We start from the raw sequence: 144,179 nt of genomic DNA on the forward strand, positions 1-144,179 counted from the left end.
TCACATTCTGAGGGGTGCATTGGACAGTTGTGCTGCATGTTTGGCATTGGTCTTAAGGGAGCTCAAAGACCCCCAAGATCCAGGGCCCTGGAGTCTTCGTCCTGGGCTGGAATGGATCGTGTCTGCTGCTGATGATCTGGAGCGGAAGTGCGTCATCAGCACAGGAAACAGGCTTCCATGTCCTTGAGATCCAATAAAATGTGCTTAGTGCCTGCTCCACTGAAAGAAAAGACAAGAGTGTCAATAAACCAATACCGGAACTGATAGAGGGCCCAGGGCACTTTACTGATGCCTGGGCAAGACGGCTAAATTAGTTTGTGGGTTAGTAGGCAAACTGTCGGCTGCTGCATTCTGCACTATTTTTATGCATAAAATGCTTTCTTGTGACCATATATCGCACAAAGAAAACACTTTACGCTACAAAAATCCTCCACAAAATTGCATGTAACATGAACAGTATCTGCTCATGTTTGGTTCATTTTGTGCAGGTTTGTGAATGCTATTCTGCCTCTGTATTCAAGGGGGACCTCTTAGTGCCGGGACACTCCCCGGAGTAGCCGCGCGCTTTACAAATTCCCCATAACATTAACATTAACATTTGCATTCAAACTGTGCTTCTGTGATAGGATTTTTACCAACACCAAATTTTAACTATGCACAGTGTTGTAATTACATAATCTCAAACATTTTGCATTATAATCGTATAGAAAATGTTGATAATTAAACAAAATAACAGAAAATTACACCAGCATAAAAGAAATTACACCTGGGCCTAGAAATTGCATAGATTGGGCACTAGATTTGGACAAATCTGTTTTGGTGACATTTATTGCATGCTTCTGTAAGTGTAGTGAAGCAAGAACCCTTGGCTTTTAAAGATGATGTCTGTTAGGGCATGCGCCTAAGCCAGGCAGAAACCACCACTCTTGTCAGGGCAAGGGAGTTACACGCTGAAGATAACCCCTGCTCACTCCCTTGGTAGCTTGGCAGATCAGTCAGGCTTATCCCAGAGGCAATGTGTAAGGTGTTTGCGCAACACACACACACAGCAGCAACACACTAGGCACACCACAAAGGAAACTCCACACTAGGTTCTATAAAAAATAGCCCTTGTATTCTCCATAAAACACATTGGAACATACCACATATATACACTGCGCCACCAGGAACTTGTCATGTATTTTCAGGTATTTGCAATAAATCACCAGGCCAATCGGGCCACTGTCATAATCCTCACAATTCACAGTTAGTGAGGACAACCAATAACTAATGGTAAGAGTGTGCGTAGCACACTACAATAGGCATAAACCTCCACTCTAGTGCACCACAGTAAACGCTGGTCATAATACACCATTAGCACAATTTAGTCACTACTAGTAGGAGCTGTTCCTAACAGTACACATTATGCATACATCATAATCAGCAGTGCACCTTAGTACCCAATAGTAATATGCACATATCAGGAACTCCCAATCACTGTGAATGCAATCCACAGCCCCATCACATCAGGGCATAACACACGTGGCATGCACGTAATCCACGGTGCATGCTACTAATCACCAGTCATGTCCAGTAATCTTGAATCACCAGGAATCCTCCTGGCCGTGCAGGTACTTCCCTGTAGGGGTGGAGCTGATCCCCATGACCTTCCTCTGCATGAGGTCTCCAAATTGGCCCCTAGCTGCAGACACAGCAAAAACAATGCTCCCAACAGGTCCGCAGCGGGACCTTGGCCCACAGACACTGGCCTGAAGACTTGGATTGCTTACTGGGCTCTTCCTTACCGCAGCCCATAAAGCGGGAATCTTAGTTGAGGCTTTCCCCCATGGTGGCAACCACGAAAATGTGGCTCATCCACAAGGCAACCAGAGAGCACGTGCCCTCCACAAGAGGAACACAGGTGGGAGAGAGACACCCACAACATGGCCCACAATCCAGCGTGGAGAGGGGGGTGTGCGATTGTTAAATGGTAGCGGCAGTTTCAGTCGATAACCTTTCAAGTATTGCCCGGCGGTAATCGCCTCTCATACCACTCGATAATTTACCAATGAAAGAGGCAGGCGCCGGAGACTGGAAGGCAGGAAACAAAGTTTTATTCCGTCGGAGCAGAACACATCAGATCAGACAGCAAGGTATCGTCACGAGGTGCTCTAACTGCATCTCTGAGACCTGGTCTCTTATACACAGGTTTATTGCTTTATTACACATAGTACATTCTTGAGATTCCCTTGATGCATGAGAGAACATCCCCTGAAGCCCCGGCTCAGATCCGATCCCACACATAGCTACAGTAGAAGTTCCCACCTTACCCGCAGTAGGAGATGGCTATCGCGCAGCAGGGTATTCCGCCAATTCCCGGGGGTGTGTGTGACCGGTCGGGTCTCAGGGGGTAGGGGCTTTGATCTACTGTAATCCCTTTGATGTGGGGTGTTTCCCTTACAGTAGGGGCAATAAACTGCATCCGCAGGGCTAGGTGATGGCCTGGGACCAGTTCGGACAATGGGGCGCAGAGGAAGGGGGTTATCAAAGGAGAGGCATGACCATGTATGGGATGTCGGTCGGATGTGGTTCCGTAGCAGGGTCGCGCAGAAGGAGAGGGTTTACGGCCTGTATGAGAGAGTGGGGGTGGCCGGCGCGCGGGGGGATGCTCGCAGCGCCAGGGGAAACCGCTGGCGATCGAGAATGAGCGAGGAGAGAGTGGGGTGCCTAAAATGGCGGCCGTGCATTCGCTGTGCGTGGCGCTGGGGAGAGGCAAGATGGCGCAGATAATGTTCAGTTTGCAAGCTAAATTTCCACAGTCCTCCCTTTTAACATATCTCGCCAGCTTGCCTGGCCGTCATTTATCTTCGTTAACCTTCAGCTATAATATCGTTAATGTCTTTCGTACATTCCTTAAAGATACAGAGTTTTTAGGGCAGGCAGGAGTAATCTGACACATTTGCTTATAGTTACATACAGGTGATAAAGTAGGCGAGGAGGTAGTACATACAGAGTTACATCAGCTGTGCCGCATGTCAGGCCCAGGGACAGGAGGAGGGGAGTTTGTTTGAGCACAAATAGGATACTGTAAAGCAAACAGGATGTTTCTGGCAAAACAAGGGATATTTCATACATTACTTAAGGCCCAGACCTTGTGTGGATCGAAAATAGTCAGTATAGTCGTATACATGGCTGGTGTTGTATGAATGTCACTATACAAAGTTACATTTTCTTAACTTCTCAGTGTACAGTCGGAAGTGATTGATGCAACATCATGAAAACTTGATAGGAAGATAGTTAATATAAAAAGGTGGTTGGGAGAGGATTTTCAACTTTGACATGGGTTCTTCTTTCCAGTGTCCTTTTTTTTTATAAAGAGCCATCACTGGTAAGCTCTTATTGTTGTTCTTCTTTCGTTGGCACTGTTGAGCACCGGCGGTGGAGCTAAGGTCCAGCTCAAATCCAATTTCTCACGTTGCAGGGTGTGACCATTCACTGTTCTCCGATCACAGCCCCGTTCCTTAACACAGTTCACCATAGGTACTTTGAGACAGGGTACCTGATTTTTGTTCTTCTGTAGGTAAGTCAGATTCATAATCCATATAAAAGAGGGTGAGAGAGAGAAGGGTGTGACGTGCTTCGGGATGCCGAGGGAAGAGGGGGTGGAGTGGGATCGGATCAAAAATGTGGACCAAGGGGAGCAGAATCTCCCAGCACTGGGCCCATCCATCGGGCCCGACAGGTTGTGACTTCAGGCACGCTGGTCAGTGAGCAGGGGGGCCTCGATGTAGCCCTTCGCGCTTATCATCCTGAAAATGGTGTCTCGTCTCACGCCGTTTTTGCTTCGTAGCTTCCCCCTTGATCGATGTCATAGATGTTCCATGGTCTGCAGCCAGGCTGTGCGTCACGTCCGACCCCTCCCTTCCGATGGCAGCACGTTATCTTCAAATGGGTACAAGAAACAAAAATCTTAGAGAGTTGGCAGGGAAGACATTTACATACTTCATCCTCTCTCCCAACCACCGAGTGGTTGCGGACATGCTTTTATCGGTTGCTGTATGATTGGTGTCTAGTAACTCTGATGTTAGGGTGTGCGTTACTAATCTATTAATCATTGCTGTGGTGCAAGTTTCTGTGGGTGGCCCTGCCCATCGTCTGGTCCTCTAGGTGCCGATTCCTGCGCCCGATACTGGTTGCAGGAAGCCTGACATCTGTCAACCTTCTAGTCTATTAAAAATTCGAATCGGCTTCTCCGGCAGAGGCTCGTTCGTCTCAACACAAGTTTTGTAAATACATATTTTCTTCCGAGGACTGCTAAGTTTATGAAAAGAAAGTGCGAGGTGCTACTGTCACGGGTTCACGAGTATCCATTTCGGGGAGGAACATAAGCTAAGCATTATTTTTGCTGGCGACAATAGGTAACCCTTTATCAGTTTAGGCGATGTATTATTAGTGAATAAGGTCATCAGCTGTTTCGTTCGAAATACTCTGAGGCGGCTAGTATAGGGCTGGGGTTATCTTGGGAGAACGGGGTGCTTTAGACATTCTATTTCGGGGTAATTGGGCGGGGGTAATTCTGGGCGGTGGAGATGGTGTTGTTAAAGCTCTGAAAAACGGAAACCACTGACATATAGTCCCCGTGATGAGGGCCAAATTGGGAGACATCAGTCGTCTTACCTGTCCTTTCTTTTCTCAGCCAATTAAGCTCAATATTTGTAGAAAGGAGAGGTAGTAACGTGGCAGAGTACGGTCGTTTTGTTTCAGTCAATTTGTTCGAACACCACCGTGCTCCAGGCCAATTATACACTTACCGAGGAGGTATGTGTCGTTAACTTATTCAAAAAGAAAAGAGGGTAAGAAGGCTTTTTAGTAAGGGAGGGAGTGAGAGAGAGAGAGAGAGAGAGAGAGAGAGAGAGAAAGAGAGAGAGAGAGAGAGAGAGAGAGAGAGAGAGAGAGAGAGAGAGAGAGAGAGAGAGAGAGAGAGAGAGATGTGCATCAAGTAGGCTATTTGGCATACATACGACACAAAACGAGAGAGACATGGGTAAGATAATAGGCCACTTGGTGCACACACAACATGGAGTAGCATGGGTCTGTTCCATGTAAGAAAACACAAGCGGGGAAAAGACATAAATTCGGTGATCACGTACACACAAATACCGGATAGGGTGTGACAGTACATGCATCAAGCGCAGAAACTTAAGACGGAGACTCAGGGCTACGTTGAGTATCGGGACCTCTCCTTTCCTGTCCTCCTTTCCTATGCATGCTGCGTACTTTCAGTATTTTGTAGTTTATCCTAGGGGGTGTCGGACCCTTTATTCTCCTCCCTTTGATCGATGGGCGAGCACTTCAATCATACAGTGACGCTCTCTTCAAGTGACCTAAGCATGAGATGCACACACATTCATACCGTGTAATCATAGCACACACGCACAATCATGCCATACAGTTTCTCATGTTCTCAATGGTGGTCTGCACTTCACGCACTATCTCACAACGTTTGTCTAAATTTTCCCTGATATTGAACTCGGTGCGGTCCATGTCCACTTCATTCTTCAGTCGGAGCTTCGTCGTGACCTATAGAGGGGAAAAAGAGTGGAGGGGATGTGCAGTATTCAAAGTACCCTAGCGCGCGCAGACACAAAAAAGTTCTACTTACCACGTACCAGGCTAGTCGCAGGAATGGGTGATACCACAGACCTATTATTCTTTTTGTCCGAGACAAAGATGCTCTAATTTATTTCATTTCCTAAATTCGGGTTCCCTTGTCATACATGCATTTCTCAATCAGTCGTGTATTAAGGTGCAAGATACCATACCTTGCGTTCGGCATATACCCTGAGCTATGGTTGACCATTGTTTAACAACTCTTGGAAAAAGATAGGTGTGATGGGTACAAATTCGTTTAATCAAAAAAGATTCAGGCGAATGGGGACTGCATTATCTGTTTTCTATAACTTGGGAGTAACAATCATTTATTCAAAAGAAGAAATCTTTATCAACCTATGTGATTAGTCATGACACTGATTCCGTAATTCTTTCAAGAGGCCCTTTATTTAAAACAATGTCAGTATACAAGATACGGGCCTACAACCGTTCAGGCCGGCCACGGGGTGGGAGGCGTTGAGTGTCATGAGCAACGCTACTACGGCATAAAATCGGTTCCCTTCCCGCCCCTCCCCGACCATCATGTGTGGAAGCATCGCATATATATATATATGTATCTCTTTTTAACACAAATGTCACGTGACTGGGACGCCACAAGGGTTTGTAGGCCTCTCCTACATCGGCGCCATCTTGGGGCGAGGTCGGGCCAGAGTACAGTCTAAGTCTTTCCATGAATTAGCTGTTGGACCAGAATTCCTTTCAGTGGTTCGAGAACTTTCGTTAGCGTCAACTTTGCGTCAGCATGGCGTCACTGCGACCCCATAGAAATGCCATGGTTCGTTCTTGGGGCGGGGCAGCAGGCGGGTTCTTCCGCCGACGCTTCGAACCAGTCTTTCTCACTGCACCAAGCGGAGGCAAGGTGGCTGCCGTCCGGGGCAAAGAGCAGTGGCAGCGGTTTGTCCTTACCGGAAGTCCGTGGGAGTCGAGTGTCAAATGACTCCAGCCGATTCTGCAAAGCTGAGGGGAGCATTTTGTCAAGGGTGGGGCCCACGCCCAAGCAGACAAGCTTTCGAGTCCAGAATTGTCTCACGGTGGGCTTTAGGCCTGGATCCGGAGGAGCCGACCGCCGGAGTTCAAGGGCAGCAGTAGCAGCAGCTCTTCGGTACAGCCACCGGAGGGGAGCCAACAGCAGTAACAACGGCAGTTCGGATGGTACTGCCACCGGGGTGATTCCAGTAGCAGCGACGACAGCAGTTTGGATGGTATCGCCACCGGGGTGGGTCCCCGATTACTTGGCTGCGGGGGCCCACTCCTCGCGTCGGGCGCTAGTGGCGATCCTGGTGAACCCGTGCTTGGGCGGTCGTCCGGTGGTCGCGTGCAGCGGCAGGGTGCAGCTCAGCTGGCCGGTGAGTCAAAGACGGTTGGGGTGCAGCTTAGCTGGCCGGCGAGTCAAAGACGGTTGGGGTGCCCTCATCTGCTGGCGAGCCTCCACCTGGGGAGGCGGGGGAGGCCCGTCCGCGTCGCCTCCCCCCTGCCAGGGCACCCTAGCCATTATTGAAGGAAGAAGAGAATGGGAGGATCCACACGACGTGGCAGGGTGTGACTCAGCAGACTGATGAAAAAGATGGCTGGGGCGCCCTCATCTGCTGGTGAGCCTCGACCTGTGGAGGTGGGGGAGGCCCGTCCGCGTCGCCTCCCCCCGTCAGGGCATCAGCCGTTATTGAAGAAAGAAGAAAGAAAACGGGAAGGCCCGCACAGCGTGGCGGACTTCGCCTTGGTGTTGCCAGAACTTCGGCGCTTCGTATAGCCTCCGGCCTATTCGCACAGTCGTCCTCCACTGATGTCAATGGATTTTTGCATGGCTTTTATAGCCCAAAGTCAACTAAAAAGGACCGCCCAAAACAGGCCAATGTTGCAATTTCGAGGAAGGAGAGGCGAGGACGGTGTCACGTGGACGTTAAGGCTTTGGGATGGAGGTTGCAGCAGACTGTCATGTAAATAGTTGTTTTAAAACGTGTTTTAACCTGTTTACCCTGTTGGTGTGTTTGTTATATCTTATAAGTTATTAAAATGTTATAACTATACTACTTCGTTGGAGTGTTTGTACATATTTGCAATCTGATGACGAGCACAAGGAGGTTACTGTGCAATCGGAAAAATAACATAGCCCAATTGTGCGCGATCTAGCCCTAGTTTGGTGACGTCGATGGTGGGTGTCAGCAGGCTTCCGTTTGTGCAGGATTTTGTCATGCTTATTGGGCGGGGTGGGCAGTAGGGCAGACATGTTTAGGTAGGCGAGAGTAATGGAGTCGGGCTACCTCGTGGCTGTCTCGACCGTGAGCTTGGCTCCTTCCCTTGGTTTCATATGTCCCACAAAGGGCTAACTCCTAGCGTTACTTTAGTTTTTGTAAGGTCAAAAAGGATCCCACCAGTGCCTTTACTATTTTGTTGATTCCTGTTCGTTCATCCTTCGTTAGTCGATTCATTCTGGTGGAATCTTTCTTTCTCATCTCAGGGTCATCCAACGTTATTGCCGACGTTGCGTTCAGTACAGGAGGCTCGGCCGGCGCGGAGGCCGTGAGGACCGAGGCCCCTGTACTGCTTTCGTTCGTGTTTGGGGGTTGTGGGTGTTGCACTATTGATTGGGAGGGTGCGTATGGAGGGGGCATGTAATTGATCGGGGGACCTAATAGTAATTCATCATTCGTTCGCTGTTTAGAGGATAACTCAGGGTAGAGCAAAGAAGGGGTCCTAACAGCGTACTGGCCTGATGTTTCGGGCTCCTGCCTTAGTTTAGTTTCCCTTCTCTCCTTTATTTCTTCTTCTAACTTTCTAGCGGCAAGGTGAGCTGCCTTTCGTAATTCCTTTTCTGCTTTTACTTCTTCCCTCTTTTTCCGTTGCGTTGCTTCTTTGCGCCACATGCCGATGCTGTCAAGCATAGTAGGCGTCGTCTTATTGCTACGCAGAGCTATTTCTAGCACTTCTATCTTATGGTCGTCGAAGGATCCCATCAGTGGCCACTGACTCTCGGGGTCCTTCTCTGTATATTTATGCCATAGCTTGGTATAAGCTACGGCGACTAGTCCATATTTAGTGAACATGTCCTTATTAGGGGTGCCCTCCAGTGGAGCCGGATGGTTCACCTCTAATAAGCGGTCCGGGCAGAACCAACTACCAATCAGTGGGGAGAAGATAGGCATGACGGGTTTCAACGGGGACAAAAGTCAGCACTACCTATCTTTTCACTGCTTGCAAAGACTAGACAGAATATCTCTATTCCTCGTTATTTGTAAGCAGAGAATACCTCCAAAAGAACCAATATCGAACAACTAGTGTTCGGACAATCAATCAATCAATCAATGGGGAGATAAAGATAGGCACGACGGGTTACAACGGGGACAAAAGTCTGCGTTACCTACCCTTCACTATTTGCAAAGACTAGACAGAATATTTCTATTCTACGTTATTTGCAAACAGAGAATATCTCAAAGAGCACTATTCTTCAAAACAATCAATGTTCGGACAATCAATCAGTGGGGAGATAAAGATAGGCACGACGGGTTTCAACGGGGACAAAAGTCTGCGTTACCTACCCTTCACTATCTGCAAAGGGAGAGAGAGAGAGTATTTCTACTCCTCCCCGTTTTTAGACAGCGAATATCTCAAAGAGAACAATCAATGAGCACAATCAATGAGCAATACTAGTATTCCAAAGCTTCAAACAATCAATCAATTATTTCGCAATTTGTCGTGTATCACGACCTTACCCGGACCGCGTGGACAGTTTCTCGTCTTCCGCCTCCAGCGCCCGATCGTCCTCTACTCTCCGTATTTGCCGCGGCACTCCTGATGGTTCCCAGTCAGGACCGTAGATCACTCGAGAGAGGTCTGCTCGGAACCAGTGATGTTCGGATGATCGGCTGCCAGACGAGGGTCTATTGGGCAGGAGCTCTCCCGATCGTTGCAGTCGTTCACTCTGTTGTCGGGACCTCTCCCACTGGATCCACGTGTCGCTGATGGGCCCCACGTTTGGGACGCCAATTGTTAAATGGTAGCGGCAGTTTCAGTCGATAACCTTTCAAGTATTGCCCGGTGGTAATCGCCTCTCATACCACTCGATAATTTACCAATGAAAGAGGCAGGCGCCGGAGACTGGAAGGCAGGAAACAAAGTTTTATTCCGTCGGAGCAGAACACATCAGATCAGACAGCAAGGTATCGTCACGAGGTGCTCTAACTGCATCTCTGAGACCTGGTCTCTTATACACAGGTTTATTGCTTTATTACACATAGTACATTCTTGAGATTCCCTTGATGCATGAGAGAACATCCCCTGAAGCCCCGGCTCAGATCCGATCCCACACATAGCTACAGTAGAAATTCCCACCTTACCCGCAGTAGGAGATGGCTATCGTGCAGCAGGGTATTCCGCCAATTCCCGGGGGTGTGTGTGACCGGTCGGGTCTCGGGGTAGGGGCTTTGATCTACTGTAATCCCTTTGATGTGGGGTGTTTCCCTTACAGTAGGGGCAATAAACTGCATCCGCAGGGCTAGGTGATGGCCTGGGACCAGTTCGGACAATGGGGCGCAGAGGAAGGGGGTTATCAAAGGAGAGGCATGACCATGTATGGGATGTCGGTCGGATGTGGTTCCGTAGCAGGGTCGCGCAGAAGGAGAGGGTTTACGGCCTGTATGAGAGAGCGGGGGTGGCCGGCGCGCGGGGGGATGCTCGCAGCGCCAGGGGAAAGCGCTGGCGATCGAGAATGAGCGAGGAGAGAGTGGGGTGCCTAAAATGGCGGCCGTGCATTCGCTGTGCGTGGCGCTGGGGAGAGGCAAGATGGCGCAGATAATGTTCAGTTTGCAAGCTAAATTTCCACACGCTGGTGCCACTACTCCAAGAGGCCATTGCCCGCCGGCCTGACTCACCCTGTACTTTCCAGGTGCTCGGGGACTGGTCTCTGTGTCCGGGGGCAGATACTCTGGTGCAACGGCACGAAGATGGGGGTGCGGCCTCCCTCGCTTAACCCGCCTACTGCCCGACATCAGCGGAACTCTACTGCTCCTGGTCTGGGCTCTCCGTCCTTTCTTTGGCCCATGAATGCATGGTAGGCTCCCACCTGAATTTTGGATCTGAGGCGTCTCTCCTCTGTGTGAGTGCCCCGCCCTTAACCAGGCTCAGCCTTTGCCTGGCTTCCAACTCACAGAGAGTTGACTGTGACGTTGGTGCTTCCTCTCACCATCTTGGGGGCCGAGAGATGCTGCTCCCTCCTGTTGAGCGCCCATCATTATCCTCCTTCTTGGGGGGAGCTCCGCCCACAGTCAGGCTTTCTTTGCCTGACTTCCGGTTTGCAGCGCGACTTCTCTTGCCGCTTCCAAAGTCAGAGCCCACTTCTCAGGCCCTGGTTAATGCCATTAAAGGTGCCCACAAATCCTCCTGGTGGGCAGACACAGTCTGGAAGGGCAGAGTGTAGCGGAAGCACTCCACACGCTGCACACCGAGCAAGACACGCACCATCAGCACGAATCCAGCGCTCGCCCCGCGCTGAATTGCCACAACTTGGCTGGGATTGCCCTCACTCCTCATTCTGATCACGCTACTGCTGGACTCACAGAAGCAAGAGTCCCACGGCAGAGATGCTCAAGTTGTCACTTCTCCAGGTCCCCTTCTTTAAAGCAATGGGGACACATGCACTAGACCAGCAGGCAGGCCAGCACGCAGGGACCCTTAGCAGAGGGTAGTCCCTTCAGCCACCCAGCAGGCAGCAGCTTGGTCCCAAACGGCAGTTCTTCCTGGCACACATCAGTCCACACTGTGTACTCTCTCAAGTTGCAGAGTTTCAGGAAGTTCCCAAGGTAAGAAAACCGACATGGGGTCACAGCCCCAATATTTATAGTACCAATGTCTTTGTTCTTCCCCCTGGCACAGGGCTCTGAGCCTAGTCCAAACCAGTTCTCCAGGCACTTAAGAATACCTTTTCAAGTGTACCACCACCTCTGTGGTTAGTGCAGGTCCTGGCCCCAGACACAACACAGGGGGGCTGAGCCATCATTGTGGAAGGCAGGCACAGCCCTGTTCAGGTTCAGGTGCTACTCCTCCCACCACTCCAAATGCAGAACAGGCCTATTCAGCCTAGCGCTGACTCACCCAGACTCTGTGGAGCCACTGCACCTCCCCAGCCCCTGTCACTCCAAGGGAAGACAGTCAATACACAACAGGCAGGCACAATGACACATAGCACACAGGAATGCCTACTTCTAAAAGTGACATTTCTAAAAAAAGTGATAATAAATCCACGAACACCATTACGCAGCATTTATAACCACTATTCCAAACATACTAAACTTGATCATACTCCTCCTCCTAATCAGGAATTACCACTGAAGCACATATCAGGGAAGTTATGGGATGACCCAGCAAAAAGGGCTAAGTCCAACAGTGTCCTTTAATTCTTATTCACCCGCTGTAGCAGTGCTGGACTATAAACTTCTGTCCACAGATCACTGCAGCTGGCACCCACCAGTCACCCCACGTGAAACTGTGAAAGGTAGAACAGAAGACACTCATTGCACCTTTGGTTCTCTGCATCCTCTGCTGGGTAATGTTATGTAAATCAGGAGTGGTTCCTCCGTTATGGCGGCAGGGAATCACCCACCCTGCTGAAAGCCAGCAGACACAACCCAAAAAAATAAAATTATAATAAAACCTTTTTATTAACTGTGGGCAATGAACTCCGCTCGTAATTCATGTAAGAATTCTGCATTACATTGAAAACAAAGAATTCATGCAATAGAAGTTAGCTATTGCGTCCACAGCCCTCTGATAAATCAACAGCATATAACCAATTCACAAAATAGAGCGATGAAAAATACCAGGCAATGAGAGAGGTGATGATTTTGGGGTCACCCCTAACTTAGGGGGAGGGCAAGCAGATGCCTTGAACACAAAGAGCATATCATGCTCAATGATTGTGATTGTCCCATCCTCCTACGACCACCGCAAGCAAAGTTATGGGCAAAAATACAATGCCAACCAAAGGCTCAGCAAAGTATTATGGGGCGAGATTCTAGAGTGAATATTATAGTATTAGCTCTCAGCTGAGCCCGGAGAGCCTGCCACTTGAGGAACGTTTTGATATCGGAAACTATAAAATTCACTGCACTCTAGAATCTCGTCCCATAATGCTTTGCAGGGCCTTTGGTTGGGATTGTATTTTTGCCCATAATTGTGCTTGAGGTGGTCCTAGGAGGATGGGTCCACCACCGAATCGTTCAGCATGATATGCTCTTTGTGTTCAAGGCATCTGCTTGGTTTTCCCCCTAGGTTAGGGAGGACACCAAAATCATTACCTCTGTCATTGCTTGCTGTAATTTCATTTCACTTTTGTGAGATGACTAAATGCATTTTTGCATGTAAAGATGGAGCTACTTCTTATTTTATCATGGGTATGCAACACAGGCTCCCAGTCTATGTCTGAGCACCGAACCAATCACTCAGACCAATCAAAACATTCTCTGCCTGTGGGTAGTGCTGGTCTTGGGAGCTGGGAGCCTCCGCAGTGGCCAGCTGTTCCTAGACGTCTGGAGGAAGGCGGCAGCTGTCGGAGAAGGTAAGTGTAATTGTAATATTTATAATATGTTTTCTTTGGTTTGCATCCCTCCTCCCCCCGCCTCACCACTTCACAATACCAGCGACTGCTACTTATGTAAATGTAATGAAAGTAAAGTGTGCGACTACCTAAAAATTACCGTGGTGCTAAGAGATTAGTGGAACAGAAGGGAAAGGCCCTAAGGTATCAAACCATCCAAGATTAGCAAGAAAACAGGCATGTTTTTGAAGCTTTGCAGAAGGGCATTAGCTGATTACAGTCTCAAAAAGGGACTGGTAGAGAGTTCCAAATCTTCCCTGCGATGGCAGAGAATGCGCAGCTCCCGCCCTCGAGTGGTGGACCTGGGGAGTAGTGTTGGAAATCATTGGACATCATGCACAGGCGGCTCCTCCCCTCCCTGTCAGCATCCAAAAAAATGACAAATTAAACCATGTGAAACCCTTGTTTATTATCGTTTTATTTTTCCTCTCGCAGCCAAGGCTTGGGGGTGGGGCCAGGGAAAAACAGACACTAGGGGGAGTGTTTTGCACTGTTATCAGTGTGCATGATTCTTTTGCTGGCCCTCTCAGGACAGCTAAACCTTCAAGCGCACTGAAGCTCTCTCCAGCCCGAGCTGCGTTGCCGAGTTGGAGAGAGCAGGCAACTGGGAACACAAATCGAAAGCGCTCAGGCCAATCCTGTCGCTGCTCTCATGCTGCCAGTAGCATAAAAGCAGCATAGGGATTGGCTGCAGTGGACTCTGGGAGCCAGTGTCTGCAGTGGAGAGGAGTGTGATGCGGCAGGTAAGTGTTTTTGTTGTTTTTCTTTATTTGTCTCGTCATGCATCTGTCTCCCCCTTCCCCTCCACCCCGCCACTCTATTGCGACACTGGCCGCTACTGCATCACTGGTTTGGACATTCATCCCCTCATTCGACCCTGCCAACCCACTGCCCTGATATGCATTTGATACTTCTTCATATGTGCAATCCTCCAAGCAGACAGAAGACACTAAGCAGTTAAGCACATCCCAGCACACGCCAGCCACATGTCTTTGTTCATCCTCACCACTGCAAGCATGCACAGCAGTGTCCTCTGTTAAACAACAGAGAAAAGGCCAAGCAGGTTCCCTGGACCCTTCTGTGCTTAAGGATCTGAAACAGTGTCTTTGTGATCTCACAGGTGAGTCAGAGCTTAACACTTCATGATTCGTCAGACACCCAGGCTCTCACACCCAGATGTTTTTTTTACTGAAGAGCAAGTGTCTGACATCAGGAGTCTGTGGTCAGACAACTGGGCCAGCATAGACGGAGCCCCAGCCGTGCTGGATCAAAGACCACAGAGGGGGTGCTGCCGTCAGCTGACATCACTGAAGCCACAGGGATTGTGAAGGATCCAAGCATCACACAAAGAACAAGTGTTGCAAATCAGTCATGGTCATTCAGCAGGAGAGTGGTGAGGATGTGGTATGGCAATTTATCAGAAGGCATGGCCTGGCATTCGATCTCTGCCTTTAAGCATCAATCAATCAAACAACATTTGTAGAGCGCACTACATACCCGCAAGGGTCTCAAGGCGCTGGTGGGGGTGGGGGGGGTGGGCCGCTACTGGTTGAACAGCCAGGTCTTGAATAGCCTCCTGAAGGTCAGCAGGTCTTGGGTCTGTCGTAGGTTCAGTGGGAGGGTGTTCCAGGTCTTGGCGGCGAGGTGGGAGAAGGACCTCCCGCCGGTGGTTGTTCTTCGGATGCGCGGGATGGTGGCGAGTGCGAGGTCGGCGGAGCGGAGCTGGCGGTTGGGGGTGTAGAAAGAAAGTCGTTTGTTGAGGTAGGCTGGGCCGGTCTTGTGGAGTGCCTTGTGTGCGTGGGTGAGGAGCTTGAAGGTGATCCACTTGTTGACGGGCAGCCAGTGCAGGTTTCTCAGGTGGGGGGTGATGTGGCCGTGGCGTGGTACGTCGAGGATCAGTTGTGCCGAGGCGTTTTGGATGCGTGGAAGCCGTTTGATGAGCTTGGTCGGGGCTCCGGCGTAGAGGGCGTTTCCGTAGTCGAGTCTGCTGCTGACGAGGGCCTGGGTGACTTTTCTTCTTGTATCTGTCGCATAGAGATGCAAACAAAAAGCAAAAAAGCAAAAGCATCTTCATAGCTCATTCACCTTTTGAACTTGAGCATGGTTATTTCGAGGGCGTGGCAGCACCCCGCAGAGCCCGCACCTGGACTGTTGCTTCCAGTGCCCAGGCAGAAAGTAACACGCTAAGGAGAAAATATGATGCAATCTCAAAAAAGCAAGCATTGGCATAGGAAGTCGGTCTGGTGTAAGTGGCGTTTGCCTTTTTTCAAAGCTTGTTTTGTTTTGCCATGGTTTTTATAAAATATTGTTGTGAGAGGTGCCAATATTGAAAAATAAAGCAAAAAAGCAAAAATATATTTTTGTCTCAAAAGCACAAATTGTCGGAGTGGTCCCTAGTGCTGAAGGGAGCTGCTTTTTCTGTGAATGTACACCTTGCGGGCTCACAGCAAACCTAGCCAATGGTTGAAGGAGGCTAACACTTTGCCCCATGCTATATATAATAGTTGATGGAATTAAAGCAGCTCAGTGGAGGAAGACGTCTGGCTGGAAGCACTGACAAGTAACTATATTATATTTATAATTTTGCTTGGATTACAAGGTCTTGTCTACTACAGAGACGTTTTAAGACATGGGCCCCTGATGGAGACAGCTCTGTTCTGCAGAGAGTCCTGCCCTTATGACCTTGAATAATTATTTAACACATTAATTTACATACCGTTTTCCTTCAGTTGTTTTTCAGTGTGGGTGATCTGTGGGAGTCCATCGCAGACATTTTGCAGAGAAATGTTGTGTTGATGTTTCCTGAGCAACACAGGAGCTCACATAGGAACAAGCATTTACAATGCAATGGTCTGGGCAATATTATAGGTAGAGCTATTGGTATTGCTCATAATTCTTTTTTATCATTTTTGTATCCCTAAATAAATGGCATTGTCATTTCTATTGGCATTAGCTTTTTTTGCATATGTGATACCTATTGCATTAGCAGAGAGAGAGTGAGGTAGTGAGATAGAGAGAGTGAGGTATTGAAATAGAGAGTGAGGTAGTGATAGAGAGTGAGGTAGTGAGATAGAGAGAGTGAGGTAGTGAAAGAGTGAAAGAGTGAGGTAGTGAGGGAGAGGGATGTTGTGAGGTAGTGATATATAAGCATAGAGTGATGTTGTGATGTAGTGAGATAGAGAGGTAGTGAAAGAGAGTGAAAGTGAGTTAGTGAGATAGAAAGAGTGAGGTAGTGAGATAGAGAGTGATTGAGGTAGTGAGTGAGAGAGAGTGAAGTTGTGAGGTTGTGAGCTAGAGAGTGAGGTAGTGCAACCAAAACTGGAATCATGCCTACTTGACAGGCAAAATACACAGGAGGGAAGGGCAATGTCAAGCACAGTGCAAGTAAAGGGATCATGCACGTCTTCGAGGGATTGGTTATTAAGGGGGAAAAGGGATGCCGCGGATGAGGTCCCTGTACATTCAAGAAGTACTGCAACCATGTTTGGGGTTCAGTGCACGCACTACTGTATGGGTGAGGCAATACTGCAGATTTGTGAGAAGGGACGGTGCATATTAATGGTGCATATTAATGGGGCTGTACATGTGAAGGGGGCGAAGTGGATTGCTGTAACGGGGGTGATAAATATTTGAGGCAATGGGGAATCCATACTGAAAACGACATGCCAAATAGAAGTAGCTTAACGCAGAGACCTGCGCCTCCGCGGCGCAAACTCTGAACTGGGCAGCCTGTCGCACACCCGAACCTCGTCCTGCAACATTGAGCGCGACATGGTATCCCTGTCCTTGCTCTCAGCCCTCTCTACAACGTAAATCGTGCCCCGGCCGTGCAGCCTACCTGCCCTCCAACCGCCCAGTCTTGGGGTCTAGGCTGTGCATCCCCTCTCTGCAAATCCACCGCCTGTGCACCCTCCCTCACCTCATTAATGTAAGGCGCCGAGCGGCGGCGCTGCATGGGTGGCTCCTCTGGGCCCGGCTGCGGCTCCTTCACTCCGCAGCGCCGCGGACATAGAGGTGCTCGGCGGGGCTGCTATTTTCTCCCTACTCAAGCCGTCCAGGAAGAGGATGGCGCGCGCCGCTACCAACTTCCGGTCAGCAGAAACCGTGCACGCGCATGAGTCACCCTGTAGCGTGACTGTAGGGGATTCTGGACGCCAAGTTTACAAATGTAATCTGCCAAGAGACAACGGGGTTATTCTTATGGTATTACTTTTAACCTACATTATTGTTCAAAATATACATAAGGCACGTTATTCCACACTAGTTTCGTATTTCTTCCCAGCCATAGACGATGTAATTTTTTTACCCAGAAGACATAGTACACTGACATTTCTGTTGTTGATAAGCAATATCGATATTGATTATCAGGTAAGACTGATGTTGCGTGCAGCAGAAAAGGATCTGTTTTGAATAACGACTCGCGTTGTCTTAAACTTTGTCGGTACATATGAACCACGGGCGTTAGTAAAATTACAATAAAATGCTGAAAATGTGTATTAACTCTTCTTTGAGGACACGTGACTAATTGTGGCAGACTGTAATACAACGCTAGACGTGCGCCGTCGCCCTCGATGGGAGGAATGGTTCTGGTATTACGGTCAACGCACATGTGCACTATGTTTTGTTTGTATTTCCGCTTGGTTGGTTTTCATGGAAATGCACTCACTGTTGTTTTGTGTTTTTTAACGACCCAAAGGGGAACCACTCCTCGGGCATGCTCAGCCTCATACGTTAAGTGGGCCCAAAGTTAAAATACAGCATTTCCTGGAGATAAGAACACACACGAACGGTCGCCGTTCCCTGAGCCTCTCCGTCCAACATAACTTAAACTGGTAATCTGCTCAACCCAGATCCCTCCCCCGAAGCTCCCTCACACCGCTCTCCTCTGGACCTTAGCTCCCCGCCGAGCTCCATCTTCCTCCCACAGCTACGAACAACATTTGAGTACCGCAACTGACTACCACCTCAATAACAACCTAAAGCTGCTCTACAACACCCTCTCTCTCGGGATACCTGCTCATTGTCTCCTCCTGTATCTCCTTGAATTTACTGACAACGAAGGATCTGAAGATCTCTTCGAAGTTGGCCGCCATAACTCGGCCGCGATCTACTCAGCGGCCGCAGCAGATCCATCCCACAATGCAACGCTCCGGAAACGAGCAGCGGTCCAAAAGCGAGAGACAGCCGGTCCTGTCACGGGCGCCGACAACATAAAAGAGGGAACGTGTTCGTTCGTTGTCGAGTCAGTCTGCGGCTGCGCCCCGTCGCTAGCCAAGCAGCCATCTTACAATTACAACTCAAAGGAAAATATATCGTCGATTTTGCGAAATGTTAATGTATTCCAACCTTTTTCATTTTTTAAGTAAAACACTAATTGAGCTCTCTGTTGACAAGCACACAGAAACCTGTATAGTATTTGGATAAAAAGTTCTGTTACTCTGTATTTTGTTTGGTGGCACTCTAACAGTGAAACTGTAATTTGAGACTTTTGTTACGAAACCGTTGCCTATCATGCGTTGATTCGATTAACTCTAACGGCTAAAAATAATAAAAACAGTTTTCGTGATTAGATAGATCTCCACCCAAATGACCTGGCCAACCCTTCTTGTGTTATTCGAATTTACGGCAGTCCACCTTTTGGCTCTTCAGGGGAATGTGTGCCCTCGAGTTCATTTACTATAAAGACAAGCACACCACCGCCTTTCTCCAAGGAGGAGCAGAAATGTCTCGGAGAAACGCAGCGTCCTTTAAGGATTCGGGGGCGTGTTTTGCTGTTATCTCCTCCAGCCATTGGCTGGAGGAGATAATTAGACTTTCTGCAAAAAACACGCCCCCCGATCCGAAAAGGACGGGGCATGATCGGAGTGACGGGACCTCTTCTCCAATGGCTGGCCAGCATTGAAGAGGCCAGCCAATGGAGAACAGGGGAGAAGAGGGGCGGGTTCAAGCCCCTCTTCTCCAAGTCATTAAATCTCGGATCGAGACTGCGCAAGCGCAGCCTTCGAGCCGAGACCTAAAAAGGGGGGGATCCACAGATATTATTGGCAATAATGTTAGTGAACTGCTGCTGTTACAATATTGAAAACCTACATCACTATCCCTCAACATTAGATGGCAACACGTATAGAATTGGCACTATTCATGACCTGGCCAAAGGGGACACGAAAGAGCTGAAAATGGATCACAAATTCAAAGCTGTTCCACACAGGGGACCCTAACAAATGTTTGGCCCTGGGCCCGCAAAATCCGAAAATGTCCCTGGTCTAATACCAAACCTAAAAAGCACACAATTTAGGATAAGGTGCTTTACAAGACTCCACTCGCCTTATTTAACTTGAGGCCCAGGGCACCTGTTCTAGCTGGGACTGGTACCCCGAGAAAGCAGAGGGAGGTTCCTCATGTCTTTCCCCACAGTGTTGTCATTTCATCCTTCTGAAAAGGATCGGAAAATATTTCTCATTCTTTTTATTTATGTTTTAAAGCTATAATCGGAAGAAGCAAACAGAAATCTGAGTTCAGTAACTCAAAGGATCGCTGGGCTGGGGTTTGTGGTGGAAGTGGGTCAAAGTGCCGCACACAGCACTCACGGTGCTGGAAATGAACATGTGAGCCCCTGAAGGAGCCTTCATGTCCATCCAGTTCTCCTTCGTACTCCTCTTCCTCAATCCAACCTGTGAGCAGTCACCGGAAGGAAGGCGCACACTGAACCCTCACTATTCTGCACCCTTGCTTTTGGTGCAAATTGTTTATGGAAGTGGAAGCAACTGGCATCAAAGTGCCAACGAGGTGGACATGTATGAATGCTTGAATTACTTACCGGTAATCCCATTACTGCGAACCCTTCCTCCCACCAGTCCTCATCTTTGAGGAGGGCTTCATTCAGGCAGACTCATGTCTTAGGCCTGATACTGTCTCTGATGTGGAAGAGAACTCCCTGACCCTGAAGTGCCAGGCTCTGATATTTCAGGGTCAGGGAGCTCTCCCCCTTCGGATCATCCTGCCATAATTAAGTCCAACTTCAAGGTCAGCTGAATTGCAGAATGATTGTTATGTTGATAATATAATCACAGCCACATGAGTGCAGACCCAACACTTCACTCCTCTATAGATATCATATTGCTCTGCATATGAGATGTATACACACAAGGTGCAAACTGTACAATGGAAGCGTGCAGACGACGCAGTGTTGGTGTATGGAAATATACACAAGAGCGATACAAAATATGCTGGACATATCCCTGGTTATCAATGGTTTGGAAGATTATATTTATTCATATATTCCCTCCATGTGATTCTGTAACCAGGGAATGGGGTGTTAATGTTTCAACTCACTTTCAATGGGATGGTCTCATCTGGGTAGTGCCAAGACGCCTCCGGGATAAGAGCGCCCTACAAAACCCCAAGTCAAATCAAAACCCTCTGGACCAAGGTCATCCATCAAAACCACGTAGAATCAAGGAGGGAGGAAGTCTACGTATTTGGTCAACTCACAACAGTCTTATCTGGGAGCCACCAAACCTATACAGAGGACTCACCTCGGGCATCGCCAAGTATCTGCACAAACAGTCGCACACAAACCCCAGAGGAGCACATCTCTCTGAAAAGTGACATGCAAAATCACTAGAGACAGCCACTATGAATAGAGCAGCCCATGTGTACATTATCCCCCTGTGCGAGATCTCCACAGAGTGATGAGGAGCACCCAGGAAGGCCAAAAGCTGTTGCGCATCCAGTGCCCTCACCATCCACTGAACGTGCCGTGCTGCCATAAATACACCAAGACACTAAGGGGCATATTAACAAGCCAGGCGATAAAATTATCGCCGCTTTAGCGGCAGAAAACTGCCGCTAAAGCGGCGATAATGGGCTTGATAATATGCTCTATGGAATTCCAATAGAAGCCCATGTTGAATGTGAAGAGCGTCTAACATGGGCTTCAATTGGAATTCCATAGAGCATATTATCAAGCCCATTATCGCCGTTTTAGCGGCAGTTTTCTGCCGCTAAAGCGGCGATAATTTTATCGCCTGGCTTGATAATATGCCCCAATTATCTTTAAAACCCACTGGACATCAGAGTGGGGCAGTGCCATCCAGTCCATATGCGCATCCTGCTATCCACGCTATAGGAAAAACAGCGTAAAGAGCTCAGTGTGTAAGTGCACGTGTCTATCATGCCAGGAGTCTGAGTCAAACCATGAAGTGTCATCATGGAGAGGACCTCGTGGTACTATCGTGATAGTCCCATATCGCTGGTATAAATGCATTCACTAATCAAACAAGAGCTCAAATGAATGATCACATACACCGCAAGTGATTGACACCCGATCAGTCGGTGCACAATACGTGTGAGATTGTGCAACGGGTTTGTACACGTTTGGAACATGCTGCGCAAATCTGGATCGTGAAAGATAATGGAAATACTGACCCCGTAATTCACGTTAGAGAGTCAGAGAAGCTGACACATGTATGTGTGAGCGTTCATGTGAAATGGAAACAGACAATGAGGTGTGATTTACAGAGAAGCTTGCACTTCTACTGCCTGTGCTGTAACGTGTGTGTGTGTGTGTGTGTGTGTGCAGCAATACGTGTATGGATGTATGTGTGTGCATGCATGTGTGTGTGTGATAGAGACAATGAGGTGTGAGTGCCAGAGAAGCTGGCTCTGCTGCTGCCTGTGCTGTAATATGTGTGTCTATGTGTCCATGTGCCCGCATCCGTGAATACGTTTGTGCATACATGTGTGTGATAGAAATATAGACAATGAGGTTTAAGTGCCAGAGAAGCTGGCTCTGCTGCTGCATGTGCTGTAAAATGTGTGTGGGTGTGTGTACATGCATGCATGCATGTGTGTGTGTGCTTGTGTGTGTGATAGAGATGGAGACAATGAGGTGTGAGTGCCAGAGAAGCTTGCACTGCTGCTGCCTGTGCTGTAATATGTGTGTCTATGTGTCCATGTGCACGCATCCGTGAATGCGTTTGTGCATACATGTGTGTGATAGAAATCTAGACAATGAGGTTTAAGTGCCAGAGAAGCTGGCTCTGCTGCTGCATGTGCTGTAAAATGTGTGTGGGTGTGTGTACATGCATGCATGCATGTGTGTGTATGCTTGTGTGTGTGATAGAGATGGAGACAATGAGGTGTGAGTGCCAGAGAAGCTTGCACTGCTGTTGCCTGTGCTGTAACATGGGTGTGTCTGAGTGTGTGATAGACATAGAATCAATGAGGTGTGAGTGTCAGAGAAGCTTGCACTGCTGCTGCCTGTGCTGTATCGTGTCTGTGTGTGTCTGCATGTGTCTGCTTGTGTGATAGACATAGAATCAAAGACAGGTGAGTGCCAGAGAAGCTTGCACTGCTGCTGCCTGTGCTGTAAAGTGTGTGTGTGTGTGTGTCTGCATGTGTCTGCGTGTGTGATAGACATAGAATCAAAGAAGGGTGAGTGCCAGAGAAGCTTGCGCTGCTGCTGCCTGTGTTGTAACATGTGTGTGTGTCTGCATGTGTGATAGACATAGAATCAATGAGGTGTGTGTGCCAGAGAAGCTTGCACTGATGCTGCCTGTGCTGTAACATGTGTGTGTGTCTGAGTGTGTGATAGACATAGAATCAATGAGGTGTGTGTGCCAGAGAAGCTTGCACTGCTGCTGCCTGTGCTGCAACATGTGTGTGTGTGTGTCTGCATGTGTCTGCATGTGTGATAGACATAGAATCAAAGACGGGTGAGTGCCAGAAAAGCTTGCGCTGCTGCTGCCTGTGCTGTAACGTGTGTGTGTGTGTGTGTCTGCGTGTGTGATAGACATAGAATCAAAGAAGGGTGAGTGCCAGAGAAGCTTGCGCTGCTGCTGCCTGTGCTGTAACATGTGTGTGTGTCTGCATGTGTGATAGACATAGAATCAATGAGGTGTGTGTGCCAGAGAAGCGTGCACTGCTGCTGCCTGTGCTGTAACGTGTGTGTGTGTTTCTGCATGTGTCTGCGTGTGTGATAGACATAGAATCAAAGACGGGTGAGTGCCAGAGAAGCTTGCACTGCTGCTGCCTGTGCTGTCAAGTGTATGTGTGTCTGCATGTGTCTGCGTGTGTGATAGACATAGAATCAAAGAAGGGTGAGTGCCAGAGAAGCTTGCACTGCTGCTGCCTGTGCTGTAACATGTGTGTGTGTCTGCATATGTGATAGACATAGAATCAATGAGGTGTGAGTGCCAGAGAAGCTTGCGCTGCTGCTGGCTGTGCTGTGCCTATGCCCAGCGGTGAAGCTTGGTAAACTCAAGTCTCACCGCTTGTCATTCTCGGAGCTTGTCTCACCAGAGCAGATGTGGCCTGGTCTCAAGTTAGAAACTTTACTCAACTTCTTGTTTTACGGCTCCCCCGGGCGTTAATCGCCTTCTAAAAATAATAAAGCCGATCACATCAATTCCTCTTGGTTTACCACGGAAATGAAGTCTCCTAAAGCAAAACCCGTGCCCTTGAAACTAATTGGAGAAAACCTCGTCAAGAGTGGAATAAAGTCATTTACAAAGATAGCCTGGAACATTATCATAAAGCCGTTGACTGCAGGAAGCAATCCGTCGCCTCCAGCCGGTCCATAACAACAGCAATAAACAGAGATGACGTCCCACGGGAGGCGCGAGCCGTTGAGCCTGGAGTCACCTCCGTTCTTACACGCCTGGGCAACGTCAAAGGGGCGTCGCGGTCCCGGTGCAGCAGGTGCAGCGGCGCCGGAACCTCACTGCTGTCTTTAACTACCCACTCAAAAGGAGGGGGCTGTTGTCATTGCTGTCACAAGGACCCATGGCACCTTGGCCACGTCACGCTGTAAGTCTTCGTTGCCCAAAAACCAGAAAAATACGGGGGGGCCCTGCACAAGAGCGCTAACCCGGAGGACTCTACAAAAATCCTCACCCGAGTATTGGCCAACACCTCTCGACCGATGCTCGTGAGTTGAGTTTCAATCTCGGTTATTAGCCTACGTCGAAGCGGTTTCAAGACTTTAAACTCTTCTCGAGCGAGTCCTACTACAGGCGTCATTGGTATTAATGTCTTCTCTTACTGACCATGACACTAGCAATATAAACAATTTCTTAAAGGCCCTACGGGTAAAATGAACACCGTCTGCAACAACCACAACCGTGCGTGCGTGGATGCGCCGTGACCAATGAGAGTAGAGCTTTGAATCGCGCGTGAGCTTCAAAGCGGTGCTCGGAGGCCGGTTGAGTAAGACAACACAGCTTTAGAAGAAAGAGCCTCACCTGGGGTCTTACACATCCTAATAATCCAAATCATAATAAACTTTTCTTTCTGCGCATAGCGCTTCATACTCACGTCTGCGGTTTCGAAGCACTTTGAACAACAGATGTTACTGTTACTCACTCATGGTACTCAGTTTATGGGATTCAAATCCACACCCTGCTGATCAATGCTTTGTTGAAGCAGCCAACGGTCAGCTTACTGAGTTATCCCCTCGGTGTTCTTAAAAGCCGTGTTTTAAAGTGCAGGTACTCATTAAAATACAGGTGTGGAAAGTGGGCGGGGCTAGGGCTGGGGCTAAGGGCAAGATATGATCATACATAATGACTTCTGTACCAGTTGCAGCCAGTGCTTGACACGGACAAATAGAAGTGCGGGTACCCTGAAGCAAAGTACGTGCTTGTTTCTGAGAAGTGCCGTACTCTCCAATTAAAAGTATTACCTCACTCTTGAAAAGTGCCGGTACTCTCCCTCTCAAACTAAAAAAAAAGTGCCGGTACTCAGTACCGGGCAGTACCGGCCCATTTAAAGCACTGGTTGCAGCACATATCAAAACACAAGAGAAATGCTTTTATGTCAATAAACAGTTTAACTAATTACACATAATGAAAGCCATTATGGCACTTTCACCCAAATGGTCCCTGCGCTCCTGTTAATCAGAGCGTGTCACAAGCCCTCTCAAACCCCTTTCAATTTGGGGACATTCTACCAGGCTCTGCTGGAATCTTCCGCAGCAACTCTGCAAAAGGCTACTTTACCACTCGGTTAATTGCAAGCTCCTCGGAAGCAGAGCGGCCTCTCTGAGCCTGCCGTCGATCAGGGTACCGGTACTCTCCCTGGCAACAGCGAAGTGCCGGTACTGACGACAAAAAAATTGGGATGTGCCGGTACTCAGTACCGGTGAGTACCGGCCCATTTAAAGCACTTTTTAGGTCTCGCCTGATCCAGCACATGCGCTGGTCTGGCAAGACATTTTGTGAGGGCTCCAAAAAGTGCTACCAGGCCAGCCTAGAGCTACAGTGCATGTGCGCAGGGCGCGCACGTCGTGCTTTACCGCGATTACTTTCACTTTCATGGCCGCTTTGATGTCTGATCGCGATCACTTCAATAGATTGCAGCAGTTAAAACAAGCATTGGCATAGCCAATAGGTCTCCCTTTTGGGACCTTATAAGTGTTTAGTTATGCAACTGTTGCATGGCTAAACACTTATAAGGTCCCAAAGACGAGACCTATTGGCTATGCCAATGCTTGTTAAAAGTGAGTTTTGGTCTCTAAAGCAAGCCTTTGTATAAACAACGCCCAAGCTGCTGTTGTCTGAGGAGCACCTGCATTGATTGGTGCGTTTGCTTTCAGTGATGTTTGCTCTCCGGCTCCTGTAGTAAAGAGCAGAGTCACGTGAACTGGCAGGTGCAGACAGTGCTAAGACCTGGGCAGGCACTGGTAATGGTTTCAAGTCTGGGGGATACGTAAATAAAGGTTTCAGCCCGGATTGGTCTGTAACTGGGGTGCAACAGTGGTCCCCACACCCTTTGTGGAGCCCAACTCTTCAGGGGTCCCAATTCAGCCACAGGTCAATGCATATCTGTGAAACAAGGGAGACTCAGGGCCCCTCATCACATTCTGCAGGGAGACCCCATTATTTTGCATTATGCCACTGTCTGTATGTTCATGATCCAGTTGTTCTGAGTTGGGTACAGTCTTGGGCAGAAGACACTTGTCGCAGTGTTGGAGCGACTGTTGTGTTGATTCTACCTGTTGTCAAGAGGACAGAAAAGAAGGCCTTCACCAGTCTTACGGGGGGTATATTTAGGAGCCCCGTGCACCACCAGAGCATCACTATTTATGACTCCAGCTCCGCAAACTACAAAAGCATATTTATGAGGTCACGCAAAGCCACTAAGCGTGGCTTTGAATGGCCTCACAGATATGGAGTAAGACAAGGCAGTGCAAATCATTGCGTTGCCTCACTTCCCACGCAACACCCATGAAATAGACGCTTCCCCGGATTTACAAAACCATGCAAACTTGGGGATGCTCCAGAACCTTACGCCTCCCAAGGGGAGGCGCAACGAGGAGAACTAACTTTATTTATCCTCCTTTTTTCCTCTGTTCATGCGTGATACACTCTACAGCAGACATGGAAAGAGGAAAAAGCCTCCCAGGATTGCTTTTGTGCAGGAAGGTGCCCCTTCCTGCACAAAGACAATCCTGCCGACTACAAAGGACTCATGCACAATGATGCCAGGGTGCCTGCATGGGCTCTAGACTGACAAAAGGGTGCCAGCACTGGGGGAAAGGAGGGGGATGCATCCTATTTGAGAAATATAGTGCATTTCTGCCCTTTCACTTTGCGTGCTTGCTTGGTGACTTGCTGCGCTGCCCAACACCAAAACCCCATAAATAAGGCACACAACGTGTCCAATTAATGTCCATCCTAAACACCATCACAACCAACCCACCTGAGACGTACCAAACATTAATGGAAGATGCTAACCATAGCCAACATCCTGTGTTTTAGGAGGGCCGTCTCGAGCAGCAGATTTGTTTAGATCTTCTCCTTTCTTCTCTGGCTCAGGAGATATTATGGTCAATAACTATACCATGTATTGAGGCCTAGACAAAATCTAAATAAAACAGGTAGAATTTACAAAATTCCCAAACTTTGAATTATGCAAAATACATATATGTCAACTAATTTTGCATTATGCATGATTTTCACCCTCAGGGTAGTCTGCTTTACATAAGGATTGGTTATTTATTGTCATGTAATCACTGTGCTATATTGATGGACCCTGCACAATGTCTAATGCATAGGTCAATATCTTTTGACTTCCTGCCTTAGCGCTAGCATATTTAAAGCAACACACTGTTCTCTTTCATCCTCTGTCTGAGGAAAGTTCTATCGAACCATTTCAAGATGGCATCCCTCAAAGTTTCCATCCAGCCTGCAAAACATTCAACATGGACCCACCGGGCTTATTTTAAACCTCAGTGAAACAGCGTTTTGATCCAGTAGCCACTATTAACTTTTTGACTTCCCAAAGTGCCTTATGTTCCTTATTCTGATGCTGAATCACCACACATCCCCTTTAATAGTATGATGTCCCTGTCCAGAAGTAAAGCTATTCCTTTTATGTCTTGCTTCTCATATTTTCAGCATTGCTTTTTTGCGTCCACGGTTGCTTGCGTGTAAGCCTGACGTGATATGTAGACAGGAGCTTCTCTTGTTTGACTTTATTAGATGGTTTCCAGAGACTTTGAAAACTGATGTTTTACTTTTTCTTGCAATCCCGGGATAATGGCCATAATAAAATATGGATCCTTTCACCTACTCCTCGCCCCTTGTAAAGGTGATATCAGAAAGGATGGACTGTCAGATATGAAAAAGTTCTCCTGTCTGAGTGGTCTATCATGTGCATGTTAATATCTGTGTATCCAATGTCAATGTACTCCATAATATATGTACACATAACAATGTCAATTACAATGTCGATGTACGCCATGACAAATGAACGCATAATAATGAGAATGCCGGTAAATGCAATATCAATGACCACCACGTTATATGTACACGTAATAACGGACTCGCGTCATTGCTGTCGAATCCACCTGAAGTGACCTTCTCATCAACCCTGAGTCAGAAATACGTGGTCAGACAGGCCCTGTGACTCAAATCCAAGCCTACTGATTGATAAGTCACATGTGGGGGTTACACTTAGCCCGAAGACAATGGCGCAAATAGGGAAAAACAAGTTCGATCCCACAGATAGGCAGCTATACCACAACAGGTCCAAGGAAATTAGCCCCAATAAAACATGTTTGGCTACGAGTGCGTTCTCAAAATACCACAGTCAGATGCCACATGCAGTTAGGAACACTCAGCCAATCAGAGCAGCATGCACACTAACTGAGCATATTACCATGCTTGGCTGATGGAGCATGCGTAATTGATGTAGCACAGTGGAAATCTGTGCTCCAATACATACCGTAGCAGTAATAACAACATAACCCACAAATGCTTTGCTACAGCAATTATACATGCTAGAAATCATATAACCAATTCACAGAAGTGAACTGTGAATGATAAATGTTAGGCAATGAGAGAGGTGATGATTTTGGGGTCCCCCCTAACCTATGGAGAGGACCAAACTGAAGCCTTGAACACAAAGAGCATATCATGCTGGTGAACGATTCCGTGGTGGTCCCTTCCTCCTAGGACCACCCCAAGCTCAGTTAACGGCGGGCCCGAACGGCATGGCTGGAAGGCTAAGTCGACCCCCTGTCTGGCAAACCCCTCCTAGGTCCGACCAGCGCAAGGCTGACCGGCTAATGGCTGACTGCGGATTGGTTCCCCGCAGTTCGGCTGGGCTGGTTGGCTGCTGTAGGGAGGGCAGGGCTGGACAGAGCGGGGAGGCTGAAAAGATAAGCCATACCTAGTACCCCCTGGGCTAGTACGCCGAGCGAGTTGGCCGGGACGGGAGGCTAGGCTGGCCAGTGTGGCAGACTGGCTCGACCGGCCGACTGAGGGGTAGACGGGTAGATCCGCGGAAAAAAAAAATATATATAGACAGAAATTCTAATTTTTTCCTAACTTGCAGTGTGCACGATGCTGTGTTATCAGCTACGCAATAGCTGAACGTAGATAAAAGTGTACTCCGCGTAGCTACTTAGTGCTACTATGCAAACTACGCCCAGGGTTAATGCACACTACCCACAATGATCACTCGATCCCCATGCTAGACATTTGGACACAGCAGACTGACCAACATTAGGATTCCACAAAGTTGAAAGCCGCCCGTGTCCCCTTATCAGATGGCTCAATTTATGGTTGATCACTAGGCCCAGATTTACATACTCTACAAGAATGTGTAACCGTTTTATTGTACTTCAAGAACTGTAAATAATGCTGGCCAAAATCTCTGAACATTGAGACAGTCTTCAGACACGCCTCTGTTGCTGCTCTCCCAGCCGCTGCTTTTAATTAAACCAACTTGCTCCTGTTTTGCCAAAAGCCTTTTGTCTTTTCATTTTTTCAAGGTAAATTAATATCCGAGTAACATGTACTGGCAGCAAAATGCTTGATAGGCAATTGGAACCCAACACCAAGACACCCTGCGGTACTTCTGAAGTCATTGTCGGTAAATGGAATTGTGTAAGAAGAAGATTTGGAAAACTGTGCAGTGTTGCAATAATGTTCCAAACTAGAATATCCAGGAAGTGTTACCTCCTAACCAACATCGAACCTTCTGTTCCAGGACTGGTTTTAACAAACGGAAGTAAACCTGTCACCTCAGAGCCTCAGAGCTGGCTTTGTCTGCCATGGCGGTACAAAAGGGGGTGGTGATGGACGGAGCATCAGAACCAACCAAACACTCACACCCAGTCAACAGATCTGGGTTTGATCCATCACCGTTCTTTAGCCCACTCTGCCACCCCAGTTCAGACATGGCCATATGCAAATCAGTCTGACCCTGTACCTCATGGGAACAGTCCAGCCCGAACTGCCAAGCCATGCCTTCCCTGGACCGGAAACAAGCTTCCTAGGACCGGTTTCTGGCATTTCAGCCGTCTTCAGCCAGGCTTGCTTGAATCCAGTGGCAAAGTGAGCAAGGGACTCACGTCTGAGCATACCCTGCCAACTTATGGCGAACAAGGCGGTACAAAAGGGGGTGGTGATGGATGGAGTGTTGAACGTTGCAAGCACTCACCCCCAGTCAACAGATCTGGGTTTGATCCATCACCGTTCTTTTGCCCACTCTGCCACCCCAGTTCAGACATGGCCATATGCAAATCAGTCTGACCCTGTGCCTCATGTCTGCCATGGCACAGATAGTGTTTGATGCCAATCAGGGTCCTCTCGAGGAAGGAGAGCAGCAGTTGTTGTAGAGGAGATCCTACAGGCCTCAGAGAGAAACAAGCCAGAGCATCTTGAAGGTTCAGCTGATGTTGGTCTTGACACATTGGACCCGTCATGGCAGTTTTGTTCTTCAGTTGAATGAATCAGTTCATTCTGATGTCCTCTGTGCCATCTGCGGATAGTGAAAGGGTGTGAGATAGCTCCACAATTGATATGCAAGTTGCATCAGTAAACACAGGATGCACCAACGGTGCACACCTTGTCTGAGCTGCAAAAATAAGATCAGTCCACTCAAACTCCTCACACATGTTGTCAACAGCAAGTGATGGCAGATGTGACAGGAAGTTGTATGTGTCTGTCAAAGAAGATACAAACAAGAGGGAGTAACCCTTCAACTGTTCATCATTCGAACTGCGAGCAAACACATCACTGGAATTTTCCGCCTGATACACAAAACTGCACAAAATCACCAGATGTGTTACAATGATCTCTTGAGACAGACCCTCAGAATGTGTGCCTGGATGTGGTAATTGTGGTACAACAAAATAAAGTGGTTTGCCCAGGGTGGCATATCGCTGTTATGTGGGCAAGGCAGGATTTGACCCTCAAGATTCAAGAGCAACAATGCAACCCACACCACACCTGTTTGTTGTCCTAGTGTAAGTAACACACATGAATGTTTTCACTCATTCAATATGACAAATATTGGCTCTGAGTCACAAAGGTATGTGTGACTGCTTGAAGTAGTACCACTTTGCGTACCCTGAATTGACCCGAAATGTCCATTTCCCTTTTAGTAAAGGTGCATAGAGGGTCCAGCCATTTCCATTTGTGTGAAATGTGTATGAATATTCCCTGAATACTCCATTGTTATTCCCATTGTAGATGTTGGAGCCTTTTCACTAGGGCATTTAGGAGTACTTGAATTAGTACTTGTGAGGTACTCCTGCACATACTCATAAATTCCTATGTGAATTGCCTTTGGCTGTAGCTGCTGTCCTGATGCCATGCAGACTAGCAGTGAGTTTTAATTAAATCAAGAGCATCTGCAGAAAGACCCGAAGGAGAATGATTTCTGGCTCAGTTGGTAATGCCAATCCTAAAGAGACATTGACCAGGCGGTGGGGTGGGATATGCATCTGTGTGTCTTCGAACCTCTTCAAACTCTCATCACAGTCAGGTTCAGCCTGCAAAGGAGCCCACAATGTGCTCACAATGCGTAAAGATGGTGAGTCTGTCGCAGATGGTGGTGGCTCTGTCAAATGATCCTCTACCCTTCTTAATTTCACAGACGCTCCTGCCACGCTGTCTCTGCCCAACACGACCCTCTATAAATAGCTCTTGCTCACGCATTCTCTAACCTATCCACTTGGTCATTCGCCTGCCGGGGTACTCACTCCCTGTGCCATTCCCTTATTCACTCATGCTCTATGCAGGAGAAGGGTGACTTCTTACTTCTTTTTAACAGCTTGAGCTAGGCCTGTGGGCATGCCTACCTCCCAAAGTTCTTCAGTCATTCCAGAAACTCCCCAGGAAGAATCTAATGCAGGGAGGTGAACCAAGGGTGAGAGTTTGTCGTAGACCTAGGCTGCCCTTATTGGGAGTATTGCTAGTCCTATTCTGCAATGTCTCTACCACACTTGAAAATTCGTCAGCGTTCATGCCTTTCGGTGGGAAAAAGTGTACAGGGTGCCTTCTCCAGGACCCTCCTTCATACAGGTAACACCCCAGCCCAGGCACCTTTTTAGCAGTAGAAGTTCATGGGGAGCTTGAGTGAGAAAGTGTGAGCAGTTGGCAGGGCCGGAGTTCCGCAAGAGAGGGCGAATGAGTGAGTGAGCGAGGGAGTGCGTGAATGAGTCAATACGTGAGTGAGTAGGATGATTTATATAAAGCAAACCACTGGTTAAACTGTGAAGTGTTGATGGACTTGAGAAAGAGAAATTGTTAAAAATGGGATTTCTGGTTGGCTAGGGCTTTCGCCTAAGCCAGGCAGAAACCACTACTCTAGTCAGGGCAGGGAGTTACACGCTGAAGATAACCCCTGCTCACCCCCTTGGTAGCTTGGCACGAGCAGTCGAGCTTATACCAGAGGCAATGTGTAAAGCGTTTGCGCAACACACACACACAGCAGCAACACACTAGGCACACCACAAAAGAAACTCCACACAAGGTTATATAAAACATTGCCTTTGTATTATTCAAAACACATTAGATCATAATCACACAATGTACACTGTGCCAACTGGTACTCGGCAATAATTTACAGGGGATTATATACACATGACAGGGTAATCGGGCCACTGTCAGAACCATCACAAGCACAAGTAGTAGAAATAATATCACAACCAGTAACTACTGGTAAGATAATGAACTTAGCATCATATTACATTAGCAATGAACATCATAACATGACATTTGGTATAAGCATAGCACAAACACATTATCTATCACTAAGCAGTGCCCCACAGTACCATTGAGAAAGTACACACAGCACCTTAGGGCCTTGCGCCCTATCACCATCAAGAAAATGACCCCAGGCCAACTGGCCTTTCACTGGGGCTCAGATACCCTATGTCCCGCAAAGTCAGGGCTCGAAATGAGGCCTCTCGAATGGCCCCTCTGGCTGCCTCAGCAGCGAAAACAGATTGTGCAGATGCGCTGGGGCGTGGGGTGCAACTCACCCCCTCCTCAATAAAAGAAATGGACCCCAAATGCTGCAGCTGCCCACGCTCTCGCGGTGCAGCTGGGATCAGCACTGGCACTCATTGTGCCATGAGAGCCCCCAACATCCAATATGGGTGCAGCTGCACCCGACCATGCAGCGCAGCTGCCAAAATGAAGAGCGCTTCACCACCATGGCCCAGGCATAATTAATTAGAACGAGGCTCAGCCCCAACTCTGGGCAACCCCCAGAAAGTGCCTCAGAGTCATCTCTGCTATCGAGGGGGGAGGAAATCTGACACCGGGCTTCCCTCCTTCTACCCTAACTTGAAGGCTTAAGGCTCCCGCCTACACGGCGATCGGAGCGTAATGCCAGGGAGCCCAGCCCATCTCACCATTCATTGGGGCTGGGAGGTTCTGCTCACGGTCTTCCCGGGGCAGAGGGATCTCTAATTTGGTGGCAGCTTCTGCGGACTTCACGGATCCCCTCGTCCGGGGGGGAACACACAGGACTCCTCCCAGCCTCCAGCAATGCTGGCAGACACGCGGGGCTCTCCTACTCCTTACAGGGAGCCTTGCCCACAGTCAGGCAAGCGGTGCCTGGCTTCCTGTTTCATCTGTGGCCTCTTCTTGCCTCAGCCTCGCCTGATTCCTGTGCTCCGTACCAGCGGTAACGTCAGAGCCCTCCTCGGGCTCGGGAACCATGCGGGGCTCTCTCCAGCCACACAAGAGCTCCGCCTTCAACCAGGCACAAGGTTGCCTGACTTCCTGTTTTGCGGGCAGATTCCCGCAGGCTCAGCGCTTTTTATCCTGGATCCCCACAATGCGGGGAGGGCTCCCGCTCTCCTCAGCAGCAGCAGTGCGGGGTGGACTTCCGCTCTGCTGCAGATGCACCCACCATGTGGGGTAGGCTCCCGCTGTTAAATAACGCTCCCTCTCATCTGGCAGGCAGCACAGGGGTAATTCCACATGCCTGGATTCCCTCACAGCCCAGCCCTGCACGACACATGCTCTACTTCTTCACCTGGCCATGAAAAAATATAGCTCTCACGAGGCGCTAGGGCTCTAGAATTTCCAGGAATCACAGCTGGGCCCAGGCAGGCCAGCACATAGGGCCCTCCAGCAGAGAGGCAGTCCTTTGTGGCGGTTCCTCCTGGGGCACAGCAGTTCCAGCACCAGACAGCACAAGAACAGCACCACCTTTCATGGGGTCACAGCCCCAATATTTATACATCGTTCTCCTTTGTTTGCGCTGGCACAGGGCTTGGGAGAACCAGTTCCAACTGGTTCTGTGGGGTGTTAAAGCAGTTTGTGTACAGTGCTCACACCCTCCTTTGTTAGATGGGGGCTCAGTCAACAGACCACCACAGGGGGGCGGAGCCAGCATTCACCTAGGGAGGCACAGACCTATTCAGGGTCAGGAGACTACTCGCACTACTTCAAATGCAGCTCCCCTATTCAGCCTAGCGCTGACTAACCCTGCCCTCCCTGGAGCCACACACACCTCACCAGCCCCTTTCACTCCAAAGCCAGATATGCAATCCACATCAGGCAGACACAGCACACAGAAATGCGAACTTCTAGAAGTGGCATTTCTAAAATAGTGATAATAAATCTGCACACACCATCGAGCAGCATTTATTATTACTATTCCAACCATACCAAACTTGACCACGCTGCTCCTCTCATATCAGGAATTACCACTGAAACACTTATCAGGGAATCCCCAATGCATTCCTATGGGAGGGCAGCCTCACAGCAGTGGAAAACCAAAATGGTGGTTTGTCACTACCAGGACATGTCCCACACGTAAGGTACATGTCCTACCTCTTACCTACAATAAACCCTGCCCACAGGGCTAGCTAGGGCCTACCTTAGGGGTGTTTGACATGTAGTAAAAGGGGGGGTCACACAGAGAGCATACGCACTTTACACAGGACAGCAGTGCTAAAGTGCCTAGAACCACCAACACCATGTCAGAAAAAAGGCTAGGAGGAAAGCAAAACGTTCAGGTATGACCCTGCAAAAAGGGCCAAGTCCAACAGAAATCTTTCACAGGTCTTTCTGCTTCTTCAATGTATGAAAATGCCAGTTTTGTAGACAGAGCATCATGTGGTTAGCTTGGCTTGCTCTCTAGTTAGTTCAGTGCATTTTAGATGCAGTACTTTATGCCAAAATATAGCTTATAATAAAATATTGTCTGACATACTTATTAAACCGTAAATACTGTTAAATGAATGTCATCCCTGCAGCATAGAATTACTACTGACAACTCCTATGTTTAGGACACAATATTTATTTCACATGGTATTCTGACAATGATATTCTGGCACCACACCACTGAATGAAAGCTGCACACATAACATTAAAAACTAGAGTTATAATACTTTTCTGTGACTAACAACACAACAGAGGCAACAGGGTACACAAGCTGTGAGCTGAAGCAAGGAAGCCTTACAAACAGAATGCATGTGTTATTGCTGGACCGGATGCGAGTGCACATGATGACATGTTCAAGTCTTTCAAATAATTCAATCCGACTGTACTCAGTGCCGACATCAAGGAGATGAGGGAAGTGGCATGAAGGGTGCTGGAGGAAATGCAGGCAGTAATGAGGCTGCGAGATGAAACCACTGAGCAATGTTCTCTGCAATCAGAGAGCTTTAAGTAGTGTAAGACATCTCTTGCATGAGTCATGTGTCTCTGGCAGGCATCGGAGGAGAGCACAGAGGCACATTTCATGAGCATATGTCATTTTTACAACAGAAAATATCTGTTTTATTACACTTGCTTAGTAAAAGCTGACCCAGCAGATATGCCCACGCTTCTAGAAGCCATCCCATCTGTAAACACTGAATGCCAGGCGGGCAGCAGGCGGCTACATTTTATGTGCATAGATCTGGAGGAATATTCAGATAAGTTGCTGCTGATTCTGCACTTGAATAAGACAAGGAATCATTGACGTCAGAGGCTGTTGTCCAATCACAGCCATGTAACAAGGCCACAGCGTTAGATCTGGTCTGCAGTGTTTCTAGGGGTGCAACACCACATCTGAACCTTAAACACACAGGGGCAGATTTATGTTGCTTGGCGCATCTCTGCAAATCAGCAGGGATGCGCCAGGAAAGATGCGGCACGCAAGTTTACCGTTGCGCCACCCATGATGCACCGCGTTTACAAAGCGGCGCATCATGGCGCAGGAATAAACAGATGCGTGTCGCATCTGGGGCGTAAAGTTAGCGCAGTGCTGAAGTAGTGGTGCGTGCAACACGCAACTCCAGCACTCTTCCAACATGCCCAATCTGTAACGTGGTGCGTCAAGCCTTACGCCTGCTTCAAGCAGGCGCAGGGTTTTGACGCATCAGCGTTGGAAAAGTGACTCAGTGAAATCTTATAGATTTCACTGAGTCACTTTTCAGGGGTGTTCCTGCGACGGAACGCCCCCCCCCCCGCGTAGAAACACCCACATGAAACCTGACGCAGGTTTCATGTGGCGCAGGGCTTTACACCGTGACGCATCTCCATAGATGCGTCACAATGTAAATAGGGCGCAACGTGGCGCAGGGTTTACGTCACCGCTGCGTCACAAAAGTGACGCAACAGCGGCGTAAAAGTGGTGCAAGTCCAACATAAATCTGCCCCTCAGAATGATAACAAGTAGATTGGATAGTGATGCTTGTGACACACTATCATGGAATCTGTGGAATCCTAGCACAATACGCCTGAATTGATGACCATAGAGCTGAAGGTCAAACTTCATAAGATCGTCACTTTTGTGACGTTGTCACGCCTCACGTTCAATTAAACGTTTATCCTGGATAATCTTGGCATATGACATTGCCTTGGTTTTTGAGACCACTGCGCTGACCTTTCAGGATTTCGCAAATTTGCAATGCGCTAAATAATCGTGAAATCCGCTGACTAGCGTGATGACCACAACGTTTATCTCTTTAGCCGCAAAAAAAGGTCTGCAGCAGACAGCCCCAAAAATTGTGACATTTTATTGGCTGTACGAGCACATGTCACTACGGGGCATTAAACAGCCGCATTAGCTGCCTGCTTCCTCCGATACATTACAAAGTTGTTGAAAGAAAGACGAGAAAATGAAAGTAGCGCTTCACTGGCAACCTCTGTAACGACGATAAATGATGCACTGTGTGCGCGTCATTTATAGGGACAAATAGACAAGCCTGAAGGGCAGCACCACGAATCGGAGTTAGTGTTACCCCCGAATTCATTTTCATCTGTTTACCTTTTTCAAGAGCCAGTCGACGTTCCTGGCAACAACATAAAACAAGCATTGGCATAGCCAATAGGTCTCGCTTTTGGGACCATATAAGTGTTTACCCATGCAACAGTTGCATAACTAAATACTTATAAGGTCCCAAAAGTGAGACCTATTGGCTGTGCAAAGCGAAAGTGAAAGTGATCGCGATCATGATCAAACATCAAAGCGTCAAAAGTGAAAGTAATCGCAGTAAAGCGCGGCGCGCCCGCGCACATGCACTGTAGCTCTAGGCTGGCCTGGTAGCACTTTTTGGAGCCCTCTCAATAAGTCTCGCCAGACCAGCGCATGCGCTGGGTCATGCGAGACCTAAAAATTGAATCACGTAAGCATCAGCAAGGAGTAGTCAAAGGGGGCACCAGGGGCTTGCCAGGAGCATGTGATGCTGTGTGGTGTGTGGTGAAGAGAGTGAAAGTTTCAAACTTCCGGGTATGCCTGTTCGATCCCCCGCTCAGCCTCTCAATATCGAGAGTTGGAGGACACTGAGAGGCCCTGTAAAGCTTTCGAGGCCATGAAGAGGGCTCAGACCAGGCGTGAGAGGGGACAGGGAGTCAGTGCACGCAACACAAGAGAGGGATGTGGGAGTGCACTAGGCCTGGGTGAAAATTTCGTTACGTTCGCGGAAATTGTGATAATTTGACATTTTTGCGTTCCGCGGAGAGTGCGAAAATGTCAAAATTTCCGCACTACGCAGCTTGGCGATAATTTGTTTCTTGCTCGCGCTGTAAAATAATACATTCTCGCGTGCGCGCGATCGCCTTACCTGAATCCCTGCGTTCGCCGACAAGTTTTCTTGATCCGGTCGCGTTCTCCATGAGATGTTGTATTGTTTTTAGCCATTTGCGCTGTCTCGCGACAGTTCGCGCCCGCAGTGACGTCATGCGACGCGCGATCACGTCTTTCTTCTCGCGATCATGCACCGCGATACAACTGAAAACAAGATGGCTGCGCCCGCGAGCGACCACATGGGTAAGTTAGCGAGCCGCAACCATGCAGAAAATCTCGCGAACATGCGGGAAAAAAACTTCCGCATCTTCGCGATATTTCCGCGTGTTTGCGATAATTTTTAACATTTTCGCGATAATTTGCGAAAGTGGATTTAGCAAATTCCGCCCACCCCTAGAGTGCACCCAGGGAGTGACTGAAGCCAGGGAGTAAAGGGGGCTGTGTGAATAAAACCTGAGAGTAAAGGGGTCTGTGCGACTGAAACCAGGGAGCGAAGGGGGCTGTGTGACTGAAACTGGAGAGTTAACGGGTCTGTGTGGCTGAAACCAGGGAGCAAAGGAGGGTGTGGAACCAAAACCAGGGAGTGAAGGGGTCTATGTGACGGAAACAAAGTGTGCTGTGTGACTGAAATTGGAGAGTTAACGGGTCTGTGTTGCTGAAACCAGGGAGCAAATAAGGGTGTGCAACTAAAACCAGGGAGCGAAGGGGGCTGTGAAACTGAAACCAGATAGTTAACGGGTCTGTGTGACTAAAACCAGGGAGCGAAGGGGGCTGTATGACTGAAACCAGAGAGTTAACGAGTCTGTGTGGTTGAAACCAGGAAGCAAAGGAGGGTATGCAACCAAAACCAGGGAGTGAAGGGGTCTGTGTGACTGAAACCAGGGATCGAAGGGGGCTGTGTGACTGAAACCGGAGAGTTAACGGGTCTGTGTGGCTGAAACCAGGGAGCAAAGGATGGCGTGTGACTAAAACCAGGGAGTGAAGGGGCCTGTGTGACTGAAACCAGGGAGCAAAGGGGGCTGTGTGACTGAAACCGGAGAGTTAACGGGTCTGTGTGGCTGAAACCAGGGAGCAAAGGATGGCGTGTGGCTAAAACCAGGGAGTGAAGGGGCCTGTGTGACTGAAACCAGGTAGCAAAGGGGGCTGTGTGACTGAAACCGGAGAGTTAACGGGTCTGTGTGGCTGAAACCAGTGAGCAAAGGATGGCTTGTGACTAAAACCAGGGAGTGAAGGGGCTTGTGTGACTGAAACCAGAGAGTGAAGGGAGCTGTGTGACTGAAACCAGAGAGTGAAGGGGGCTGTGTGACTGAAACCAGGGAGCGAAGGAGGCTGTGTGACTGAAACCAGAGAGTGAAGGGGGCTGTGTGACTGAAACTAGAAATTGAAGGGTGGAGTGTGACTGAAATCCGGGGAGTGAAAGGAGTTGTGTGACTTAAACCAGAGAGTGGAGGAGACTATATGACTGAAACCAGGGAGTGGTGAAAGTAGTGCCCGACAGGGGTGCATACATGGGTGCTAGAACATCACAGATAAAAATATGGCCCTCTCCTACGAGGTTAGGATTGAAGCTTTGCTTCCGTAGAGCTGCAGAAACTTTAAAGATGCCTATTTCAAAGTGGAATACTCTGCTAAAACAAGTTCCGTCAATTTAAGGCTGAAAAGGAATGATTATGAGTAAAATAAAGTGCTGCAATAATGCCACAAAATTTCTATTTTTGAATACAGAATTTTCAAATCTATGCCAAAATATCATGGCGGGCCTGAATTGTCACAAATCAGTAACCAAGTGCACTGTCCATTTCTAAAGTTGACTGAAATTTAAAGGTCTCATGTATAATTTCTGTGCAAATGCACTTTGCAGTCTAACATTTGATTCATGTTTAAACTTCAATGTGGAATGTTTTCATTCTTATTTTGTTTCCACTGCAGGTGTGGACAAAACCTCATTACTTAGGATAGAAAGGTTTTCTTTCCATTGGATAGCAAGGTATGAGAAGAGGAAGCTTGGCAAGGAGAAAAGCGGTAACGAGCAAAGAGATGTGTTCTTATGGAGGAGCAGAAAAATGGCCAAGTACGAATGAAGTTGTAACTTATCGATGTGGTAAAGGTGGTGAAAGTATCTAATTCATGCTGGTGTGATGGAAAAATACTGGAAAGGAGTCATGTGGGATTGTCTTTCTTGGATGCAACTAATATTTTATGCTGTGGCTTAGTGAGGATAAGGGAGACATCTTAGGACTTCATGGGGCGCACACCTGTTATTGTTATTGTTATTTGGATATTTATAAAGCGCAACTTTCGCTCCGGAAGGAGCATCTTGGCGCTGAGCATGCATATAGGGGATAAGTGGTGAAAAGATCTAGATGGCTGCTAGCACATAGGTATCTGATTGCTGATAGACCCAGGTCTTCAGTTGTTTCCTAAAGGGGCATTCAGACTCAATCAGTCTAAGATTTACGGGTAGATTATTCCAAGCTCTTGCTGCTAGGACTGTGAACGTTTTTCCGCCCCTAGTTTTGTATTTATGCCTCGGGATCTTAGCAAGATTGGCCCCTGAGGATCGCAGACATCGTACAGGATCATAGCGAATAAAACGTTTAACAAGGTATTTGGGACCTATATTTTTCAAAGATTTAAAAGCTGTGAGCAAGAGTTTGAAAAGAATTCTCTTATGCAGTGGCAACCAGTGCAGAGAATTTAATGCAGTTGAGGCTGAAGATTTCCTAGGGAGTTTTAACACTAACCGTGCCGCCGCGTGCTGTACACTTTGTAACTTCTTCAAAGTGGACTTTTTTACCCCTGCCATCAACCCATTGCAATAATCGAGTCGGGAGAGTATTAGTGCAACCACGACCGATTTCCTGGAGGCAATGGGGAGGAAGTCAAAAAATTTCTTTAAAGATTTGATAAGACCAAAGCAGCAGCCAGCCGTGATCCTAACATGATCATCAAATGATAAGGTAGCATCAAATTGCACGCCTAGGTTGCGAGCAGAAGACACAGCACTGGGCGGGGCCTCAGAGTCTTTGGGCCACCAATCCCTCGGGCAGAAAGGTAGGTCCTGGCCCAATGGTATAATTTCAGTTTTCCCACTGTTGCACTTCAAGTGGTTTTTATTTAACCACTGAAATACCTCAGTGAGACAATTCTGAAGACGCAATTCTGTATCCGTGCGGTTTTTGTCAATGGAGACGACCAATTGAGTGTCGTCGGCATATGACGTAACGAGGATCTCGTGTGACTCTATCACAGCGAGGAGGGGTGCCATATAGATGTTAAAAAGAAGTGGACTTAATATGGATCCCTGCGGTACTCCGGATGTAATAGTTTTTTCGCTGGATAGGTAGTGACCCAAAGATACAGACTGGGACCTATTGGACAGGAAAGATTTGACCCATGCCAAAGCTGTATCTGTCACACCAATCTCTCGCAGCCTGTCATTTAAGATGACATGAGAGATGGTGTCAAAAGCTGCTGTTAGATCGAGCAGGATGAGGACGGCCTGCTTTCCCTCATCCTGCAGGAACTTGATGGAGTCAGAGAGTTCTACCAGAGCCGTTTCAGTGGAGTGGCCGGAGCGAAACCCAGATTGTTGGGGATGCAAGATGTTGTGGTTCTCCACAAATGCTTTTAGCTCCGAATGCACCATCCGTTCAGTGATCTTTCCTAGAACAGTCAGGAGTGAAATGGGGCGCATATTGGTCAGATCCGTTGGCGATTTATTCTGCTTTTTCATAAGAGGTTTTACGATAGCCTTTTTCCATTCATTAGGCACAATCCCTAATTTTAAGGATGTGTTTATGATGGCATTGATGGTTGGATTCACTACCTCAACTAGATGATGTAGAATGCAGGGGGGACAGGAGTCAGTAGGTGCTCCGGATTTGCAAGCCAAGATCGCCTTGCGGGTCTGTTGGAGGGAGACCGGTTGGAAACTACCAAGGGAATGGCTATTTTCGGCTACATGTTTTTGGAGGCCTAAAGCAAGAGAAATCAAAGGAGGCGGGAAATCCTTTTGGATGTTTACAATTTTTTCCTCAAAGAAATCTGCAATTTGGTTGCACAAACTCTTAGAGGGCGGGATTTCGGGCTGGAGGGCTTTGGGGTGAGTAAAGGATTTAACTATGGAGAAAACAGTTTTTTGTTTCTGATGTGCATCGTTGATAGCTTTAGTGTAATACACCTTTTTGGCAGTCTTTATGCTAGAGAGGTATAATTTCCTCTGTTGAACATAAAGGGCTCTTGAGACCTCATCATATGTTTTCCTCCACTTCCTTTCTCTTATTCTACAAAGTAAATGGCTCTCAGTTAAGGCCTGGGTGTACCATGGGGCACTTAACTTCCTTTTAGGACAGTTCCGGCGGTCGCCTTTAGGGTCAGAATTTTCTAAAATAATCTGATCCATCCAGACGTGAAAGTTACGAGAGTCGGCCGTTACGTCTCCTCTCAATTCAGGGGCCTGAGCCAATAACTGGGTATCCAGTTTGATACGATCAATCACTTTTCTCCAATTTACCGAGAGGGAAGATTGAGGGTGCTTTGTTGTTGATGGAGCTAGAACTTGTTTCTTGATGTCAAAGGGAATGAAACTGTGGTCGGTCCAAATTTGCGGAATGGGGGGAGACATAGTCATGGTGCTTAAGTTGGAACAAATACCATCAAGAGTGTGGCCGGCTAGGTGGGTGGGTGCAGTCACTAATTGGGCCAGTCCAAAAATATTTAGGGTATGATGGAAGCAAATAGCATAAGGGTCTGTGCCTGATTCCAGGTGCAAATTCATATCTCCTAGTAGAGTAAAGTGTGGGTAGCGTAACATAAGTGACCCGAGCACTTCATCTAGGGAGTCTAGGAAGGGAGTAGCATTGCCTGGGGGGCGATAGATTAGGCCTCCCGAAAAGGAGGAAGAGGCATTAAGTCTGATCGAAAAGCCAATACTCTCACCTCCTTTGAGGTGTCCCAGATCAAATGTATGACACGAAAATGACCTTTTGACAATGATTGCAACCCCCCCTCCTCGCCCGATTTGTCTGTCCCGCCTAAAGATGGTAAAATCCGGGGGAAGGGCAATAGCCAAATCAGGATTGGATGATTCGTTGAGCCATGTTTCAGTTATGAAAAGGGCGTCAAGACTATAACACATTATTAAATCGTGTATGTCCTGGCTGTGGCCACACAACGAGCGGGCATTGATAAGACCTCCCTTAAAGTTGTCGCCTCCATGCATAGAGGGCACGGGAATTTTTAGCATTTCTAAAGGCATCACGGGAGGAGTCCATTTACAATGAGAACATGAGAAAGGGCCCCGTAGATAGTCAGTAGGTGGACAACTCTTACACAGGGCACCCGTCTTAGGGCGTAATGCTAATAGGGCCTTATTGTCATACCTGATGGTGTGTGGTTGTTGCCTGGCATATCCTGCAGCTGGCGCAGTCCTGGCGCGGACGGGCGCAGACGGGCTTGGCTTAGGCGCGGCTTCGGCGCGCGTCCGGCGCGCCCGCTGCGCCAGCCCGCTGCGCCGTCTAGCCGGTTTGCACATTATATAGGGAGAAAGGAGGACGTGAGGACGGCGCGACTAGAGCGCTCCCCCAGCCTCACCAAAGATGGCGCCCACCGCCGCCGAGTATCGGCTGAAAAGCGGCTATACAAGGTGGAAGAAGGTGGAAAGATGGTAAGGGTGTCAGTGTGCCTGGCTTAAAAATTCCCCTTAACGCTATTAAAAGCCCCCCAAAGATGCAAACATAACAACTGTAAAAGCGTTCTAAAATGCATTCAAGATCGTAGCAGGTAGGGAAATTGTCACCACTTTTGGTAACACGCAGCTCGCAGCCCCAGTTACCCTCACTAGGGAGAGCTCCGTAAGGCACCGAAATCACTGGCAAACCCCGTTAAATATTCCAGGAGGACGTGAGGACGGCGCGACTAGAGCGCTCCCCCAGCCTCACCAAAGATGGCGCCCACCGCCGCCGAGTATCGGCTGAAAAGCGGCTATACAAGGTGGAAGAAGGTGGAAAGATGGTAAGGGTGTCAGTGTGCCTGGCTTAAAAATTCCCCTTAACGCTATTAAAAGCCCCCCAAAGATGCAAACATAACAACTGTAAAAGCGTTCTAAAATGCATTCAAGATCGTAGCAGGTAGGGAAATTGTCACCACTTTTGGTAACATGCAGCTCGCAGCCCCAGTTACCCTCACTAGGGAGAGCTCCGTAAGGCACCGAAATCACTGGCAAACCCCGTTAAATATTCCAGGAGGACGTGAGGACGGCGCGACTAGAGCGCTCCCCCAGCCTCACCAAAGATGGCGCCCACCGCCGCCGGGTATCGGCTGAAAAGCGGATATACAAGGTGGAAGAAGGTGGAAAGATGGTAAGGGTGTCAGTGTGCCTGGCTTAAAAATTCCCCTTAACGCTATTAAAAGCCCCCCAAAGATGCAAACATAACAACTGTAAAAGCGTTCTAAAATGCATTCAAGATCGTAGCAGGTAGGGAAATTGTCACCACTTTTGGTAACACGCAGCTCGCAGCCCCAGTTACCCTCACTAGGGAGAGCTTCTGTTTTGAGTGGCTTCATGCTACGTGACTCGTGGTTGGAGTGCTTCTACTGAAGACTCTGGCAGCTGACACCTTTTACTAATCTCATGCTCATGAAAAACATTTTGTTTAGGGTTGCCCTTTTTAAGGCAGTGTGGGGAAACATATTGTGCTCATGCTCACCTTTGAGAATCCTTTGATGAAACAAAACTCTCAATTCTTTTTTCTGATTACTCGTATTATCATTGAACTCGCTGTTTGTCTTTTGTTGTATAGGGTGACGTTCTGTATTTCTATAGCCTTATTTTGAGAACGGTTTATGTGAATCTATTTCTGGATTTATAATTGAATCCTACTAACCTCATATTTCAGTTGTGGACTGGGTCAGTGAGTGACCTAATTGGTCACTCTGTACCAAATTTTAAATTTGTGACTGCGTTCTCCCTCTCGCCTCTCATGCAGCTAGAACGGCCCCTGGGTTGAAGATAAATGTCAAGTTTTGGGCCTAGCTCCCTCACAGCAAGTGCAAGTGTGCCATTTTCGATTAATTAAAAGTGGAAATATATTCACTGCAACTTATTTTTTCACACAATACCAAATTAATATTGTTTAATACAGATAAACTAGCAAAAATGAATGCAGATGGAAGCTCTGTAATTAATGTCTCCCCAATAGCCGCAATCCAATTGTGCTCATGTAATGCCTTATGCCTCATTAATGCAAACCTGATTCTCTACTTGTGCCCTCTAATAGCAGAGAGCATACAACCTGCAGAGTTGGACCTAATACCATTATGTACATCTTCCTTTTTCAACATTGTATTTTTTATAGCCTGGGGGCTACATTTGAAAGTGTGTCTAATATACATCAGGTCCATTGCCTATAAAGCAGTCCTTAGACCTTTGATAGGCTGGAGATGGGTATGTATGTATGTGTTTTTGTAAAGCGCACTGCTGCCGAGGTGTCATGGCGCTCTAGACCGCTGGGGAACCCTTCCTGGCTATCCCTGTGAGATGGTCCCTCCTGGGTATCTCCAAGGTGAAACCAGGCATCCCCGGCGAATGTGGGGGGCCGTTGTGGAGATGAGGCAAGCTAATGCCCAGAGTTGCCGAGTGTGAACCCTGGTTAGAGTAGGCACCGAGGCGAGAATTATCAGTCCGCTGGCCCTGGTCCACGACCCTGCCGCGTCGGGAATTGAACCCTGGTCCCGGGCCGTCCTCCGCTTCCGGGTCTGCCACCTCTAACCAGTGAGCCACACTACTCCACTGGGAGTATGGCCCTCAGTAGACCTAGTTATGTATTGGGAGGGCCTGGCCAAGCTCCTCCAGCAGCCTGGGGTCTCTGGGATCCCCTGACAAGGACATATCAAGACCCTCCTGTCTAAGATGGGGTGTGAGTATCTGTGGACTAACCCCGGGAGCTTGGACCAGTATCACAAAGGCTGCACTCAAGGGGATGTACTGGAGGTATGTAGACAGGGAATTGAGCAGGGCTAGGGGTCTGGGTACCTTGACACTATCCTTTTTGGAATTCAAGGATAACTTCTGTATGGAAGAGTACATGGATTCCACTTAACCCCAACTGACAAAAACCTTGTATATTAAATTTCTTCTTGGGACTTTTTCACTGTCAATCCCCATGACAGTGAACCAAATCTTACCTGCCCTTTTTGTCCTCAGGTGAAAGAATGTACTAATCATATATAATTATTTTGCCAGCGCTATTCAAACAATGGGAAGAAGTGGACACTTCCACTTTGCCGGAGTATGAGGATTAGGAATTATAGGGCTTCAGATCTGACACAACACCCTCGATTGTGTTTGCTTTGTCCCATTTTTAGGTCTCGCCTACGCAGCGCGCATGCGTTGCTTAGGCAAAAGACCTCTAGCAATCGCTTTGGCTTTTCAGCCAAAAACGTGCACGTGTTACATTGCCTTCAACGGCAACGCGTGCACGTCTGGCGATTTACTTGCGGGAGTGAGCGGCTGGCGCCATATGTTATCAATTATCACGGCACCAGCTGCTCTTTCCCTTCTCTTTCAGAACTCCCTCTCTCACTGTGCTCCAACCGTGCCACCCGAGGGGCTGCTGCCCACGTCGTGTTTTGGGTTGTGAACCTGAGGGCTGGGATGACGGTGCGTGCTGCCCACTGCCACTCCTCGGACCTATCATGGTGCTGATCATGGTTAGCAGCCTTTCCCTCTGCTGCATGTATAATGCAGGTTTCTGAAGAGGCGCTGCGCTGGTATCACGTCGCAGCGGATGCTACCCATGTTCCACCGTCCCTGCTGCCTTCACTAATCACCGTCCTCAGCCCAGCGTGTTCCTCTGACAGGCGAGCAGTGTGTGTGTACACGAACAGCCTGCCTCCGCCGAGAGTAGCGGTAATTGAGCGCCTACCCGTTAGCTAGAGTAACCGCATGCTCCTACGGAGGCCCGAGTGGTCACAGCGGGGGAAGGTTCGCCATTGTCACTGCTGTATCGCGAGGACCACCCTATGTCATTAGTGAGCCTCAAAAACAACTCTCGAAGGCTGTCCTCACAGGGGTAAGGAAAAGAGTCAGCCATGAACACTGTTGCCTGAAAAGCAGGGCACAATTTCAAAGGAAAATATTGGGGAACTAATTATAAAATGCAAATCACACTGATGTCATGTGAATTAACGTCACAAGAAGTGATGTCATGCTTTTATAATAATTTTCACTTTAAAGGTCAAGAGCCTATTTTACGAGAATAACAAATTAACATCATCAACACATAACATGACAAGAACATTTTGGTTTACTATTTATGCATCATATAAATTAAAAATAAAATAAAATAAATGTCCAGTATTTTCCCACATATCAAATTGTAACTGAGCTCGGAAGTCGCTGAAAGTGGCAATATTTTTAAATAGACATTAGGAACTTGAAATTACATGTTTGAAATGTTTTAGTGATTAAAGAAAATGTGCTTGGGGTGTTTTTAAAGATTCAACTTGCTGTTAATGCATGTTTGTTTCTTCTGATGCTCTTTATCCACCTCCAAAGCACAAAAGTGTTTTACATTTGCAATTAGTTAGACAATAGACCGGTTTATTTTGTCAAGTTCTGTGCTCCTCAGATGAGAGATTCTCACAAATAAAAGGGATTCTGCCAGTGGAATGGAGGTTTAGAAACGTCCTGAGGCCAGGTCACACGCATCCTGTGTGTTAGAAAAGGTAGACGGACCGGGAGGGCCGGCCGGGGTCAGGGGGAGAGGTCTCCGGGGAGAGCCGTCTCCAGCGATCGTACAGACGAGTAACTTCCCCCCCCACAGACAGATACCACACACGGATAAGGTTCAGTGTTCTTTATAAGCACTTATTTAAGATACGGTTGAATGGTACAAGGAGGTCTGGACTCAGGGGTCCCCTCGATTAGAGTCTCGCAAGGTAGGGAAGGGGGTAGCGGGACAGTCTATTTACCAATCAGGTAGTTCGGATGAGATGATGATGAGCTCACAATCCTCGAGCTTGGTGGTTAGGTGGTACGGACCGCGGCAGCGCCAGCAGGTCCCGGTGCGGGTGGTCGATACAACGGGCCGCGGCAGCGCCAGCAGGTCCCCGGAAGATGTACGGTCCGCGGCAGCGCCAGCAGGTCCCGGTGAGGATGGTCGTTACAACGGGCCGCGGCAGCGCCAGCAGGTCCCAGGAAGATGACTGTTGCAGAAGGCCGCGGCAGCGCCAGCAGGTCCCGGTGAGGATGGTCGTTACAACGGGCCGCGGCAGCGCCAGCAGGTCCCAGGAAGATGAATGTTGCAGAAGGCCGCGGCAGCGCCAGCAGGCAGGACGATGGTTCACAAGAGCGGCTACGGCAGCGCCAATAGACCGTCAAGGTTGAGTTCACTCGGTGTCTCTCGACTCCAGGATACAACTGCCTTCCTGCTCCGGAGCGGCCTCAGTTATAGGGCTGGTGCCCTTTGATGTCCGGACCCTCGCACTTGGAGGTCGGAGGGTCCGGGATGAAGGTGTCCAGACACCCAGCAGGGGGTGGAGCCAGTGCCTGGGGGAGCTGGGGGCGATCGGCACCTGGCGGGGGAGAGCCCTTGACACTTCGTTCTCCCATTGACCTGCCAAGTGGTCCGCTCACCTCCTGGGTGGATGGTGGTGCCGGGATGTCGGGGCCGACCAGGCCCGGGGTTAGGGTCGAGGTGAGGCCATGCGGCCACGTGGTGCAGGGCCCAGGAGGGCGGCTTGACCGGGCCGGGAAAGCCGGTGGGGCTGGACCCCGTGATGAGTAGGGGTCCGAGGGCAGAGGGTCCGTCGGGAGACGGAGTACGGGTGCTTGTCGCGGGGATATGCCAGGTGGGCCGGAGTTCGGGCCCTGTCGGGCGGGGAGGGAGCAAGCCGTCTGTGAGGCCTGTCCAACATGCGTCCCCCCCAGCTGAAGGCGGGGAGAGTCACCCATCTCCTTGGGGACTCTCTTCGTCGAGGCGGAAAAAGCGGGACAGGCCATCCGCGTTGGGGTGGTCTTGGCCTGGTCGGTGCTCCACGGTGAAGTCCATTCCCTGCAGGGAAATGGACCAGCGCAAGAGTTTTGGGTTCTCCCCCCGCATCTGCATCAGCCATTGCAGGGGTCGATGGTCGGTTTGTACCCGGAAGTGGGTACCGAAGAGATAGGGTCGGAGCTTTTTGAGGGCCCACACTACTGCAAATGCCTCCCTCTCGATGGTGCTCCAACGCTGTTCTCGGGCCAGGAGACGTCGACTGATGAAGGCCACCGGCTGGTCATGACCTTCGGGGTTCAACTGAGAGAGGACGGCTCCGATGCCGTGGTCGGAGGCGTCGGTCTGCACCACAAATTCCCGACTGTAATCGGGGGCCTGGAGCACAGGGGCGGTGCACAGGGCGGCCTTCAGCTCCTCGAAGGCCGCTTGACAATCAGGAGTCCAGTTGACCCGCTTCGGTTGGTTCTTGGATGTGAGACCCGTGAGGGGCCCCACGATGCTGCCGTAGTCCTTCACGAACCGCCGGTAGTAGCCGGTGAGCCCCAAGAAGGCTCGGACCTCGGTCTGGGTGACGGGGGGCTGCCAGGACTGGATGGCCGCAATCTTAAGTTGTAGTGGGGCCACCAGCCCGCTTCCCACTTGGTGCCCAAGGTAGGTTACAGACCCTTGGCCAATTTGGCACTTGCCGGCCTTAATGGTGAGGCCGGCCCGCTGGAGGGCTTGTAGGACCTCTTGGAGGTGACGGAGGTGGTCGGACCAGTGGCGGCTGTATACAGCGATATCGTCCAGGTAGGCAGCGCTGAATTCTTCGAGCCCCGCCAAGACCTGGTTCACAAGGCGTTGGAACGTGGCGGGGGCATTTTTCATGCCAAAGGGCATGACCTTAAATTGATAGTGGCCATCGGGGGTGGAGAAGGCTGACCGTTCCTGAGCCCTGGGTGTGAGGCCGATCTGCCAGTAGCCCGCCGTTAGGTCGAAGATACTAAGGTAGCGGGCGGCCCCCAGCCGGTCGATCAGCTCGTCTGCTCGGGGGATGGGATGAGCGTCGGTCCGGGTGACAGCGTTCAAGCCCCGGTAGTCGACGCAGAATCTCAGTTCAGGTGCGGTGCCGGGGGCGGCGGCCTTGGGAACTAATACAACCGGACTGGCCCAGGGACTGTCCGAGGGCTCGATGACCCCGATCGTGAGCATCTTGGCCACTTCCTCCTGTATGCAGGCCCGTACCCGATCTGGTACGCGGTAGGCCCGGTGCCGGACAGGGGGACTGTCCCCGGTGTCTACGTCGTGCAAACACCAAGGGGTGACCCCGGGGGTGAGGGAGAACAGGGCAGCGAACTGCAGCAGGAGGTCCCGGCAGTCCTGGCGTTGCTCCGAAGTGAGGGCGTCAGAGAGCCGGACCCCGTCCACGGAGCCGTCCTTCTCCTGAGTCTTCAGGAGATCCGGGAGGGGCTCGGAGTCTTCTTCTGTGCCACTGTCTGTAGCCATCAAGAGGCTTAGTTCGGAGCGCACAAAGTGTGGTTTGAGCCGGTTGGTGTGGAGGACCCGAAGGGGGTTCCGGGAGGACCCCATGTCGATGAGGTAAGTGACGGGGCTTTTACGCTCGACCACTTTGAAGGGCCCCGTCCACTTATCTTGCAGGGCACATGGTTCGGTGGGGGACATCACCCATACTTGCTGCCCAGGCTCGAATTCAACGGAGGAGGCATTGTGATCATACCACCTCTTCATGTCCTCCTGGCTGGCCTCGAGGTTCGCCTTGGCCATTTCCCTGAAGCGCCGGGTCTGGTTTCGTAAGGCCAGGATGTATTTGAAGACGTCTGGAGGGGCCGTTAAGGGGGCCATCTCCCAACCTTCCTTGACTAGGCTGAGGGGCCCTCGCACAGGGTGTCCGTACAGGAGTTCGAAGGGGCTAAAACCGAGGGACTTCTGGGGAACTTCCCGGTAGGCGAAGAGGAGGCACGGGAGCAGTATATCCCACTGGCGACGGAGAGGCTCTTCCAATCCCCCAATCATCCCCTTGAGAGTGCGGTTAAAACGCTCCACTAGTCCGTTCCCTTGGGGGTGATAGGGGGTCGTGAATCTGTAGGTGACCCCGCATTGTTGCCAGAGGGACTTCATGTATTTAGATATGAAATTCGTACCTCGGTCGCTGACGACTTCTCGGGGGAAGCCTACCCGGGAGAAGATCCCCATCAGGGCCCGGCCAACCACCGGAGCTGTCACTGTCCGTAGGGGCACCGCCTCGGGGTAGCGGGTGGCATGGTCCACTAGTACCAAGATGAACCTGTGTCCTTGTGCCGTGCGGGGGTCCAGAGGCCCCACAATGTCTATCCCCACCCTCTCGAACGGGGTGGTGACCACAGGGAAGGGTTGCAGAGGGGCCTTCAGCTTCCGACCACTCTTCCCGCTGGCTTGGCATGTGGGGCAAGATCGGCAGTGGTTCAGGACGTCATTCCTCATTTTCGGCCAGAAAAAGTGGGTCACCAGGCGACTGTACGTTTTGTCCTGGCCCAGGTGTCCAGCCAGGGGGACATCGTGGGCCAGGTTGAGCAGAAAGTCTCGGAAGCGGAGCGGTACCACCAGAACTCGACCGGCCCCCAGCTCGGCGATTCTTTGCTCGCTGTAGAGCAGGTCGTTATCCCAGTAGACCCAGTGGGTTCCGGTGGTGTCCCCGGCGTTTTGGGTACTGGCTTGTTGGCGGAGTCCCTCGAGGGAGGGACAGGTCTTTTGTTCCTGGCGGAACTGTTCTTGGGTGGGCCCCCCTTCTTGACGCCACTGAGCCAGATCCGGAAGGTCCTGGTGTTGCGCGTCTTCTTCGGTAGTCGGGTCCGGGAGGTCGGACTCGCCGTTGTCCTCTACGGGGGCAACCGGGGGTGGAGGTGCTGGCCATTCGGTTTCTTCTGATCGGGGGGCGGCACGGGCGGCCATGGATCGGGTGGTTATGCAGGCCCAGTCCGGGAGGCCCAGCATCCCCAGGTGCTCTCTTTTCTCGACGGTGGCCCACGGGGAACTCTCGAGGTCATTCCCCAGGAGGCAATCCACGGGGGCATCGTCCCGGACCGTCACCTTCAGTAGGCCGGAGACCCCTCCCCATTCAAACGGGACGCAGGCCATCTTACACATACTCTCAGAGTTATCTGCCGAGCGGACGGGGCAGAGAATGTTCGGCAGGATCTGCTCGGGCTTCACCAGATGACAGCGGACGGCCGTCACGCTGGCGCCGGTGTCACGCAAGGCCTCGGCTCTCTGTCCATTAATGGTCACCCACTGACCGTATTTTCTGGTGTTGGCGGGTAGGGGAGCCCGCGGAACCATGTCTCTTCCCCCTAAGCACGCCAGGACCATGGCGGCCGGTTCCCACCCTTGCTGGGCCGGCTCGTACTCTTCGGGTCCCTCCGATGATTGCTCTTCCCCTAGGGCAGCGGCAGCTACCTGGCGGGGCTTGGGTGTTTGGTTTAGCGGGCAGTTCGGGTCATTGGCGTAGTGGCCTAGTCGCTGGCACCGGTGGCACGTGACGTTGGCTCGGTACCCAGGCCGCAACGGGGGGTTGCCCCGGCCGGCCGGAGGCGGGGTGCTGGCCACGGGTGTTGCTGGTAAGGCGTCTCTCCCTCGCCCCTGGCCCCCTCCTCCTCCCCGAGGACGGTGCTGGCCTTGGTTGCTTCTGTTCTGGTCGTGTGGCCCTCTCCGGCCCACTCGGGTGCTTTCCCACCGGTCAGCTTCGGCGGCGAGCTGCCGGGGGTCAGTCAGCTTACTGTCGAGTAGGTGCTGCCTGAGCTCGACGAAACAGTTGTTTGACAGGTGCTCCCATACCATAAGGTTGAAGAGTTGTTCGTAGGTGGTGACCTGACTTCCCTTGATCCAACCCTCGAAGGCCCGGCTGAAATAGGTCACGTATTCTACCCAAGTTGTACCTGGGATCCGGGTGCAATCTCTGAACCTCTGGCGGTACATCTCGGGCATGAGGCCGTAGCGGGTGAGGAGGGCAGCCTTCATGTGGTCGTAGGACGACATTTGGTGATCGGGGAGCTGCAGCAGGGCATCGCGACCCTCGTTGATAAATCTCCCCCAAAGTCCGGCTCCCCAATCACTCCGGTCGATCCGGTGGGAGGTCATTGCGATCTCATAGGCTTTAAACCACTGTTGTATGTCGTCTTCTCGGACATATTCGCGGACAACATCCTTGGGGATGTGAACTTTTTTCTCACTTGGCCCCGGGGTGTGTGGTCGCTCAGGCACCCCCAGTTCCTTATTCTGTTTGCGCAGTTCGATTTCCGCTAGTCGGCGCTCGTGCTCGAGCGTTATTTTTTTCTCTTCCAGCTCTCTCTGTCTCTGCTTTTCTTCTCGTTCCTCTCGAAGCCGCATATGCTCGAGGTTGAGTTTCTGTTCAGCTAACTTGAGTTCCCCATCCATCTTGAGTCGTGCCATCTCTAACTCGTGTAATCTGACTCTGTCTCTTTCTCGTATCTCCTCTTGTGAGAGGCCCGTTCCCCGCTCCTCGGGAGCCGTGGCGTTCCCCTCTGGTGTGGTGCTGTTTTGGTCTGGTGTGACGCTGCTTTGGTCGGGGGGTCCTGTGACCCCAGTTTCTGTCCATGACTCAAGAGCGCACTTTAGATCATCCTTGGTACTCAGGCCTGTGGTAGTAATGCCAAGTTCTATGCAAAATTGTCTCAGTTCGCGGTGGTTGTATTCTTCTAATTTTTCCATTTGGAATTTCTCGGTGGAGCTGCTATCTTTGGTCGACATCGTGCTTATGTCGTGGGGTGAGCTACTCTCTGTACGATTACGCGTTGATTCGGATCGCGCCGCTGGCCACCAATGTTGGAAAAGGTAGACGGACCGGGAGGGCCGGCCGGGGTCAGGGGGAGAGGTCTCCGGGGAGAGCCGTCTCCAGCGATCGTACAGACGAGTAACTCCCCCCCCCACAGACAGATACCACACACGGATAAGGTTCAGTGTTCTTTATAAGCACTTATTTAAGATACGGTTGAATGGTACAAGGAGGTCTGGACTCAGGGGTCCCCTCGATTAGAGTCTCGCAAGGTAGGGAAGGGGGTAGCGGGACAGTCTATTTACCAATCAGGTAGTTCGGATGAGATGATGATGAGCTCACAATCCTCGAGCTTGGTGGTTAGGTGGTACGGACCGCGGCAGCGCCAGCAGGTCCCGGTGCGGGTGGTCGATACAACGGGCCGCGGCAGCGCCAGCAGGTCCCCGGAAGATGTACGGTCCGCGGCAGCGCCAGCAGGTCCCGGTGAGGATGGTCGTTACAACGGGCCGCGGCAGCGCCAGCAGGTCCCAGGAAGATGACTGTTGCAGAAGGCCGCGGCAGCGCCAGCAGGTCCCGGTGAGGATGGTCGTTACAACGGGCCGCGGCAGCGCCAGCAGGTCCCAGGAAGATGAATGTTGCAGAAGGCCGCGGCAGCGCCAGCAGGCAGGACGATGGTTCACAAGAGCGGCTACGGCAGCGCCAATAGACCGTCAAGGTTGAGTTCACTCGGTGTCTCTCGACTCCAGGATACAACTGCCTTCCTGCTCCGGAGCGGCCTCAGTTATAGGGCTGGTGCCCTTTGATGTCCGGACCCTCGCACTTGGAGGTCGGAGGGTCCGGGATGAAGGTGTCCAGACACCCAGCAGGGGGTGGAGCCAGTGCCTGGGGGAGCTGGGGGCGATCGGCACCTGGCGGGGGAGAGCCCTTGACACTTCGTTCTCCCATTGACCTGCCAAGTGGTCCGCTCACCTCCTGGGTGGATGGTGGTGCCGGGATGTCGGGGCCGACCAGGCCCGGGGTTAGGGTCGAGGTGAGGCCATGCGGCCGCGTGGTGCAGGGCCCAAGAGGGCGGCTTGACCGGGCCGGGAAAGCCGGTGGGGCTGGACCCCGTGATGAGTAGGGGTCCGAGGGCAGAGGGTCCGTCGGGAGACGGAGTACGGGTGCTTGTCGCGGGGATATGCCAGGTGGGCCGGAGTTCGGGCCCTGTCGGGCGGGGAGGGAGCAAGCCGTCTGTGAGGCCTGTCCAACACTGTGTATGAAAATACAAGCAGCTGAAGAGCCTGTGTACAAGGCTACATGTCTCAGCATTGGGCTAAGGGGAACGGAGGGCCCTTTCTAAACAAGCATTGGCATAGCCAATAGGTCTCGCTTTTGGGACCTTATAATTGTTTAGCCATGCAACAGTTGATGTTGTTGCACCAAGGATATTGTGTAGCATAACTTAAATACTTATGAGGTCCCAAAAGCAAGACAATGCTTGTTTAATGGGAGCAAGGAGAATCAGACAGAGCTGTGTTGGGTGCTGAGATCTCCACTGTAATGTCTACTGTTGTCAGTAAAGAGATTTGCGTAGCATACGTTTTTAGCTCGACCCCCTAATTTATTGACCCTTCCTAATGAGGCTCTACTGGAACTTATCATCATAAGTCAATGGCTCTGGACACACTGAGGAACATTGGATTGACGATGATTGCTCAAGTTGCTACATGAGTGTTGAGTCCATGTTTTTAATAAGGTTTTAAGGACCTTTATTGTTTTTAGTGTTAAATGTTTTCATCCGAACTGTATTCGTGTGTGTACTTTTACGGCACAATCTGCAGAATAAAGAATATGATGGTGAACATATATCCAGCATCTCTACTTGTCTCATTTGCTGGATAAATTTAAGGTACTTGGAAGAGTTATGTTTTCATTCTTTTAATGCCGTCCAATCCAATCCAAAAAGCTTTATTCGACACAACACGTCATAAAAGCTAAGTCACAGTTAAAACAAAGTCAGTTCCTGTAAAATACATTTGTTACAAATTAGACAATAAAACATTAAAATTGGTACAATAATAAACGTGGTCAGAGTTACTACTTATAATCTTTTTTTTTTTTAAACAATTCATTTGATTAAAAGAAACTTTATCTCCAGACACAAGGCAATTCGGACTGAGATGAGGGAAGGGGGGTAAACACACACCTTTCTTCAGTGGTACAAAACTCAAGCAAAAGCACAAGTCATTTCTTTGTCAAGTTACAGCAAGAGCGCGTGATCTAATTACCCACATCCAGCTCAGAAACTTGGCTACCGCTATTGCAATGCACGGCAGGGTATCGGTACGTAGTATTCTCGGTGCTACGCTGCACGTTCTGGTACCCAAAGTCCTGCAAATTGGTATCAACCACGCTTTACGTGGGGTGGTATAAGCTGGACAAACGAATAGAACGTGGGCGTCGGACTCTTCCAATACCTCACAAAAGGGACATTTGCCATTACCTGGACTAACCCATTTTGACGTGAAAGCTCTCAACGGCAACGCCCCCACTCTAAATTGGAAGTACAGCTTCCGGTCAAAGGGTTTAGTTATGATGTCTCAATACTGCTCCAGACTAGGCCAAGGTTTAACTGCTAAAAAATCCCGCGTTAGAGATAAGCTGTCACTTCTGCTGTAGCTGTTATGGGCACCACATTCCAGTATCTTTCTTTAATGCTCTCTTTCGAAGGAAATTTGGAACTCGTTGGGTTATCATGTTTAACAAAGAAGCTCTTACTTCACGTATCCACCTAATCTTATAAAAGATTCCGCCTTTATTATGTCCCAGAGCCCTTCAGCATATGGTAGCAGTTCTGGGGTACACCAAATTCGCGCCAATAAAAATAGGACACAGCCTGGCAAGGTCACCACTGCTTTCCTGCCTAGATCTTGTAACATAGGTAATACCGTGGTACTTTGAGGGAGATTAGTAATATTTCGCAGAAACTGGTTTTTCATCAATAGTTAACTGTGACAGGTTCTATAAACCCCAGAGTTCTGCCCCATATAACACTGAGCTCACACTTTCATGTTATAGATTTGTAGGGTCGGGCTAACTAGTTTGGTCAGGGAAGCATTAAACTCTGTGTGTAAAGTTCCTGACAACTGTTGGTGCTTCAAGGTGGCAGTGTCAATCTGGTGACCCCATCTCCTGTCTTTTTGCAGGATTACCCCCAGATAGGTAAGCGCGCTGACTTGTTTCATTGGCCGTCTGTCCAAGAGTATACCTCCTTTGAATGCTCTATGTTGGTTAAATGCCATGAATTTGGTTTCTGCTATATTAATTTCCAAGCCCCGTAAGGTGCAGAACTTTTCAAAGAGCTGCAGGGCTCGCTGTAAGCCACTCGGGGTTTTGGAAATAATTAGCGTATTGTCAGCGAATGTCAAAATGTGGATTTTAATACCTGCAAGAATCGGAGCGTCGGTAGGGGTAGATGTTCAATACTTGGCAATGCCATTTATAAAAATGAAAATAATGGGGGGGCCAAGGCGCAGCATTGACGTACTCCCTTCGCTACGGGGAAGGTTTTGGTGACATTTCCCTACATGCCACAATGAATCTGGGAAAAGTTATCCTCGTGAAGCCGAGCTATATGAGAGGGTAGTTCTGGCGGTATCCCCAGCTCCTGCAACACAACCCAAAGTTTACTCCGAGAGACCAGGTAAAAGGCAGACTTGAGGTAGCCAACATGCTGCCCTTGCCTAAGACCACCGTCCGCCATTGCATTAACCTGAACCTAAACACCTGGTCAATCGTGCTAACGTGATCACAAAATCCCGCCTGAAGGGAAGTAAGGATATCCTGATCCTTGATCCATTCTTGGACTTTTCCTAACACCGATCGAGCAATCACATTTTGAATGGAGTTGATTATGCTTAATTTCCCGGAATGGTTTTGTCACCTTTTTTAAACAGTGGGATAATCTCAACCCCCTTCCAGAAGTCAGGTACAAGAGCGTCGAGGGCCAGAGCATTAGCCAGTAACAAAAGACCTTTCTGGAATAATGTATGTAAGTGGGTACTAGAACACTAGCCTCTTCAGGGTCGGCCGCATATTGAGATTCAAACTGGCTAACCCATTGGTCCTGCGCCACATGATTCTGTGGCTGTGGTCGTTCCCGTCCCCTGCCCCATTTGACCAAATACCAGAATCTGTGGGCGTTATTATTAGCACATGCTGTCATGAGGACCTGCCACCTATTTTTGTCCCATTCCTTTTTGGCTATCTCCTGGGCCCTCTTGTACTTTGATCTTGCTGTCCGTACACTACTAGGTTCTTACAATCTAATCGCGTCCCCCAGATGTTTCGGGCCTTTTTACATTCATAATTGAACCAGTGGCACAGATTCATTTGTGGAGTGCTTTTGGCCCTACACTCTTTAGTAAAAAGGGGTCGTAATTTAGAGAAGAGTTTGTTATGGGATGCGGTAACAGCCGCAAGGGAGGGAGGACACGGAAGGAGGGCCTCCAATTCAAATATTGCATGCTCCGTTTCCCTAGCAATGGAATCTAGAAAGTGTGGCTTCTCTAGAACCATTGACCATTTGAGCCGTCTCTTATCGTTAGTAGGTACCAGGTCACCAGTAGTAAGCAGGTTATCTGGTTGAATATATTTATATTGCACCAATAGATTAAAGGTCGAACACAGTGGGTTGTGATCGCTCTCCATGCGTACCACCATATCCTGAAGTGCATGCCAGAACTTTAAACTAATTAACATATAGTCAATGCGACTCATGTAGCGGCCATTATTGAAGGTATTAGCCCCTTGTCTATCAGAGGGAGTTCTTCCGTTGCCTGCCCGTAGACCTTTTTCCTGGCAAATAGCCTTAACTTGGATTGCCACATCAGTCTACCGCTTTACAGATGGTAACTCAAGATTTGGAGTTCCCCATAGTACGTCTTCCTCCCTGGCCAGATTCTGGTCCTCACTGCCAAGAGGCTCAAAGGTCGAATTAAAATCCCCCGCTACTATCACTTGAGAGTCCCTGGAGAAGGAATCTAGGAGATCATCAAGGATCATTAAGACTTCTGCTCTCTTCCCCCCACTGTGTCCTCTCGCCTAGATATTATATATGTCGATGTGCCAGTGTGGTCCCGCCATCAGCCGAATAGCTAGAATATCATTACACTGAGTTGAAAGCTTGTGGATCTTGAAGCTGATAGCCTGCCTGACCCAGATGGTAAGTCACCCTGCGGGCCTTACTTTTCCTCCGCATCTGGCCGGAATATGGTAGTTTAAATACCCTAGCTGAAAAAGAGGATCTACTAGCCAAGCCTTTCAGAAAAGACAGATGTCTTGTTTGTCAATGAATGTATGCCACCCTGGAGATACTCCCCTGGACCTGAGCCCAGCTATATTCCATGATATGATACTTAGACTAGAAGATGTGTGCCATGTCTCAATTTGCTCACTGCACCCTTGTACTTGTTCTACTACAACCCCCCGCCTGCCCTCAGACAAGGCATCTGTTATAGTTGATTTGCTCTGAGCTGGGTTTGATGGAATTAATTTAAGAGGAGTAACGGTCTTGCTGGCAGATGGTAACCTAATGTCAGTGTCAAAGGGGTCAGCGAGTGGGAGATACCTTCAATCTATCTCCCTGTGTGGTGAGGAACTCTTATGTGTGACTTGTTCGGTGGGGGGGGGGGGGGGGGGGGAGTGAGTTTAAAACGAATGTTGGAGCAAGTAAGTTTTTGGGTGCAAATGTAAAAATATATGAGATTATCAACCAGGTGATGGTGTGGAAGCGTCTGGGCAATATAGTCCAGGGGTACTTCAGGGGATGTTTATCGCTTGACCCTGAGAAGGTCCTCTCTGATTACAGATCGACAGCCCCTTACGCGATCCGTTAGGTGCACTTGTTGTGAAGTGAGCCCTCATCTTCTCTGTATAAATTGCCTGGACGTTTTGGGACATTAATCATGGATATAACATTACTCCTACCTACTGTGTTGGGGGTCTCAAAAGGCACCCTGGAGGCTGGTGGATCCTAGCTGGCCAGCAGTAGGCAAGAACTGGAGTGCAAATGAATAATCTGTGAGTTTCCAGTTTTGAGGTCCAACTTTGAGTCCCCTGTCCGATTGGATGCAGCCCATGCTGAGGCTGCTGGCGGCTAAATTTGTGATAGAGTTTCTTACGCTATTTGGGTCCTCGGAGCGGTTGTAAGGGGCTGGATGTCTATCATGGCACGTATTCCACGTTGTACGTGGGCTATTTTCAGTCTGTTCTCTCAGCATGCTTTTGACCTGCTGGACAACTGAATGAACCTTGCTTAGGGAATCAGTTAAGTTATGAACGGAAACCTTAAGGGTGTGGATTTCGTTCATTAGGTCAGTTAGCCGTATGGGCATAGATCTTTGTGGGCATTCTGCAAGGGGCCTGCTGGTTTGCCCAGTATTAATACCGTTCCCTCTTTCAATGTAATTAGCCTCACCTGTTATTGGCTGACTCCACGGCGGTACGGGTCTTATTATTTTCTACACCATCCCTATGATCCAGTGAACTTGCAGTTAGGGGGGTAGTCACTGTCTCTGGGTACTCCCTCAGGATATTGAATCTATTAAAGCAAGGAAAGGCAGCCAGATCGTCTGGTGGAGCGGTAGTGGGGGTGCCTTCAACAGTTGAGCTTGCAAAACGTGGGCTCAAAGAATCAGAGGGCCCTGTCCTACTGGTTGACTTATTGAACATATCAGGGATGCGTGTACAGAGTCGTGTTTCCCCCTGCTTGCTTGGTACTACTGCCTGACTTCATTATGAGTAGGATCAAGGAGATCTTCACATTCGGTCAGAAGATTATCTATTCTGTCCAGAACACCCCTTACTTTCTGGATCACAACCAAGGCTTTCCTTTTTCCCCTCTTCACCTTCTTCTTATGCCCATCACCAATACCGCCCTCGCAAGCTTTCCTTTTGCCCATATTCGCCAAGCAGCAGCCAAAAGGCAAGAGCAAGGGAACACAGTGTTAAATAATAGTCCAGACTGCATCAGTAATAGACAACACCTCAGTTATCAAATTATAAGACCAAGACCTCTTCTTCATAAACAAGGTAAAAATAAAAAGAACAGGACCAGTTCAGACGCAGTAGTCCTTTGGCCGTTGCCCAAGGAAGTGTGGTAGCAGCTAGCAGCGCCAAAATCACTAGGACAAATCTTCGAAGCCAAAATGAATTAGAGCCAAGGGGGCTTCTGGGCAAGGACGGGCCTCGGTGCTTTTTCATGTGCTGGATGACTCCTTCTCCTAGTAGAGTGTGCAGCAGTGACTTGTGGGGGTTGCAGTCCCCCAGCAACAGCAGCAACCACAAACTAAGCGCGTCCCGCGCCGTGGTGAACCTCGGCACTTGTTCACACACTGGAGGACTCCCCCTCCATCCTCCTGTCCTTTCCTGCGGACAGATGAGGGACGCAAAGCTGCACGAGCACCCCAGGCATTTATGTATGGGGCGCAGCGGTAACAAAAACACTCCGTCAGGCACGTTAGTAGTTGTTTGTTTGTCATGACCGGATGTCCGGTCATGACCTGTATTTATTAACCCTTACACTTACGCTGGGCGGTACCATTTGCACTCACGCCACAGGCTACTTCGTGGGACACCCCTTACCAACAAACCAACATGGGGTGGTCCACACAGCAGAACATTCCTCCTTTATTATAAATTGACTGACAACAGGGAGAGAGAAAGAGAGAAAGAGAGAGAGAGAGAGAGAGAGAGAGAGAGAGAGAGAGAGAGAGAGAGAGAAGGGAGAGACAAAGTGAATGTCCATACCAAACGCTTAGGCTAGTACAAAACCTCTCAGTCGGGACGACACTGGAGGATTGGTTCGGAGGTGGTACCTCCGTCCTCCTCGACGCTTGCTCTTCTCCCGACTGTCCTCGTCTCTAATCGCTCTCAAGCAGTTGTCACTGGAAGCATCTGGCAGGCACATGTCTTGTCGGCTGGGCAGCCAGGTGTCATCCACACCTGGCTCGCCAGACTATTCGACCACATCCACCTCGGGTGCTTCCATCCTGGGAGATTAATTAACAAAAAATGGTTCTGTCGGGTTCTCAAAAGTTATTTTGTCAGCGCACCAAGTGTTGCATAACCCAAATATTCATAGGGCAAGAATATCACACACGTCTAGACACATGTAAATAGTTATCAGGAATAATCACAACAACACCGTTTGTGCATATCCGCTTTGCATTTTATCTGAATTACTTCATTCAAATATATTCATTTTTTTCAAGAATACAAAAAGGCTGTTTGCAATAGGTGAAATATATATACAGTGCTCATGTGACATATGTGGTTAGTGAAAAAATTGGTGCAGTATATACAGGTTGGTTCAGGACTTATGTACAAGGAAAAGGACAACGTTTCTGATGGCCAGACTCATAACCATGAGACCTGCTGGCTGCTAATTCTCCTCTTGGTATGCAGGGCCTTGGTTGGTCTGAGCCTTGTTTCTATCGTCGACGTTTCAACCGACGGTGTGCTCCCTTCTGTAGTCACTACGGGTCTTCATCAGGACATGGTGCGGGGGGGAGGGGGTTATTTGGTTACAGCCTATGGACAAAATGACACATGAATGTCAGACATGTGGAACGCTTAAGTAAGCGGTGTGTAAAGAAGAGGGAAGAGATAAAGTGAAGCACTCACCTAGTCCGGACCAGAACGTGTTCTGGCTACGTCTTCATATAAGTGGCGCCTGTCGGAAGAATCTGCAGGGGCCTTGGCGATTGGTTAGCTGTAAGATAGAATGATGTACGGTGCGTCAGTGGGGAGCGCTACCCGGTTGACTAAAACATTGCGTGATCATGGTCAAGGCGAGTCTTAAAATGAAATGGTGCCCGTGATCAAGAGAACCTTCAAGCATAACCCAGCATGGTCTTGGTGTTAAAAGATGTGGCTCAATGTGGGGGTTTAAAAACGATTTGAGCTGCTGGGTGCAACGCGGTGATCGCTGCCCTGTAGGAGGGTTTGAAGGAAGGCATCTACGTTAATACTGTGGCCCGGTCAAGGTAATCGGAAATTGGGCTGCGTCTAATGAATGGATGAACCCGCTTCTAATGGGTGCCTGAGTGTGTAGACCGGCTAAGTTTAAAACCAGAGGGAATTGCCCATGTGCATAATGCTGTCTATAAAGGCTGGGTGCCGTGTTATACAACTGCCAGCAAAGTTTATACTAAGAGGATAGTGCCTATGAGGATAATACGGTGTCTAAAGAGTCGCAGTGCAACGTTATAAGCCCACCCTGTGAATCATGCAATCGTGGTCCCGGTTGATCGATTCCGAAACTCGGATGCGTTCGAGTAAATGCAGCCTGCGCGTTACGGTCGCTGGAGTGTGGATATCTTTCAGAAAGTTAATTCTACCAAGTATACGCACATAACGCGCTACAGTGGCTCACCTGAGGTCTAAGTTGACGGGTGGGTTAAGTCAGCAACGGAGGAGCAGGCATCAGTCCTGCTACAACACTGTGGTTGAATCCTACTGTCTAGGAGCGACCAGTCATCCTTAAAACGGTGTGTCTGGTGGCGTGCACGCTGCCATTACGTCCAGTGAAGCTCGGTTGCTAAGCAACCATGGGAATCGATTAGTAGTGAGTTCGGTGTGCCAAAATTCCCTTGCCTAGGATTTTCTGTTGAACGAGCTGCTGTGTGTATACCAACTTAAGTGTACCTAGAGTGTGCCAGTGACAATGGGGCAACACAGTAACCTTACACAGTGAGGAAGCATTTTGAAGTGCATCTCGTGGTAATTGTACTTAGAGTGCGCCAGTGACATTAGGGCATCACAGTAGCCTTCTGCAGTAAGGAAGCATTTTGAAGTACACATGTGCATCTCGTGGTAAGGAATCATATTGTGGTACATTTCTTGATCTCATTATGTGCCACGTGGCTATGATCAGTGGTTTACTCAAAGGGGGATGTACAAAATAAATTAAATTAAGATTAAAATCACGTCATATATGATATCAGTAGCCACAAAAGCGGGCCAGTTTAACAAGGTACATATACATACAATTTATAGTATACTTTTGATCACATCAAAGTAGGATGTGTTACCATGAAACTGAACAATGCATGAACTTGTATAACATCATTCGTGCTGTGTAACTGTCAAGCATGTCATGTTGAAGGGAAGGTGATGTTAAGTGCAATGGTGTGTGTAATGGCTGCCTAGGGTGTCACCCTTTATAACTGCCCCATTTGTCTTGCAGTTTCCTCATGCTCATTCAGGCCTGCCACCACCGAGTTAAGGGAATGGATCCATCTGCACTCTTTGAGGTTCAAAGCAGCTGCTGTTGACCCACCCCTGGGATGAGGGCAGCTTTTCTCAAGTACCCTCCATCTGATGCTCTCTGGAGGATGGTTGTGTGTGATGAAGTGTTCCACTAGAGGGGCTCCCTGTACTCTGCACCTGATCCTACTCATATGTTGGAGGATGAGTGTTTTCACCTTCTGTGTGGTTTGCCCTACATAGGGTGTATTGCACGGACAGATAATGATGTACACTACATTGATGCTGTTGCAGTTGGTGAACACCGGCAACTTGTGTACTTGATTGTTGTGTGTAAACATGGCCCTTTGGACGGTAAGTGGACAAGCTTTGCAAGAGCCACATTTGTGGTGTCCAATTATTGAAGGAAGACCCAATTGATTCCTCAAGTCAGGTGGCTTATGTGGTTCAAAGTAGGCCTTGACTACATTGTCTCTGATATTTCTGCCCCTTTTGAATGCGAAAAGGGGGTGTTCAGTGGTTTTGAGGAGAGGCAGAATGTCGGTACTCCTTGAAATGTGAAATGTTCCTTGTGACCGTTTCGTCACCTTTCCTAGCCGTAACCATTGTTCCTTTTATGGTCTGAATGACCCAGGGGTCCAGTTCAAATGGGAGTGAGAATTTCCCTCTTGGATTATGATTCTCAACAATACTAGATCACCTGCTGCCAACGACCGGTCCTTAGAATGCCGTCGCTTGGACATGTAGTCATTCTTGGCCCGTCGTTGCTGGAGCCGTTCTGCAACCTGGTCACACAAACTCAATGGAGGATTTATCTGAGGGATGACATCCTCCACCATCCGGTTGATGCACAGCTATCCGGGGTTGACCAGCGTCGTGGAATGGGGCTTCAGTCTGTACTCCCTCAGAAAGTATATAGGGTGCATTCCATGTTCTGCCCCAGAGCAACAGGTATACGCAGAACCTTGTTAAGTGTGCGCATAAAGCGCTCTGCTTCCCCGTTCATTTGAGACCAGCGGGGTGTGATCTTTGGTGCAGAACACCCTGACATTGCAGGTAGTGGGCAAACTAATGGCTAGAAAAAGGTGGGCCATTATCAGTCCGCAGCTCTAGTAGAAGTCCATGGGTGGCCATTATCTTCTCAATCTGGGGTATTGTGTTACTCGCCGTGATAGAGTCTAGAACCTCGACCTTCGGATACCTCAAAAATTCATCTATGACCACAAGCAGGTGTCTTCCATCCGGTAGACTCCCGAAGTCAGCACTTGCTCTGTTCCAGGGGTGAGGTGGAATGTCTTCCGTTACAATCGGTGCCGGTGGTTCAGGTGGGCCAAGCGCCTGACACAGGGAGTAGGACCAAACTGTCTGCTCCACAACGCTATCTAGGTCGGGAAACCACACTTTGCAGTGCAGACTTGACTTGGTCTTGACAATTCCTTGGTAGGCGATATGAGCTAAATCAACCACTTGTTGCCGCAGGGCTTTGGGAATTACTGGGTGGGACCCTCTCATCAGACAGCCTTTCAGTGACACGGACAGCTCTGTGTGGACATTTTGCAGGGCCTTTAGTGCGGTTCGCGCATCTTCAGTCCTGCACGATAACTTGTCCAGTTAGCAGGTGCCATCTTCCTGACACCACTGCCGAGATCGCCATTTGCCAACATTCATCCTCTTTGGTTGCTCCCACAATTTCCTCCAACGAGCTAGGGAGGGGGCGAGACCGTTCTACCACCAGCTTGACATACTTTTTGGCCTCGTCCGCTTCGTCTTCCTCCTCTCTGGTCACCGGTCTAGTGTGCCTGGACAGGAAATCGACTGGATTGTGTGTCCCTGGGTGATAGACCACGTTGAACTGGTACTTCTGCAACTGCAGGATCAATTTTTCGATCCTCGGGGGAGGTTTTGACGAGACTCCCATGAAGAGTGGGATTAACGGTTTGTGGTCTGTTTGGACTGTAAATGGTTGACCGTACAAGTACAGATGGAAATGGCGGCCATGGCCTCCTTCTCAATGTGCAAGTACCACTGTTCTGTGTCTGTTAGGGCACGGCTTGCATAGGCTACCGGGGCCCACTCCCCATCTAGTTGCTTTTGTGACAGCACCGCCCCAAGTCCAATGGGGCTTGCATCCACCGAGAGCTCCGACTCACGGGGCGGGTTGAAGTAGACTAAAGTGGTCTCATCCGAGAGTGCAGGCTTACTGTCCAGAAAAGCTTTCTCCTGCACAGGGCCCCACTCCCAACTGGCGCTGTTTTTCGTGAGTTCTCTCAGCGGTGCAGTGAGGTCGGTCAGGTTGCGGATTAAATGGCCACAGTACGTAACCATACCCAGAAAGCTCCGCACACCTGTCGCTGTAGTGGGGGCTGGCGCGGTCTGGATGTCACGAAGCTTGGCTGGATCAGGTGACACTCCATGTTGGGAGAAATGGTATCCAAAGAATGCTATTTCCTTTTGGAAGAATGCGCATTTCTCACGATGTAGAGTGAGGCTGCTGTCTTGTAACCTCTGAAATACATCCCTGAGGCGGTCCATGTGTTCCTCTAAAGTGGGCGCATGTACCAAAATGTCGTCACTGACATTTATGACTCCTCGTAGGCCGGCGAGTACCCCTCGAATGTTATCTTGGAAAACCTCAACTGCGCTGGAGACTCCGAAGCTGAGACGCTTGTACCACCGTAGCCCAACGTGTGTGGAGAATGTAGTTATGGCTCGTGATTCAGGGTCTAGCAGTAGTTGGTGATAACCAGCTCGTAGGTCCATTTTGGAGAACCACTGCGACCCACTCACCTCCGCGACAACATCATCCACCGTAGGGGTCAGATGGCGTACTCTCTTTATTGCATGATTCGGTAGCCGCATAGCCACACAGATTCTGACTTCGCCTGGTTGCTTAGGCTTTTGGGCTATGATGATGGGAAACACCGAGGGGGTCCAGCCTTCAAACAGCTCAACGATGTCAGCTGCCTCTTGCTTCCTCAACTCCTCCTCAACTTTAGGTCGCAGATGAAAGACTACTCGTCGGTGTTTGAGAGCAACCGGCTGGATGGATCGATCCACGTGGAGTCGAACCATGTGATCTTTGAGGCATCATATGCCTTCGGAGAGTGACTTGAATTCCTCCGCCAATGATTCTACATTTTCCTGGTGCACAGCGAATGTGAAGGCCACGAGTTGCAGGTGCTCTGCCGTGCGGCAGCTCAGTAACATCCCAGACCCTTCCTGGGTGACGTAGACTTTGGCTAGGGTGGACCGTGATTCGTGGGAGATGCTGGTGGTAAACACTCCTGCCAATGGAAGAGGCATCGCGGATCTATATGCAAACACTTGTGTGGATGTAGGTCGCAGGGCCGGCGGTGTTGGGAGAGTCCGTAGCATCAAATGTGCCATGATATTTATGGAGGCCCCCGTGTCTATCAGCACCTGTATCGGGTGTCGGCAACCAGTATGCTGCATTTCGGTATCTGCCGATTGGGGCATGCGTTCCGTTGCATGGCATGAATGACATGGACCGCACCCTCCACGTGATCCATGTCCTCTTCCTCCCCCGTCTGCGGGGTGTCCATAGCATTGACTTGTCGTGTCCGCTGTCGTCTTCGCGCAGCAGATCGGCACACTTTTGCCAAATGGTGTAGTTTGTTGCACACCAAACATCTCTACCCTTGAGCAGGTCATGGGCCCAAGGGCATAACACAGGCCCCCGCAGCCACAGCGGTGCGGGGGGCCCTGAGCTGCATGGGGCCCCCTCATCACAGAACTCAGGCATGAGAGCTCCTGATTAAATCCGGAGCCGGGGCCCCTCTCTACCTGGCAGGGGGGCCCCCTCAACTTTCGTTACGCCAGTGCATGGGCCCTGGTAAGGGTACACCCCTCCACACATATAGCAAGTCCTGGTCGTTGGTGGCCTGCTGCACTCCGATCTCTTTGTGGATGGCTTCGCGGGAGACTCGGTTGTCACTGCACTCACAGGCTCTGTCTTCACCTGCCGTTAGAGTGCTGCTTCCATGTGCGCAGCGTGCACCTTCGACAGTTCTTTCGACCATCCCATTGTCAATATGTCCAACATGGGAATTCCCGGGGTTTGGAGTATGTGCTCTCATAGCTTAGCGGACGTGCACCCCTGAATAAACTGTGCCCTTATTTCATCATTAGCATCTGGCAAGGTGCACGTGCTCACCAGCTCCTTTAAACAGGCATAGAAGGTATCCACCGACTCTTCGGGAAGCTGCCGTGCCTGGCGCACTAGAAAAAGTTCATAGTCTGGGTTGGCTAGAGGCTCGAAGTGTGTGGTCAGGGCAGCTTTGAGCGTGGCATACGTGTGGGGTGGGTCAGCCTCCACCACCGACTTTCCCAGCTTGTGAATCGCAGGACCCCCAGGTGCAGCAACATAGGGCGTTGATGTTCTGGCTTTAGGCCCAACGCCGCAAAGTAGGTCTCAAGGCGCTCTAACCAGTCCTTCCACTTGGCAACCTGCGCAGACAGCGGGCCGTCCACTAAGAAGGGTTCAACTGGGGGGACAGTTGCTATCTTGTGCATCTATGTCCTGGTGGAGAACTTGCAGGCAAAAAGAAGACAAAATGGTGCTGCTGACCTGGTGACAGAGTACGTCCCTCACGGTGCAGGCCTTGAATCAGTTGTCTTTGCTTCGGTCGATGCACTCAGCACTGTGACTCCCCAGTAGGCAGGGAGGCACTTCCCTTGCTTGTAACTTATTTTCCACCTTTATTTTTTTTTTTCTGGTATGTTCCTGGTCCGCCACTATTTCAGCTCCCTGCACAGTGCTCCCTTTTCACTGCAGCTGCTCTCCTGACGAGGCTACAGGCACCTGCCACCCGGGCGCCACGCTGGGGCACCGCACGTAGTCGAGCGGGTGCATGCACGTCACGCGTGCACGGGCTAATCAGGAGCCGATGAGCCGGGGAGGTGCGGGAAACATCGGACGGCCGCTACGCGGCGAAGAATTGCCTGCTCACCACCGGACGGACAAAACGGGCAGCAAAACACAGCAAACAGGTAGGGAGGCTCACTGCTGATGGGGCTGACACAGCCCTCCTGACACCTCGGGCACACCGCGTTCGCTGCTGGCGGTAACAGAGACATCACGGGCAGTGCGAACACGCACTCAGGGGAAAACCGCAGTTGCGGGTCTTAGCAAACGGGACCACCCTTGTCGCCAGTTGTTCTGTCCTGCGGACAGATGAAGGACGCAAAGCTGCACGAGCACCCCATGCATTTATGTATGGGCCGCAGCACTAACAAAAACACTCCGTCAGGCACTTTAGTGGTTGTGTGTCGGTCTGGCCCTGATGTCCATCCGTGTGTCTTGTTTTCATATGTCAGATTCCATCTGACAGTGGTGAGTTTTTGGATACCGAGGCGATAGCCTCATTACTCCACAATCACTTTGAGTTTTTTAGTCGCTGTTTAGGTTGTCTTATTGATGTGTGACGCTTTGTCACAGTTGAGGTTGGATCACAAGGTCAGCGCTGTGATAGGCCGCGGGTTGCGGTCAATTTGGTTTGCGGAAGTGTCAGCAAGTTTTATCGCAGAGTCTTGTATTCGTCTGCCAAATGTCTTCTGGTGGTGATGAGCTTTTGATGGCTGCCGCGGCGTTTGCCTTCTGACAGTGATGAGTTTTGGGTACCTGCCAGGGTGATTTGCCCTCAGGCAGTGATGAGTTTTTGGATGCTGTGTTGCTGTTTCAGTTTCACAAGGTTAGCGTTTCGATGGGCCTCGGGTAGCGGTCAAATGGGTTTGTAGAAATGTCTGCAAATTTCCTGATCAGTGGGTTATCTTTTTGATCCAATCCTTTGTAGAATGTCCGGTTGAGTTTGCGGGGATGGTCGTCCAACATCTCAACGCCTAGGTCTCTGTGGAGGTCTGCTGCTCTTGTGAAGATTGGAGCACCTGCTGCAATCCGTAAGGCCCTGCTCTGTAGTCTCTGCAGGTCTTTTCATTGCTGCGGGCGGTAGCCACTCCAAACTGGTGAAGCGTAGGTCATGGTTGGTCGAATTATTGCGGTGATTACTCGCACCTTGCTCTGCAAGGGCATCGACTTGGTATAATGCAGACAGTTTTGTTGCTGCTTTCTGGCAGGTCTTCTCTATGTGGTTTCTCCATGTGAGTTTAGAGTCCAGAGTCACCCCCAGGTAGGAGCTGCTGTTTTCCCATTTGATCTCATCCCCATTGAGGAGGATCGGTGGGTGTTTTCTGTTCAGCTTCCTGGTGAATAATGTTGCTGTGGTTTTGCTTGTGTTCAGGGTGATCTGCCAGTCGCTGTACCATTCGGAGAGTCTGCTGAGTGATGTCTCAAGGTTCTTAGCCACTTTTCGCTGAAGGATTGGGAGAGGACTGCAACATCATCGGCGTAAAGAGCAAGATCAGTCTTCTTTAGGTCCGTGGGGATGTCGTTTGAGAAAATATTAAAGAGGAATTGTCCGAGGATTGATCCCTGAGGCACTCCAGCAAGGATTGGGCATGACGTTGAGCATTCATCTCGTACCGCCACGTGAAAGGTCCGTTTTGACAAGTAGCTAGACAACAGTTTAATCAGGTAGCTTGGAAACTTGAGCTTGATAAGTTTGTAAAGCAGTCCCTCATGCCATACTCGGTCGAATGCTTTGGCTACATCCAGAAAGACTACTCCAGTAGACTTGTTGATGTTGAATCCATGGCTGATGATGTCCACAACTCTAAGGAGTTGGTGATTGGTTGAGTGGTCTTTCCGGAAACCACACTGTTCTGTTCACTGGTCACAAAGTCCACAAGACGGGCAAGGATAACTTTTTCGAAGAGCTTTGATAGGCCAGATAGCAGACTTATAGGGCGGTAATTTGCAGGATCTCATAGTGGTTTCCCAGCCTTGGGGAATACGACGACTCTTGCTTCTTTCCAGGCGTTAGGGAAATACTGGAGCTGCATACACGCGTTGAATATCTCAGCAAGGTGATCCACTGCGGCATCTGGGAGCATCTTGATGGCTTGGTTGGCTATTCTGTCCTTTCCTGGTGGCTTGCCATTTTTTAGTGTCTTTACCAGGGCCAGTAGCTCGCCCGTTGAGCATTCCTCAATGTTTGCACCTTCTGTTTCTGGTGTGTGCTCCCGGTGGTGCTTAGCGACCTCTTGCTCGACTTCTGCTGCCAGTGTGCTTGCCTGGTTAGGCCTGAAGGATGCCTCCAGTGTGTCAGCGAAGACCTCATCCTTGTCCCTGTTGCTGCAGGTCAAGTGAGTCTTCCCTTGTATCGGTGGGTTTGGTTCCTTCTTCCCTGTCAAGCGTCGGGTCATTCTCCAGAGAGAGTTGTCCGAGTCCTTTACGTTAGCCGTAGCTGCTTCCCACTTTTCACCTCTGTGCTGGCTTATTTGCATCTTCAGCTGTCTTGTCAGCTCATTGTACTTCTTCAGCAGGTCGGGGGTGCGATTCCTTTGCCACTCTCTCCGGGCTCTGTTCTTGTCAGCAGTCGACTGCTTGATGCCCTTCGGGAGGTCGTAGATAGAGCAGCGTTGGAGTTTCTGCTCGGGAACGGTGCGCTCGATGGCAGTGTGGACTGCAGCTGTGAAGTGGTGAACCGCCTGGTCAATGTCTTCAATGCAGCGTAGGGGGCCAGGGACCAGTGTCTCCTCCAGGCTTCTCTTGTATAGGCTTCAGTCTGCCTTCTTGTAGTTGTGTCTGGTGCCCTGTTGCGGATCTTCAAGCACGTCACCAACTGTGATCAACACTGGGTTGTGGTCGGACGTCAGTGCAGTTAAGGTTTCCAGCTCCATAGACTGGGAGAGATTCTTCATGACGACGATATCCAGAACGTCCGGTTTATGCAGTGCAGAGCCTGGATAGTGTGTTGGTTGAGTTGGGCCAGCCACTACAGAGTCCTCCTTCTTTGAGTGGGCAAGTAGAGCGTGTCCTTTGCTGTTTACCGCTCGAGAGTTCAGCACTGGTGCTTGGCATTTAGGTCTCCGCCAATTAATGTTGGGATGCGGGGGTCCAATAAAGCATCCAAGTCCTTTGGGCTTAGCTTGCCTGTGGGTGAGTAGGCGGCAATCAGCCGTAGGGGGCCTGCAGATGTCTGGATCTGTATGCCAGTTGCTTCAATACTCCCCACTGGTGGTAGTGAGATCTCGTGGTGCTTCACTTTTGTGCTGACAATCACCGCTGTTCCTCCGCCCTTGGCGCCGGTGGTGCGATCTGTGCGGTACACCCTGTAGTTTGCTAAGTTGAGCTTCTTGCTTCCTTGGAGATGGGTCTCAGAGATAAGCGCTATACTCACATCCATGGTTTCCATCAGGTGCAGGAGTTTTGTAGTTTTCTTCTGAATGCTGTTAGCATTCCACATCAAGAAGAGCGAGTTTCCTTTAGATTTTGCTGCCATTGCGGGTGTTTTCTTCACCGTGGAAAAGTTCGGCGATGAGATTCGCCACCATTGTCACCACAGGGTGGATGTTCATGTCTGCGACTGTTTTCGCAATCTTCGTGATGAGTTCCTGCCAGTTGATGGCTGAGCCTATTTCACAGGATGGTGCTGGGGCAGTTGGTGGTGGTGTTGGTGTTGGTGTTGGTGGTGGGCTGTCCTGTTTGGGTCCTGTTACTTCTGCGTATGTTCTTCCATCCACACACTCGTCACTATGGCTGTTGGTTGGATTGCCAGTTGGGATCCTATGTGCCAATGCGGGTTTGTAAGTCTTCCTTTGTCCCTGGTCTGTTGCAGTTGAGTGTGGGGAAGTCTTTTTGTGGTTGGGGTGGTTTGCGCGGTCCATCCTTCTTTGCCTTCTGCAGGTAGGGACAGCCGCGATAGCTTGCTGGGTGGGGTCCTGTACAGTTAGCACATTTTGCTGGTTCGGTTTCTCGGTTCCTAGTGCATTGGTTAGAGGTGTGCTTGCCTCCACAGCGTACGCACTTTGGCTTCTGGTGGCAGAAAGCACAGGTGTGTCCCAAGCGCTGGCAGTTGTAGCACATGACTGGTCCTCATTTCCCTCTAGGTGCTTATGTGGTGACAGTGCAACTGCAGAGCCGTGTGACTGCTGGCTTCCCGTCCTTGCTTGCCGACAGGGTTACCACAAAGAGGGGAAACTTCTTGTTCTTGTCTGCTGGAGAGGCGATCTGTGTTATGTTTTTGACTGGAAGTCCAAGTTCTGGTAAGTCCTGAGTGATGTGCCCAAGGGATGCGTTTGCTGGGAGTCCCCGTATTACAAAGCACTGGGCTTTTGCAGCGGTCAGTGAAAAGGTGTGGTACTCCATTTTCTGCTCTGTAAGCATGCTGGTCACGCTCCTGTAGTCCTCCGATGTGGTGAGCATGATCTTGGCGTGGTCCTGCCGGGGCTTGATTGTGAAGGTGGAGGTGCAGTGTTCCTCCAGTAGCTCCACGAGGACCTTGTGGGTGGCTAAGTTCCTCAGGATGATGGGAGGGATCCGTAGTCGCTTTGTGGGACCTGAAGAGGTCCCGGGTTCAGATGCCGTGTGGTCTTGAGAATGGGCGTCATTGTCCTGGGTACTCTGGAGAACCAGACAGTGGTTTGAGGTTGGAATCGCGTTGCTTGTGGGGGGTGCGCGGGCATGCTTTGCAGTTTTTTCTGGTGAGCTCGGGCACGAGTCACATCCTCTCTTTGCCTTAATGTTCCATTCCATGTCGTCTTCGGTGTTGCCGGATCGAGCCGTGACGTCTGACTCCATGGTTGGTGCTGCTTGGTGGGGGTGCAGTGGAGCGCCTTGCGTAGCCGGGCGATCCAGAGGGCGAAGGCCGAGCTTTGAGGTTCAGCCGCACAGGTGTCCGGTCATGACCGGTATTTATTAACCCTTACCCTTACACTTCCGCTGGGCAGTACCATCGGCACTCACACCACAGGCTACTTCGTGGGACACCCCTTACCAACAAACCAACATGGGGTGGTCAACACAACATAACACCTCCTAGGAGAGTGTGCAGCAGTTACTTGTGGGGGTTGCAGTCTCCCAGCAACAGCAGCAACCAGAAAACAAACGCGTCCTAAAAGGGCAACATTTATCCAAAATGTATGTTCGTCCCTAGTCCCGTGCCACTTGTGAAGGCATTGTCGCTAAGGATGAAGTCATAGGGATACAAAAAGTGCTCTGGTTATGATCATCCGTCATGCACACTTATGGCAGCTGGCATGCAAGCCCATGGCACCGCGCGACACTCCTAAAGGCATTGTATGTGAAATCAAGTCTATAAATGAAAAACTGCACAGAATATCCACCTGGTGTTGTCTATACCTTTCAACAGAAAAAAATCTTTGCTCTCCGAAGAATGAATATCTCTCATAGGAGAGCTGATTTTTGACAGAAAGCGTTTGATCCGAATCTGCGTCCACTCTCCCTGCAGGAAAGCAGGCAATTACCTCAGAACAGATCTGCAGATATGGAAGGCGAATGCAGTCAGAACAGCATGCAGATTTCAGATTGTATGCTCTCAATTACTACTGATATATTAAAGAACCTCACGGCAGCGCGGGGCTGCTGTTCAATTAAATGCACGTATTCGGTTCATTTTGTTGTTCTTTGTGTCACCTGCAGACATTCAAAGGAGATAAAATAAATCACCCCAGGCTTGGTATGCACGGCGCGTCAGTGAGGATGGTGGCAACCGCCAGCACAGGCAGCCTGTCTGAAGGCGAGGCGCCATCACAGCCGATGACTTCAACCGAGCAGGAGTCATGCATGTCCACTCTGCTCAAAAATGCTGGCACGTGGAAGCAGTGGCAGATCGGACACGTGATGTCTATGGTGTGTCAAAGAAGACGCAGACATGAGAGTGAACAAGTCCGCGTCGGCTGCTCATCCACGTGGTGGGCTCTAGAAATTAATACCAATAGAAAAGCAACACGTTCCGCAATCAGAAATGTCAGGTGTTTTTATAGAGCTTCATACATAAGAAAAACGGCTCCTCCGCAATGGCGGAGGGGCGTCGCCCCACTGCCGGGCTCAGAGCCCGCAAATGTGAAATAAAACCATGCTCGTGCATCGTTCATTAGCCGGCTCTGAGCCAGCGGTGTTGGGAGGGGCCGAGGCTTGTGGGGGGGTGAGAGGGGGGGAGGAGGACTGCTACGTGGCATGCACTTCACTCCCTAAGTGCTCATGTGTGTTTGGCTGGCCGTCTCAGGCCTACTGAAACACACATGCGCACTTAGGGGCAGATTTATGACGACTGGCGCATCCCTGCATATCAGCAGGGATGCGCCAGTTATTATGCGCCACAGCTGCGCCACCATGGATGCGCCGCATTTATAATGCGGCGCACCATGGGGCAAAAACGGCACAGATGCGTGACGCATCTGTGCCGAAAAGTGGCGCATTGCTGGAGTTGCGTCGCAAGCGCGACGCAGCTCCAGCAATGATCTGGGGGGCCCTATCTGTACAATGCTGCGTCAATCCTTACGCCTGCTTCAAGCAGGCGCAGGGTTTTGACGCAGCATGGGCCTAAAAGTGACTGAGTGAAATCTTGTAGATTTCACTCAGCCACTTTTAGGAGGCGTTCCTGCGCCGGAACGCCCCCACCTGCCCTGGAACGCCTACATGTGGCGCAGGGCTTTACAACGTGACGCATCTGGGAGATGCGTCACGTTTGTAAATGCCCCACACCATGGCGCAGGATTTGCGCCGCTGCTGCGTCACAAAAGTGACGCAACGGCGGCGCAAAAGTGCCGCAAGTGCAACATAAATCTGCCCCTTAGGTTCCTCCAGCCTGGCTGCATTGAGCAGCCGGGATGGACAAACCCCCACAGGCTCCCTTGTCTCGTCTTTGTAGCCCACTCAGACCAATCCCTGTGCTCCTCTCTGTAGCATGGGGATTGGATGTGAGGCTGTGCTAGGGGATGCTGGGACCCAGGAAGAGGAGAGGCGGGGCAACGCTGGAGGCAGCTGGCGGCGGCTAAAGTTAATTAATTTTTTTATTTTATTTCTAACGCCCCCCCACCTCCCACACCCCGCACTCTCCACCCACCCACCACACTTTATCTTTGGAGACCGCCACTGTTTAGCTCTCCTGATGTTTAGCAGCTGTAGAAACTGCGTTGCATGTGATGTGACTTGTTTAGCATTACATAGCAGCAGATTTAGCCCTTGGGGGTCTTGACTGTGTCGGTCGGTGTAGGGGAGAGCATGTCGTGCATTAGGTGACTGCCATGTTTTGATGTGTCCACTGACCCAGCTGGGATCTCTGTGCATTCATAGCAGCCACGGCTGCTTCAGAGAAGCTCCTGAAAGTCTGGCATGCATCTGCTGTCTTTCAGGTAGCCACCCCTCAAACAGTTTTGTTTTTCAGAAACAAGCTACCAAATCAGGAGTGTGATTCTATAAAACAAAAAACTAAGGACCCTACCCGCAGAAAGCAGTCTCCCAGGGCATGTGGGTCGTTAGTTGTTCTTTTTCTGTTTCTGATTGGCAGGACGGCATATCTGTCACCGTTGTGATGAAGTAACCCGTCCGCCGAGATCTAAATTGGGCCCTCTGTGACAGAGTACCCTGTTGACCAAACTCAAAGTGGGCCCAAAGTGTGAGTAAGTGGATAGCGAAGCCAGGACTGGACTGAAGGATTAACCATTTGTCCTTATCTCACTCCATGGTACCTTGATGTAAACAATAGATTTCTGACTCAAAGATTGGTTAAGGCACCCCAGAGGTTCTCTCGCAGAATCTATAACAGTCAGGATCACCCACCTTCAGATGGAGGCGCCCACCATCTTAAGGGATACTCCATGAGCGTGGCCTTACACCCAAACAACTAACCTCGCTACTGTACCTGGGTCTTCTTCGGCATCTGTGGGTTTCCAGTGCATTACTGAGAATGCCTAGTGCAGGGGCGCCTCGGCAGGTGCATTCCTGAGATTGGCTAGTGCAGGGGCGCAGCAGCAGGTGGATTCCTGAGAATGGCTAGTGCAGGGGCGCCTCGGCAGGTGCATTCCTGAGATTGGCTAGTGCAGGGGCGCAGCAGCAGGTGGATTCCTGAGAATGGCTAGTGCAGGGGCGCCTCGGCAGGTGCATTCTTGAGATTGGCTAGTGCAGGGGCGCAGCAGCAGGTGGATTCCTGAAAATGGCTAGTGCAGGGGCGCCTCAGCAGGTGCATTCCTGAGATTGGCTAGTGCAGGGGTGCTGCAGAAGGTGCATGCCTGAGAATGGCTAGTGCTGGGCGTCACAGAAGGTGCATTCCTGAGAATGCCTAGTGCATGGGCGCAGCAGCAGGTGGATTCCTGAGATTGGCTAGTGCATGGGCGCAGCAGCAGGTCGATTCCTGAGAATGGCTAGTGCAGGGGCGCCTCGGCAGGTGCATTCTTGAGATTGGCTAGTGCAGGGGTGCCGCAGAAGGTGCATCCCTGAGAATGGCTAGTGCTGGGCGTCACAGAAGGTGCATTCCTGAGAATGGCTAGTGCAGGGGTGCCTCAGCAGCTGCATTGCTGAGAATGGCTAGAGCAGGGGCGCCCCGGCAGGTGCATTCCTGAGAATGGCTAGTGCAGGAGTGCCTTGGCAGGTGCATTCCTGAGAATGGCTAGAGCAGGGGCGCCTCGGTAGGTGGCTAGTACAGGAGCGCCTCGGCAGGTGCATTGCTGAGAATGGTTAGTGCAGGGGCGCCGCAACAGGTGCATTCCTGAGATTGGCTAGTGCAGGGGAGCCCGGCACATGCATTCCTGAGATTGGGTAGTGCAGGGGCGCCTTGGCAGGTGCATTCCTGAGACTGGCTAGTGCAGGGGCGCCGCAGCAGATGCATTCCTGAGACTGTCTAGTGCAGAGTCGACGCAGAAGGTGCATTCCTGAGAATGGGTTAGTGCAGGGCCGCCTCAGCAGGTGCATTGCTGAGAATGGCTAGTGCAGGGGCGCCCCGGCAGGTGCATTCCTGAGAATGGCTAGTGCAGGAGTGCCTTGGCATGTGCATTCCTGAGAATAGCTAGAATAGGGGCGCCTCGGTAGGTGCATTCCTGAGAATGGCTAGTGCAGGAGGGCCTCAGCAGGTGCATTGCTGAGAATGGTTAGTGCAGGTGTGCCGCAGAAGGTGCATTCCTGAGAATGGCTAGTGCAGGAGCGCCTCGGCAGGTGCATTTTTGAGAATAGCTAGTGCAGGGGTGCCGCAGCAGGTGCATTCCTGAGAATGGCTAGTGCAGGAGCACCCGGCAGGTGCATTCCTGAGATTGGCTAGTGCAGGGGCGCTGCAGCAGGTGCATTCCTGAGAATGGCTAGTCCAGGGGCGCCTCAGCAGGTGCGTTCCTGAGATTGTCCAGTGCAGGGGCGCCGCAGCAGGTGTATTCCTGAGAATGGCTAGTGCAGGGGCGCCGCAGCAGATGCATTCCTGAGACTGTCTAGTGCAGAGTCAACGCAGAAGGTGCATTCCTGAGAATGGATTAGTGCAGGGGAGCCTCAGCAGGTGCATTGCTGAGAATGGCTAGTGCAGGGGCGCCCCGGCAGGTGCATTCCTGAGAATGGCTAGTGCAGGAGTGCCTCGGCATGTGCATTCCTGAGAATAGCTAGAATAGGGGCTCCTCGGTAGGTGCATTCCTGAGAATGGCTAGTGCAGGAGGGCCTGGGCAGGTGCATTGCTGAGAATGGTTAGTGCAGGGGTGCCGCAGAAGGTGCATTCCTGAGAATGGCTAGTGCAGGAGCGCCTCGGCAGATGCATTCTTGAGAATAGCTAGTGCAGGGGCGCCGCAGCAGGTGCATTCCTGAGAATGGCTAGTGCAGGAGCGCCCGGCAGGTGCATTCCTGAGATTGGCTAGTGCAGGGGCGCTGCAGCAGGTGCATTCCTGAGAATGGCTAGTCCAGGGGCGCCTCAACATGTGCATTCCTGAGATTGTCCAGTGCAGGGGCGCCGCAGCAGGTGCATTCCTGAGATTGTCCAGTGCAGGGGCGCCGCAGCAGGTGTATTCCTGAGAATGGCTAGTGCTGGGGCTCAGCAGCAGGTGCATTCCTGAAAATGGCTAGTGCAGGGGTGCCCGAGCTGCCTCTGCGTTTCAGGGAGGACCCCAAGCCTCCAGGAGCCCCTCACTGGGGTCTCATTCAGCCAAGGCCAAAGAACATCTGTGAGATATGGGAGGTATGGGAGACTGAGGGGGTCCCTCGTCACATTCTGCATGGGGCCAAAGCATTTGGCGTTACGCCCCGGGGTCAGTGCACCCGCACCAGGTATTGTGAGAACATAAGCTAGTTGTGACATCATGCTGACACGTGAAAGAGTGGAAATGTCTGGTTTCCATAGAGTGCTTCACGCTGACACTTTGCCTGATTTCTAGTAGGGTGAGAAGAGCTATTTTAGAGACAACCGGCATCTAGTGGTGGGACAAACATCCCCTCTAGCGATGGACCAGATCATGCCCATTGGAGCGCACTTGGCACCCAATCAGAATCACTTCCTGGTCACCGACCTCTCAGCAGTGAACTCTGTCAGGTGACCAGGCAGGTGACATTGCAGTGACCTGCAAAATATCTGAAAAAATGAATGAAAAGACATTTTTTAAATCACATTTCAATGTATCAGATATAATGTTGGTGGCTGAAGATTTGATTCAAGGTCGGTGTAGAAGAGATTCATGTAATGAAAGTGTTTTTGGAATGGCCAGAGTTATTGGAACAAGCAACTTTGATAAAACGAACTATTAATGAAATGGGACTGGTGATATTCACATTAACGTCTCTATGACAACGTGGCAGTGAAGTGGAGCGGACTGTGACCGGCCCTTGGACAGGAGGAGACGAAGTCGTTGCGCACTTGAAATCCCTCTTTAATATACACAACATGTCTGTGATACTGTCAGAGGTGGATGTCAGTCTGTGAGCTGGGCAGGACGTGGGTGTAGGCATGGCTACTTCTTACTGTTAAAACGACAACAGTCGTTACTGAATACAGAATCTTATGTGATGGCAATTTTCAATCCGCCGTTGAAAGCGGGGGCATGCTGGAGCCATGGGAAGGGCCTCTACCCTTGTCTCAGCACTCTCGCAGGAAAAGAAGGGTGCATTAACGGCATTAATGAAAGACCCGCCGAGGGCCTTTAGCCTTATCTCAGCACTCTCACAGGAAAAGAAGGGTGCATTAACGGCATTAATGAAAGACCCGCCGAGGGCCTTTAGCCTTGTCTCAGCACTGTAACAGGAACAGTAGGGTGCATTAATGAAAGACCCGCCGAGGGCCTTTAGCCTTGTCTCAGCACTGTAACAGGAACAGTAGGGTGCATTAATGGCATTAATGAAAGACCCGCCGAGGGCCTTTAGCCTTGTCTCAGCACTGTAACAGGAACAGTAGGGTGCATTAATGAAAGACCCGCCGAGGGCCTTTAGCCTTGTCTCAGCACTGTAACAGGAACAGTAGGGTGCATTAATGGCATTAATGAAAGACCCGCCGAGGGCCTTTAGCCTTGTCTCAGCACTGTAACAGGAACAGTAGGGTGCATTAATGAAAGACCCGCCGAGGGCCTTTAGCCTTGTCTCAGCACTGTAACAGGAACAGTAGGGTGCATTAATGGCATTAATGAAAGACCCGCCGAGGGCCTTTAGCCTTGTCTCAGCACTGTTACAGGAACAGTAGGGTGCATTAATGAAAGACCCGCCGAGGGCCTTTAGCCTTGTCTCAGCACTGTAACAGGAACAGTAGGGTGCATTAATGGCATTAATGAAAGACCCGCCGAGGGCCTTTAGCCTTGTCTCAGCACTGTTACAGGAACAGTAGGGTGCATTAATGAAAGACCCGCCAAGGGCCTTTAGCCTTGTCTCAGCACTGTAACAGGAACAGTAGGGTGCATTAATGGCATTAATGAAAGACCCGCCGAGGGCCTTTAGCCTTGTCTCAGCACTGTTACAGGAACAGTAGGGTGCATTAATGAAAGACCCGCCAAGGGCCTTTAGCCTTGTCTCAGCTCTGTCACGAGGACAGAAGGGTACACTAATGACATTAATGAAAGTCCCACCAAGGGCCTTTAGCCTTGTCTCAGCACTGTTACAGGAACAGTAGGGTGCATTAATGAAAGACCCGCCAAGGGCCTTTAGCCTTGTCTCAGCACTGTAACAGGAACCGTAGGGTGCATTAATGGCAAATAATGAAAGACCCGCCGAGGGCCTTTAGCCTTGTCTCAGCACTGTTACAGGAACAGTAGGGTGCATTAATGGCATTAATGAAAGACCCGCCGAGGGCCTTTAGCCTTGTCTCAACACTGTAACAGGAACAGTAGGGTGCATTAATGGCATTAATGAAAGACCCGCCGAGGGCATTTAGCCATGTCTCAACACTGTAACAGGAACAGTAGGGTGCATTAATGGCATTAATAAATGACCCGCCGAGGGCCTTTAGCCTTGTCTCAGCACTGTAACAGGAACAGTAGGGTGCATTAATGAAAGACCTGTTAAGGGCCTTTAGCCTTCTCTCAGCACTGTCACAGGAACAGAAGGGTGCATCTATTCCATGATTCAAAGACCCAACAAGGGCCTTTACCCTTGTCTCAGCATTGTCACAGAAACAGAAGGGTGCATTAATAAAAGACCCGACAAGGGCCTTTACCCTTGTCTCAGCACTGGCACAGAACAGTAGGGTGCATTAATGACATTAATGAAAGGCCCACCAGGGGCCTTTAGCCTTGTCTCAGCACTGGCACAGGAACAGTAGGGTGCGTTCATGGAAGAACTGACAGGGACCTTTAGCCCTTTCTCAGCACTGTCACGAGGACAGAAGGGTGTTTTAACGGAAGACCCAACAAGGGCCTTTAGCCTTGTCTTAGCACAGTCACAGGAACAGAAGGGTGCATTAATGGCATTAATGAAAGACCCACCAAGGGCCTTTAGCCTTGCCTCAGCACTGTCACAGGATCATATGGTGCATTAATGGCATTAATGAAAGACCCACCAAGGGCCTTTAGCCATGTCTCAGCACTGTCACAGGAACATATGGTGCATTAATGTCATTAATGAAAGACCCACCAAGGGACTTTTGCCTTGTCTTAGCACAGTCACAGGAACAGAAGGGTGCATTAATGGCATTAATGAAAGACCCACCAAGGGCCTTTAGCCTTGCCTCAGCACTGTCACAGGAACATATGGTGCATTAATGTCATTAATGAAAGACCCACCAAGGGACTTTTACCTTGTCTTAGCACAGTCACAGGAACAGAAGGGTGCATTAATGGCATTAATGAAAGACCCACCAAGGGCCTTTAGCCTTGCCTCAGCACTGTCACAGGAACATATGGTCCATTAATGGCATTAATGAAAGACCCACCAAGGGCCTTTAGCCTTGTCTCGGCACTGTAACAGGAACAGTAGGATGCAATAATGGCATTAATGAAAGACCCACCAAGGGCCTTTAGCCTTGTCTCAGCACTGTAACAGGAACAGTAGGGTGCATTAATGGCATTAATGAAAGACCCGCCGAGGGCCTTTAGCCTTGTCTCAGCACTGTTAAAGGAACAGTAGGGTGCATTAATGAAAGACCCGCCAAGGGCCTTTAGCCTTGTCTCAGCACTGTAACAGGAACCGTAGGGTGCATTAATGGCATTAATGAAAGACCCGCCGAGGGCCTTTAGCCTTGTCTCAGCACTGTTACAGGAACAGTAGGGTGCATTAATGGCATTAATGAAAGACCCGCCGAGGGCCTTTAGCCTTGTCTCAGCACTGTAACAGGAACAGTAGGGTGCATTAATGGCATTAATGAAAGACCCGCCGAGGGCCTTTAGCCTTGTCTCAACACTGTAACAGGAACAGTAGGGTGCATTAATGGCATTAATGAAAGACCCGCCGAGGGCATTTAGCCATGTCTCAACACTGTAACAGGAACAGTAGGGTGCATTAATGGCATTAATAAATGACCCGCCGAGGGCCTTTAGCCTTGTCTCAGCACTGTAACAGGAACAGTAGGGTGCATTAATGAAAGACCTGTTAAGGGCCTTTAGCCTTCTCTCAGCACTGTCACAGGAACAGAAGGGTTGTTGGACAGGCCTCACAGACGGCTTGCTCCCTCCCCGCACGACAGGGCCCGAACTCCGGCCCACCTGGCATATCCCCGCGACAAGCACCCGTACTCCGTCTCCCGACGGACCCTCTGCCCTCGGACCCCTACTCATCACGGGGTCCAGCCCCACCGGCTTCCCCGGCCGGGTCAAGCCGCCCTCTTGGGCCCTGCACCACGCGGCCGCATGGCCTCACCTCGACCCTAACCCCGGGCCTGGCCGGCCCCGACATCCCGGCACCACCATCCACCCAGGAGGTGAGAGGACCACTTGGCAGGTCAATGGGAGAACGAAGTGTCAAGGGCTCTCCCCCGCCAGGTGCCGATCGCCCCCAGCTCCCCCAGGCACTGGCTCCACCCCCTGCTGGGTGTCTGGACACCTTCATCCCGGACCCTCCGACCTCCAAGTGCGAGGGTCCGGACATCAAAGGGCACCAGCCCTATAACTGAGGCAGCTCCGGAGCAGGAAGGCAGTTGTATCCTGGAGTCGAGAGACACCGAGTGAACTCAACCTTGACGGTCTACTGGCGCTGCCGTAGCCCGCTCTTGTGAACCATCGTCCTGCCTGCTGGCGCTGCCGCGGCCCTCTGCAACCTTCCTCTTCCGGGGACCTGCTGGCGCTGCCGCGGCCCGTTGTAACGACCATCTTCCGGGGACCTGCTGGCGCTGCCGCGGCCTGTTGTAACGACCATCTTCCGGGGACCTGCTGGCGCTGCCGCGGCCCGTTGTAACGACCATCTTCCGGGGACCTGCTGGCGCTGCCGCGGCCCGTTGTAACGACCATCCGCACCGGGACCTGCTGGCGCTGCCGCGGACCGTACATCTTCCGGGGACCTGCTGGCGCTGCCGCGGCCCGTTGTATCGACCATCCTCACCGGGACCGGCTGGCGCTGCCGCGGACCGTACCACCTAACCCCCCAGCTCGAGGATTGTGAGCTCATCATCATCATCTCATCCGAACTACCTGATTGGTAAATAGACTGTCCCGCTACCCCCTTCCCTACCTTACGAGACTCTAATCGAGGGGACCCCTGAGTCCAGACCTCCTTGTACCATTCAACCGTACCTTAAATAAGTGCTTATAAAGAACACTGAACCTTATCCGTGTGTGATATCTGTCTGTGGGGGGGAAGTTACTGGTCTGTACGATCGCTGGAGACGGCTCTCCCCGGAGGCCTCTCCTCCTGACCCCGGCCGACCCTCCCGGTCCGTCTACCTTTTCTAACATTGGTGGCCAGCGGCGCGATCCGAATCAACGCGTAATCGTACAGAGAGTAGCTCACCCCACGACATAAGCACGATGTCGACCAAAGATAGCAGCTCCACCGAGAAATTCCAAATGGAGAAATTAGAAGAATACAACCACCGCGAACTGAGACAATTTTGCATAGAACTTGGCATTGCTACCACCGGCCTGAGTACCAAGGATGACCTAAAGCGCGCTCTTGAGTCATGGACAGAAACTGGGGTCGCTGGACCCTCCGACCAAAATAGCATCACACCAGAGGGGAACGCCACGGCTCCCGAGGAGCGGGGAACGGGCCTCTCGCAGGAGGAGATCCGAGAAAGAGACAGAGTCAGATTACACGAGTTGGAAATGGCACGACTCAAGATGGATGGGGAACTCAAGTTAGCTGAACAGAAACTCAACCTCGAGCACATGCGGCTTCGAGAGGAACGAGAAGAGAAGCAGAGACAGAGAGAGCTGGAAGAGAAAAAAATAACGCTCGAGCACGAGCGCCAACTAGCGGAAATAGAACTGCGCAAACAGAATAAGGAACTGGGGGTGCCTGAGCGACCACACACCCCGGGGCCAATTGAGAAAAAAGTTCATATCCCCAAGGATGTTGTCCGCGAGTACGTCCGAGAAGACGATATACAACAGTGGTTTAAAGCATATGAGATCGCAATGACCTCCCACCGGATCGACCGGAGTGATTGGGGAGCCGGACTTTGGGGGAGATTTATCAACGAGGGTCGCGATGCCCTGCTGCAGCTCCCCGATCACCAAATGTCGTCCTACGACCACATGAAGTCTGCCCTCCTCACCCGCTACGGCCTCACGCCCGAGATGTACCGCCAGAGGTTCAGAGATTGCACCCGGATCCCAGGTACAACTTGGGTAGAATACGTGAACTATTTCAGCCGGGCCTTCGAGGGTTGGATCAAGGGGAGTCAGGTCACCACCTACGAACAACTCTTCAACCTTATGGTATGGGAGCACCTGTCAAACAACTGTTTCGTCGAGCTCAGGCAGCACCTACTCGACAGTAAGCTGTCTGACCCCCGGCAGCTCGCCGCCGAAGCTGACCGGTGGGAAAGCACCCGAGTGGGCCGGAGAGGGCCACACGACCAAAACAGAAGCAACCAAGGCCAGCACCGTCCTCGAGGAGGAGGAGGGGGCCAGGGGCGAGGGAGAGATGCCTTACCAGCAACACCCGTGGCCAGCACCCCGCCCCCGGCCGGCCGGGGCAACCCCCCGTTGCGGCCTGGGTACCGAGCCAACGTCACGTGCCACCGGTGCCAGCGACTAGGCCACTACGCCAATGACCCGAGCTGCCCGCTAAACCAAACACCCAAGCCCCGCCAGGTAGCTGCCGCTGCCCTAGGGGAAGAGCAATCATCGGAGGGACCCGAAGAGTATGAGCCGGCCCAGCAAGGGTGGGAACCGGCCGCCATGGTCCTGGCATGCTTAGGGGGAAGAGACATGGTCCCGCGGGCTCCCCTACCCGCCAACACCAGAAAATACGGTCAGTGGGTGACCATTAATGGACAGAGAGCCGAGGCCTTGCGTGACACCGGCGCCAGCGTGACGGCCGTCCGCTGTCACCTGGTGAAGCCCGAGCAGATCCTGCCAAACATTCTCTGCCCCGTCCGCTCGGCAGATAACTCTGAGAGTATGTGCAAGATGGCCTGCGTCCCGTTTGAATGGGGAGGGGTCTCCGGCCTACTGAAGGTGACGGTCCGGGACGATGCCCCCGTGGACTGCCTCCTGGGGAATGATCTCGAGAGTTCCCCGTGGGCCACCGTCGAGAGAAGAGAGCACCTGGGGATGCTGGGCCTCCCGGACTGGGCCTGCATAACCACCCGATCCATGGCCGCCCGTGCCGCCCCCCGATCCGAAGAAACCGAATGGCCAGCACCTCCGCCCCCGGTTGCCCCCGTAGAGGACAACGGCGAGTCCGACCTCCCGGACCCGACTACCGAAGAAGACGCGCAACACCAGGACCTTCCGGATCTGGCTCAGTGGCGTCAAGAAGGGGGGCCCACCCAAGAACAGTTCCGCCAGGAACAAAAGACCTGTCCCTCCCTCGAGGGACTCCGCCAACAAGCCAGTACCCAAAACGCCGGGGACACCACCGGAACCCACTGGGTCTACTGGGAGAACGACCTGCTCTACAGCGAGCAAAGAATCGCCGAGCTGGGGGCCGGTCGAGTTCTGGTGGTACCGCTCCGCTTCCGAGATTTTCTGCTCAACCTGGCCCACGATGTCCCCCTGGCTGGACACCTGGGCCAGGACAAAACGTACAGTCGCCTGGTGACCCACTTTTTCTGGCCGAAAATGAGGAATGACGTCCTGAACCACTGCCGATCTTGCCCCACATGCCAAGCCAGCGGGAAGAGTGGTCGGAAGCTGAAGGCCCCTCTGCAACCCTTCCCTGTGGTCACCACCCCGTTCGAGAGGGTGGGGATAGACATTGTGGGGCCTCTGGACCCCCGCACGGCACAAGGACACAGGTTCATCTTGGTACTAGTGGACCATGCCACCCGCTACCCCGAGGCGGTGCCCCTACGGACAGTGACAGCTCCGGTGGTTGGCCGGGCCCTGATGGGGATCTTCTCCCGGGTAGGCTTCCCCCGAGAAGTCGTCAGCGACCGAGGTACGAATTTCATATCTAAATACATGAAGTCCCTCTGGCAACAATGCGGGGTCACCTACAGATTCACGACCCCCTATCACCCCCAAGGGAACGGACTAGTGGAGCGTTTTAACCGCACTCTCAAGGGGATGATTGGGGGATTGGAAGAGCCTCTCCGTCGCCAGTGGGATGTACTGCTCCCGTGCCTCCTCTTCGCCTACCGGGAAGTTCCCCAGAAGTCCCTCGGTTTTAGCCCCTTCGAACTCCTGTACGGGCACCCTGTGCGAGGGCCCCTCAGCCTAGTCAAGGAAGGTTGGGAGATGGCCCCCTTAACGACCCCTCCAGACGTCTTCAAATACATCCTGGCCTTACGAAACCAGACCCGGCGCTTCAGGGAGATGGCCAAGGCGAACCTCGAGGCCAGCCAGGAGGACATGAAGAGGTGGTATGATCACAATGCCTCCTCCGTTGAATTCGAGCCTGGGCAGCAAGTATGGGTGATGTCCCCCACCGAACCATGTGCCCTGCAAGATAAGTGGACGGGGCCCTTCAAAGTGGTCGAGCGTAAAAGCCCCGTCACTTACCTCATCGACATGGGGTCCCCCCGGAACCCCCTTCGGGTCCTCCACACCAACCGGCTCAAACCACACTTTGTGCGCTCCGAACTAAGCCTCTTGATGGCTACAGACAGTGGTACAGAAGAAGACTCCGAGCCCCTCCCGGATCTCCTGAAGACTCAGGAGAAGGACGGCTCCGTGGACGGGGTCCGGCTCTCTGACGCCCTCACTTCGGAGCAACGCCAGGACTGCCGGGACCTCCTGCTGCAGTTCGCTGCCCTGTTCTCCCTCACCCCCGGGGTCACCCCTTGGTGTTTGCACGACGTAGACACCGGGGACAGTCCCCCTGTCCGGCACCGGGCCTACCGCGTACCAGATCGGGTACGGGCCTGCATACAGGAGGAAGTGGCCAAGATGCTCACGATCGGGGTCATCGAGCCCTCGGACAGTCCCTGGGCCAGTCCGGTTGTATTAGTTCCCAAGGCCGCTGCCCCCGGCACCGCACCTGAACTGAGATTCTGCGTCGACTACCGGGGCTTGAACGCTGTCACCCGGACCGACGCTCATCCCATCCCCCGAGCAGACGAGCTGATCGACCGGCTGGGGGCCGCCCGCTACCTTAGTATCTTCGACCTAACGGCGGGCTACTGGCAGATCGGCCTCACACCCAGGGCTCAGGAACGGTCGGCCTTCTCCACCCCCGATGGCCACTATCAATTTAAGGTCATGCCCTTTGGCATGAAGAATGCCCCCGCCACGTTCCAACGCCTTGTGAACCAGGTCTTGGCGGGGCTCGAAGAATTCAGCGCTGCCTACCTGGACGATATCGCTGTATACAGCCGCCACTGGTCCGACCACCTCCGTCACCTCCAAGAGGTCCTACAAGCCCTCCAGCGGGCCGGCCTCACCATTAAGGCCGGCAAGTGCCAAATTGGCCAAGGGTCTGTGACCTACCTTGGGCACCAAGTGGGAAGCGGGCTGGTGGCCCCACTACAACTTAAGATTGCGGCCCTCCAGTCCTGGCAGCCCCCCGTCACCCAGACCGAGGTCCGAGCCTTCTTGGGGCTCACCGGCTACTACCGGCGGTTCGTGAAGGACTACGGCAGCATCGTGGGGCCCCTCACGGGTCTCACATCCAAGAACCAACCGAAGCGGGTCAACTGGACTCCTGATTGTCAAGCGGCCTTCGAGGAGCTGAAGGCCGCCCTGTGCACCGCCCCGGTGCTCCAGGCCCCCGATTACAGTCGGGAATTTGTGGTGCAGACCGACGCCTCCGACCACGGCATCGGAGCCGTCCTCTCTCAGTTGAACCCCGAAGGTCATGACCAGCCGGTGGCCTTCATCAGTCGACGTCTCCTGGCCCGAGAACAGCGTTGGAGCACCATCGAGAGGGAGGCATTTGCAGTAGTGTGGGCCCTCAAAAAGCTCCGACCCTATCTCTTCGGTACCCACTTCCGGGTACAAACCGACCATCGACCCCTGCAATGGCTGATGCAGATGCGGGGGGAGAACCCAAAACTCTTGCGCTGGTCCATTTCCCTGCTGGGAATGGACTTCACCGTGGAGCACCGACCAGGCCAAGACCACGCCAACGCGGATGGCCTGTCCCGCTTTTTCCGCCTCGACGAAGAGAGTCCCCAAGGAGATGGGTGACTCTCCCCGCCTTCAGCTGGGGGGGACGCATGTTGGACAGGCCTCACAGACGGCTTGCTCCCTCCCCGCACGACAGGGCCCGAACTCCGGCCCACCTGGCATATCCCCGCGACAAGCACCCGTACTCCGTCTCCCGACGGACCCTCTGCCCTCGGACCCCTACTCATCACGGGGTCCAGCCCCACCGGCTTCCCCGGCCGGGTCAAGCCGCCCTCTTGGGCCCTGCACCACGCGGCCGCATGGCCTCACCTCGACCCTAACCCCGGGCCTGGCCGGCCCCGACATCCCGGCACCACCATCCACCCAGGAGGTGAGAGGACCACTTGGCAGGTCAATGGGAGAACGAAGTGTCAAGGGCTCTCCCCCGCCAGGTGCCGATCGCCCCCAGCTCCCCCAGGCACTGGCTCCACCCCCTGCTGGGTGTCTGGACACCTTCATCCCGGACCCTCCGACCTCCAAGTGCGAGGGTCCGGACATCAAAGGGCACCAGCCCTATAACTGAGGCAGCTCCGGAGCAGGAAGGCCGTTGTATCCTGGAGTCGAGAGACACCGAGTGAACTCAACCTTGACGGTCTACTGGCGCTGCCGTAGCCCGCTCTTGTGAACCATCGTCCTGCCTGCTGGCGCTGCCGCGGCCCTCTGCAACCTTCCTCTTCCGGGGACCTGCTGGCGCTGCCGCGGCCCGTTGTAACGACCATCTTCCGGGGACCTGCTGGCGCTGCCGCGGCCCGTTGTAACGACCATCTTCCGGGGACCTGCTGGCGCTGCCGCGGCCCGTTGTAACGACCATCTTCCGGGGACCTGCTGGCGCTGCCGCGGCCCGTTGTAACGACCATCCGCACCGGGACCTGCTGGCGCTGCCGCGGACCGTACATCTTCCGGGGACCTGCTGGCGCTGCCGCGGCCCGTTGTATCGACCATCCTCACCGGGACCGGCTGGCGCTGCCGCGGACCGTACCACCTAACCCCCCAGCTCGAGGATTGTGAGCTCATCATCATCATCTCATCCGAACTACCTGATTGGTAAATAGACTGTCCCGCTACCCCCTTCCCTACCTTACGAGACTCTAATCGAGGGGACCCCTGAGTCCAGACCTCCTTGTACCATTCAACCGTACCTTAAATAAGTGCTTATAAAGAACACTGAACCTTATCCGTGTGTGATATCTGTCTGTGGGGGGGAAGTTACTGGTCTGTACGATCGCTGGAGACGGCTCTCCCCGGAGGCCTCTCCTCCTGACCCCGGCCGACCCTCCCGGTCCGTCTACCTTTTCTAACAAGGGTGCATCTATTCCATGATTCAAAGACCCAACAAGGGCCTTTACCCTTGTCTCAGCATTGTCACAGAAACAGAAGGGTGCATTAATAAAAGACCCGACAAGGGCCTTTACCCTTGTCTCAGCACTGGCACAGAACAGTAGGGTGCATTAATGGCATTAATGAAAGACCCGCCGAGGGCCTTTAGCCTTGTCTCAGCACTGTAACAGGAACAGTAGGGTGCATTAATGGCATTAATGAAAGACCCGCCGAGGGCCTTTAGCCTTGTCTCAGCACTGTTACAGGAACAGTAGGGTGCATTAATGAAAGACCCGCCGAGGGCCTTTAGCCTTGTCTCAGCACTGTAACAGGAACAGTAGGGTGCATTAATGGCATTAATGAAAGACCCGCCGAGGGCCTTTAGCCTTGTCTCAGCACTGTTACAGGAACAGTAGGGTGCATTAATGAAAGAGCCGCCAAGGGCCTTTAGCCTTGTCTCAGCACTGTAACAGGAACAGTAGGGTGCATTAATGGCATTAATGAAAGACCCGCCGAGGGCCTTTAGCCTTGTCTCAGCACTGTTACAGGAACAGTAGGGTGCATTAATGAAAGACCCGCCAAGGGCCTTTAGCCTTGTCTCAGCTCTGTCACGAGGACAGAAGGGTACACTAATGACATTAATGAAAGTCCCACCAAGGGCCTTTAGCCTTGTCTCAGCACTGTTACAGGAACAGTAGGGTGCATTAATGAAAGACCCGCCAAGGGCCTTTAGCCTTGTCTCAGCACTGTAACAGGAACCGTAGGGTGCATTAATGGCATTAATGAAAGACCCGCCGAGGGCCTTTAGCCTTGTCTCAGCACTGTTACAGGAACAGTAGGGTGCATTAATGGCATTAATGAAAGACCCGCCGAGGGCCTTTAGCCTTGTCTCAACACTGTAACAGGAACAGTAGGGTGCATTAATGGCATTAATGAAAGACCCGCCGAGGGCATTTAGCCATGTCTCAACACTGTAACAGGAACAGTAGGGTGCATTAATGGCATTAATAAATGACCCGCCGAGGGCCTTTAGCCTTGTCTCAGCACTGTAACAGGAACAGTAGGGTGCATTAATGAAAGACCTGTTAAGGGCCTTTAGCCTTCTCTCAGCACTGTCACAGGAACAGAAGGGTGCATCTATTCCATGATTCAAAGACCCGACAAGGGCCTTTACCCTTGTCTCAGCATTGTCACAGAAACAGAAGGGTGCATTAATAAAAGACCCGACAAGGGCCTTTACCCTTGTCTCAGCACTGGCACAGAACAGTAGGGTGCATTAATGACATTAATGAAAGGCCCACCAGGGGCCTTTAGCCTTGTCTCAGCACTGGCACAGGAACAGTAGGGTGCGTTCATGGAAGAACTGACAGGGACCTTTAGCCCTTTCTCAGCACTGTCACGAGGACAGAAGGGTGTTTTAACGGAAGACCCAACAAGGGCCTTTAGCCTTGTCTTAGCACAGTCACAGGAACAGAAGGGTGCATTAATGGCATTAATGAAAGACCCACCAAGGGCCTTTAGCCTTGCCTCAGCACTGTGACAGGATCATATGGTGCATTAATGGCATTAATGAAAGACCCACCAAGGGCCTTTAGCCATGTCTCAGAACTGTCACAGGAACATATGGTGCATTAATGTCATTAATGAAAGACCCACCAAGGGACTTTTGCCTTGTCTTAGCACAGTCACAGGAACAGAAGGGTGCATTAATGGCATTAATGAAAGACCCACCAAGGGCCTTTAGCCTTGCCTCAGCACTGTCACAGGAACATATGGTGCATTAATGTCATTAATGAAAGACCCACCAAGGGACTTTTGCCTTGTCTTAGCACAGTCACAGGAACAGAAGGGTGCATTAATGGCATTAATGAAAGACCCACCAAGGGCCTTTAGCCTTGCCTCAGCACTGTCACAGGAACATATGGTCCATTAATGGCATTAATGAAAGACCCACCAAGGGCCTTTAGCCTTGTCTCGGCACTGTAACAGGAACAGTAGGATGCAATAATGGCATTAATGAAAGACCCACCAAGGGCCTTTAGCCTTGTCTCAGCACTGTAACAGGAACAGTAGGGTGCATTAATGGCATTAATGAAAGACCCGCCGAGGGCCTTTAGCCTTGTCTCAGCACTGTTACAGGAACAGTAGGGTGCATTAATGAAAGACCCGCCAAGGGCCTTTAGCCTTGTCTCAGCACTGTAACAGGAACCGTAGGGTGCATTAATGGCATTAATGAAAGACCCGCCGAGGGCCTTTAGCCTTGTCTCAGCACTGTTACAGGAACAGTAGGGTGCATTAATGGCATTAATGAAAGACCCGCCGAGGGCCTTTAGCCTTGTCTCAGCACTGTAACAGGAACAGTAGGGTGCATTAATGGCATTAATGAAAGACCCGCCGAGGGCCTTTAGCCTTGTCTCAACACTGTAACAGGAACAGTAGGGTGCATTAATGGCATTAATGAAAGACCCGCCGAGGGCATTTAGCCATGTCTCAACACTGTAACAGGAACAGTAGGGTGCATTAATGGCATTAATAAATGACCCGCCGAGGGCCTTTAGCCTTGTCTCAGCACTGTAACAGGAACAGTAGGGTGCATTAATGAAAGACCTGTTAAGGGCCTTTAGCCTTCTCTCAGCACTGTCACAGGAACAGAAGGGTGCATCTATTCCATGATTCAAAGACCCAACAAGGGCCTTTACCCTTGTCTCAGCATTGTCACAGAAACAGAAGGGTGCATTAATAAAAGACCCGACAAGGGCCTTTACCCTTGTCTCAGCACTGGCACAGAACAGTAGGGTGCATTAATGACATTAATGAAAGGCCCACCAGGGGCCTTTAGCCTTGTCTCAGCACTGGCACAGGAACAGTAGGGTGCGTTCATGGAAGAACTGACAGGGACCTTTAGCCCTTTCTCAGCACTGTCACGAGGACAGAAGGGTGTTTTAACGGAAGACCCAACAAGGGCCTTTAGCCTTGTCTTAGCACAGTCACAGGAACAGAAGAGTGCATTAATGGCATTATTGAAAGACCCGCCAAGGGCATTAAGCCTTGTCTTAGCACTGTCACAGGATCATATGGTGCATTAATGGCATTAATGAAAGACCCACCAAGGGCCTTTAGCCATGTCTCAGCACTGTCACAGGAACATATGGTGCATTAATGTCATTAATGAAAGACCCACCAAGGGACTTTTGCCTTGTCTTAGCACAGTCACAGGAACAGAAGGGTGCATTAATGGCATTAATGAAAGACCCACCAAGGGCCTTTAGCCTTGCCTCAGCACTGTCACAGGAACATATGGTGCATTAATGTCATTAATGAAAGACCCACCAAGGGCCTTTAGCCTTGTCTCAGCACTGTCACAGGAACATATGGTGCATTAATGTCATTAATGAAAGACCCACCAAGGGACTTTTGCCTTGTCTTAGCACAGTCACAGGAACAGAAGGGTGCATTAATGGCATTAATGAAAGACCCACCAAGGGCCTTTAGCCTTGCCTCAGCACTGTCACAGGAACATATGGTGCATTAATGTCATTAATGAAAGACCCACCAAGGGACTTTTGCCTTGTCTTAGCACAGTCACAGGAACAGAAGGGTGCATTAATGGCATTAATGAAAGACCCACCAAGGGCCTTTAGCCTTGCCTCAGCACTGTCACAGGAACATATGGTCCATTAATGGCATTAATGAAAGACCCACCAAGGGCCTTTAGCCTTGTCTCGGCACTGTCACAGGAACAGTAGGATGTAATAATGGCATTAATGAAAGACCCACCAAGGGCCATTTGCCTTGTCTCAGCACTGTCAGTGGAACAGTAGGATGCATTAATGAAATACCCACCAAGGGCCTTGAACCTTGTCTCAACACTGTCACGAGGACAGAAAGGTGCATTAATGGCATTAATGAAAGACCTACCAGGGGCCTTTAGCCTTCTCTCAGCACTGCATCGAGGACAAATGGGTGCATTAAAGACATTAATGAGAGATCCACGAGGGGCTTTTAGCCTTGTCTCAGCACTGTTACAGGAACAGTAGGGTGCATTAATGGCATTAATGAAAGACCCGCCGAGGGCCTTTAGCCTTGTCTCAGCACTGTTACAGGAACAGTAGGGTGCATTAATGGCATTAATGAAAGACCCGCCGAGGGCCTTTAGCCTTGTCTCAACACTGTAACAGGAACAGTAGGGTGCATTAATGGCATTAATAAATGACCCGCCGAGGGCCTTTAGCCTTGTCTCAGCACTGTAACAGGAACAGTAGGGTGCGTTAATGAAAGACCTGTTAAGGGCCTTTAGCCTTCTCTCAGCACTGTCACAGGAACAGAAGGGTGCATCTATTCCATGATTCAAAGACCCAACAAGGGCCTTTACCCTTGTCTCAGCATTGTCACAGAAACAGAAGGGTGCATTAATAAAAGACCCGACAAGGGCCTTTACCCTTGTCTCAGCACTGGCACAGAACAGTAGGGTGCATTAATGACATTAATGAAAGGCCCACCAGGGGCCTTTAGCCTTGTCTCAGCACTGGCACAGGAACAGTAGGGTGCGTTCATGGAAGAACTGACAGGGACCTTTAGCCCTTTCTCAGCACTGTCACGAGGACAGAAGGGTGTTTTAACGGAAGACCCAACAAGGGCCTTTAGCCTTTGTCTTAGCACAGTCACAGGAACAGAAGGGTGCATTAATGGCATTAATGAAAGACCCACCAAGGGCCTGTAGCCTTGCCTCAGCACTGTCACAGGATCATATGGTGCATTAATGACATTAATGAAAGACCCACCAAGGGCCTTTAGCCATGTCTCAGCACTGTCACAGGAACATATGGTGCATTAATGTCATTAATGAAAGACCCACCAAGGGACTTTTGCCTTGTCTTAGCACAGTCACAGGAACAGAAGGGTGCATTAATGTCATTAATGAAAGACCCACCAAGGGACTTTTGCCTTGTCTTAGCACAGTCACAGGAACAGAAGGGTGCATTAATGGCATTAATGAAAGACCCACCAAGGGCCTTTAGCCTTGCCTCAGCACTGTCACAGGAACATATGGTCCATTAATGGCATTAATGAAAGACCCACCAAGGGCCTTTAGCCTTGTCTCGGCACTGTAACAGGAACAGTAGGATGCAATAATGGCATTAATGAAAGACCCACCAAGGGCCTTTAGCCTTGTCTCAGCACTGTAACAGGAACAGTAGGGTGCATTAATGGCATTAATGAAAGACCCGCCGAGGGCCTTTAGCCTTGTCTCAGCACTGTTACAGGAACAGTAGGGTGCATTAATGAAAGACCCGCCAAGGGCCTTTAGCCTTGTCTCAGCACTGTAACAGGAACCGTAGGGTGCATTAATGGCATTAATGAAAGACCCGCCGAGGGCCTTTAGCCTTGTCTCAGCACTGTTACAGGAACAGTAGGGTGCATTAATGGCATTAATGAAAGACCCGCCGAGGGCCTTTAGCCTTGTCTCAGCACTGTAACAGGAACAGTAGGGTGCATTAATGGCATTAATGAAAGACCCGCCGAGGGCCTTTAGCCTTGTCTCAACACTGTAACAGGAACAGTAGGGTGCATTAATGGCATTAATGAAAGACCCGCCGAGGGCATTTAGCCATGTCTCAACACTGTAACAGGAACAGTAGGGTGCATTAATGGCATTAATAAATGACCCGCCGAGGGCCTTTAGCCTTGTCTCAGCACTGTAACAGGAACAGTAGGGTGCATTAATGAAAGACCTGTTAAGGGCCTTTAGCCTTCTCTCAGCACTGTCACAGGAACAGAAGGGTGCATCTATTCCATGATTCAAAGACCCAACAAGGGCCTTTACCCTTGTCTCAGCATTGTCACAGAAACAGAAGGGTGCATTAATAAAAGACCCGACAAGGGCCTTTACCCTTGTCTCAGCACTGGCACAGAACAGTAGGGTGCATTAATGACATTAATGAAAGGCCCACCAGGGGCCTTTAGCCTTGTCTCAGCACTGGCACAGGAACAGTAGGGTGCGTTCATGGAAGAACTGACAGGGACCTTTAGCCCTTTCTCAGCACTGTCACGAGGACAGAAGGGTGTTTTAACGGAAGACCCAACAAGGGCCTTTAGCCTTGTCTTAGCACAGTCACAGGAACAGAAGAGTGCATTAATGGCATTATTGAAAGACCCACCAAGGGCATTAAGCCTTGTCTTAGCACTGTCACAGGATCATATGGTGCATTAATGGCATTAATGAAAGACCCACCAAGGGCCTTTAGCCATGTCTCAGCACTGTCACAGGAACATATGGTGCATTAATGTCATTAATGAAAGACCCACCAAGGGACTTTTGCCTTGTCTTAGCACAGTCACAGGAACAGAAGGGTGCATTAATGGCATTAATGAAAGACCCACCAAGGGCCTTTAGCCTTGCCTCAGCACTGTCACAGGAACATATGGTGCATTAATGTCATTAATGAAAGACCCACCAAGGGCCTTTAGCCTTGTCTCAGCACTGTCACAGGAACATATGGTGCATTAATGTCATTAATGAAAGACCCACCAAGGGACTTTTGCCTTGTCTTAGCACAGTCACAGGAACAGAAGGGTGCATTAATGGCATTAATGAAAGACCCACCAAGGGCCTTTAGCCTTGCCTCAGCACTGTCACAGGAACATATGGTGCATTAATGTCATTAATGAAAGACCCACCAAGGGACTTTTGCCTTGTCTTAGCACAGTCACAGGAACAGAAGGGTGCATTAATGGCATTAATGAAAGGCCCACCAAGGGCCTTTAGCCTTGCCTCAGCACTGTCACAGGAACATATGGTCCATTAATGGCATTAATGAAAGACCCACCAAGGGCCTTTAGCCTTGTCTCGGCACTGTCACAGGAACAGTAGGATGCAATAATGGCATTAATGAAAGACCCACCAAGGGCCATTTGCCTTGTCTCAGCACTGTCAGTGGAACAGTAGGATGCATTAATGAAATACCCACCAAGGGCCTTGAACCTTGTCTCAACACTGTCACGAGGACAGAAAGGTGCATTAATGGCATTAATGAAAGACCTACCAGGGGCCTTTAGCCTTCTCTCAGCACTGCATCGAGGACAAATGGGTGCATTAAAGACATTAATGAGAGATCCACGAGGGGCTTTTAGCCTTGTCTCAGGACTGTCAAAGGAACAGAAGGTGCGTTAATGGTATTAATGAAAGATCCAATAAAGGCCTTGTCTCAGCACTGTCACAAAACAGTAGGATGCATTATGGCATTATTGAAAGAGCCCTCAAGTGCCTTTGTCTTCGTGTCTCAGCACTGTCACAGGAACATAAGGTGCAATAATGGCATTAATGAAAGACCCCCAAGGGCCTTTATCCTTGCCTCAACACTGTCACAGGAACATAAGGTGCATTATTGACATTAATGAGGGATCCACCGGGGCCTTTAGCCTTTTCTTAGAACTGTGACAGGATCAGAAGGGTGCATTAATGGTATTATTGAAAGACCCACCAAGTGCCTTTACCCTTGTTTCAGCACCGTCACAGGAACAGAAAGGTGCATTAATGGCATTCATGAAAGACCTACCAGGGCCCTTTACCTTTGTCTCAGCACTGTCACAGTAACAGTAGGGTGCATTAATGACATTAATGAAAGGCCCACCAGGGGCCTTTAGTCTGGTCTCAGCCCTATCACAGGAACAATAGGGTGCATTAATGGTACTAATGAAAGACCCGCCAAGGGCATTTAGCCTTGTCTCAGCACTGTCACAGGAACAGTAGGGTGCATTAATTGGCATTAATGAATAGCCCACCAGGGGCCTTGAGCCTTGTCTCAGCACTGTCACCGGAACAATGGGGTGCATTAATGAAAAATACCTGACAAGGGCCTTTTGCCTTGTCTCAGCACTGTCACAGGAACAGAAGGGTGCATTAATGGCATTAATGAATGACCCGCCAAGGGCCTGCAGCCTTGTCTCAGCACTGTCACAGGACCAATAGGGTGCATTAATGGCATTAATGAAAAAGACCTGACAAGGGCCTTTTGCCTTGTTTCAGCACTGTCACAGGAACAGAAGGGTGCATTAATGGAATTAATGAAAGACCTACCAAGGGCCTTTAGCCTTGTCTCAGCACTGTCACAGGAACAATAGGGTGCATTAATGAAAGACCCACCAAGGGCCTTTAGCCTTGTCTCAGCTCTGTCACGAGGACAGAAGGGTACATTAATGACATTAATGAAAGTCCCACCAAGGGCCTTTAGCCTTGTCTCAGCACTGTCACATGAACGGTACATGCATTAATGAAAGACCTGCCAAGGGGCTTTAGCCTTGTCTCAACACTGTCACAGGAACAGTAGGGTGCTTTAATGCCATCAATGCACCCTTCTGTTTCTGTAAAAGTGCTGAGACAATGCTAAAGGCCCTTGGCGGCTCTTTCATTAATGCCATTAATACACCCCTCTGTTCCTTCGACTGTTCTGAGACAAGGCTAAAGACCCATGTCATGTCTTTCATTAATGCCATTTGTGCACCCTACCTTTACTGTGACAGTGCTGGGGCAGGGCTAAAGGCCCTTGGTGGGTCTTTCATTAATGCCATTAATGCACCCTTCTGTTCCTGTGACAGTGCTGGGACAATGCTAAAGGCCATTGGTGAGTCTTTTATTAATGCCATCAGTGCACCCTTCTGTTCCTTTGACAGTGCTGAGACATGGCTAAAGGCCCTTAGTGGGTCTTTCAATAATGCCATTAATGCACCCTACTGTTCCTGTGGCAGTGTTAAGACAAGGCTCAAGGCACTTGTGGGGTCTTTCATTGATGCCATTAATACACCCTACCGTTCTGCATCACTGTTAGAGAAACAGTAGGGTGTATTAATGACATGACTGAAAGACCTGTCAGGGGCCTTTAGCCTTGTTTCAACACTGTCACAGGAACAGAAGGGTGCATTAATGGCATAAATGAAAGACTCACCAAAGGCCTTTAGCCTTGTCTTAGCACTGTCACAGAAACAGCAGGGTGTATTAATGAAAGACCCGCCAAGGGCCTTTAGCGTTGTCTTAGCACTGTCACAGGAACATAAGGGTGCATCAATGAAGACTCACCAAAAAGTTTTTGGTTGCATGGCAGAATAGCAAGAACAGCAATATCGGGACACCAGTTGGTAGTTATAATTAGGACCTAGTTTTCATGGCATTAATGGTTTTTGCTCTGCTATAATCTTTGGCGCAGTTGTACGAAAGCCAAGAAAAGGGGGGTCCCAAAAGCATTTTCCCCATGCAATTCCCCTCGGGATTTTAGACACAACTACACACCGAACTGCTAAACGGAATCACACCAATTTTGGCAGAAAGCTAGATCTTGGTCTAGAAAGATCTCTTTTTGTAATTTGGTATAAATCTGTAGTTTTCGAGTTAATAAAGAAAACTGATTTATGTATATCTAGAGACGTGGATCCACTGCAGTGGATCCGTGGATCCACTTGCCATCACTTTGGTCTCAGCTATGGTGGCCGAAGGAACTGGGACTTACTCCAGTCCCGAAAGCTAAGGTCAAGTATTTGGTTCAATGATAATCTGTCTATTTCAGAGCAGATATCCGCTGTAGCTGGAGCCTGCTTCGGCATTCTTAAAATGCTATGAAAAATCATGGATCTACTTCCACCTAATGCGAAAAGAACTCTTGTACAGGCCCTTGTTACATCTCGCCTTGACTATTCTAACATTTTGTACCTAAGGAGACTGCCAGAAATGTGAACATCTTGCAGAAGGTCCAGAATGCGGCAGCTCGGCTGATTCTGAATATCCCCAGGTGTGCATCGGTGGGTGGAAGCTCTGATGAAACTTCATTGTCTCCCTATACGTGCCAGAGTTACTTTTAAGGCCCTATGCTTTGGCCACAGGATCCTTAATCAAAAGGGGCCGAGATTTTTGCTCCTCCTTCTTACTGCATATCGACGTGCTCGGAACCTGAGATCGTTGGGCACAGCCAAAGTGACTGCGCCTAGGGTGCAGAAGGTTCGAGTGGGAGGGAGATCGTTTAAGCTTCTTGGCGTCTAAGGCATGGAATGATCTGCCTGTGGATCTACGGATGTGTGCATCGGAGACTCTGTTCTGAAAAAAATTAAAAACCTGGCTTTTCCGACACCCGCATGGAGGATGGAAGTAGTGCCTCTACTTTTACTGCCGGGCAGTCAGAGGTGTAGGAAGGTTGCTAGCTTAGGTCAGTTGTTGGGGTTCTGATGGTGTTCTAGCGCGGGGACACTACGTTGGAGTAACCAGGCGCTTTATAAGCTAAATAATAAAAATAATATTAGCAATGCCATGATTGACTGGCTGCAGGCTGAGAAGAAAGTGGCGGCTGCCATTTTGTTTTTTGGACATGGTGCCGGAGGGGAAATAAACTATAAATGAAATAGTAGTGGTCAGGATAGAGGCACCCTGACCGAGAGTTCTGAAGGATGGGTCTGTCAGGGACCCCTGATAAGCAAGAAATTGCCCAAAACTTTTTTGGTTTAGATGTGCGAGGATCCGTGCGGCGCTCAGTGCAGCCCACATGTGAATCTGTGATGGATCCACGGATCTAGACCTAAATTAAAAAAAATATACACACTCACAGACAGACTCTCTCACACCACCACGCAACTACTCACCCACCAACTTACACCCACCCATACAGCTACTCACACACCCACTCACAGATCCACAAAACCACTGACAGATCCACTCACAGACCCACACAGCCACTCAAACACCTACTCACACACCCACTTAAACATCCACACACTCACAAACCAATCCAGTCTATCATACACCTATCCACCCACTCACAGGCCCACAAAATGACTCACCCACCCTCTCACACACCTACACAATCAATCACATATCCACTTACAGTCCAACACAACCACTCACACACTCACAACCATACAGCCACTCACACACCCAATCACAGACTCACAAAACCACTCACACCCTCTCGCAAACCCACAAAAACACTCACACACCCATTCACAGACCCTACAGCCACTCACATACCCATACACACAAACGTATTCAGCCACTCACATACCCACTCAGACACCCATAAAACCACTCACACAACCACTCACATACCCACTCACACACTCAAATTCACACTCAAAGACCCACACAGCCACTCATACACCCACTCACAAACTCATACACCCATTCACACACCTACGAAACCACTCACATACCTACTCACAGATGGAGCAAGTGACACACAGACTCACACACCCATTTACACACTAAAACACACTCACATCCCCACAAACCCACTCACACACCCATTCACATACCCACAAAACCCCTCACAAATACACTCACAGACCCACACAACCACTGCCAGACCCACACAGACACTTGCACACCCTCTCACACACAGTGCCTCACATGCACATTGTATTAAATCAGTTGTTGTGTTGAATGGCTACTTTTAGTTTTGAACAGATCCCGTGATCCATCGCTGAGCAAAAATGTGTTGATGTTCTGTATCGACTGTGTGCTTTTGGTTGGGGATCTGCGCCGGATTTGCAGATCCAAGTGAGAAATTTAAAAAACGGTTTGAAATCAAAAGGAATCAGCATTTTTGGTAAATGGGGTGGCTCTGAACAGAGCCTTTGTGTTTATGATGTGTAGAGGATATTTACACATAAAACAGGATGCAGTCATTCATGTTGTTGAGGAACACCCTGTTGCCTCTGTCTGTGAAATGGACACTGTCTTTTGGGTATATTCCATCCTTATCGAAGCATATGTTGTTGTGGTATCTAGAGCCCATGTGGTGGTATTGAAGGAATGAAGAAACAGTTTTATTGACATGTTTCCTGGATTTTACCCAGTAGCAGTCCCCACTGGGTATTTATAGTTAGTTAGGTCATAGGAAATGCATTTGTATGTGAAGCTAATAACTTTGGCACAATTTGAGACATCTTTATGAAACGTTCCTAAAAAGTGCACTTTTTTGCCAAATTTGTGCATGGAAAATTTTGGGGTGATCCGTCAAGCAGCAGGGGCTGAGTAAAAAAGGGGGGATCCACAGCATAAAATCTGTATGCGTTTCCATAGGCTTCCTAAGGCAGAGCTACAGCAAAAACTGCAGAATGGAATTGCACTGAATTTGGCAGGGAACTAGATTTTCGTCCGCAGACTGTGCTTTTTGTGATTTAGTGAAAACCCATTCAGTAGTTTTTTTTAGAAATTAAGAGTAAAAAACATTTGTATATATGGACAGTTGGGTCCCTGAGATGTTCGAGAGACCCTCAGTGGGAGCACCAGTTTATAAATAGAGCGTTCTGATTGGCCCAGAGAGCTATTTTCCCTTGGGCCAGTTCAGGAGGAGGCGCTGTGATTCGCTACCAGCAACATGAGAACAAGCTGCAGACATTACAAGAGTCAAGCACTTAGTTCCCGTTCCTGAACTAAGTAAAAAAAAAATACCAAGGGGCAGGGTAGGGATGCCCTATCCCCCTAGGCCCCATGAGGGAGAGATGACTCAGAGGGACCCCTTCCTGGTGCCAAAATGTAAACAAATTGACAATTTTTTACATTATCCTTCTAGACTCCCACGGGATGGTTAAAAAAATATATACAGCTGCTCACTCTCAGCGGGAGCATTGCTGGCACCAGTGCATGCAGGGAGCTGGCTGGGGCCGTGGGGACCCTGGGTCTCCCTGTGGCCCCCAACAAGTGTATTGTGGGTGCCCTTGATGGGCACCAGGGCACCCACCTATATTAAAGGCAAGCCCCAGGGGATGGGGCATTCAGGGCCCAAAAAGGCTCAGGAAGGGGGACACATGGCTTCCCTCCCAGTTAAATTATATATGGCTCTTTGGATGGGTCCCCAGGGCCATAATTGGGTCGGGGAGGCGGGTCATGTGGCCCTTCTCTCCTTTTAATATACATATATCGCCAAGGGGGATAAGGTCCCCAGGACCATAATGGGCTTGAGGATGGGTTCCACACAGCCCCCTCTCCTTTAAATATATTTTTCCCTAGGGGATGGCATCCCCAGGACCAAAATAGGCTTGGAAAGGAGGGCCATGGAGCCCCCACTCCCGATTTGATACATGTATAGGCCCTGAAAGATGGGGTCCCCAGGGCCATAATAGGCTTGGTGAGGGAGCCACATTGCCCCCTCCCCTTTAAAATAATAAAAACAGCTCTGGAAGATGGGGTCCCCAGAGCCTAAAAAGGTTCAGGGAGGGAGGCCATGCAGCCCCTTCCCCTTTAAAATATCAATCACCCTGAGAGATGGGGTCCCCAGGGGAGAGGGACCATATGTCCCCTGGCCTTTAAAATACATACTGCCCTGGAGACGGGCTCCCCAGGACCTAATGAGGCTCGGGAAGTGGGGCCATGTTGTCCCATTCCCAGTTAAAATACATATTGCCCTGGGAGATGGGGTCCCCAGGGCCTAATATGCCTTGGAGAGGGGGCCACTTGACAACCATCTCGGGGAGGGGGCCACACAGACCCCTCCCATTCGTGTTGCTGTGCCCCAGGGAATGGGATCCCTGGGTTCTAATAAGGCTCAGGAGGGGGGGCTGCATGGCCCCACTCCCCTTTTATTTTGCTCCCAATGGGGCTCCCAGGGCCCAAAGGCCAACATATACTGTGCTCGGCAAAGGCTGTGTGCAGGGTAGGGTTGGCTGCCTGCTGAGAATTTGGCTGCAGGTTCTGTCCGCCAACCCCTTGCCACACATTGTCAAAGGGGGTTTGTCTTTACGTATGGTAATAAAATGTTACTTTACATTAAATAGCCCCAGGAAATTCACTGTAAACAATAAAGGTTAAAGTAACATCATAGTTAGGTGCGATAAAATGTTCTGTTTTTGTTTAAATAAGATCCTTAGAAATTCAGTGAAAAAAACAGAGGTTAAACTAATGGTATAGTTAGAAGGATATGTCAGCGACAACATTAAGGTTTTGAACTATGAAAACACAGAAATTCACCAGTTATAGTTACCAGAGCTAACTAAAGCCGGCGACCCACCATGTAGTGCTTATGACCTCACATATTACATCGCTCATGACATGTTCTATGACATCATTTATGACATCACTGATGAGATCTCAAATTACATCATTGATGACATCAGTAATGACATCATCCAAGCTTCATTTGCACACATTTTCCATAAACTAGTATGACATTAGAGGTCTGAAATTAAGTTCAAAATAGTTCATAATAATATGGAACTTCATTAATGTCATCACAAGATGGAACTTTCTTGGGTGTAGCAAGCATGGCTTTAGTGCAATATTAACCCTATATCATACATTTCACGGGCAACCTAGTTCACAATAACAATCAACCACAGATATATGGGAAACCCTTATTTCACATGGTGTTCAGTCTGTATACAAGTGATCAGAAAAAGCCAAGTCCCTCAAGATACTCAACGTCTCTTCCAAAATTAATAAACTTCTATGGATAGCCCTGATTTGTATCAAACATCTAACAGTCACTGAATCTACATTGAGAAATGAAGTTGACATGAGTAGAAAAGTGGGTACTGTAAACAGTGTTTACACTACAGAGAGAGTTTACTCTGTACCACACAGTGTGCAGACAGCGAAACACTCATGAGCAATACACCAAAGAGTATTAAAAAGTGTCCGCTAAGAATAGCATACACTCAATCCAAAACTTGTCCAAAGAAACATTAGTCACTTAAAATAACCAAGGTCTTAAGGTGCTAACGGTTTTTTGTAATAAAGAGCTTTCAGCTCATGCTGTAGGACATCTGATACGTGCTGTGTAGCAAGTGGAATCTCAACGCTGTGAGATTCCACGGCATTGTTTAAATGGGGACGTTCCATGAGGGGCAATTCATCACTGGCCAGCAAGGGATTTGTCAGCTTCTAGGTGTTGTCCTGTGATAAAGCCACTAACCTATTTGAATCCCTGTTCTTTCCAGAGCATCCTTCACAACATTATTGGTGAGGATCTAGCCAGTGAGGTGTTTGGGCATCGGTGGCCTGGGGACTGTCACTGCAAACAGAGTATACAGCAGCCGAGGTGTGGAGTCAGAGAAAAGAGCCTGCCGAGGAGTGAGCAGCAGTGAACGCTTTGCAAGAGAGCACCATTGTTTACGTGGGGACATTCCTTGAGGGACAGTTGATCAATGGCCAGCAAGGGATGTGTCTGCTCCTGGTTGCTATCCTGCAACAAAGCCACTAGCCTGTTTGAATCTCCGTTGTCTCCTGAGCATCCTTCACAACATCATAATAACTGCAACGTTCATAGTGGACAGAAAACCTTACAGATAGACCATCTTTTAAAGTTAAACAAGCACAAGTACATAGGTTAGGACGTGGTGCACCCAGTCTTCTATATTATGTAGAAATTGTAATGTGGAGACAATTCTGTCTTGACTGCTTACGACATTTAGTATCTATTACATATAATCCTTGCCCTGTTGGAAACTTTTTCTACAGAGCCAAAACACTTGTGTGGAACATATTGGACAGACGTTATCAACTGCCATCAGCACACAGAGTTACTCTTCAATACAAAGATTTATAACATGTTCAATACTTCTACACATCTATGATGCTTTAGAAGGACATTCGTTTTGGAAACAGGCTGTACAAATTTAGGTAGAAACGTAATATGGTAGCTACCCGCCACTATGTAAACAATAAAAAACTAGCACAGTCATTGGATGATGTCTTCCATGATGTTATCAGTGATGTCTTCAATGATGTCATTTGAAAGGTCATCAGTAATGTTATAAATGATGTCATGAGTGATGTAATGAGTGAGGTCATTAGCGGTGCATGGTGGGGGTCCAAGATACAGTTAGTTTTATCCTGTGACTCGATGCAACCGAGTCACAAGATGGCTGCCAACACTTCCTGATTTTAAGTGTTGGCAGCCAATCAGAACTCAACACGAGATAGGAAAAGGATGCAGATACTCCGCGTCCCTATATATACAACTGAAAATGACTTTAAATAACTCAGCAACTACAGAATGGATTTACACCATTTAACAAAAATGGCTCAACAGCTAGCTTTCTGGCAAATTTGGAGTAATTTCGTTTAGCAGTGATGGAGTAAGGTTTCGTATAAAAAGAAACTTGTTCATATGCAATCCTCTCAAATAACCTGTAACACTATAATCAATCTGTCCATGAGCACTAACAGTGCACCACATTCAACATATTGTATCTAGGGGACGCTTTCCTATGTACCTTACTAATGAATAACCCGAGTGTTCTAAAATGTCCGCCGATAACGCGGGAATTCTTCTGCACATGCGTCTACTACATCTACGTAGTATGACGTTTCCTGTCGCTTGGGGGGAAAACGTTGCAGCTGCGCAATAGCTTCTAAAATGGCCGCTTTAAAGTAACGTACTAATGCACATGCTGTGCTGAAACTAACCCATGCAAGTTCTACTAAGATATTAATGCAAAAGATTTATTAAGTAAGTGGGGTTAGAGTAGAAGTAAGTGGTATACAGTGAAGTCATTTAAGTTTGCATTTTAACATGTTTTTCTTTGACTTTATTAATAGTTCACATTTGGGCTTGGAGGGTGACCGCGTCTGTTTCCTTGTGGCTTCTACGCATGCGCAAACATCTGCTTATTCTGAACAAGTGAACTAAATTAATTGGCTGCCAAACCGTAAGAGCAGCAAGGACATGGGAAGCTAACTTTTGACCCTACGAGAGGAACGAGAAGCAACATTGTAAAAGAGACTTATCGATCCACATGTGAAATGCTTGTGGGAATAAAGCTTTTGGGTATTAAAATTGAGGGGCGGGGGAACTAGACAATAGACTAAAGAAAAGTATTAGACTTAGTATGGTGTGATGTCCTCACCCCACTGCTTGGCCCAATCAAATTGTGGGTGAACATGGAATTGAAACATTTGGGGGTGGATCATATATTTGAATTGGTATAACAGAGGTAAGTTCTAGTTAGACACACTTGATGCTGAGATGCTGCCCGATTTTGCTGCAATGTGACTGAAGAATCCAACACTAGGGAAAATTTGCAGAACAACCGAGGAGGCACATCTAGAAAGGGGTCCGGACGAGCCCGAGCTGGAGAGAGTAGCACCAGAGAAGGGTGTAACGCTGGCATTGCAGTAGAAGAGGTCACCTTTCCCTGTCCTGAATCTGTCCTGAATCCTTGACTCTCTGATGTCGGGGTCCTCACACCATTCTAGGTAAATATATCTGTAGGGGTAAATGCTCCGTACTTGCTCTCTGTCCTTTCTCTCCTCAGGTGCTGTCATTGTAAGAATTATTAATGCAAACTGATTATAAGCTAGCTGTACTAGTTTTCCTGATGGAGACTTCTGGTATATTCATGTGTATTTTGATTTGACTCACAAACTTATTAATTCAGATAAACTTTTAAAACTTCTTCTGAGTCTGTGGTTCTTTAAATAAAGTTAAATGCATTATCGTATTTCCTCCCTATTCTATTCTACTACTAGAATTGTTCATTTACTCAGGAGACAGGAATGGTAAGAATACTGGTGTAAAGGTTTCCTAGGGTAAAATAAAATTGATGACCAGTGAATATTTGCCAACTCATTGTGTGTATGAATGTATATGGGCCCAAATGAGTTTTGTGTGTATGAATATGTAGAGCTGGTAAACTCCGCTGCATCCGTTTTACTTGGTAGCAGAGACATGGTTAGTATAGTTGTTGTGAAATATCCTTGGGGGCTTTTAATTTAGATTGTTCTGTAGCGGGAATTGAGGTTAGGCACACTGACACCTTTCACGCTTGACCTACTTTCTTTCTGTCTCGCCTAGCCGCTTGTTTGCGTGAAAGGCGGCGGCGGGCGCCATCTTGGGTGTGGGCTGGGGCTGCGCTCCAGTCGCGCCGGCCTCCCCCCCTCCTCACGCCCCATATATTGGAACCATGGCCAGACGGCGCAGCGGGCTGGCGCAGCGGGCGCGCGCCGAAGCCGCGCCAAAGCCAAGCCCGTCTGCGTCCGTCCGCGGCCGGACCCGGCCCAGGGCCACCACCCCTGGTTCCCGACTGCTGTACACTCCCCGGCATCTACTAGAGCTAAATCCCGGTAAGCCATGTCAGGCCTGTACTAGTGCCGTCCTGACCGCTGAGATACCCACTCGCCCTTTTATGTGCCCAGGCTGTAGCTATCAATTTTCCCTAACTTGTCTACCAGCCTACTCGGATCCAAACCATGGCATATCATATGTCAGAGAGAATACAACTCCACATGGTTGTCGAGCTGCGCTTATCAATGCGCGCTCGCTCCCATGTCATAGTTTTTACATTAGTGAGTTTATTGTCACCTATGACGTGGATTTATTATTTGTTACTGAGACCTGGGCAGATGCCGGGTCAGGCCCGGATTTCTGCAACGCTACTCCGGCTGGATATAGTGTCGCCAGACATGACAGGCCTATAGGACGAGGTGGGGGCCTTGCAATTATTTACAAGGATAAATATCGCACCACACTCGATCCTATAAACTCGGTTAACTGTGAATCAGCGGTTTTTGCTATCAGTATTAATCCCAAGCGGGCACTAAAGGGTATAATACTTTATCGACCCCCTGGCCCCCGTAACTCTTTTCTCTCTACCCTCTCTGACCTGAGTGACAATGTCATCTGTTCAGATAAATTTACCATATTGGGAGATTTCAACTTCTATTTGGAAGATCAGGACAACCCAGACACCGCCCAACTTACGACTGATTTTTCCAATTTTGGACTGCACCAATTAGTCAAGGGTATCACACATCAAGCTGGACACTCCCTTGACGGGCTATTTACTAATGATCCTGACATTACTGTATCAGACATTATTCCAATTACATGGTCAGATCATAGGGCTATTATTTTTCAACTAGATACACGATTTTCTGCCTTGCCGCACCCCAGACCTCGTACCAAGATAGGTACCCGGGCCTGGAAAACTGCAGATCTCCCTCAGATGTTGCATTCCTTGGCCTCCTCCTGTCCTCAGGGAGGAAATAGCTTGTCACCGTCAGCTTCAGAGTTTCAGGACTGGATCCGAAGTGCCGCTGATCTAGTGGCCCCAGAGAAATTCACGCAACCCAATAGAGTATCTCCTTCGGCCCCCTGGTATAATGAAGATCTCCGTCTACATCGCCAACATTGTAGGAATTTAGAAAGGTGCTGGAGGAAAGCTTACTGTCCCACAGCTAGACAAACTTATAAAGACGCTCTTATGATTTATAAAAAGGCGATCTTGGCCCGAAAAACAGTTTTTTACTCCGCACAAATCGAGACTGCTGCTAACTCTGCCAGAGAACTTTTCTCCGTCATCACCACCTTGTCCACCCCCTCCATTGGGCCTGGAGTGGAGCCCTCACAGACTTTCTGCAATGAACTGGCCATCTTTTTTACCACTAAGGTTGCAGATATTTACGCTTCATTTGAAAATGACATCAGAACTGAACATAGAGGTGACAGCAGGAAAGAAGTACTGTCGCACCCTAATCCTGACTCCTTCCCTTGTTTCTCACCTGTTTCACATCAGGATGTGATTAAAATCATCTCCACTATTAAATCAGGCTCCCCCTTGGACCCCTGTCCTCCGTCCGTGATGCAGAAACTCACAGAAGTGATCTCCCTCCCTTTGATGGAAATCTGCAATAATATATTCCTAACAGGCCAATTTCCTAGTATTTGGAAGAAGGCTGTTATTAAACCCCTCTTAAAAAAACCTTCCTTAGATCCTACTGCTGTTGCAAGTTACAGACCGATTGCGTGCCTGCCCTTTCCTGCCAAAGTATGCGAATATCTGATGAATCAGCAGCTCTCAGAGTTCGTCGAGACCCACCAACTTCTCGACGAAACGCAGTTTGGGTTCAGGAAAGGGCATGGAACGGAGACTGCCTTGATAAAGGCCTCTGATGAGATCAGGACGATCATGGATCAGGGAGGGGCGGCTGTTCTTATCCTTTTGGATCTGTCAGCAGCCTTTGACACGGTCGACCATGTCACTCTTGTCGACCGTGTCACAGCTCTGGGGATAAATGGTCGGGCCAAGGATCTTATTTCATCCTTCCTGGCAAACCGTACCCAGACAGTAAGGCTCGGAGACTTTTATTCTCCCATCTCTGCACTCCCTTGTGGAGTCCCACAAGGCTCCTCGCTAAGTCCTATGCTTTTCAACATCTATGTAGCGGACTTAGCGAGGATAATAAAGGCCTATGGGATACAGTTAACATCGTACGCAGACGATACCCAGCTGGTGCTGGGTATCCATAAGGATGGCCTTACTGTAGCAGCCAACTTCCAGAAAGCTATGCTCGAGGTCAGTACTTGGATGGCCTTGAATTGCCTCAGGCTTAACTCGGACAAGACCGAGATCATGACCTTTGGAAAACTTTCCCCTGAATGGTCCCTCGGTTGGTGGCCAGAAAAGCTCGGCCATCCACCTGTCCCAGTGGAAAAAGCCAGAAATCTGGGAGTGATTTTTGACAACAAGCTGGTCTTTGACCTCCATATCAATAAGGTTGTGTCATCTTCATTTTACATCTTGAAAAAGATTAAGAAGCTGCTACCATATCTCCCTCCGTCAGCTGGGAAGACTCTGGTCTCTACCTTAGTCTTCTCAAAAATAGATTATGGGAACGCTCTCTTCCTCCATACTCAGAAGCGTGTCATAACGAAGCTGCAATCTATTCAGAACGCGGCTGCTAGGATTCTCCTCAACATCCCTCGCCGCAAATCTACCACTCTTGGTATTCGTCAGCTTCATTGGCTGAGAGTTGAGAGCCGCGTTAAATTCAAGGCCCTCTGTATTGCTTATAAGGCCATACATGGCACTGGACCCAGATTCCTGATCGAAGCTTTTCAGTTCTATACCCCCAGAAGGCAATTAAGATCGGCCAATACCAGTCTTTTGCCGGTGCCACGTACAAGATCAGTCACCTGGGGCGACAGGCGCTTTCTCGTGGCCACTCCAAAACTTTGGAACCTCTTGCCAACTGCCATTAAAGCCGCTCCGAATCTGATTAGTTTCCGTAGGCTTTTGAAAACATGGTTGTTTAATCAGTGAGAAGACGGTAGGATGATGATCTTTAGTTGCTCCACAGCGCCGAGACACCTTCGGGTATTTGTCGCGCTATAAAAGTTGTGTAAATAAATAAATAAATAAATAAATAAATAGTTAGTTAGGTGAGGAGTGAATTTTAAATTTGAATTATTGATTTATGTTTTAACCAAAACCCGTTATGTATTGTTTCATGTTGTCTGGAAATTCCCGGGAATATTGAATAGCGGGTGGTGAATGAAAGCCACACTGCAGTGAGGTTATTGGTCTGGATCGAGAAAGTGCTGAAAGTTACGCAGGACTGGAAGCACTAAGTTAGGGAATATTTCTTGTATGTTAGTGAGAATAATTGATAGCGAGGAGTTCGCTGGTGAAATTTTGGTATTATATCACCTAGAAAGGGTAATACTGAAGGAGTAGCAGGTTCTCTGATGCTTGTATGAAGAGTAAGTGGAAAAGTTTTACTCGTAGTGTGTGAAGAGTAAGAGGAAGGGTTTTACTCGCAGTGAAAGAAATCTTACTATTCTTTGAATTAGTGGGTCAGACACAATAGCCCTGCTTGACGGATCACCGCAAAACTTTCAAGACAGCAGCTGAAGTGAGAGTCGAATTAGTTTTGGAAATTTCTCAAATATTTGTCAAATGACGCCAAAGTAATTGGCAAAAGAAAAAATGATCTTCTCATGGAAACTACATTCTAACTATAACTACCTACTGGCGACTGCCAGTAGGTTGTATAAGTATATATTTAATTGTTGGAGACTGCAGGGGGAGCCGCAAGGCCCCCACGGTTCCTGCCAGCTCCTCGTCCTTGCATTGACCGAGAGGGAGCTGCTGACATGGTTTGTTAATACAGTAGCCCCGGAGAGGTGAGGATCCTCAGGGGAGGCAATGCGGGCCTGCCCCGCACTAATTCCGCAAATAGCCCCGGAGAGGTGGCAGTCCCTGGGACTGCTAGGGGTCATGTGGGCCCCGTATCATTTTAATTTTTGCCCAGGGGAGGTGCCAGTCCCCGGGGCATGGGGGAGCCCGTGAGCACCCCCTGCAAAATCAGTAAACAATGCCCCAGGGATATGGCCCAGCCGGGGGCTTCATAAAAGAGATGCGTTGGAGCCCGCACTTTTAAAAACATTTTTGCCATGGATCTGCAAGTCGACCTGTGAATTTGCAGCAAAATTAGATACAAAAATACTTTTTAAAATGCGGCTGGCTCCCTGTGGGACACCCACCACCATATCTGGGGGACAGGGTATTCCTACCCTGCCCCCTTTTCTTTATTTTTTAGTTTTTTGTAGGACTTAGCTTCTAGCCGAGTCCCAAGATGGCTGCCAACACTTCCTGATTGAAGTGTTGGCAGCCAATCAAATTTTAGTGGGTTTCGGGAGTCCACTGCAAGGGACTGCATTCCCAGATATCTATCTTTTTTTAATGTTACTATCTCTGGCACTACTGAATGGATTTACACTAAATCACAAAAAGCACGCCTTCTGAACCAACATCTAGCGTTCTGCCAAATTTGGTGTAATTCCAATCAGCGGTTCAGGCTGGAGTCATGTTGAAAAATTGAAAAATCCCCATAGACATAAAATGGGGAAAACGCATTCTGGAGCCCCCCTTTTTTTGTGCCCACGCTTGATGGATCACTCCGAAACTTTCAACACAGCACGGAACCAAAAAGGGGGAGTTTTTTGAAGATTTTGTGAAGATTTGTCAAGCTACGCCAAAGTTATTGGCAAAACAAAAAATGCTTTTCCTATGGAAAATTTGGTCCTAACTATAACTGCCTACTAGCAACTAGATAGATAGATAGATAGATAGATAGATAGATAGATAGATAGATGCATGTATGTAAAGGAGGTAAAAAAGAACGTTTCCCATGTCAATTCCCATATGGATTTTAAACATGACTACAGCCCGAACTGCTGAACGGAATTACACCAAATTTGACAGAAAGCTAGATCTTGGTCCAGAAAGAGCCATTTTGTGATTTGGTGTAAATCCATTGAATAGTTTTTGAGATATTAAAGGTAAAATAATTTTGCATTTATGGGCGGATCCTAAGCACTGATCTCATGGTGAGATCAGATTGGCTGTCAGCACTTCAACCAGGAAGTGCTGGCAGCCATTTTGAGACCAATATACTTGATGCCACTCCATTGAAATGCAGTGTAGCAAAAAGTGGGTTTTGAGGGTCAGAAAAAGGAGAACGTATAAAAGATAATAACAAATTGTAGTCGCAATATAAATCATTTGTTGGTGGTACATACTAATTGTAGGAATTTTGGTGTGTTTTAAAGTGATTTTACCCTGTGAAAAAGCCTTATGGTGGGATTTCATTAACCATGTTTAAGAGAAAACTGTTTTCTCATTATTTTCCCAAAGAGAGTATGGAAGGTGCTCTAGAAGCTAAAATGAGAGCATTTTTTCTGTAAATTCACACTATCTTTCTCAGCAATACGAGAATGAAGTTTGACATGCTCCATAAAACATGTACTTTCAACAGGAGCAGCCTGTCAGTTGATTCCTGTGTGTTCTACTGAAAGAACAACTAGAACAGTAACAGTCTTACTTATGAAAAAATTATGGCACACCTGAAGCCATCTTGATTTAGTCAAACTGGTAACATTTAAAACTTTTATTTTAGAAAAAAGGAACAACATTAGGGGGTTCATTCAGTCATAGAAATTATGGTTAGTGCGGTAGAAAGAAAATGTAGGACACATTTTAAGTGAGCTCTCAAATATATTATGAAATTTTGTGTTAAAACATTCTGACATGCAGACTTCAGCATGCACTTTCAACAGCAGCATCAGACTGCCAGTTAACTCCCTGCTGATCGGCAGCTTTACTACAGTGCTCTAATGAGTAACTAGAGTGCTAACATTTTATATTCATGCAAGAAGGGTGGAACATTTGAACACCATCTTCATGGAATCGAAGTGGAAAACGGAAAGCATTTCCTACTGCGAATACTGCAGCAAATGAGGACATTAAGGAGCTTCATATCAAATAAGGCTCCCGAGATGCCACCAGAGAAAAAAGAGCCAAAATGTAGCACAAATATAACCCAAATGTAGCCCAAGTATAGCCCAATTACAGCAGTGTGCAAAATGCTTTATTTTTTGTCTTTTTGCAGTTTTATGTAGAGCAGACTTGACCCGAAGGTATTGGAGTGATTTACATGATCATCAGTTACATTGCACAGGGACACATTCATTTTGGTTTTAGGCATGGCGACATTAAGGGGCTGCTTTTGACTTTGGTGGTGCGGGGCAGCACGCCACTGACCTGCTCCCGCACTGCCAAAGTCAACAGCCAGCTGCCTGCCAGGTTAGGAGTTTTTTCCTGGTCTGGCAGGCAGTCCTTTGGCTTTCCCAAGGCTGTGTCTTTGAAAAAGGCACAGCACTGGGAATTCCAAAGCAAGTTCCTGCACAACATGGACTATTTAGTAAATGCTGTGCAGGAACTGGGCATACATACACAGTGGGGCACACCATGTGCCCACCTGTATGCATCCAAGTGTACAGGGGCAACATGGGGCCTTATAGGGTCCATATCTTTCTCCACTTCCAGCATTCTCATGGCGGGCTCACCACCAAGAAAAGACTGGGGGTGGGGAAACTCAGAATATGCTTGGTAGTGCTGCATATTGCTGCCCCAGACTGCTGCACCACCGCCAGGGAACACCGTTCCCTGGCAGCTGCGGTGGTCCCAAAACGGTCAGACCGCCATACTTGTAATATGGTGGTCGGACCACTCGTGCGGGGGTCCCCGACCGGCACTGCACTTCCACCACGTGTTTGGGAGTCCGATGGACCACCGAACTCGTAAACAGGCCCTAAGTGATTTGCCAGAATCACAGGATGGCAAGCTGACGCAAAAACATGAACCTGGTTCCCCAGTTGCAAAGTATGTAACTCTGGCTGTGATACCACATCCTCTCCCCTAAGTGTAACAACTAAGCAAGTTATTAACTGGATAAAAACATAAATATAGTAAATAATATAAAAGTGCTTTGTTGCTATTCGAGAGCTCAGAAAATACGTCCTCATTTTAGTTTTTCAGAACATTAACCATAATTTCTATGGGAATAGGGCCCTCTCATTTTTAAAATTTCTAAAGGAAATGCTTTAGGTATTAAAGTTTTGATTACATCAAGATGACATCAGGTGTGCAACACTTTTGTAATAAATATATGTTAGCAATCCAGTTGGTTATTAGAATGCTGTTAGGAGGCATAGGTCAGGGCACAGACTCAGATAATTGAGGGCGGAGGGTACAGAGGCAACAAGTTGACCATGCTGGACAGGCATGAGGGGCAATGGCAGCACAACGAACCATGGAGGACAGGTTCCAGGGGCAATAAACCAACCGTGCAGAACAGGCAAGAGAGGCTGTGGAAATATAACAGACCATATAAGGCAGAAGGAAGAGGCAGTGGCAGTTCAACCATACATGCTAATTAATACACCTGATTCAGACAGGAGACTCCTGATGTTTTTAAGCCCAAAAAGGCTTTATTTTATTTGTCTCCTGCCTAAACCTACTCTTGTCAATGTAAGTCAATGGGGAAACTCAATTCCCCAGGTTTTCTTTTTTCAAAATCTCCCTCTTATCAAGTTCAAAATGTTGACAAGAATGGTGCTTTTGATCACGGAGAGCAGGAGGAATGAGGTAGGGACATGGACTCAGATAACAGAGGGCAGGAGGGAGATGGGTAGGGGCACCAAACTAACCTTACAGGGCAGGCGTCAGAGGTTGCAGATGCATAATACACCACACAGTGCAAGCGGGGCCATGCACCTAGACATCAGAGAGCAGGGTGTAAAGAGGCAAAGGCAGCAAGCTGACCATACCATTTGACTCCCTTCTCTGTTATTAAGGTTCTCCAAATACAACTGGTCACCACCTGTCATGGGCGACCACTGCTGTCTTTTTGGGCGTCCGGACGCCCGGATGTTGGAAGTATCAGGGATCTACGTTTCAGAAGAGAACAAATCTTTGCGATCGCTAGTAAAGGTCCCAAGTAATCTTCTCCTATGTTTGTCTAGTCCTTGAATGTCTGACATGTTGTGAAGCAGGACTAGAGTGGCAGAAGGTACAATGTTCAATGCACTCGGCCCTCTCAAGAATGCTCAAATTATATTCCAGTATGTATGCAGCATGTTACAAGACCACACAATGTCCACTATGGCACAGTGTATTTGCTGATACCTAGAACATAGGGGTTGTTGGCATAGAGCTGCCTTATGCAACACATAGATAGCCAATGCCAGCTCTGTATCCCCCTGAATAAGTTAACCTTCAGGGAACTTCTCCCAGGTGTAGGTCATACAACAATAAGAATTCTGAGCAGTCTTCTTTGGATAATCAAGTCTATACTTGTTTTGAGATGCTGATATTAGTCTGCTTCAGTTTATTTAGAGTGATAATAATAATCCTATAGATGCCTGAAACCTCCCTGTCAAAGAGCCTCCAGTTCTTCACATGAGGAAGTCAGAGCATCCTGCAAACCAGAGTTCCTAGTGGTGGTTATCTTGCCAAACAACAGGACAGAGAAAGAACAGTGGTGTAACAATAGCCCCCGCAGCCCCCACCGTGCAGAGGGGCCCGAGCTCCAGGGGAGAGACTCCGGCACTGTGCACAGGTGGTGGGCCCCTGCGTGAGAGCTCCTGACTGGGTCCGTAGCGTAGGGGGCACTATCCAGGGTACTTTGCTGGGGGGACACCTCAAGCTTCATTACACCACTGCTGAAGATACATCCACTTTTGAACGTCTGGTTATCGGAATTCCAGCATTAGAGAGTCTTATGTCTTCATGTGGCCATTGGGAATACCTGACCCACTAATGAGGGTTAATAAGCGGGTGTTGAGAAACCCCTTGTCAACTAGGCTTCATCGTGCAGCTTTATTATTGGGAGAGAAGGTGGGCCTCATAATAATGTCCCATATGAGGTGGTCTCATATTACCTGCAGTAGTATGTGCATATGGTTTGAACATTTGGGGGCATATTTATCAAAGAGTTGCGTCGCCCTTGCACGACTGGAGGTGCAAGGGCGACGCAACTAAGTCAAATTTATCAAGCCAAGCAAGGCCACAATGTGTGGCCCTGTGTGGCTTAATAAATCTAGAGTAACATAGTGTAAATCGCTGCTCTGCGTAACTCTGCCGCATGGAAGTGTTGTATGAGTGGAGCATGGGTGTTCCCATGTGTCCACCCATGGATTTTGGTGTATTGCCAGGTTTGCCATTACTGGTAGACCTGAGAATGTGTCAAATTGCCATGCCTCCCACGTGAGGCACGATGAGGAGAAATAGCGTCATTTCTCATCCTTTTTTGCTCTTTCTAGGTGTGCTGCATTTTGCAGCACACATAGAAAGAGGAAAATGCCTCAGACAATTGTTTTTGTGCAGGAAGGGCACTTATTTTTCTTTATCTGATATTTACCATGAGCAAGAAACCTAAAAATGTTAGAAAAATGGAGGAAGAGAAAGACGGAAAAAGTGTCACAATGGAAGAAAGCACAAACCTGCATGAGTGAGATAAAGGAGAATGGGGTATCTATTAACTTTCATAAAGAGCCATGATATTCCATGTGCACACATATAATTGCACGGTCACATGTTTCAGAACAAAGATTTGAGCACCGGCACTCTTTCATTTACAAATTAAGCAGAGGTATATACAATTTTAAAAGTATGTTATGACCACGGAGCAGAGCTTTTTTCTTTGCTTGCCAAGGTCAAGTTGGTTAGCGCGAGCGAGGAAAATCCACCTCCCAGCAGGATTTCTCATTGCCGGTGGCCGCCGATGGGCACGTTCAGTCGCGACTGCTAGCATTGAGAAACCTTCTGTTTGCATTGAGAAAGCTGCAGCTCAAGTAGAAAATCTACTCGAGAGGCAGAAAAGAAGTACTGCCCTCTGGTGCTGCACATAGTGCAGTTCGCGCTGATTTAACAGTGCGGGACAAACACCCGGCGCTGAAAATCAACGTGAACGGCGTGAATAAATGCACTCCACCGCTTGCGGAACTCCGTGTGAAGCAGCAGAGTTTTTTAGTCACTTCGTGGAGTTCCGCATACGCCAAACTCCGCCCAGGCCTGTATGGAACATGCAGAGTTATACAGGGCCGGACTGCCCGTAGTGGGCATCAGACGTTTACCCGGGAGGCTGGAAGGGTGGGGACCAATTTTGCAGCAGTGAGGACTGTTCATGTTACCCGGGGTTGGTTTTTGCAGCAGTGCTGCTATATCGGCCCCCGGTAACAAAAGCAGCAGGGGGGCTGGTCTGTAAAAATTGCCAGGGCTGCTTTGAGTTACCAGTCTGGAACAGGACTTACAATAGTTTTCTGTAGTAAACTGTACAGCGGAGGCATCAGAGCATGGAAGCTAATGCGAATCAGTGATAGGTCTCAAATTGAAAGCGTTTGCAGAGCTGAACTAGATTCAAGTTCACACGATGAACACCATGTGCAAGTCCCTGAAACACGTCTCTTGTTGTCATAAATGCAAGGCTCTGGGAACACCAACCGTGCAGGAGAAAATGCAGACAATAACAGGCCAGTGAGATTGAACTGTTGAGCAATGTTGTTAACACTTGGAGACCTTCAAATATTGCAACATTTACCTTGATGTGATTCAGATACTTCAGGCGCTGGTCATGGAAGTGCAGGGTGGCATAACTCAAAAGCATCTGTCATTCCTACTACAGACTATTCTACTTTTATTTATAAACACTATTGCTCATATAGTTCATAGTGTCCCACTGCAGACTCTGCAGATATGGGAAGGCGCACTGAAACGTTCACAGCCGTAAGTACCTAGATCCCAGGCCGGCAATTTGAGTGCAAGGCGATCAAAAGTTACTTCCTAACAAGTTCCTGCAAATCATGCAATTGAGAAAACCAATGAATACATGAATGAATGAATTACACACTAGTCCATGCAAAGGTCGTTGTCTGACAGCAAATTGCACATGGCATAGCAACATGGACCCTGCATTAAGTACATGTTCTAGTGTTTCTAGAAAAGCATCTTCAGGCCTGATGCAGAATGCAGCACACATAGAAAGATGAGAAAATGAGGAGAAATAAGGTTATCTCTCCTTGTTACGCCTCCCCCAGGGACGCATTCCGAGGTTTACAGATCTTAGTAAATCTGGGAATGTTTCAAAAACAGTGGTTAATTTGCTTAAAAAAGAAGTGCGGGGGCTCTTGTCAGGAGGCAACTTCAAACAGCCCATTTCTCCTGTTAGCGCTGCCTAACACAGAACCAACAAACCCTACAAGTGGGGAGGGGATGTGGTGTAATGGCAAGATCTGCCGACTTCTGAGCTAGGGAATCATGTTCTAGTCTCGGCATCTGCTCAACATCCTGTTGTTCTTTATCAAATCACTTAATCTCCCTGTGCCCACCAAAAATAAATGCGTCCTTAACTGGTGCTTTAGCTCCGGTGTTGATGATTAAGTGCCGGTGCTGAGCACCGGAAACCACAGGCTCAAATTAAGCACTGGTCATAACGCATGGGTGTTGAGAGAGAAACACCCACAGCAGCGCCTACTTGATGGAGAGAAAGGCAACGCAGCGCATAGTGCTACCATGCCGTACTCCATATCTATTAGACCATGCAAAGCCACGCAGGGTGGCTTTGTGTTGCCTCATAGATATGATTAAGAGGCCTGCGCCACCGAGGCATCATAAAAAGAGGCACTCCGGCGGCACAGGCCTCTTGTAAATGAGGCACCATATTTTTCAACACCGCTACCACCTTTGACGTGAGGAATACAATGGTGCAAGGGGTGGCAAGGGAAGATCACATAAAGTAAAATCTGAATTAGAAACTGCATAGAGTTCATAAAATTGTTTTCTAGTTTTACACGGTTTGTTCATATTATTGTTTTATGATGTATGATTCTGAACTCTTCATTCGCCCCTGACGAACTTACTTCAGCTGCATATATTTGAATTCGGTATTAGAGCACATGTCCACTACTTATGCAAAACTCTCTGCTACCTGGTGGATGTGGTCTGTGCATAAAACTGATGATTGTCGTATCATAAAAACTTAAATGAATGTTTTCTGAATCAAAGCAAAGCTCCAAAAAAGCAGTACAAATTAACACCCATGAACATTCTAGAAGTATCTAAACTGTTTTCTTTATTTTTTTTTACTGGCCTGGCTTGGCAGCGCAGCTGTCGCCTGACAATCATGTGAGCATCACTTTGGCTCCACCCACGTATTGGGAGCCAAGAGTACATGTTTTGATTGTGAAATGTTGCGTCCACAAAAAAGCGCGTCTCCTCCACCCAGCTGTGATTATTTGGTTTATTTATCCAGCTGCCCGAGGTTGAACACATGACATTGTAATGCTATGGAAGTGTCCTAGATAAGTAGATAATTTACAGCCACATAACTGATACGCCTACACATTGAAGTTTCATCCACTGAAAGGGTGTTTCAGCCCCTCAAAGTGGGGATCCATTGTCAGCACTCAATCACTGATTCCCCCACACATTGACGTTTCATCCACTGAAAGGGTGTGTCAGCCCCTCAAAGCAGGGATTCATTGCGAGCACTCACATACATAATATCCCCACACATTGACGTTTCATTCACTGAAAAGGTGTTTCAGCCCCTCAAAGCGGGGATCCATTGCGAGCACTCACATACGTAATATCCCCACACATTGACGTTTCATTCACTGAAAAGGTGTTTCAGCCACTCAAAGTGGGGATCCATTGCGATCACTCACATGCCTGTTATACCCACACATTGATATTTCATCTACTAAGAGGGTGTTTCAGCCCCTCAAAGCGGGGATTGTGAGAAGCTGGGTGTCTGTTGCAGTAACCCCCCCACTTTTTGCCAGACTACTGATGCACTTTGACTTGATGTGCCCTGGGTCCCTACCAATTACGTTCCCAGAGCCTGTGTTCTTTCCCCAAAACTAACCCAATTGGCATCTCTAGCCACAGGTCACCCAGGGCACTGTGACCAGGGAAAGCCTCTAAGGGAAGCAGCATTTATTGTGCCAGCCTTAGAGGCCCTGTACTTTTACACACACACACTGTATTTGCAGGCTGCGTGTTTTGGTGCAGAACAAAGTGAAGAGTCGATCTGGCACACACCTCTGTATGTCATGCCCACAAACCACTGCCCTGGCATAGTGCACCCCTCTAGCTGGGTGCACTATACCAGTGGTTAGGGTACAGGTGCATGAACCCTGTACCCCTACAGTGTCTAAGTAAATTCTTAGACATTGTAAGTGCAGTGATGCCATTAAGAGTGTATGGTGCTGGGAGTTTGTCATTACGAACTCCACAGTACCATAATGGCTGCACTGAAAACTGAGAAGTCTCGTATCAAACCTCTCAGCACATTAAACCCACACTGATGCCAGTGTGGGATTTAATGAAAAATGCACACAGAGGGCATCTTAGAGATGCCCACTGAAAAACGTCCAGCCTCTGGTGGGTTCCCTGACTGGTACACATCAGCCTGCCACCACAAGACATGTTTCTGGACCCCTAGGGTGTGAGCCTATGCTCCCTGAGCCCAGAAACAAAGCCTTTCCTGGGCGGAGGAGTTCATACCTCCTCCAGGCCAGGAAGAGCCATCTGTGGCAAGGGAGCTTCAAATGCCTGGCAGCCTTTGTAATGTGACCCCCCAGCTTCTCCTGCTATCAGGAACAGGCCCCTTCCTGTCTCCCCGCCTTTTTGGTGGGAAGACAGGCAGGAAAAACTAGCCAGCCCAGAAGGTGTGCTCATCTCTGCCAACTCCACCCCTCAGGTGGGGAAGGCAAAGTGAAGCCCACTCTTCAGCGCCCGCCATCTTGCAGATGGCAGGCACTCCCCAATCAGGATAAGGGGCAGTGCTCACTCCCCCATGTGAGCACATGATTGGCTACTGATCTCAAGACCCCTAAAATGCCCCCTAAATACAGTATTTAGGGGGCAGCCCTGAACCAAGAACGCAGACAAGAAGAAACTACATAAAGAAAAATAAGAAGGACCGAACAGCCTCTCAGAAGCTAACAGGACGAAAACACCCACTGACTTGGCCCCAGCCCTACCGGCCTGTCTCCACCTCGAACCTGCTCCAGCGAAATCCCGGTATATCATGCAGCCAGCAACCTCTAAAACCCCAGAGGACCTGCCTGCCTCCAACCTCAAAGACTGCGTCTCCCGTGAACACTGGATTTGTTCATCTGCAACCTCCGGTCCTGGCCAGATACCGTGGATACGCCCCACTCTGCACCCGCCGTCCACAGCCCAAGCTTGAGTGTGCAAACACCACAAGGTGGTCCCCCGGCGATCCTAACCCAAGATCCGGCGACCCCTGTCCTGCCTCGAGCCTCCAGCCGATGCCTGCAGCCTAAATCCGGAAGGTCCCTCCAACCGCGACCAGGAGCGGGTAAGAAGATCCGACCCCAAAAGGCACCCCTGCACCCGACGCCCCACGGCCTTGGGTGGCCAAACTGACGGTGCCTTACGAACACCTAACTTACCTCTCAAAGTGGTGTCGCACCCAGACGACCTTCGTCCCCAAGCCTGCAGAGCCTTTGCAAACCAGATATTCCCCATTGCAAACAACAGGGCGCCCGACATCGAAACAGCACCCTGCACCCAGCTGCCCTAGTGCCACTGAGTGTGTAACAAGAGTGCATCCCTGACCCTGGGGCACTTTTGGTGCTACTTTGTTTCCCCATTTGTCCTGAGCTAAAGCCCAGGAGTTTTGGTCCCACAACCAAGTGGCCTTCTCGTCAGCAGCCACCAACCGGAGGCCCCCTATCCCCGTTGGATAACATTGGGCCTCAGCACTATAGTCTGCACCCGGCCGCACTAGTGCCGCTGAGTGTGTAACAAGAGTGCATCCCTGAATCTGGGGGACCCCTGAGTCTACCCCCTGAACCTCAACTCCCACTACCAAATACTTACCTAAAACCAATGAAACTATTTTCCTCCATAGGATAACATTGACTGTTTTTCTTGGATGAGTTTCGGAGTGTGGAGTTTGAAAACCTGAAGAAATTCTTGAAAATTTTACTATTTGACCAAAACGATTTTACTTACCTGTTTACAGCAAATGTCCCAGAGTAGTATCCAGGTATACTACTCTGAGTAAGAAAAGTAATCTAAAAAGTAACTTCCCTTGTATTTTACTGAAAAGCCCATTCACGTCTATGTACTGTATTTACAAAGTATTGCATTTTTCTGCAACCATACTGTAAGTCAAAACAATGTGTATTTACATTTACAATTCAAACTGTTTACAAACTGCATTACTACTGTAAAATATTTATCGCTTATCTGTGCCAGACTTGCTTGGTTCTAGAAAATAAAATAACTAAAAGAATATTTTCATACAAAAACAATTGGTCTAAAGTTCAGTCTTTGAGTGTGTGAATTCATTTGCTGTGTGTGTAACAAATGCTTAATACTATCCTCTGATACTGCCTTTCTGCTCGATCACACTACCACAAATAGAGACTGAGGTGCTATCTAACTTTATCTCTGCCTACCTTTGGGGATCCACTGGACTCTGTGCACACTATACCTCATTGTGGTATAGTAGCCAGCTTCCCACAGGGATAGATTGCCTGCACTCACATCACTGATACCCCCATACATTGACATTTCATCTGCTGAAAGGGTGTGTCTGCCCCTCAAAGTGGGGTTCTATTGCTAGCACTCACATACCTAATACCCCCACACAATGAATTGTTATCCACTGAAAGGATGTTTCTGATGGAGAGCCAGAGGTGGTTCCATCATTATAGTGCGCTCACTCGATGGATCAGTTTTTTAAATACACCCTGTTGGAAATGGCCCTTTTTGCAGGGTTATCCCTAAACGTTTTGCTTTTTCCTCCTATTTTTTCCTGACCTGTGTGTGTTTGTTTTAGAACTCTGGGCACTTTAGCACTGCTAATCAGTGGTAAAGTGCATATGCTCTCTATGTAAACTGTGTTATGGAATGGTGTTTTCATGATCGGCCTATCTGATTTCCGTGTCATTCCCAAGTAAAGTGCACTGCGAGTGCCAGGGCCTATAAATCAAATGCTGTTGGTGGGCTGCAGCACTGGATTGTGCCACCCACGCAAACAGCCCGTAAAGTGTAACTCTGGCCTGCCATCGCAGAGCCTGTGCGCAGCTTGAGGTTGCCATGTCGACATGGCAGGTGCACACACTTGCAAGTCCCTAAACCTTCCCTTTTCTACATGTGTGTCGCCCCTAAGGTAGGCCCAAGGTACCCCCATGGGCAGGGTGCAGTGTTTGTGAAAGGTAGGACATGCCCTGGTGTGTGTGTCATGTCCTGATAGTGAATTAAAGCCTCCTTCGTTTTTCACTATTGCAAGGCTACCTGTTCTTCATAGGCCAGAGTGGGCAGTTTGATTATAACATCCTATAATCCTAACTGACACAGGGAACATGGTAGAAATTCGAGTTTAGTATGCCTGAAATCAGAATAATAAAATTCATCTTTTAGTGAAGATGGTTTTAACATTCTATGTTTGAAAATACCACTTTTAGAAAGTAGGTATTTTCTTGCCTAACCATCCAGCCTGCCTCTGCTAGCTTGTGTAATGTCTGTCTGGTTTGTGAGTGACAGGGCCTGGGGGAGACTCCAGGAGACAGGGTGAGTCATCACAGGGCTGATTAGGCCTATCTGCATGTAGATGGGTGGGAGGAGTCGCACCTGGGTCTGAATAGGGCTGTGCCTGCCTTCCACAATGCTGGCTCCACCTCCTGTGGTGCGTCTGATGACCCTGGCCCACACTGACAAAGGAAGAAGGTGCACACTGGCAGAATGCACCCTGAACTGGTTTGAACTAGGTACAGGACCCTCTGCCCTCAGAGGACAAAGGATTTGGTGGTATAAATATTGGGGCCCAGACCCCAGAACTTTAGATTACTTCTGAACTAAGGACCCTGCCAGGAAGAAGGACCAGGAAAGCTATGCTATGCTGCAATTTGAGGGGTTGGCCTGCAGTGGTAGCTTGTGTCTTGGGTAGGGAAAGGACTGGACTGTGCTTTCATCATCCTGCTGTAAAAGTTTTCTCCAAGGGCTTGAAGTAGAGCTTGCCTCCTGTTGGAAGTCTCAGGGATAGAAAAGACTTCAGAGAACTTGCTGGAATCAAGAAGACTGCCAAGAAGAAGAGCTGGAGAAGCTGTGGGGAGGAACTACCACTTTGCTGGGTGCTTTACTGTGTTGGCCTGCAGTGGCTGCTTCTGTCTTGGGCAGTGAAAGGACTGGACTGAACTTTCTCTACTTGTGCTGAGTATCTTCAAGGGCTTGAGGTAGAGCTTGCCCCCTGTTCAAGAAGTCTTAGGAACAGCAAAGACTTCAAACCCGACACCCTCTACGACGCCGCTGCCGACTCCGTGTCCTGAAGGCACCACAGAGGGCACTGCCGCTACGCTGCACCGCAACCTTGGTCTCACCAACGACGCCTGTCGATGCTGCCACCGAGCCGCTGCTTGCACCGCGACCTGTGGGCACCGCACTCTGCATCGCCTCGCTTCATACTGAAGCTTTGGTACCACAGATAGCACCGCCGCAACGCTGCACCGCAACCTTGATCTCATCAACGACGCCTGCTGACGCTACCACCGAGCCGCTTCTCGCACCGTGACCTGTGGGCACCACACTCCGCACCGCCTCACTTCACGACGATGCCATGGTATCCCCGACGACGTCGCTCCACGCCGGATTTGATGCCGCTGCTTGCACCGTGGTTCGAGGGCACCGCTCGTAAAGTTACACGATGCACTGCCCTCATCCCGCACCGCAGCCATGGCCTACTGATGCCGGTGCCATCGACTCCAGTTCGTCAGCCGACGACAGTGCTTCAGCAACGACGATGTCGCGGCTGCACCGTGACCTGCCAGCACCATGACAAGCACTGCCCTCATCTCACACCGCGACCCTGGTTTCACTGACGACGCCATCTGACGCCGCCACCGAGCCGCTGCTCGCACCGCGACCTGAGGGCACCGCATGCCACACCGCTGCACTTCGCACGGCAGCACCCGACGCCTGCCGTCGCCAGCACTCCTGATTCCATCAGAGAGGAGATCGACCTGCAACGCGTGGGACAACGAGAGGTCATCGACGACCTGAATTTCTGAGAGGTACTGTTTGCGGGTATTCCCGACACCGTAGCTGACCCGCGACACCGGATTTGGTTGTTCACAACGCCGTGATAGCCCCGGACGGATGCTATCAACATCAAGGAACTGTTTTTCAAGGATACTGTGATAACTGGAGATTTTTAAAGTACTGTACTGTGGATTTTTATCATATTGGTCTTGTCCTAAGTATATAAAAATATTGAATATTTTTCTAAACTGGTGTGGTGTCCTTTTGTAGTGCTTTAACTGTATTACTGTTGGTTATGTGCAAATGCTTTACACACTGCCTCTAATATAAGCCTGACTGCTCGTGCCAAGCTACCAAGGGGGTGATCAGGGGTTATTTTAGGAGTGTAACTCCCTTATCCTGACTAGGAAGAAGGTTCCCTATTTGGACAAAGGTGCAAACCCTTGACAACTAGAGACCCCCATTTCTAACACACCCCCACAGAAAAGACAGTCACAGGCACTTCGATGGGAGTAGGACCTTACAAATTTCACATCAAAAGAACATTTCCAGAGCAGGCTTGCACAACAACATGTCCCTTCAACGCCTGCACTTTATGCACATCCCAAGGTGGGAATCAGCAATGAAACTCGAATATACACACACTTACTATTTACAACCCCTTTGGGGCAGACAGGGCACATGAACCCGGCCAACATGGTTTCCTTGAAACAAAGAGCAAGATTGTCTAATATCAACACAATGTTCACAGGAGTGACACAGTCAATCTTTAAAAGGCAAACGCTAGGGACCCACTTGGCGCATTGTCTCTGCCAGGGCCCCTGTGTGATATAGTCCTGCCCCAAGAAACACCATGCGCACCAGAGGGAGGGCTAGAAAGCCAGGACCTCCTGCAGGCCAGCCCCCCTCTAACCAGCCCCATGCCCAAATAACCTTTTTTGGGTGAGGGTTTGATACAAACACAAGGGCACTATAATATTCAAGCACAGCTCTTGGGCATTTTTTGGACGAAATCAACCTTGGTAGTGAGTGTGTGGGGGGTCAACCTTGGTAGTGAGTGTGTGGGGGGGTCAACCTAGGGAATGGGTGTGAGGGGGCAGGGTTCAACCTAGGGAGTGAGTGTAGGGGGTGTTCAGTTACATGTGCGCTGCTAGGCTTTGTGGGACAAAGAGGCTCCCCTGAGGGGGTGGGAGGATCAATCTTGTATAACCGCTGCCTCCTTTGATCCTATTTAGGGCCACTTCCAGTCAGTTGTCCACCCCCAGCTTCCCGTCTCCTGGGGAAGCAAAGGATGATCAGAAACCTCAGATGGATAGGGCAGTAGCCTAGTCCATGACAAATGAAAGGCCTTTGGCCCTGCATGGTGGATCCACTAATAACGCCCCTCCCCCACTCATGGGGGGCTTGATCCAGGAAGGGGGGGTATAACAGACCGAATTACAGAAGCAGCTCAACTGCTTTATCTGAGCTCCATCTCTGCTCTCTGCAGCCTCCTCACAACACAGATCCTGCCCTGTGAGCACCACATGCGCCTCCATCCTGTGTCCCCGCTGTGACTAATGCACAATGGCTTCTACTGGAATCGTGGGTCATGGCCACCGTGACCTGGCTGACTTCTTGTGTGAGCCTCTGCACCCTGACACAGCTTCTGGCTTTGTAAGTGAAATTTATCCGGGCCACTGTGACCTTCGTGCGGTACTGTGCTTAAAATGTCAACTATCAAGGGAATAGGAGCTTTGAAAAGAACATTTTCAGGGGTCAAAGAAACAGTCATAATCTTTTTCTAGCCCTGAGCTGCCCGGATGCAATCTTCGTGGCATTCAGAAGGCAAAATAAGGCTTGTTACAGGCATTTCAGCTGTAAGCCATAATGCTGCCGATGATGTGACACTGTATTTCTTGATCTGTACAGGGATTATTTACAAGAGACCTGCGCCGCCGGAGCGTCACTTTTTCGATGCGCCATTGGCGCAAGCCTCTCAATCATACCTATGAGGCGATGCAAAGCCACCCTGACTGGCCTCGTAGATATGGAGTAAGGCACAGCAGCGCACGCTGCGGCCTTGCCTTACTCTGCACCAAAGAAGTGTTCCATGGGCGTTGCAGTGGGTGTTCCCACGCAGCGCCCATGGATTTTGACTCTGCCCCAGATTTACAACATCATGTAAACCTGGAGCAATTCCAAAACCTTAAGCCTCCCCAGAGCAGGCGTAACAAGCAGAAATGTTTTAATTTCTCCTCATTTTTGTCCTATTTCTATGTGTGATGCATTCTGCAGCACACGTAAAATGTGGAAAATGCCTCCATCAACTGTTTCTGGGCAGAAAGGTGCCCCTTCCTGTGGAAAAACAATCCTGCCAACAATGCAGACAATCTCGCACCCAGGGGCAAGGGTGCCTGCATTGGCGCGAGGCACCAAACAGTGCGCCAGCGCTGGCTGACAGGACAGGTATAAACCGTATCTCATAAATACAGCGCATTCCTGCCCTTTCAAATAGGCTATGGCAGCGCAGCAGAAAGACTTGCGGCGCTGCCCTGCCCCAATGCTTTGTAAATGAGCCCCTAGGAGTTTTGTGGTGTGTAACGTTGGATTAGGGGGTGCCAGGTGCAAATGATGCTCGTGCTATAAACAATGCTAGTAATCTCAATGTAGTCTTGTAAAGAGAAGGGATCCAATCTTCATCCTCCGTCTGCAGGATCCCGCCTCCCACTCGTCTAGCTCACGTTTGTTCAGTATTTGGGGTTACCAAACTGCTGTAGAGAGGTAAGCCGTTGAACACCCCCCCAAGTCCCCTGCTGCTGTCTGTGTGCAACCCATACATTAATTAGCCTCCTGAGTGCACTGGCACCGATGATGCTCCCCATGAGCCTGTCTCTCCTAGGGGGCATAATATCAAGACAGGCGATAAAAATTATCGCCACTTTAGCGGCAGAAAACTGCCGCTAAAACGGCGATAATGGGCTTGATAATATGCTCTACGGAATTCCAATTGAAGCCCATGTTAGATGTCCTTCACATTTAACATGGGCTTCAACTGTAATTCCATAGCGCATATTATCAAGCCCATTATCGCCGTTTTAGCGGCAGTTTTCTGCCGCTAAAGCGGTGATAATTTTATTGCCTGGCTTGATAATATGCCCCTTAGTAAGCTAGGTAAGGAATGTACAGAAGGCGGGAATGAAGCATTTCTGGTAATGAATGGCAGACAAGGGTCTCCATATTAACATTTACTCAATTACGTAAGGTACATAAATGCACATGCTGGGCCATTGAGGTTAAACCAATAAGCATTCAATATAGTTGTATCGACAACAAAACTCAGAAGAGTTCTAGTTAAAATCCAGCATAGATTCACCTTCAGGGATGGGGAAGGCATCTCCTACTAGCACGGCGAAATCACACCCATTTAGAGGGTTTTAGACACAAGCTTCATGCATTCTCCACATTAGTACATGGTTCACACGCTCCTAACCAATAGAAATCAAGCAAAGAGCAAGAGTTGCAACAGAATACTTTCGAAGCTTTCATCGCTGTTCTAATTCATGGAGTTCTAGGTTCGCGGCACCTGTTCTTAGTACATAAAATGCTGCATAGTATGCTGTTCAGTTTGGGACAGCTCTGCCCTTGGGAAAGTGCATTATGTTTGAGTGGTTATGAGGCATCATTCTCTCAGCTAGTAAGGTTTACAATTCTTTATTATGATACAGAATAAACAGCAGCAGTGCCTAATTTGTAATAAAGTAAGTGCCAGGGCCCTCGCTGGTAGGCCATTGCAGCTTGAACCAACGTTGCCCCTACCCGCGACAATACCTACACAACTACTAACCATAACACTCCTGCATGTGTGACAATTCAGACTATTCCAGCCTCCCAGCATTATAAGAATGGCTTTGGCGGCAGATATTAAAGGTTTTTAATGTATATTGGATTAATAAGATACTGTTGTTCTGCTCATGTCTAAATTAAAAAGGCAGCACCACCATGTGGCAGACTGTCATAGGTGCGGGTGTGCACAATTAAGTGCCGGTGCCGAACATCGGAAACCACCGGCTCAAATGAAGCACTGAGAAGTGGTTCAGGTGACATGGGAGACAGCAACATCACACAAGAGAAGGACGAAGAAGCCTAAGTTAGAGAAACAGGGGGCCTCATTTATGAAAAGGGACGCATCGTTGCGTGAAAACAGCGATGCGTCACTTTTCATTGCGCCCTCCTTGCAACATGCTGGATGCGTCATATTTACAGTATGACGCATCATGTCGCAAGGAGTTACAGATACGTCAGTATTTCTGACGTATCTGTAGGCGCAAAAATGACGCATTGCTGGAGTGTGTCACGAAAGTGATGCAACTCCATCAATGGGTCATTTCACCTGGGCAAGTCACATGTTAAATGTGCCTGCGTCAGTCTTCCGCCTGCTGTGAGGCAGGCGTACGATATTGACGCATTTACGTCCTAGAAGTGACGCAGTGAAATCTCATAGATTTCACTGCGTCACTTCTACGAGGCTTACTTGCGTCAGAACGCCCACCCTGCATACATTTTACCTGGTGCAGGTATATTGTTGTGCAGGGGTTTACAAAGTGACGCTGCTACCTAGATGCGCCACCTTGTAAATATGATGCAACATGGCGCATCTTTTACCCTGCTGGAGCGTCACAAAAAGTGATGCACCAGCTGGGCAAAAGTGACGCATGGGCTCATAAATAAGCCCCAATGTGCCTACTGCAGAGCAGTTTCTCTAACCTGCAGGTCACAGGATCAAAAACTAGTGGGGTATCTCAGCAGGCTCGTGCTCTTTCTGCAGAGATATTAGATACCTTGCTGGGCCCAAGCTCCGATCCTGAGAAATAGCTCAGTAGGTTAGGAACCTGCTGCAAACATCTGCACGTGATCTGTGTCTTATGAGCTTGAAGCCACTATTTGACTATTTCTAAAATGAATTCCTTGAGCTGGGTACTCATATTAAGAGGCAAAAAGCTATCCTCCTTTGGTTCTTGCATCAGAAATGTGCATCCTAATCGTGTTATTCTGTATATTATGTCTCCATGATACACACATATATTCATTTTTCCCTATTATGCAGCATGTCATCTCTATCTTGTGCTTCTCACGTCTTCCTTGCTTTTTCTCTGTAAATCATGGTGTATTTATCATGTGCGTTCTGTCCTCGTGATCAGAGTACTTTACCAAAGTGCCCTGCTTTGTATCCACGTCGTGTCTCGGCCATTTTGGAAGTGATGACGCACAGAGCGGCTTTGTTTCACCTGCTTGCCTGCTGAGCCTGGCAGCCAGGAGTGAATGGTCTTTTTAACCTGCTCTGAGCCACCCTGGCTGCAATTAGCAATCAGAATGGGAGCGCCGTTTATTTACCTCATCCCTGCTCTGATTTTACAGCTAGAACAGAGCATGGGACCCAGGGCAGGGCTGCTAGACGCCTGCACCGACTGCCTCTTTTCTGGGGGGCCCAGGGCCATGTCTGGGGGAGCATAAGAGCTCCCACACACCCCACAGTCTAAAGACCACCTGCACTCTGGGGCATATTTAGAAGGCGATTGCGCCATCTGAGGGTCCCTTTTTCCGACATTCCTGTGGCGCAGTGCCCTGCTCCATATTTATAACGCCGCATTGAGCCACTTCGCGTGGCTTAACGCTGTTGTGTGGATATTGTCCTCTTTCACACAGGTATCTGTGTGCAATGAGTGTTGCTGGGGGCGTTCCAATGCAACACTCGTTGCTTTTTTAATCTGCCCCAGATTTTAAAGGATTTGTAAATCTGAGGCAGAGTCGAAAACTAGCGCCACTGAATAGCAGTTGTTAGATTGGCGCAACGAGGGAAAATAATTGTATTTCTCCTGGTTTTTGCTCTTTCTATGTGTGCTGCATTGTGCAGCGCACAGAGAACGAGCAAATTGCCTTTAAAGATTGTTTATTTGCAGGAAGGTGTCCCTTTCTCCACAAAAACAATAAGTTCTTGCAACACAAGCACCCTGGCACCATGGTCTAAAGGTGTCTGCGTTGCTGGGAATCATCCCTGCAATGCAGGCACCCTTGCACTACTGTGCATGGGTGTCTGTGTTGGCACTAGGTGGCATTTTTCAGCACCAGCGCAAGGGAAAACACAGGGGTATGCTGTATTCTTGTAAATAAGGTGCATCCCTGACTTTTTTTAATCACACACGCGGCACAGCTAAATTGAGTGCAGCACCGCACTGCGCCATTTCCTTGTAAATATCCCCCTCTGTTGGGAGATGTTGGGATGTATAATAAAGGAATGTGCATCTCAATGGACGGTACCACTGCACCTTTCTTACATCTAGGCACAGAGCCCACAGTGGGGTAGACTGCCCACTCTCATTTAGAGCTGGGTGGCATTAAAAAATGATTTCTGGAGGAAGTGCTAAAACTGAATTCCCTGGTGGAATGTCTTCCATCAGGGCTATAGGGAATGAAAGGTTTCATCCCTCACGTTTTACCCTGGCCCTTGCTGGGCCTGGCATCCGCTACAGCCATCTGGGCCTCACCTCATGATCACAGGTTCGATTCCCCGCACGTGCACTCAGCCTTCATCCTCCGAGGCTGATAAGATAGCTACCAATGAGTTGAGTAACAGTAACCTTGTAGCTCAGTGCTCATGGCTGACCACATACATGTTATGTGATGCTTTTCTATGCATCAGTTGCTTTGTGTGCGGTGCTCTGTGACATCATTGTTAAGTTAGCTCTCAACATATAAAATAAATAAATAGCGCCTTCATGTAAATTTGTCTACCAATTCGACAAACATAGATTGCGCATTAAGAAAAGCTATCAGAAAATGCAGCGAACAGGGGCCTCATGTAATGCACGCCTACTTCAATACTCACTGGCGGTGAAGTAATCAGGGTGCCACTGCGGGTACCACTTCCGATGACCCTGTAATGACACTGTTTGACTTGAACATGGCATTGCAGATCTGGAACCCAGCTTGCTTTCCTTCTGCTTTTTGTTGTGTTCTGTCTGTAACGATCCTTTGGTGTTGTCAAACCATTCACAACTTTCTAAGCAAGATTATGTGTTTGGGCAACATAAGCTTCAAAACCACGTGGGACTGAATCTGCTTTGCCCATCAGAATATGCTGACCGAATTCCTGGCTAGCACACAGTGCGCCATCTAGGCCCCTGACCTGACAGGGCACTGAATGGTGTCTGTAAACTTAGAAAATGAAACCCCTATCTCCCCCAAGGAAACCGTGGAAACAAATATTGTACTTTCGTTTGTAACTCAGACACGCCCATAGAGGATTCACAAGGAATACACAAGTGGCACTTCAAATATTTAATGAGGCAACCGGAATCTTGTGTAAAATATATGCATTGCAATGATGACTAGAAAGAAGCAGACCAGTCACCAGCATGACAAGAAAGGTAAACAGGATGAATAACTCAACCATTGTACACTTGAATTAGGTTATAAGAAGACATTCCATTGTACTCCTACCTAGATTTGCCTGTCCTGATAAGCATAGGGAGTGCTGTTCTGCCAGATCCCCCAGAGTGGTCTAACTCCCCATTTACCTGTGTGCGTGCATCATCCGACAGGTAGCTCTGGTGAAGAGCAGGCGGAAATCTCTCTCAGGTTAGGGATGGGATCAAGTGGAGCCTGAATTTAGGCATCGAATGACCACGACAATCCTGTCAAAATGCTCCTCTGCCTAAGCAAGGGCTCATGCGGTTTACATATTAAACTAAACCCATGCATTCAGTGCCTGAGCTCCGGACCGGCTGCATCTTGTTTATTCTACCCACCCAGGGCTGTTGCCTAACAGACAACAATCCATAACATAGTTTACGCAGAGTACTGGGGACCTTGTACAGAGTGTTCTAAGAGACGATAATGTGCCTCTGAGGAAATGTATATGTAAGCAATTATTTTCTGAATACGCTGCTGTGCAAGCAAAATGTGCTACAAAGGTCATTGTTTACAAGGATGTCAAGTTTAAACGTGAATATGTAAAATGGAAGTGTTTGTGCACAGGGCCTATGCAACTACACGACCCCCACTCCTTGTGTGACTTGTGAGCCTTCATCAGGAGTAAGCAGTGATGCTGTGTGACTATGACGTCACATATTTGGTTTTTAATTGAACAAATTTATACAGAACCCTGAACCAAGAATTGTATTAAGGAACTTTTGATTAGGAAATATACATATACAGTGTTACATAATAATAGGGAACAAGGATTCAGGTGAAAAATCAAGAGAATATTTTTAACATTATTCTTTTAATCAAATAAAAAAATATGAAAAGTTGCGTGCGCTCGCCAAGCATTCATTTAAACCAAGGAAATGATAAATGAAGACAGAGCCCAACAAAAAGCTGACACTTACTCACCCTGACAGCTCATCTCTGCACCCCTCCTATCTAACCCATGGACACAATGGACATTCTGTCCTCTGTGAATCTACATTCTGTCCAGGTGACCCTTGTGGCTCTCAGTTAATTAAGAACTGCGTGCCATGGCGCGGTCCTATCATTGTGCCATTTATCAATGCCTCTGGAAGGAGCAAGGACTTCTGGGTAAGATGAAGTGTTGCTGAATCTAGACTTTTAAGAAGCTGCGGCCGATTAGCGCCGTTACCCCTTCATCCTGTCCTTACCACTTGACGAGAGGTCATGCTCCTAAACAGTTTCCCCCACACTCTGTAAAGACCACACTATGCACGCCACAGACAGTGGCATAACAGAAAATGATGCCCCCTGCAGACTGTGATAAGGGACCTCCAAGTAGCCAATATCTCACAAATATTCATATGTGTTGAGCTGAAGGGGGGGGGGCTGAATTCTTGGGACCTACCCCGTGCTGCAGGGGCTGCAGGGGCCTGTGTTACGCCCCTGACTTTATTCTTTTCTGTCTTTTAAGCTGATATGGCATGTAAATACCCTCCTCTGTCCCAACAAGGCCTGCGAGACTCTGGGGCAGATTTATGTTTCCTGGCGCATCCCTGCAAATCAGCAAGGATGCGCCAGGAATGATGCGTCACGCAAGTTTACCCTTGCGCCACACATGATGCGCCGCATTTACAATGCGGCGCATCATGGCGCAGGAATAAACAGATGCGTGACGCATCCGATGGCGTAAGGTTGGCGCAGTGCTTCAGTTGCGTCGCAAGCGCGACGCAACTCCAGCACTGTTCCAACCTACCCTATCCCTAACATGGTGCGTGAAGCCTTACGCCTGCTTCAAGCAGGCGCAGGGTTTTGGCGCATCAGCGTTGGGAAAGTGACTCAGTCAAATCTTATAGATTTGACTGAGTCACTTTTCAGGGGCGTTCCTGCGACGGAACGCCCCCCCCTCTGTCGACACGCCCACGTGAAACCTGACGCAGGTTTTACGTGGCGCAGGGCTTTACACCGTGACGCATCTCCATAGATGCGTCACGATGTAAATATGGCGCAACGTGGCGCAGGGTTTACACCGCCGCTGCGTCACAAAAGTGACGCAACGGCGGCGTAAAAGTGGCGCATCTCCGATATAGGTCTGCCCCTCTGTCTCTTACAGCGTAGGGCGCTCTGTAATAAAAAAAACTGCAGGTCGTCCAAAATGCTGCTTCTCCGATACTACTAGGTAGTCCCAAATCTCAATCAGCTTGCCCTGCTCTTTCCTCGCTTCGCTGGCTGACAATTAGCAGAAGGACACAATTCAAGGCGCTTTGGTATGCACATCACTCAAAAGACAAAGCAGGCCTGCATTTCCTCCATCATCGCATTAATCCCTATCAGGCCAGTAGGGAACTTAGGTCAAACAACTTATGTCTTCTCGCCATCCCCAGAATTAAGAGAGCCAGAGGTGGAGGCCGCTCATTCGCCACCTTGCCCCTAAACTCTTAGGGGCAGATCTATATCGGAGATGCGCCACTTTTACGCCGCCGTTGCGTCACTTTTGTGACGCAGCGGCGGTGTAAACCCTGCGCCACGTTGCCCCATATTTACATAGTGACGCATCTATGGAGATGCGTCACGATGTAAAGCCCTGCGCCACGTAAAACCTGCGTCAGGTTTCACGTGGGCGTGTCGACAGAGGGGGGGGCGTTCCGTCGCAGGAACGCCCCTGAAAAGTGACTCAGTCAAATCTATAAGATTTGACTGAGTCACTTTCCCAACGCTGATGCGCCAAAACCCTGCGCCTGCTTGAAGCAGGCGTAAGGCTTGATGCACCATGTTAGGGATAGGGTAGGTTGGAACAGTGCTGGAGTTGCGTCGCGCTTGCGACGCAACTGAAGCACTGCGCCAACCTTACGCCATCGGATGCGTCACGCATCTGTTTATTCCTGCGCCATGATGCGCCGCATTGTAAATGCGGCGCATCATGTGTGGCGCAAGGGTAAACTTGCGTGACGCATCATTCCTGGCGCATCCTTGCTGATTTGCAGGGATGCGCCAGGAAACATAAATCTGCCCCTTAGACTCCTTACCAATCAACCTTAGGCAAAATGACAATCTACCAAGTTTCAGAAAGCAACTTAAAACCTATCTGTACACCTAAACGCTCCCTACTCAAGCAAGGGCTGTTAGCGCTGGGAAGCTCGTCTCGGGTATCCAGGCGCTCTCTAAGGACACGTAAATAGAATAGAATTTTTAAAATAACGTTTTCTTACCTTCTGTGTTGCTCATTGGACATGTTCAGTGTGGCGCTCCAAGATATGCTTCCCGCCCATGTGCTCGGTTGGGACAGGGCGCCAGCTGTGTCTTGGAGCGTACAGCGTGGAAGCCATGTTGTCAATGTCCCCCTCCCTTAGTGGCGTTCTTTTTGCACGTGCTTTGGGAAATGTTGGCAAGGCTCTGTTTTGATCCTTTCTGTTATCTCATGAGGTTTAGAGTCAATGATTAGAAAGTCTGTGGAGTGAGTTCTGAACAACCACAAGCAAAGAAGGAGCATCTTGGTCGTAATGTGCAGGAGGAGCAAAATGAAGGACTGAAAGGCAAATGTGTGCTATGAGCCCAACTGGAACAAACTTTGAGCACGTATAAGAGAATTGTCGGGCTTTGAACCCGAATCGCAGCAGGAGGATAAGTGTTACCCTCTGTATGGTTCTCATTCAGTGGATGATTGGTTAAACAGTCTAAATATCGACTTTTTTTATTTCGACAGACAATAATATCAAGTTCAAAATTTCGGAGGGACAGAATATCAAAATCAAGAATATCGACAACCAGAATATCGACCTGAAGGAGAGAAATATCGTTTTTGTTAATATTGAAGTTAGTAATATCGATAACAAAAATATCGATGTTACTAATATCGATATTAATATTAGTTTTATGTATTTTATTTTATATGTTTGTTTTTATAATTTTTGTTAATTATTGTACTAGTTTTAAAATACATGTATTACATTTTTAGAAGTTAGTAATAATTTATTTAAGTAAATTATGCGTTTTAGTACTGTAGCAGGTTGTGGGTTTATAGGGGAATAGGGTGGGAAGTAATTTAATTATAGTATATTAATTAAATATTTTTTAGGAATTATTAAATATTTTTAAATAAATGTTGCGTTTTAGTTCTGTAGCGGGTTGTGGGTTTATTGGGGAATAGGGTGGGAAGTAATTTAATTGTAATTAAGTAAATATGTAATTTTTATTTATTGGTATTGATAAATATGTTTATGTTAATTAATTATTAATTGGTAATTAATTTTTATTAATTGATTAATTGGTAATTATATTAAGTGTATTAATTTATTATTGAAGTGTGTTGTGAGGTTATAGGGTAATAGGATGGGAAGTAATTTAATTGTAATAAAGTAAATATTAATAATTAGATTATTGTTAATCAATTATTAATTGGTAATACATTTTTAATAATTTTCTTTTTAAATAATTGCTCATTAATTATTAATTGGTAATTACATTTTATGTTTTATAATATATCGGTATTTAGCAATAATTTATTGTTAATTAATTATTAATTGCTAAATGTTTTTAAATAATTATAGTTTTTTTTAATTATTATTATTTGTTAAGCCTTATTTAATAATTATTTAATTGTATCTATTTTAATTGTTAATACATTATTAATTGGTAATTATTTAAAAAAAATATTTATTGGTATTGTTAATTAATTTGTTGTAAGTTAATAATAAAAATATTATTTTTTTACAAAAAAATTATCATTTTAATTATTAGTAAGTTGTTTAGACCCCTATGCTATCCCACACTTGCCCTTCTGTTGCACCCTCTGAGTTGGAATAGTAATTTTAACCCCTACGCTATCCAACACTTTCCCTACTGTTGCACCCTCTGGAGCTGGAAAAGTAATTTTAACCCCTACGCTATCCAACACTTTTCCTACTGTTGCACCCTCTGGAGTTGGAATAGTAATTTTAACCCCTACGCTATCCAACACTTTCCCTACTGTTGCACCCTCTGGAGTTGGAATAGTAATTTTAACCCCTACGCTATCCAACACTTGCCCTACTGTTGCACCCTTTTGAGTTGGAATAGTAATTTTAACCCCTACGCTATCCAACACTTTCCCTACTGCTGCACCCTCTGGAGTTGGAATAGTAATTTTTACGACTATGCTATCCAACACTTTCCCTACTGTTGCACCCTCTGGAGTTGGAATAGTAATTTTTACCCCTACGCTATCCAACACTTTCCCTACTGTTGCACCCTCTGGAGTTGAAATAGCAATTTTTACCCCTACGCTAGCCAACACTTTCTCTACTGTTGCACCCTCTGGAGTTGGAATTGTTATTTTAACCCCTACACTATCCAACATTTTCCCTACTGTTCCACTCTCTGGAGTTGGAACAGTAATTTTTAGCCCTACGCTATCCAATATTTATTGTTTTAGTTAATGTAATGTGTAATTTATTTAAAAATTTTTTTTTAAATATGTTATATATAGGTTTAATATTTTTATTTATATTATTGTTGTATGTGTATGTATGTATTTATAATTTATAAAATGTTTTTTAACAATTTATAAGTTATTAGAGTAATTAATTGTAAATATTAGTAAGTAAGTATATATGTTATATTTTATATGTATATGTTTAATTTTTTTACATTTTGGGGCCGATTCCAATCCTGGAAAAAGGCCGTACGAATCGTCGTACGGAGCGTTTTCTCCATACGACTCGTACCCGGTAAACTGTCCGTACAACCTAGGAAGTACGATTCGTACAGAGAGCCTATTTCCATACGAATCGTACAAAAGACCGTACGGGTAAAAAAAACCTACGATTCTGATCCGGAACAGCCTGTACGCGACGTCCGTACGTATGTAAGCAGCGTTTTACAGCCCAGCAAGTACGATTCGTCCCTACATCACTCCGTACGGCTCTTTTTTTATGGGAGCCAATAACAGCCGTAAAAGCTGAGTCCCCAGGGGTACGAGTCGTACAGGCATACACCCCCCGTGCGTTGCGTAGGTACGCACCGTAACCCCAGCGCGTATGTACGCACCGTACATACGGGCTGGGGGTACAGTGCGTACATACGCGCTGGGGGGCCTGTACGACTCGCACACCGGGAACAACTTTTCCCGGGATTCGAGTCGTACAAACTTCGCTTCGTGGCGGGTAAAGTCATTCCCCGTGTACGGGATGTTTTCTGTACGAATCGTAAATCGGAAAGCCGGTCCGGATCATACTTGTACTCTCGGACTGTATTTTTACGATTCGTACGGAAAAGTGTCCGGGTCCGTCTCGTACAACTTTTCCCGATACGATTCGTACGGATCGGGCCGATCCGTATGTACTTTTTCTCGTACGAATCATACTTCACGGGTCGGACGTGACTTGTACGATTCGTACGGAAAAAATACGGATACGAGTCGTACGGAAAAAAAAAATACAGGATCGGAATCGACCCCGATATGTACTTCTTGACGTCGATATTCCAACGCTGATATTTTTGACATCAATATTTTCAACGTCAATATTCTGTCAGTGATTCAGACGCTTCGCTTACAGAGCATGCATAGTTTGCAGTACTACGCACTACACAAAATGAACATAGCACAGTTGAAATCTGTGCTCCAACATGTAGCGTAACAGTAATAGCAACATAACCCACAAATGCTTTGCTACAGCACTTTAACATGCTAGCAATCATATAACCAATTCACAAAAGTGAACTGTGAATGATAAATGTTAGGCAATGAGAGAGGTGATGATTTTGAGGTCCCCCCTAGCCTATGGAGAGGACCACGCTGAAGCCTTGAACACAAAGAGCATATCATGCTGGTGAACGATTCCGTGGTGGTCCCTTCCTCCTAGGACCACCCCAAGCACAGTTATGGGCAAAAATACAATCCCAGCCAAAGGCCCTGCAAAGCATTATGGGACGAGGTTAGCAGTGGGCAGTGAATATTATAGTGTCCAATATCAAAATAATTCTACAAAGAGCTGCAGTTCAACTAGTCGTTACTAGATGTCCCTCACGAGTCAAATGCAAAAGCATTGAAATTATTATTACATCAAGCTGCAGTTCCACTAGTCGTTACTAGATGTCCCTCACGAGTCAAATGCAAAAGCATTGAAACCCTTTCATGAAACTTTTGCATTTGACTCGTGTCGACTCGTGAGGGACATCTAGTAACGACGAGTGGAACTGCAGCTTGATGTAACAATAATTTCAATGCTTTTGCATTTGACTCGTGAGGGACATCTAGTAACGACTAGTTAAACTGCAGCTCTGTGTAGAATTATTTTGATATTGGATACTATAATATTCACTGCCCACTGCTAATCTTGTCCCATAATGCTTTTCAGGGCCTTTGGTTGGGATTGTATTTTTGCCAATAACTGTGCTTGGGGTGGTCCTCAGAAGATAGGACCACCGCCGAATCGTTCAAGAAGATGTGCTTTTTGTTTTCAAGGCATCTGCTTGGTTCTCTCCCTAGGTTAGGGAGGATCCCAAAATCATCACCTCTCTCACTGCTTGCTAATTGTATCATTTTCACTGATGTGAAATGACTATATGTGTTATAGCATGTTAAGATAGAAATGCTAATTTTATTGTAATTTGCAGTGTGCAAGATGCTGTGTTATCAGTTATGCATAGATTGAAGTAGCTGAATTTAGATAAAAGTGTACTCTGCGTAGCTATGTGTAGTGCTACTATGCAAGTTATGCCCAGGGTTAATATTGATATGGTGAGTATTCCCAGATTTTTGTCAAGGTGTATGGTTACATTTGGGTGCCGATTCCAATCCTGTAAATCTCGGGTGCAAATCGTCGTACGGAGCGTATTCTCCGTATGACTCGTACCCGGGAAATCCACCGTACAACCCTGCAAGTACGATTCGTACAGAAATACCATTTCCGTACGAAACGTACAAAACACCGTACGGCTAAAAAATACCAACGAGTCTGATCCGGGACAGCGCGTACGCAACATCCGTACGGAGTCAGGCAGAGTTTTACGGACCAGCAAGTACGAATCGTCCCTACGTCACTCCGCACTGCTTTTTTTTTATGGCAGACAAAAACTCCCGGGAAATTGAGTCTGGCCCTCTTAGCCTACGACCTGGTGCACCGAAACCGCCGCGCACGCCGCAGAAGGTGAGAACAACACCCAGGGGCAAAGGGGGGGGGTGAGGGGCAGGAAACATACCCCCTACCCAAATTAAAACCTACAATATTCAGGACATACATTACCTCCAGGGTCTGGTCACTTCGGGGGCCGTGTCCACCAATCCCTGTGTCCCGCAACAACGGAAGTGAACGTGGACGCGTACCCCTATGGCAACACTAGATTATTGATACACACCGTACTCACACATCCATAGCGTGGGTACGGCCCGTAACACTATAGTGGTGGTGCTGTAGGAGTACGCGTGGTACGGGCCGTACACACGCTCTCAGAGCGTGTGTACGGCCCGTACCACTATAGTGGTGGTGCCGTAGGAGTACGCGTGGTACGGGCCGTACACACGCTCACAGAGTGGGTGTACGGTCCATAACATGCGTACTCCTACAGCACCACTACAATTGTGATACGGACAGTACACACGCTCTCAGAGCGTGTGTACGGCCCATACCACTATTGGATTGGGGTCGTAGGGGTATGCGTGTTACGAACCGTACACACCCTCTGAATGCGGGGGTATGGTCCGTATCACACGTACCCCTACGGCACCAGTACACTTGGGATACAAGGCGTACACACGCCACGAATGGTGTTATATGGCCTGGTGCAGCATATCAACATTATATTGGTGTGTGTGGAGGCCAAGGAGAGCAGTGTACTGCACCAAGGGGGTGGGTGGGTGGGTGGGTGTGTGGCTCTATGGGATTCCCAGCAGTGGACAGAGACATGGGGTGGGTGCACATCACTACCAGCAGTGGACAGACATATATGGATGGCTGAAGAGGACTCCCAGCAGTGGACAGACATATGTGGGTGGGTGCACATCACTACCAGGAGTGGACAGACATATATGGGTGGGTGCAGAGGACTCCCAGCAGTGGACTGCAATATGAGGGGTGGGTGCAGAGGACCCCCAGCGGTGGACAGACATATATGGGTGGGTGCAGAGGACTCCCAGCAGTGGACTGCAATATGAGGGGTGGGTGCCGAGGACTCCCAGCAATGGACAGACATATGAGGGGTGGGTGCAGAGGACTCCCAGCAGTGGACTGCAATATGAGGGGTGGGTGCAGAGGACTCCCAACAGTAGACAGACATATGGGGGTGGGTGCAGAGGACTCCCAGCAGTGGACAGACATATGAGGGGTGGGTGCAGAGGACTCCCAGCAGTGGACTGCAATATGAGGGGTGGGTGCAGAGGACTCCCAGCAGTGGACAGACATATGGGGGTGGGTGCAGAGGACTCCCAGCAGTGGACAGACATATGAGGGGTGGTTGCAGAGGACTCCCAGCAGTGGACAGACATATGAAGGGTGGGTGCAGAGGACTCCCAGCAGTGGACTGCAACATGAGGGGTGGGTGCAGAGGACTCCAGAGGACTCCCAGCAGTGGACTGCAATATGAGGGGTGGGTGCAGAGGACTCCCAGCAGTGGACAGACATATGGGGGTGGGAGCAGAGGACTCCCAGCAGTGGACAGACATATGAGGGGTGGGTGCAGAGGACTCCCAGCAGTGGACAGACATATGAGGGGTGGGTGCAGAGGACTCCCAGCAGTGGACTGCAACATGAGGGGTGGGTGCAGAGGACTCCTATCAGTGGACTGAAACATGAGGGGTGGGTGCAGAGGACTCCCAGCATTGGACAGTCATATGGGGGTGGGTGCAGAGGACTCCCAGCAGTGGACAGGCATATGGGTGTGGGTGCAGAGGACTCCCAACAGTGGACTGCAACATGAGGGGTGGGTACAGAGGACTCCCAGCAGCGGACAGACATATGGGGGTAGGTGCAGAGGACTCCCAGCAGTAGACAGACATATGGGGGTGGGTGCAGAGGACTCCCAGCAGTGGACAGACATATGAGGGGTGGGTGCAGAGGACTCCCAGCAGTGTACATAGACATGGGGGTGTGTACATCATTATCAGATGCCCACAACTCCATGGGTGTATGTACGCATCCCTGAGATTTGACTATGATGATAGCGCCATAACAACACATCACTGACAGCAGTGTCCCACTCCCAGGAGGATGGCTGTCTTTCCCCGACTGCATGACACACCACATGTGGGTGTGAGGACAAATGACACATGCATACCCACCCCTGGCGGATGCAGCACAATACACACACTGAGATCATGCCACAAGAATGTATAGTCATGTCACTGCCTACTAAATTAAGAGAG

The sequence above is a fragment of the Triturus cristatus genome, chromosome 4_2, assembly GCF_964204655.1.
Source record: "Triturus cristatus chromosome 4_2, aTriCri1.1, whole genome shotgun sequence".
Taxonomy (NCBI): domain Eukaryota; kingdom Metazoa; phylum Chordata; class Amphibia; order Caudata; family Salamandridae; genus Triturus; species Triturus cristatus.